Consider the following 127,069-nt stretch of genomic DNA (forward strand, 5'->3'; position numbering starts at 1 on the left):
ATATTAATTAAATTTCAGGTGTACAACAGTATTACATGATATCTGTGTATTCTATCGTGAGCTTACCCCCAAAGTCTAGATTCCTTCTGTCACCATGTCCTTGACCCCCTTTACCCTCTTTATTCTTACACTATTCTATAGTGTTGAAGAAAATCTTTTCATATCAGTAGAAAAATCTCCATATCATCAAAAGTGTTAAAAACATTTTTAATAACCACATAATAGTTTTGCTCATATTACTGTACCGCACTGTGTCTCTTAGCCTTTGTGCTAACTGAATATTAAAATAATGCCATCATGAGTACTGTTATGTATACCTATTCGCCTACTTTTCATATTTCATCAGAATGAATTATCAGGAGTGGAAATACTGGCTTGAAAAAGTAAACATTTTGTGATCCTTGGCACCTGGTGCCAATGCTCTCCAGAAGGCTGTAATTTATGCTGAAAGCAGCAAGCCGAAGCAAAATTTGGTAATTTTTAAAAAGTCGTTATTAGACAAAAAGATATCTCATTTTAAATTAGCAGTCAGTATCTTTGAGTATTCATGAGGTTGAACGTCTTTCCCGGATGGATCAGCACTACTGGTTTAATTTCTTACCTGGATATTTGTGACTTCTCCATTCATGGGCTTTTCTATCTCTTGGTTGCAGTGTTCACATAGATCAATTCATATTAGCTATTAGCTCTTTAAAATTTAAGGAGAGATGACCCAGTACATTTCTTTCCCATTCTCCCACTATTCTTGAGTAAGCTTAGAAAGAACTTTGAAATCTCAAAGATTTGAAATCCATTTACTTCTATTTCCTTCTAGTCACATGGGGTTGTGTAGTTTGATTTTTAGGTATTTACCTCTTCAGATCACCTTGTAGTCATTGGCTATTGCTGAATAATAAGTTACTTCAAGATGCAGTGGCTGAGCCCTGGCTGGTGTATCTCAGTGGATTGAGCGTGGGCCTGTGAACCAGAGGATCAAGGTTCGATTCCCAGTCAGGGCACATGCCTGGCTTGCAGGCCAGTTCCCAGCAGGGGACACATGAGAGGCAACCCTACACTGATGTTTCTCTCCATCTCTCCTTTCCCTCTAAAGATAAATAAATAAAAATGTTATTTTAAAAAAAAGATGCAGTGGCTGAAAACCCCAGCCTGTGGGTCGAATGTGGCCCGTGGCCTGGCCTGCATTTAGAGACTCTGACTGGAAGACATGCCTGTTTCTCACTAGTTGCCTGTGATTGCTTTTTCACTGCAAACAGCAAGTCAAGCCATTGAAGCACAAATTTTATGGCTGGCCTGGGAAGCATAAAATATTTACTGTCTAGTTCTTTACAGAAAACACTTGCCAGTCCCTGAACATGATCAAAGCAGAAGCTGCAGTGCCATTTCTGACCTAGCCTCAGAGGTCACAGCCTGTCTACAGAATTCCACTAGTCACACAGGTGAGTCCATCTCACAGGGGAGGGGACTTGAATACCAGGAGGTGAGGATCACAGGGGCCATCTTGGAGGCTGGCTGTCATCCCTGAAATTTGTTTGCAGATATCTTTGCAAAGATGCTTGGCTGCCTGCCTGATACTCATTTTCCTTCTTCATTACTAAGAACATTGATTTTCATCTGGGGCAGCAATCTGCTCCATTTAAAACACAAATGTCTCCTGATTCTCTTGTAGCTAGAAGTGGCCATGTGACTCATTTGTGGCTAATGAGATATAAGTGATGGTAGAGCTTCTGAAAGCTACTGTTTTCCTGATTAGAAGGGAAAACTCTGCCATCTCTACTTTATTTATTTTTTTTAACACATAATTCTTTCCCTTTCTTGGGGCCTGGAACACTATCATGATGCCTGGAAGTACAGCAGCCATCTTGAGGCCACAAGGACAGAAGCCACTTGGCTAAGGACGATGACGCATACAGATGGAATGACATTACGTCCAGCAGGGAGCATGGAGCCTCTGCCCCAGGTTCTTTATTTCCAGATTTAATGTTATATGAGCAATAGCAAAACTTCTCCCTCCCTGTTTCAGTCACTGTTAGATTTTTTTTGTAAATAGCCAAATTCAACCACAAAGGTTTCTAATGTAGTATGAGAAAAGGATCTTTTCCTGCTCCCAAGTAGTTAACTAGTTGTCTTCTCGCTATTTGCTGATCTGTGACACCATATTCATTACACAAGATCACACGCCCGTGCACACACATGATTTTGGGTCTACAAATTCTGTATCTAATCTCAGTGCTACAGTAATGTTGTTTTAATTATTCTAGCTACAGGATGTGTTCTTATGTCCAGTAAGAACGCCTTTCTCCATTTCATCTTGCCTCGATTATCGCCGCCTCTTTATTCTTCTGTGTGAATTTGCCAGTTATTTGCACCCCTCCCCCCACCTCTCTCCCAGAGTATCTTTCATCAGAGTCTGGCATTTAAGGACACCTTTTTACGCTGTTTGGTTCAGGTCAGCTGTTGCTTTCCATCCCTGCCTTTATCTTCTAGACTATTTGCGGGGTCTGCCCTGGATCATGCGAAACCCCAAGCTAAGGGTCCCATTTCATTTGTATAGTCCTCACTGGAAGTATGCACTATGATTTCCCCTGTTTTACAGATGAAGACACCGTTGAGGCTCAGATGGGCTCTCTATGTTGCCCAGTGTCATGAAACTAATAAAGGACTAGAGATGTGATTCAAACTCAAACACCCAACTCCCAAGGGCGGTTTCAACTCTGACAGGATCTTGCACCCTCTTTGTCATGACAGTAGGTCCCAATGGCAGTCTTCTCACCCCAAGTCACTCCAAGATGTGCTGGACAGCCTCAGCCAGTCCCTGCAGGTGCTAAACTCTCAGAGGGCGGTGCCCCCGAGCCCCCTGCTTTATGCCTTCCTTCCACTGTTGAGTCTCTGACTTCCCAGAGGGAAACTGAGGCAGATCTGGCAGCGGCCAATACTCCCAGACAAACACAGAGAGGAATCCAGAAGTTTTCTGGGCAGAGGAAAGTGTCAGGACCCACCAAGCAGTTACCTGTTCAGTGGGGCTGCTATTGCCAGGGCTTCACCTCTACAGAGACCCCAGTGGAAGATGGTTTCCCCAAGTCTGGAATCCCACAGCCCTGACCTATAATCACTAACATGTCTGTAGTCCCCTCACCAGTCTGTCCCTTTTAATCTCACATTAGCTTTGCCCAAGGCCCTAAACAGGAAGCAGAATGATACAGAGAGATGTTATCAAATCACTTGGGAGAAGTCAGGATTGGCTGCAGGAGGAGTTTGCTGAGGCAATTGGTGAACAGTCTAGGATGGGATTAGCTGAGAAGCTGAGCACCTCCAGAATGCATGGAATTATGGGCAAGAAGATTTGAAATATAAGAAGTGCTCTTGGGCTCCCAGAGGGGCTCTGGCTCTCTTTTCTTGGAGGATGCCTGGATCCTCGTGCTGTAGCTGCCTGAGTTTCCCAGTGGGGGGTATTTTGGGTGGGAAGGATCTCCAGGTGCAGCTTAGAGTCAGGCTGGCCTGGCAGAGGGTGGAAGCATTACTCTTCTTTGGGTGTTCTAGAGGGGACAGGCTGTGAGGCAAAATCTGGCCATTTTTCCAAAACTGTGTAGCTTTTTGTAGCTTGTGTTGTTTTAGTTTGTAAACTAACCCTCTAGAAATAAGATAATTAAAACTAACAAGGGGCATGATCAGAGAACTCAGGTGTTAAAGAGTTTAGCCTTAATTGTTAGGCCTAATGACTAATTCATGTGGAAACTGTTATTCCAAAATTGTGAAGCTTTTGAATAAAAACTCCTTTTCTTTATCTCCAAACCTTTGCCTCTGGGATTTTGCCCAGAGGGTGGCGGCAGGCAGAGGGACCCCACTTGCTGTTTGGTAACAGCAAATCCATTCATTTAGTGCATCAACAGATAAATAGACATAGACATAGACATATGTATGTTTTAGTACTAGCCCAAGGACATTTTTCCATTGCTTTCACAGAGAAAGAAAGTGTGCGTGCGTGTGTACGTGTGTACGTGTGTGTGTGTGTGTGTGTGTGTGTGTGTGTGTGGTGGAAGGAGACAGGAATCACTGATGTGAGAGAGAAACATCACTTGGTTGCCTTCTTGTATGCGTCTTTGTCCTGACCGAAGATCAAACCCACAACCTGGGCATGTGCGTGGATTGATTATCAAACCCACAACCTTTCAGCCTATGGGACGACACTCCAACAAACTGACCTGCCCAGCCAGAGTGTACATGAATAGATATTCACTGAGCAGCTGCCGTGCGTAAGGGCCCTGCTGGGGATTCAGCATGAAATGGCATCAAGAAATCCCTCCTTCCTGGGGTTGACAGTCCAGGGGGCAGCAATGGGCTCTCCGCTCTCTGAGCATCACAGAGGTCAGGGCTCCCCATTCCCCAGGAACCTTGCCCAGCAGTGTTATGACAGAGGGTAGTCTGCCTCATCTAGTGAGGCTGGGTCTGGATCATTTCATTTGTTCATTCATTGTGGGGCTCCCCTGAGAGTGTGATGGGGGAAGATCTGCTGGCTGACTGCCCGCCAGGCCCAGTTCTATGTCCTGCTGCAGGTCCCCCAAGGGCACATTGGTGAAGGCTGGCATCACCTGAATGGCTCTGAGAGGCTGACTCATCCTTTGGGCACTGTGCTCAGGGCCCACAATACTTTTAGGGGCCCATGAAAGTGTTTTGAATTTAGTTTTTTTTTTAAGATTGGAAGAAAAAAAATGAATTAAAAGTAATAAATATGTCATCATGAATCAAGCTAGATTATAGTCACTTTTATGCCAATGCAGTTTGAAATATGACTACTTTTGTTGAAATGGAGGAAGGGGCCCATGAAAACAAAGCTCTAAGGGCCTGCTAAAGCAGCTCCAGTTGTCATCCCACCCTGTTGGAGAGAGATTGGGTAGCATCCCGCTGCTGTTCAAAACCCTCCTGCAGCCTCCCAGAACAAAACACAGACTGCAACTCTCAGGACCTCAGCCAGCAAGGCCCTATCACCTCCCTGCTGCTCACCCCTTTGCTCTCTCTACTCCAACCCCACTGGCCTCCTTGCTGTTCATTAGTTTCTTTTGTAAGATTTTATTTACTGATTTTTAGAGACAGAGGAAGGGAGGGAAAAAGAGGGAGACAAACATCAATTAGAGACCTGGCCTGCAAGCTCTCCTGTTTGGCAGGTGATGGTGGCTGCTGGGAGCTCAGCAGGGGCAGTCAACGGAAACACTTGTGTGTGGTTTCTCTGTGTGGTTTGGTCTTCTTCCCATGATGGCGGCTGGTTCTAATGAAGCGTGGTCCAAGAGGGAGCCAGGAGGGACCTCACACCACTTATAACCTGTTCTTATAGCATTATGTCACTTCCACCAACTAGAATTATGTCACATAACCCTCCTATTAAGGAGGTGGACACAAAGGTCTGCCTGGGTCTAGACCCCAGCACTTGTGCAGGAGTGCCAAGTTCACACTGAAGAAGGGACAGTGGGACAGAGGATAGTGTTACAGCTGTTTTTGCAGAGTACCATCTGCTCCAGACCCCACTGTAATGTCCCCTCCATGAGGGGGGTCACCATTTGGGTTGTCCACTACTGTGTCTCCAACTGTGTCTGGCACAGAGTAGGTGCTCAGCACACCACTGCTTCTATGGGAACATTTCAATGCTCCTGAGCAATCCTGTGTTCTGAAAAGTCGCACTATAAAAATAATAGGAGGTCTGGCTGGTGTAGTTCAGTGGATTGAGCATGGGCCTGCGAACCACATGATCGCGGTTCGATTCCCAGTCAGGCCACATGCCTGGGTTGCGGGCCAGTTCCCAGCAGGGGACTCACAAGAAGCAACCATACATTGATATTTCTCTCCTTCTCTCCTTTCCTTCCTCTCTAAAGACAAATAAATAAAATCTTAAAAAAAATAATAGGAGATTGACTTCTGGCCAAGATGGAGGTAGATACACTTTGCCTTATTGCACAACCAAAAGAAGAACAACAAATTCAAAAACAAAAAATAACCAGAACTGCCAGGAGATTGAACTGTATGTAAGTCCAACAACTTAGGAGTTAAAGAAGAAACATTCGTTGAGACTGGTAGGAGTGATAGAGAGAGGCAGCCAGGGCAAAGAGGACACACAGCAAGGTAATGGCTGGAGGACTGGGCAGGTGAGGTGGTGAATAGGCTGCTCCCACATTTGAGTGTGGATAAGCTGGGAGGAACAACTGGGGAGCAAGACAGACCCTGCAACCCAGGATCCCAGCAGGGGAAAAAGAGAGCCTCAAAACCTCTGGCTGTAAAAACCTTTGGGGGTTAAGGCAGCAGGAGAAACTTCCAGCCTCACAGGAGAGTTCACTAGAGACCCACAGGCACCTAGAACATACACAAACCCACCCACCCAGGAATCAGCACCAGAAGGGCCCAATTTGCTTTGGGTATCGGGGGAAGTGACTGAAAGCCTGCTGAAAGCCCAGCAAGCAGCACTATTCCCCCAAATGGGGAATATACTGTTCTTAACCTCCCCCTCTCTATTTTGTACCTACTGTTTATGCTTATTATTTCCTGTACATTTCCCCCATTCTCTCCTCACCCCCTCCCAACTGATAACCCTCTATGTGATCTCCATTTCTGTGATTCTGTTCCTATTCTGATTATTTGTTTAGTTTGTTTAGGTTCATTCGTTGATAGCTGTGAATTTATTGTTTATAGTTTTGATCATCTTCTTTTTCTTAGACAAGTCCCTTTAACATTTCATATAATAAGGGCTTGGTGATGATGAACTCCTTGAACTTGACCTTATCTGGGAAGCGCTTTATCTGCCCTTCCATTCTAAATGATATCTTTGCTGGATAGAGTAATCTTGGATGTAGGTCCTTGCCTTTCATGACTTGGAATACTTCTTTCCAGCTCCTTCTTGCCTGCAAGGTTTCTTTTGAGAAATCAGCTGACAGTCATATAGGAACTCCTTTGAAGGTAACTCTCCTTTTCTCTTGTAGCAAGCAGCAAAATGGCAGTTGCCAGGGCCTGAGGGCTTAGGGAAATGAGGAGACATTGGCCAAAGGGTACAAACTTCCAGTTAAAAGATTAACAGGATTGAGGATCTGATGTGCAGCATGGTGGTTGTAGCTAATAATAATGTATGAATGGCTGAATGTTGCTAAGAGGTTAGATCTTCAATGTTCTCACCACAAAAAGGAAATGATAACTATGAGATGGGCTGAAGGGTACCCCCTTGCTCTGGTGGTCATCATTTTGCAATTTATAAATGTATCAAATCAACACATTGTACACCTTAAACTTATAGTTATATGTCAATTTTATCTCAGTAAAGCTGAGGGAAAAAAGAATTTCCAGGTGACAACTGCAGAGTTAAGCCAAGTGCAGGGCCCTTCTGAGTGCTGGGCTCTGGGCAAATACACAGGTCGAACACAGGCAAAGCCAGGCTTGGTGCAGCATTTTACTAATGGCAAGACGAGGGAGCAATGTGTCCAGACATGCCCAGCTGGGAATTGGCAAAACACCAACACCTCTCTCTCATTATTACTGAACTACATGTTAGATGCTAGAATAAAGTTCTGCTGTCCCATTCTGTGCATCCAGCCCCCGCTGACAAATCCAATAACCATAGCTCACTCTGCTACTACTTGCACTTCCTTTTTGTAAGTCATCTGGTTGGAATCTGTGGAGAGAGAGTGGATGTTGGGATAACCCAGAAGGTTGGCTCACATGCAATTTTTTTCCTAGCAGTTTTTCATAATTAAAAAGAAAATCTTAATGGTATATGAGTAATCTTACTAAAAAGAAAAAAAACACGTAGAGCTACCAAAAAAGACTTGTTTGGCCAAGTAGTAGCTGGGTTCCATGGCTGGATTATTATTATTATTTTTAATCCTCATACAAGGAAAATTTTTTTCATTGCTTTTAGAGAGAGAGGAATGGGGAGAGAAAGAAACATTCACATGAGAGAGAAACATCAGTCAGTTGCCTTCCATAGGCTCCTAAACTGGGGATTGTGCCTGAAATCCAGGTATATGCCCCAACTGGGAATTGAACCCGCAACATCTCAGTATACGGGATGATGCTTTAATCAACTGAACCATATCACTCAGGGCCCATGGCTGGGTTCAATGGTTGGGTTTTGTGATGAGTGTCATGGCTTAGTTCCATGACTGGGTTCTCTGGCTGTGTTCTATAGCTGAGTTCTGTCGCTGGGTTCCACAGTTGGATTCCCTGACAGGGTTCGGTGGCTGGATTCCACAGCTGGATCCTGTGGCTGGGTTCTGTGGCTGGGTTCTGTGTCTGGTATCCACAGCTGGATTTTGTGGCTGAGTTCCACACTGGGGTTCTCTGGCAGAGTTCTGTGGCTGGGTTCTACGGCTGGGTTCCGAAGCTGGATTCTGTGCAATAAATTAATGAAAGCACCCACATGCTGGATCATATTTGAATAAAGTTAAAAACCTCTCATAGGACTTCCGCCAAGATGGAGGCATAGGTGGAAACACTGTGCCTTCTCCCACAACCAAGTTTGAATACAACAAAGGTTTAGTAAACAAAGACACAGCCAAAGAACAGAAAATTGAACTATACGGAAGTCTAACAACAATGAACTGTTCAACTGGGATTGGTAAGAGGGGCGGAGCCAGCAGCAGAGCAGGGTGGGGCAGGAAAGATCCCCCGACCCAGGCTCACAGGTAGCGCAGACCCAGTCGGGGTGCGGGGCAGACTGACCGCAGTCGCACATTCGTGCACAGTGAGACGGACCATGCAGGCCTCAGAGGGCGAACCCAGTGGCAGAGGGCTGAGCGCAGTGGCACATTCGCGCACAGTGGGACGGAACACTCAGGCCCCGGTGATGGTGGCAGCTGCGGCGGCAGCGGCGGGAAGCAGCAGACAAGACCACCATTGCTCCTCTTTGACCCTGCCCCCACGTACAGTGTCACAACCCAGCGACTGAGTTGCCTGGCCCTGGTGAACACTTTAGGGCTCTGCTCCTGATACATAACAGGCAGGAACAGTCCAAAATATGGCTCAAGAAGAACTCAAAGCCCCAGAGCCGAAAACTCTAAGCGACCAAGAAATAGCTAGCCTCTCAGATGCACAGTTCAAAATACTGGTGATCAGGATGCTCACAGAACTGGTTGGTTATAGTCAAAAATTAGAGGAACATATGAAGGCTAAACTAATTGAAATGAAGGGGAATGCACAGGAAACCAATAGTGATGGAAAGGAAACTGGGACTCAAATCAAGAGAGTGGACCAGAAGGAAGAACAAAACATCCCACCAGAAAGGAATGAAGAAATGAGAATTCAAAAAAATGAGGAGAGGCTTAGGAACCTCCAGGACATCTTTAAACATTCCAACATCCGAAGTATAGGGGTACCAGAAGGGGAAGAGGAACAGCCACAAGTGGAAAACTTATTTGAACAAATAATAAAGGAGAACTTCCCTAGTCTGACAAAGGAAATAGACTTCCAGGAAATCCAGGAAGCTCAGAGAGTCCCAAAGAAGGGACTGTTTCTTCATTTTACCTTTTTTAGATTCCACATACAAGTGAGATCATAAAATGTTTGTCCTTCTCTGTCTAACTTATCTCACTGGGCAGAATGCCTTCACCAGGAAAGTCTTGATTGTTTTACTTTGCAACTTGTGCTTTGTAAGTGAAGTTTGATGAGACAATGGAGCAAGCGTGTGAGAGGAGACCTGCATTCAGCAGGCATGATATCCCATGAGCACAAACTGTCAGTGCGGCCATGATGTGTGAAGGTCCAGCAAGACTCAGAGTGAGTGTACAGTGCCTGGTGCTCTGACTGGGATGGAGTAAGACCCTGACGGCCTTGAAGAGCCACACTTTCCACACAAACCAGAGCTTGCTTCTAACTCTGAAAGAAAGCAGATGTTTCTAAAAAATGAAGATTAGGAAACCCTTTGATATCTTTTTTCACTCATGTTACTGTCCTGAATTAGCCAACTACTTATGCAGAAGGAGATCACACAGAAGTAGGTGGGAGAGAGGACAACCCACAGTCCTCTTTCCTTTCAGCTCTTCCTCACTCACCAGCAAGCCGAAAGCAGAGAGTGTTGGTCGCATGAGCTTGTATCAAAGCAAAGGTTTTGTGCTGCGTTTCCACTGTTCAGGTAAGAACAAGACATGTGTGCATGCACAAGCAATGAAACCCAACTGCGTATGTTAGGGGATTTCACCAGAAAGTTAAATGCTCTTAGGTTTGCGTTGAAAACTGTTATTGGACAATATAAAGATGAATGATAAAATTGATGCTAAGAATTTAACATTTTAAGTTCCTGTTACTTAGAAGTACATGATGACATAGGAAATGGAAAACACTATGACCAGTTGAGAGAAAGAGATGAGGGAAGAAAAGGAAAAGTTTTGTATTTCTTATTTTTTTGCAATGGCCCCACAAATTATACAGCTGTTCTGTATGGCATTATAAATTTATGGCTTGGCACAGAAGAGGACTTTGATGAAGATTAGCTGCCATGACAACTGCCACTGCCACCACCACCACCATCATCACCATCATCATCACCATCATTGTCATCAACATCATAGTTATCATCATTTTCTCTCTATCCACAACATTTGTGCTCTCACTCTCCCATCTCCAGCTCCCTGACCACATTCTTCTCCCCCCCCATTCAATCCCAGGCAACCCCATGACCCCTCTTTCCCCTCTACCTTTGATCCCTGTTTCCCCACCACTTCTGACCCTTCTGCCCATCCCTTCTAGCCACACCTTACCTGATGCTGCCAATGGTCCCACGCCTGCTCCAAGGGGCACAGTGTGAGTCAGCTGAGCCCCCAGTCCTCTGCCTAATCAGCTCCTCTCTCCTTTGCTCACCCGTGTCTCCCTCAAATCTCATTATGCTCCCACAGTCTACCAGCATTTCTTCTACTGCAAATCCAAAGCAAATATGCTTCTCCAAACTAGTGCCCTTCAGCTGCCCATAGCCTCCTTCCCATTGGGATTAACCTTGGGCTCATTTCCCAGGAAGAGATGACACAGGCCCTCCACACACCACCATCAGCCCATCTATTTCAGTGGGGACCCCTCCATTCCTGCAGCCACCAAGAACTCTTGGCTTCCCTAACCTCTCCTGTGGCATTCTGCACCTGTTGACTATCTATCTGTGTTGTTGGAAATCCTCTCCTCTTGAAATGTACTGGGATTTGCTTTAACTGGGCATGACAAGACACGTGGACATGGAAATGACTGTCAGGAAGAAAGACATTTATGTTCAGTCCCCTAGAAGCAGAAGCAGGAGTCTTTCACTACACCTGGCCACAAGAGGAAGCACCAGGATGGGACAGGAGGTGAAGGGATGAAGGGGAAAAAGTGGGCGAGAGCATTGATTTTATTTTCCATGAGAAAGGCAGGACCAAGTATAGGACTGGCTTTAAATAAGCCAGCTGTTGAATAATTTCAACAGCCTCTGGGGAACAGAGGTTACCCTAGTACTTGGCCCTGGGGTGAGCCGGGCAGAGGCATTATTGATTCAGGTGCAGAGATTGATAAAGGAGGTAGTTGTGGCTGTGAGCTGTTGTACTGGCTGGTTTGCCGAGGTGAGGAACACTCCTGAGGGAGCTGTTTGCTATCTATAGGAATTAGCTAACCCTGGGCAGGGTGCTGTCTCCAAGATCAGCAAGGCCCCAGGATGGCAAAACATTAGAAAATACACATCAAAAGGCAGGATCCATACACTCTTTCGCCTGGGCGCCCTGCTTGCCTTGTCCCATATTTTGATACACCTGTCCCTTATGGCAGTCCCCTGCTCCTGAGCCATCCCATCCATTCTGTGTCTCCTGCCTCTCACTCCTCTCCATCTGTAGTATGGGCTTCTCAGGGAGCCTATGCCCACCTGCTCCACCTACACGTGTTCTCAGACTTGATTGCTAGTTTGTCACCCCCATCCATGTATGACTTGGTATCATCTCTGATGGCACCTTCCCCCCTCATCCCCTGTAGCCAGCTGACTGTCCAGCTCTGATGGTATTACCTCTTTAATAATTCTCAAAAGCCCCCTCTTTGCACCCCCCCCAATGTTGCATGCTTTCATTCCTTTTGTCACTTATCAGCCCCTCCATTCACTAAGCCTTAGGCCACATTTGTGAGGCTACTGCAGTGTCCAGGACAGACACAGTCCCTGCCCCAGAGAACCCACAGTCTCTGGGGATCCAAACACTTAACATCTGTTTGCAGTTTTGAATCAGCTTCTGGCCTGGTGCCTATCCCCATCCCCACCTGTCACCAGCAACCAGAGAGTAGCTCTGAGACAGGCAGGATGACATTGAACAACTCTGCTTAGAGTTCCAAGGCTTCTCTACAACCCTGAAGAGAGTTCATACATCTTCACTGGAGACACAAAGCCCTTTGTGAGCTGAACTTGCTGGCCTATGGGATGATTCACTCATTCCTTGCCTAATGATGATGGTGGTGGTCTTCAGCACTACACATGCAAGACACATGCTTCCCCTGCACACTGATCCTCACCTGTCACCAGGCTGGTGCCTCCTCCTCTGTCTACCTCAAGGTCAAGTCCCCTCCTTGTCCTTCTGGTATTGGATGGGCAAAGATCACGGTTTGAGACCACACACAGTCATTTCAAGTGTGGCCCAGCCCTGGAAACAGCCTTGCAAGAGGCCAACCCTGTGTGGCTGTGAAATGGACATTCCCTTTATCTTGGCCATACGATTTTGGGAAGACACATCTTGTAGATGAACTTGCACATGAAAGGAACTTGCACATGAAATTCATGTGATATGATTCTGAGCCACCTTATTTGTGGTAGCAAAACTTACACGTCTGTCCATTGTGGGCCAGTTAAATAAAATCAGTGGCCCCTCTAATACCAATAGACTCCTTTCTGGACTGCAGGGAGCAGGCTGGAGGTGGGCAGAGGAGGGGCCTCTTCTCCGCCGCCAGTGTAGAGCAGCCTGCTTCTGGTGGCAGATGCCCTGTCCTTCCCTCTAGGGCCATCCTTGGCACTGCCTGAGAGGCTGGGCGGGGTTTCCAGGGTCCCTTTATTCTGTCAGTGGGCTCCGAGTATGGGCAACTCACTGCATGTGGGAACTAGGGCATGGCGGGTATGCAGTTAAAAGAGTACCATGGGAGTCTCCCCTACCCCTGGGCAAGATGGTGGCACTGAGTATATGCAAGAAGTATTACACTGAGTATATGCAAGGCTATCAAGAAAATTGGATAGGGGAAAAGCCCTCCTACCCACCCTTTGGTACCGGATTGGGGGTGGTACCAGGGAAGGCAGGTATGGTGCAGGAGCCATTTTGACCTCTACGGCACATGCACCATAGAGGTCAAAATGGCAGCAGAGGAAGATGCTGGACGAAAGAGGACTGTCAGTCTAGCCCAGGGAAAAGAAGGGACTGGTGGACCTACCTGGGATGTGCAGATGTTTGGAAAGTTAATTAGGCATTCTGAGAAAGTGCCTGGTCCATCCCACACCTGAAACTAATATAAACCCAGGGGGAAGGAAGGAATGCTCTCTTGCCCACCTGGTGAATGCACTGGCCAGTGTGTTCACAGGACCTTGTGACCCTAGAAGCTGAATGGCCCCTGGTGGTCCCTGCCCCACACATGGGTTCCAGGAAGGAGCCTAAAGCCAGAAAGCAGCTGGGAACAAGCTGATCTACCTGGATGACCATTCAGCAACTGCCTATGGATCCCAAAGGATACTACTGTAAATGGGAGAAGGGACTCTGGATGATGCCTTTGGTTTTGGTCTGGCTGGGGACAGCTGAGCTTTCCTCAGGTTTCCTGGAGGGAATGGGCTTTGAGACAAGAGTCTGCTGTTCTCCCAGATCATGCAGCATCTGAATAAAACCCTCTTTCCTTTCTCACCAGCCTCTGCCTCTAGAGTTTGCCTATCAGTGGTGGTGGGCAACCGGACCCCCACTTTGGTTCTATAACACCTTCACAAAATGTATGGCTGTCATGGGGAAGGAGTCAGGTCAGTATGCTCTCATGAAAAGCACTGTGCTGTGGTAGGCTTTCTCCTTTATATGGATTAAAACACTCATCATATTTAGGTCTAGGAAGTAAGTGCTATAATTCTTCCCATTTTAGAGTGTGGAAGGAAACTGAGTCAGCATTGATGGGTTAAGTGACCTGCCTGGAGCTATTCCTGGTGGAAGTAGGGCTCTTTCACAGGATCATGAGAAAAGTATTTCATGTACCCACACATGGGAAACTGTGATGAGGCAAGATTTATTTGTGTGGAAACAGAAGGCTGCCTCTGGACTTCCAGTGTCCCATTTCCATCTGTTCCTCCATGGAAAAAAATCAGTCCTGTCTTTAGGGAAGCCAAAACAAATGCCAGTGTTCAAGTTTCTGTTTCATATTCAAGCTCAGTCTTTTGGAACCCATGTGGTCCATCACGGGCCCACACATCTGCTGGACCTGCCTGGGTGCATGTGTTACTGGGCAAGAGAAAGAAGGGCTATGCTTCCTGGCATTATAGCACCTCGGGCTTGAGAAGGCCCAGGAGCTTTTTCAAAATAACCAATTAACTTCCCCCAACTGATCTACCAATATTTTCTAGATCTTCCAAGGTTGTGTTTTTTATTTAAACTGATCCTTTCCCGGGCTAGACTGACAGGTTTCCATGGTCGCCATCTTGGCTCCTACTGGTCATGTGCTCACCCCCCCCTTTATTACTCTGTTCCTTCCCCTAGTGATCTGTGGGAATGGGAAGGTGGTTCCCTGGGGTGGGGGGTGAGGCTGTCACTTTCTGGAAAAGCAAGCAGGCTAATGCTCCCTAGTTTATTATGCTTAATAGCATCTGATTCCCTTTACTAGTTACCTACACTAACAGAGTCACAGAGAGAGAAGTAACAGAGGCAGGAACTAAATCTGAGCAGTCAATTTCTGAGATAGGACATCTTTGTTGGCTGATTTGGAAAGCTGTCCAACATTCATCATGTATTTCAAAAGCAAGAAATGGTTTTGTAAAATGTTAGCATTTAGGCGAAGTTGGGAAGAGAGAATTCAGAAACTCTATACTACCTTTGCAACTTTTCTGTACACCTAAAGTCATTCCAAAAGAAAAAGTTTATTATAAACAAAAAGGCTTATGCTAAATGAAATAAGCCAGAGAAAAACAAGTACCATATGATTTCAATTATATGTGAAATCTAATGAAAAAATAAACTAACAAACAAAATAGAAACAGGCTCATAGATACAAAGAACAGACTGGCAACTATCAGAGGGGTGGGGTGAGAGCAGGTTGAGAAGGGTAAAGAGATTAAGAAAAAAAAAAAAAGAACGCCCAAGCAAACCCAACTCATAGACACAGACAAGAGTATGGTGATTATCAGAGGGAAGGGGAGGAGGTAGAAGGTAAAGGGGGGGTAAATGGTGATGGAACGAGACTTGACTTTGGATGGTGAACACAGAATACAATATACAGATGCTATATCATAGGCTTTTACACCTGAAACCTATATCATTTTATTAACCAATGTTACCCTGATAAATTCAATTTAAAAAGAGATGTTTGCACACCCATATTCACTGCACCATTATTCACGATTGCCTAAAGTTAGAAGCAACCCAAGTGTCTGTTTATGAATGAATGGATAAATACAATGTGGTCCATCCATATGATGGAAGATTATTCAGCCTTCAAAAGGAAAGTGATGCTGACATGGTTGAACCTTGGGGACATTATGCTCAGTGAAATAAAACAGACACTAAAACATAGATAACTGTGTGACTTAATGAGGTCCCTGGAGGAGTCAGACTAAGAGACAGAAAGTATTTGGTGGGTGTCAGGGGCTGGAGGAGGGGGGAAGGGGAGTTATTGTTTAGTGGGGATGGAGTTACAGTTTGGGAAGATGTAGAAGTTCTGGAGATTCATGGTGGGGATGGTTGCACAGCACTGTGAATGTACTTAATGTCCCTGATCTGGGCACTTAAAAATTGTGTCTTCCACAACAGATTTGCTGATACATCTGATAAGGGGTTAATATCCAAAATTTATAATGAATTTACAAAACTCAACACCAAAAAAATAAACAAACTCAATTAAAAATGGGCAAAGGGCCTGAATAGACACATCTCCAAAGGGGACATATAGATGGTCAATAGACATGCAAAGATGCTCAACATCACTAATCATCAGAGAGATGCAAATTAAAACCACAATGAGATATCGTCTCATACCTGTCAGAATGGCTATCATCAATAAATGAACAAATAACAAATGCTGGTGAGGATGTGGAGAAAAGGGAACCATTGTGCACTGTTGCAGAATGTTGTGCACTGGTGCAGCCACTATGCAAAACAGTTACGGAGTTACTTCAAAACATTAAAAACGGAGGTGTCTTTTGACCTAGTGATACCACTTTTGGGAATATATTCAAAGGAGCCCAAAACACTAATTCGAAAGAACATACACACCCTTATGTTCACTGCAGTGTTATTTACAATCGCCAAGATACGGAAGCAGCCCAAGTGTCCATCAGTAGATGAGTGGGTAAAATAACTACGGGATATTTACAACAACGGAATACTACTCAGCTGTAAGAAAAAAAGTTTTGCCCTGGCTGATGTGGCTCAATCGATTGAGTGCCGGCCGGTGAACTGAAAGTTCACTGGTTCCACTCCCAGTCAGGGCACATGCCTGGGTTGTGGGCCAGGTCCCTAGTTGGGGGTGTGTGAGAGTTAATTGATCAATGTATCTCTTGAAAATCAATGTTTCTCTCTTTCTCCCTTCCTTTCCTTCTCAAAGGAAGGCAATATTCCTCTTTGGAAAGATTCCTTTCCAAAAATAAATAAATAAAATATCTTAAAAAAAGAAGAAGAAAGTTTTACCCTTTGTGACAGCATGGGTAGACCTGGAGAACATTACACTAAGTGAAATAAGCCAGTCAGAGAAAGACAAATACCATATGATTTCACTCATATGTGGAATCTAATGAACAAACTGAACTTACAAGGCAAGTGGGGAGAGACTCATAGACGGAGAGCAGATGACAGCTAGCGGGGAGGTGAGGAAGTAGAGGGATTGAGCAAAAGGAAAAAGGACTCGTGGACGTGGACTACAGTGTGGTGATTGTGGGGTTGGGGAGGAGGGTGTAAGGGTACTAAATCAGAATGGGAAAAATATACAATAACGATTTCTTTTTTTTTGCCCTGGCTGCTGTGGCTCAGCGGGTTGAGTGCCAGCTTGCAAACCAAAGGGTTGCAGGTTTGATTCCCTGTCAGGGCACATGTCTGAGTTGTGGGCCAGGTCCCCAATAGCGAGTGTGCAAGAGGCAACCACACGTTTGATTTTTCTCCCCCTCCTTCTTTTCCTCTCGCTCTAAAAATAAATAAATAAATTTTAAAAAGATTTCATTATTTTTTAATGAAAATAAAATTGCATCTTCATGCCCTGCTGCCAGCTTCACCTGTGGAAGCATAAGTCAGTATTTACCAATGACATCTCTCATCAGTGTTGTTGGCTGAGGCTGACTTGCAATATCCCATGCCACTCAGCTGGCACCAGGTCACAGGCTCTTATCTCTGGGCACAGATTCTTCATGACAGAGATACCTCAGTGTCTGCTAGCTACGAACAGGGTGAAGCAATGAAGAAAGCAGGTGGCCTTTCCCAAGAGGGGGTATAAGGTGACCTGGTCAGAGGGCAGGGCTGGGAAGACTGTGGTTACCTGCAAGGTCCCCTCTCCCATCCTTGCCTTCTTCTCTCTTCCAGGGCAAATTAAAGAGCATTTTCATCAGGAAACAACCTCTGAACTACAAAACACAGGCACAAGTGAGCAGGTGGGCATGGTGGGGCTGGGGTGGGGAAAGATTAACCTCTGGGAGCAGAGAAAGGTCCCAAGATCGACAGGTATGGGCCCACAGTGGATGTCAGCAGGGCCTGTGGAGGTGTCAACATAGCAGCAGCTCATGGTCATGTCCAGAAGCACAGCTGGCCCTCGGACAACAGCCCTGAATGGTGCAGGGCCACTTACATGTGGGTTTTTTTTTTTCAATAAATATATTGAAAAGGGTTGTGGAGATTTGGGACAATCTGAAAAAATCTTGCAGACTACTAGTATGATTTTCTTAATAACATTTTATTTTCTCTATCTTTATTGTAAGAATACAGTATATAGTACATAGAACATGTGATATACGTGTTCATTGACTCTTTATGTTAGTGCCTATTTCTGGTCCACAGCAGGCTATTGGTACTTAAGTTTTGAGGGATTCAAAGGTTGTATGCAGATTTTCAACTACAGAGGGAGGTTGGTGCCTCTAACTTCTGTGTTGTTCAAGGGTTAACTGTAGTTACAAAGTATTTGAGCTCTCCCAAAGGGGCAGGACACCCTTTGCTATGACATAGAATGCCTTTGTGTAAATTGCCAAAAGTCGTGCCTCTCCCAGTGTTAAAGGACTAGAGAATCTAGCCCCAGGCAGGTCTATCTCAGGCCCTCTGCAGTGTGTGTGTCTTTGACGTCGTGCAGGAAAGATTTTGAAGCTAGAGTCCAGGTGGTTTTGAGAGTACGTTTATTAAGACTGGGGACAAAGGGACGGAGGGTAGAAGAAGCAAAAGGAGAGAGCCTAGGCAGGGCTCTACTTTGGCTCCCTAGGGACCTTATAGGAAAGGAGTAAGCCAAGGAGGGGCTGCTCTTAGCTCACCAGGAAGTCAGAGAAAAGGGGGCCCTGGAGACAGCCTCAGGGGTAAGCCTGGGTTGAGCTGCCGCTGCTCACTGTTCCCCTGGCTGGAAGTCTCCGGAGGACCCTTAGAGTGAAGGAGGAAGTAAAAAGTTCATGCCTGGGAAGGGGCATGGGCATGCCCTGGAGTGAGCCCCCACTGGGTCTTCGTCTTGAGGGTTTTTTATCTTTCTTCTGTGGGTGAGAATCTTAGGGGAGGGTTTTAGCAGAATATTCATAAACTTTCCAGGTGCATTTTTAATATGCTGATGCATATTAAATGAATGCATATCACACTCATCAAAATGAGTGTATGGGGGGATTATTCTTCAGTCTGCTTTACTGTTTTATTTTTATCTTGGGTTTGTCTGACTTTTAAGGGGATTTTTGCTATTTGTTCCCCAGACTTGATCTGCCCTTGGGTTCAGTTGGCACTAATGACATCAATTGGGTCTCTGTCCTGTGTCTCCCAGACTGGGGAGGTTTAAGCTGTGTATTCTCTGGTCAAGGAGGAAAGGTAAAAACCGTTCACTCTCCGGTGTCCTTGGTTAGGGGAGTTAAGGTCGTGCAATTCACCAGTTGGCTGTAAGTTGCTCAAACTGTTCGGTTTTGTTTAATTTTCTTGTCTCAGTTTTCCCATTCCACTTGCCCAGGAATTTTTCTAGCTTCTTACTACCCTTTCACAAGATGCAGGAGGCCACAGGCATCAGGGCCGTAGACTATGTGGTCACAAGGCAGGGTTCAAATCCCAGCTCTGCCTGGCCTTTAGCCTTAGGTGTGTTATTTAGCCTCTCTGAACCTCAGAGTTTGCTCCTGTAGAAAATGAGCATGACAACAGTCATGGCAGGGTGTGTGAGGCAGTGGTGGGTACTGGATGCTCTATGTGAAGAAGGAGACAGGAGTCATGCTTCTACGTGAAGCACCTGGACAGGAGTTGCGTGTTCTGACTCTTAACTCTTAGTTCATGATTGTGGCCGTTATTGTATGACATTGCACACTTCAGTGTGACCTCGAATCCCTCCAGGGACCCTGGGAGGCAGGAGTTCTTATGATTTCTCTTTTTCAAATGGGAGTTCAAGACTCGGAGAGTTTGAACCTGAGAGCCTAGAGTTACAGAGAGATGGGGCAGGCATTTCCTCCAGCCCGCCCCCATCCCAGACTCAAGGCCCAGCTCCTGCACCCAGATCAAAGCCCCAGCCCCAGAGGGGAACAGGGCATCTGGTCTGTGAACAGTGCAAGAAGGGTCAGAGTCCATCGGAGCAGATTCCAAGGCAGGCCATGGCCGGGCCCCTAATCAACCTAAAGTTCTTTGCTCTTTTCTGGGTTCCAGGGCAACGGCTCCTTGTAGCCCTGCTCCTGCATGTCAGCAACCTTAGTAGGCTATGGGCAATTTCCAGGCCAACTGCCTGGGCCTCTTCCTTCCTTTCCAAGGCTACAGACAGTCTTTAGTCCTGGGCTGTTCTCACGGCTGCTGCGTGTGATTTTTCATTAATTTATCTCCCTGAGATGGTATTTGACTTCAAGGGGCCAGGGGAGGGGTAACTTTGCCCATTTGGAAATAAATGTTTCTGGAAGACAATGGACAAATGGTATCCAAAAGTTTAATAAGGGGGTGGAGAGTAGAGAGGGACTAATATAAGGTGACAAAAGATGGTTTGACTTTGGGTGGTGGGCACACAGTGTGATATACACATGATGTATCATAGAAATGTACACTTTAAGCCTATATAATCCCATTAACCAATATCACTCCAATAAATTTAATTAAAAATAAATAAAAGGTGGGGTTTGAACCCCCCAAAAGTATAATGAATGGTTTGGGGCCCTGAAATTCTACTTTGGGGATTAAATTCTAAGAAAATAATTAGTTCTGGCTGGTGTGGCTCTGTGGTTGAGGATGAGCCTATGAGCCAGGGGGTCACCGGTTTGATTCCCTGTCTGGGCATGTGCCTGGGTTGTGGGCTGGGTCTGCAGTGGAGGGCATGCAAGGGGCAGCTACACATTGATGTTTCTCTCCCTCTCATTCTCCCTCCCTTCTCCTCTAAGAATAAATAAATAAAATCTTTTTTAAAAAAAGGAAAATAGCCCTGGCTGGCATAGCTCAGTGGATTGAGAACAGGCCTATGAAGCAAAGGGTTGCCAGTTCGATTCCCAGTGAGGGCACACACCTGGGTTGCATGCCATGTCCCCAGTAGGGGGTGCATGAGAGGCAACCACACATTGATGTTTCTCTCCCACTCTTTCTCCTTCCCTTCCCCTCTCTCTAAAAATAAATAAATATTTTTTTAAAAATTAATAAAAAATAAAATAATTGAAGACTTAATCAAAGTTTTCACAACTTTATTTATAAACATATATATATATACATAAAATACAGATAATAGTATATAAACTATATAATAATATAAGCATATTATATCATATGCATACAATATAGTTAGACATTATATATAGTTACATATTGATATTACATGTCTGCAATATAGTTATATAGCTATATATAGTTATATATAATAGCTACACTTATGTAGTTATATACTACATATATATTATAAAAATAAAAAGAAATCAAAAGAAACCTAAATGTCCAGTAATAGAATATGGCTTAAGTATATAATGCTACAATCATGTAATGGAAATCTATATGGTCATTGTAAAAAATAAAAGATGAGCTAGGTTTACATTTATTGATGTGGAAAAATGTGTACTATCATGAAACAAAAACAGGTGATTGGAAAAAGAACCAATTATAAGTAAAGCTAGTTAATGAGAGATGGGAACTATGGGAGAAAAAAATTTAAGGAACATGAACGATAAATTTAGGTATTCCATTAGAGAAGTTTCCAGAAAGAACTAGAATGGTCAATAGAGAACATTCCAGAAGGAACTAGAATGTCAATAGAGAGCATTCCAAAAAGAACTGGAAGGAGCAAGCTCCAGGTGACATGAATTGTGTGATTTGCTCAGTGCTATTTTGCCAGTATGTAGAATGAAGCTTGTTACTTAGTAGGTGCTCAATGACTAGCTGTTATCAATAAAGACTATGAGGAAAAGAAGCAGCATTGGAAGAAATAATGTATAGGAATTTCCTAATGGGCAGGAAGTTGATTCTGTTGAAATTACCTTCCACCTGGGAATTACCAGGCACGAGGAGGGAGAAAGAAGCACCATGTTGAAAAAAAGGTGTATTCAATAGAGAACAGAAAAAAATTATGATTATGAGGAATGTTAAGCAATATTGGAAAATTAAATGAAAGAAGTAGACCGTAGAAAAAAAGGAATGGACTGCAAGCTTCTATCCTTCTATCCCTACTGGGCCCCTAGAAAGCCCAGGGTCCTCCTCAACTCCTCTACCTCAGGGGACTGGGTGTCTTCTCTGTAGAAACCAAATATTCCAGAAAAAAGTCTTTATGTATTTAGGAGACCTCAACCCCAGGGAAGTTCATTTTCAATGAAACTGCCCACTGACATGACACCCCCTCAATCTTTTCAGCCTGATAAAACACATTTAAATATAAGCTTTAAGAAAACCTCCAAAATGAAAGGCAGAGATCAGAATAAACATAGGGAGAAAAAAATCCAATAAATTCAGGAAAACAAAACAATGCAAGAAAAAAAAGAAAGCAACATAAATTCACAATTATCTTCAGAGAAATAGCAGAAGATAGAGTATATTGATTAGATCAATCACACGTGAACAGAATGCTATTTTTAAAATAAAAAAGAGATGAGTATATACAATGAAATATTACTCAGCCATAAAAATATTTAAATCTTGCCATTAGTGACATGCATGGACCTATTATGTTAAATGAATAAGTCAGACAGAGAAAGACAAATATTGTATTTCACTTATATGTGAAATCTAAAAAACAGAACAAATAAACAAGCAAAACAAAGTAAAAAAAAAAAAACTCATGGATACAGAGGACAAACTGGTTGCCAGAGGATATGGAGGTGAGGGAATAGGTTGAACAGGGGAAGAGGAAATCTAAGTGACTACACATACAGTCCAAGGACAAAAGAGGCTTTTCTAAGCAAGGCTGGAAGCTCTGGGTGACCCAAAATACCACAAAATTTTCATCAATAATTTAAATGGCAAAGAGCATGTAAAATTAAGGAAAATACAATCCCCCCAAAAAAGGAGGGGGTGAAGAATGTGAATAAGAAGTACGCAGAAAAGTAAATCCAAGTCACCAAAACCATATGAAAAGATGTTCGAATGAGCTGGGGGGTCAGAAAATACAAACTGAGGAAACTATGAGATACCACTTTCTCAAACTGGTCAAAATTTTAAAAAGTGATAACATTCATTGCTGGTAAGGCTGTGGGGAAAAGGACAGTTATGCATGGCTGGTGGGAATGTGCTCCTCAACAGTGTTTGAACACTTCACCATGGAAACATCTATTTTAGATACAAATCCTTTTTCAGACACATGGTGTGTAAATATTTTCTTCCACTTTGTGACTTGGCTTTCCATTCTCTCGATAGTATCTTTCTGCAGAGCAGAAGTGCTTAATTTTACTAAAGTTCAACACCAAATTTTTTATTTCATGGAATATGCTTTTGATTTATCTAAAAATCCACTACCAAACCCAAGACCATCTAGATGTTCTCCTATGTTTCCTTCTAGAAGCTTTATAGTTTTGCTTTTCACATCTAGGTCTATGATCCTTTCTTGTTTGTTTCTTAAAATATGTATAACATATAATTTAACATTTTAATAATTTTGAAGTGTATAATTCAGAGGCATTCAGTCTATTCACATTGTCGTGCAGCCATCATCACTAATTCCAGAACTTAAAGAAAAAATTTTAGCCCTGGCTGGTGTAGCTCAGTGGATTGAGCACGGGCCTGCGAACCAGACAATCGTGGTTTGACTCCCAGTCAGGGCACATGCCTGGGTTGCAGGCCAGTTCCCAGCAGGGGACTCATGAGAGGCAACCACACATTGATGTTTCTCTCCTTCTCTCCTTCCCTTTCCCTCTAAAGATAAATGAATAAAATCTTTTTTTTAAAAAAAGAAAAAATTTTATGCGCCCTGGCTGGCGTAGCTCAGTGGATTGAGCGCGGGCCTGCGAACCAGATGATCGCGGTTCGATTCCCAGTCAGGGCACATGCCTGGGTTGCAAACCGGTTCCTTGCAGGCTAACTACCAGCAGGGGATGCACAAAAAGGCAACCATACATTGATGTTTCTCTCCCTCTCTCCTTCCCCTCTATAAATAAATAAATAAATAAATAAAATCTTAAAAAAAAAAAGAAAAAATTTTATAATTGACAATATTTCCAGAACTTTTTAATCATTCCTAACAGAAACAGTACCCATTAATTATTAATAATAATTAATAATACTATTAATAATACCCACATCAGGGCACTCCTCCAAGCCAGAAAGATGTAGCAACTCTTCCTAATATGTAGAAACAAATGCAGGGAGGCTGCCCAATGAGGAGACAAAGAAACATGGCCCACATGAAAGAACAGAGCAAAACTCTAGGAAAAGAATTAAGTGAAATGGAGACAACAAGTCTACTAGATGCATAGTTCAAAATGCTGCTTATAAAGATGCTCAGTGAACTTAGTGACAACCTCAACTGCATTAAAAAAGAGTATGGAAACCATAAAAAAGAACCAGTCAGAAATGAAGGTTACACTAACTGATATGAAGAACAATTCACAGAGAATCAACAGTAGAGTGGATGGAGCCAAGAATCAAATCATTGATTTAGAATGTAAGGAAGAAAAACACACCCAATCAGAACAACAAGAAGAAAAAAGAATCTCCCCCCAAAATGAGGATAGTGGAGGAAGTCTCTGGGACAACTTCAAGTATACCAACATTAGTAGCATGGGGGTGCTGAAAGGAGAAGAGAGAGAGCAGAAAATTGAAAACTTATTTGAAAAAATAATGACAGAAGACTTCCCTAATTTGGTGAAGAAAATAGACATACAAGACCAGGAAGCACAGAACCTCAAACAAGATGAACCCAAAGAGGCCCACACTGAAGCACATCATAATTAAAATGGAAAAGGTTAAAGAGAAAGAGGATTTTAATGTGTGATTATCTCTCACGTGTCCTCTATGTGGGACGAAAGAGAGAATTTTAAAAGTAGCAAGAGAAGAGCAGTTAGTTACCTGGAGGGGAGCTCTCATAAGACTGTCAGCTGACTTCTCAAAAGAAACTTTGTAGGCTAGAAGGGACTGGCAAGACATATTCAAAGCGATGAAAAGCGAGAAACTGTGATCAAGACTGCTCTACCCAGCAAAGTTATCATTTAGAATTGAAAGACAGTTAAAAGAGCTTTCCGGACAAGAAAAAACTAAAGGCATCCATCATCACCAAGCAAATATTACATGAAATGTTAAAGGGTCTTTTTAAAGAATAAGATAACAAATGTGAATAATAAAATGGCAATAAATTTCTATTAACAATAGAATTTTAAAAAACAAAATAAGCAGAACTGAAACAGAATCAGAGTCACAGAGAATGCTTTGATAATTGCTAGATGGGAGGGGGGTCGGGGGGTGGGTAAAAAAGGTGAAAGTATTAAGTACAATTTGGTTTTACAGAATAGTCCTGGGGATGTATGTATAGCATACATACATGGGGATGTATGTATTCCCTATGTATAGCATAGGGAATACAGTAGCCAAAGAATATATAGTCATGACCATTGGACATGGACAGTGGTGTGGGGATTGCCTTAAAGTGCATGTGTGGGGGGTAGAGGGGGAAAAGGGGGGAAATTGGACAACTGTAATAGCATGAAAAATAAAATATAATTTTAAAAGATTTATTTTCTTTTTTGAAAGATTTTATTTATTTACTTTTAGAGAAAAGGGAAGGGAGGGAGAAAGAGAGGGAGAGAAACATCAATATGTGATTGCCTCTTGCACACCCCCTATTGGGGACCTGGCCCACTACCCAGGCATGCGCCCTGACTGAGAATTGAACCAGCAACACATTGGTTCACAGGCTGGCGTTCCATCCACTGAGCCACACCAGCCAGGGCTAAAAAAAGATTTCTTATATATTACAGAAGTAATATATAAGGTATATATATTATATAGGTATACAGAAGTGTATACCTGAAACCTAAATAATTTTATTAACCAATGCCATACTCATAAATTCAATAAAAAATTTTAAAAGAAAAATAAAAGAGTGGATTAGGAGCTTAGCAGGTAGTCTGAGCCGTTTTCATACAATACCTTGGGTAAAAAACACATATCCCATACAATTTCACATTTATGAAACAATGAGCCCAACTCTCCATTTCTGCACTATTTATTTATGTGCATGCACTGGTGCTCATGAGCATGGAGAACATCCATGAAAGATGATTAATCTAAGAGGAAGTAAGAGAAAAACATGTTAGTTTGCTCCCTCACCACAACTGAAAACAGTAACTTTTCTCTAAGCCAGCACTGCCCGATAGAAATATATGTAATCCATGCATACAATCTTTACCACATTACAAAAAAGTAAAAAGAAACAGGTGTAATTTAAAAAAATATCTATTAATTTTAGAGAGATAGAAGAAAGGAGAGAGAAATATTAACTTGCTGTTTTGCTTATTTATGCATTCATTGGTTGATTCTTGTATGTGCTCTGACTGGGGATTGAACCCACAACCTTGGTGTATCAGGACAATGCTCTAACCAGCTGAGCTACCTACCCACCCAAAGTGAAACAGATAAAATTTTAATAATTTATTTAGCCTAATATGCCCCCAATCATTTTATGTCATGTTACATTCTTTTTCTCTTACAGAGTCTTTGGGATCCAGTATGTACTTTACACTTGTATCTGGATTTGGACTGGCTACATTTCAAGTGCTCAACGGCCACCTGTGGCCAGTGGCCACTCTGCACAGTGCAGTTCTGAAGACAAGCTTTAGGAAGGTTTGAATATCACCTAGTGACAGACTCAATTGCCTCCCTCTTGGCAACTTGGTCCAACTCGGACAAAAATCAGATTCTGTGGCCTTCTATCTAGAACCTTCCATGGCTCCTACCTGCCGCAAGGTCATACCCACACTTCCAGGTTTGGCCTTCAAGGCTTCTCTCCATCTGAGTCCTGCTCACCTCTCCACATGCAATTTCCACCCCTTCCCCAGCCACACTGGACTTGCTCACTATTCGTTCACTGTCACTCATCCACTGATTCACTGAATATTCTCTGAGGACCTAAGATATTCCCTGCACACACATGTCTTCTGAGAGTTAGTGAGGCTTGAGCTTCTGGGTCCAACAGTCTCACTTCGCCTACTGTATCCTTGGGCCTCAGTCTCCACACCTGACCATGGGCCTTTGTTGTGGGGTTATGAGGGGAACTCAACATGATAGTGAATGTAAAGTACCTGGCATACAGTAGGTGCCTAATAGGTGTTGACTGAACTAATGGCATGCTCAAGGTTTGAAGGGCATGGGAGAAAGCTGTAAGTGGAAACTATGACAGCAGCCAGCGGATGGATGGGGCCATAGGGAGACAGGCAGGGCAGATACTGCAATCCCAGAAAGATGGGTGTGATGGCAGGGCTCGGGGCAGGGCCAGGTCCTTCCTTCCCCAGCAGTACCAATCCATGCCTGACCTAGTGGTCCCAGTTTTTGCAGAACCCACTTGCAATCACCCCTTCGATGGTTCCCTCTTGATCTTAAAATATTGAGACATTTCCCAGATCGCCGAGCATTGCCTCTCACTTCTCTCTCCCTTTGGTCCTTGTACTCCAGCCGCTCAGCTTGCTCAGGGCCTTTGCACATGCGTTTCCCGCTCATCCTTCCTCTTAGTTTGACTCCTCCTTATCAGGCCAATCTCAGGACAAGCGTCATCACTTTGGAGACGCATCCTCTGATCTTAGGCCCTGGGTACCAGGCACCTCTCTTCCATGGCACTTACCGTCACTAGAATGGGGTTCAGGAGCTATCTGCCTTGTTTGCTGCTGTGCCCCTTACCCCACCACTGGCACCTAGAGTAGTGCCTGGCACACAGTAGGCACTCAGTAAGTGCTGGTTGAAGGAATGGTTCCCCAGACTAACATACCGCAGGAAGGCAGGTTTCAGGTCTGTTTCTGCTGACTTTCCTATCCCCAGTGCCTGGTGCCCAGTAGGTGATCAAGAAGGCTTATTGCAGAACTGGGTAATGGCCTCAGGGCAGGGTCACTGGGCATCTGTGTCTTGGTCCACCTTGTGGCCACAGCACATTTTGGTCAGCCTGCTTCCACCTCATTTCCTAGGAAAATGACCAGAAGACAGGGTTTTCTTCATATTTGGAAGATGAGGAAATTGAGGTCTGGCGTTTGAAAGGCACAGCTTGAATCCCACATCTTGCTCATCCCTCTGGAGCAGATGGTGAGGTTTCTGCTCCATCAAGGAAACTCACCATGGTAGGCTAACAGGTGCCCACACCCCACCCCTGGCACCTGTGACAGTGACCTAACATCCACACATAGTTGCAGATGATATTAAGTCAAAGGTCTGGAGATGATGGAGAGATGATCCTGGATTACTTGGGTGCCCAATGCTATCACAAGGGTCCTTAGGAGAGGGAAGCAGAAGAGCTAGGGAGGGATTGGAAGATGGTGCACTGCTGTCTTTGGAGATGGAGGAAAGGGCCAGGAGTCAAGGGAGACAGGAGCCTCTAAAGCCGGCAAAGGCAGGGAACGGATTCTCCCTGGAGCTTCCAGAAGAAACACAGCCCTGCTGACACCTTGATGTTGACCAAGTGAGAGCCATGCTTCTGCCCCTCAGGACTGTCAGATCACAAACGTTATTTTTTAAAGATTTTATTTGTTTAGTTTTCAGAGATAGGAGAAGGGAGGGTGAAAGAGGGGGAGAGAAACATTGATGTGGGAGAGAAATATCAATTGGCTGCCTTGCGTGCACCCTACCACCAGACCAGGCCTGCAACCCAGGCATGTGCCCTGATCAGGAATTGATCTGGTGACATTTCTTTTGTAGGATGACACCCAACTCACTGAGCCACCCCGATCAGGCACAGATGTTTCAGCCATCAAGTGTGTGGTCATTTATTACAATGGCTACAGGAAACTCATACACTCTCCAACCTGAGGGACGGTCCCAGCAGGCCAGCAGGCTAAATCTGTGGCAGATGCCATGTGACGGCTGCCTTAGGGTTCAGAACCCTCCTCTCTTGCTGTCTCCCAGAAACCAGTGGCCCCGTCTGCTCTCCCAGCAACAGAGAAAGGACTAGGACTTTGGAAGTGTGCCAGAACTGTCAGATGTGCAGGAAACACCTGATTTGTAAAGGGAAACGTCAGACCTGTGTGTCCCACAGCAGCATAAATATCCAGACTTTTTTCTCCATCAAGAGAGAAAACAAAAACCAAGAAGAAGTCTGGGCATTCAATGAATGTGGCATGAGGTCATGTCTGTGGCTGTCCTGGGGAACAATGATGAGGAATAAAACCTGCCCAAGTGACCCACCAGTGACAGAGGCCGCAGGTAGGGATGGATGCTGCCCACAGATCGGCCTTGGACCAGTCAGAGGTAAGACCGTCATCTCCACAGTTTAAAAAAATTTGGTAAAATACACATAACAGCCCTGACTGGTGTGGCTCAGTTGGTTGGGCATTGTCTCTTAAAGCTAAAGGTCGACGGTTGGATTCCTGGTCAGGGCAGGTGCCTGGGTTGTGGGTTCAGCTTCCTGTTGGGGCACATTCAAGAGGCAACTGATCAATGTTTCTCTCCCTCTCTTTCTCCCTCTTCTCCTCTCTCTCTAAAAATAAATTAAAATAAAATATAAAAATACACATGACAAAATTTACCATCTTAAATAACAAAAAAATTTAAATTAAAAAAATTTTCCCCTACTTTATCAAGGAATAATTGACAAATATAACTGCATATATTTGAAATGTACAGCATAATGATTTGATACACATATACATTGTAAAATGATTACTTAATAATTTTTAAGTATAAAATTTAATGGCATTAAGTACATTCTCCATGCTGTGTAACCACCTCCAGATCTTTCTCATCTTCCCGAACTGACACTGTCCCCATTGAACACCAGCTCCCCCTTCCCCTCCCCCGGCCCCTGGCTCCTACCACCTACTGTGTCTGTATGGGTCTGACCCTTCTAGGGACTCAAGTAAGGGGAAATCACACAGCAACTGTCCTTTTGTGACTGGTTTACTTCACTCAGCATTATGTCCTCTTGAAGGCTGACTAATATTACGTCGTATGGATGGACCATATTGTGTCTATCCGACCAGGTATTGACGGACACTTGGGTTGCCTCCACCTTTAACCATTGTGAATAATGCTGTTATGAACATAGGTTTGCAAATGTCATTTCACTTCTTTGGCATCTGTACCCAGAAATGGAATTACAAAATCACATGTTAAATTCTATGTTGAACTTTTGGGGGAACATACTGTTTTACACAACGGCTGTGCCATTTCACATTCCCCCCAGCAATGCCTGGGGTTCCAACTTCTCCTCATCCTCACCAAACTGATTATTATTTCTTCTTCTCCTCCTCCTCCTTTGTACCCATCAAAGGGTGAGCAGTTGGGTGAGCAGTGGCACCTCATGCTGTCACAGCTTTTTCCTTCTCAGAAGTGCAGACTGGGCCTCTGCTGCCCTCTGGCTTCGAGTACTCGCTCTCCTAGGACTCCTCTTGACCCTCCAATTCATGACCTTCCCGATGTGCAGGTCCCCTCTCAGGGATGTGGTGGGGGGGCAGCTGAAATCTGGGGCCCCTTCCTTCAGAAGCACAAGTCTGTCTTTAGCTGAGGAAATGTTGGCCCATTGTGGTTGCACGGCTCTGCCTGTCCAGGAGTGTCGGGAAGGCCTCCCTGTTTGCAGGCCCCTGCCTTTGACTTCCAAGTATCTTTGAGGTGCAGTATTTCTTCCACCTGGCCAGCAGTTTTTTCTCTGCGGTGTCCATCCTTTTGTCCCCCAGGCTGAGTGGCAGCTTGACCATGTGATGGCTAAGCCACTTCGGCAGCCCCCAGATGACTCTTGCTGCTCTCTCCAGAGCTCCTTGACACACTCTTGCGAAGATGCTGTTCCCATCCTCCCTGTCACTATGGCTTCACAGGAGTCACCTGGGACAGCTGTTCTTGGTGCATCCTGGGTGCGTGCTCCCTGGTGGCCGAACCTGTCCAGAGTGACACTTTGTCCTAGATTGGGTGGAAGGGCTGCTAGCTGGGGTTGGGGGGAGCAGGGATGGTAAGGTGATGGGAGAGAAAACGCGTCAGTAATTATGGAGCTAAAGAGGGATCCATGGAGGTTCACCACACTCTCTGTATACTTTCTCTACCTCTTCATGTTTGACATTTTCCATAACAAACTATTTCTGCCCTGGCTGGTGTGACTCAGTGGGATCAGTGCTGGCCTGAGAACCAAAGGGTCACTGGTTCGATCCCCAGTCAGAGCATATGCCTGGGTTGCAGGCCAAGTTCCCAGTAGGGGGTGCAAGAGAGGAAACCACACATGGATGTTTCTCTCTCTTTTTCCTTCCCTTCCTCTCTCTAGAAATAAGTAAATAAAACATTTTTTAAAACCCTAATTTCTAAAGACGCTGTCTGATGTTTAGCGTGAATGACACCGGCACTGGGCTATTCCTGCAGCACTGTCTGAACACAGGTAGGTACCAGGTGAACGAACTGCAGCTCCGCTCACCAACGGAGTCCTCCACAAGCCAAAAGAAGAATGAACAAGTCCTCTCCATACAAAAGAAATTTTGACAAAGACAAAAGAAAGCAAGGACAACACAATGTATATTAGTGCTGACATCTGTGGTTACTGTCAAAGAAAAATGATACATGTGTATGTATCAAAGGGACACCGGCCTCTGCGACCTCCCCCTGCCTGGAGACTGAGGTCTGGGCTGTTGTGACCTGGGTTCTGATCTGCTGGTGCTCTTTACCGACTGTGGGCTGGGATGAGTGACATGAGGATTCTGTGCCTCGGTTTTCCCGAAATGGGAAGATCACAGAACCTGCCCTGGGGACCTGTTGGGAGTGTCCAGCCTGGCACACAGTGAACACTCTGTGAATCGCTGTCATCCCTGGAAAACCGGAGGGGGAAGGTTTCAGGGTCCAGCTACTCTCTCTACCCCTCCCAGCCCAGGCCTGACCTTCTTGGGGAATTCTTGGGACCTCCAGGACCTGCCACCACCATCCTCCTTCTCAGGCATCTGGCCAGACTCCCTGCCCACACGCCTCCTCTGAGCAGAGCTTAGCTGCTTCCTGTGCTCAGACAAAAGGAGCTCTGTCCCCAGCCCCAAGCCTCTGCAAGCGCAGAGCACCCTCACCCGCCCAGCCCCAAGGGCTGCAGGCGTTCTCCCCACCCCACGTTCCCAGCCCTGACTCTGTGTTCCTAGGCATGCTCTGCCTACCTTCAGGCCTGCGTTAATGGACACTGAGAGTCTCCTGGCTCAGAACACAGTGTCGAGTCCTGTGTGCAGGGTACATATGCAGAAAAGTCAGAGGAGGGTTGTTGGTTGGGAGAAAGAGTGAAGCTGAGATGACTCAGACATCCATTTGTTCATTACCTTAACAGTGACAGCAGTGTGGGGGTGCTCAGTGTGGCCATGTGACAGGGACAGGTGACAATGAATATGTCATGGAGAGACAGTGTGACAGCAACAGGTGCTAATGAGGAGCCAGTGTGACAGCAACAGGTGTCACTGTCATTAAAAAGCATTCTATGGATTGGTGTGATGTTGGCAGGGAGGTGGGGATGTGGTAACAATGGACAGTGAGGGGAGAGCGCTGATGCTGTGGGTGACATACAGTCAGTAACCTGTGACAAGGTCACAGCAAGAAGGTGAAGGTATAATGGTGACAGGAGATCACATGAATGTCATGGACAGTGGAGGACCCAGCAAGGTGTCCCATCAATAGGTGGCAATGAAAGGGTCACAAGCAGTGGGTGACAGTGACAGGTGACCCTGTAATAGTAACTAGGTGATGATATAATATTGACAGGAAGACTGTGTGGCATGCTGTTCCCTGTGACAGCTCTGGGTGGCACGGGGATGCTGGGGGGTGAGAGTCTAGTTGTTCCTTGCAGACCAGCGGTGTATGGGGACACCTCACGGGTAACAGTCAGGAATGGGCAGCAGCAGAAGCAGCCCCACAGTGGTGCCATTGGACGGCAAGACGGCGGGGCAGCAGTGGGGGTGTAATGACAAGAAGCACTCACTCCCTAGTGTCACTGAGAACCTCTGTGTGCAGGGACGTCCACGAGCGCCACACCCTATGGAGACCTTCTCTACCTGCCTCTAGGGAGCAGGCAGGGAGACTTCTAGAACCAAACCACTGTCTGATCCACCAGCCTTCCTCAGCCTTGGTCAGGCCATGTCCCTAGTGTGGGACTATTCCTCCCCACCTCATGTGCATATACTGGGCTGCTGCTGGGGTGCCGGTGCCCATCCCAGTGCTCGTGGTGGGGGACACTTGTTGGCTGAAGGACAGACCAGGCTGGATCTCGGCAAAGGAGCCTGGGAAGGGGTGACAGATGTGTCTGTCCCTGGAAGCTGGCCCATCTACAACAGCCCCTGGGCCCCCCCACACTGGATTGCCACACTTCTGTCACCACTGTGGAACTTGGTCCTGGGGTTTCTTTCCCAGCCCACCTTCCACACCTGAACCTTCTCCTGGGCTCCAGGCCCCTCCCTCCCTTGGCCAGAGTGCTCTGATTCTTGTCCCTGAAGTTCCCTCTGCTTCATGCTCCCCAGCCCAGCCCTGGGGCCCTTGCTGCTGCCCAGACCCAGATCTAGACCCCACAGGGCAGCCCCTGAACTGACTCCCCTTCCTGGGAGCCCACCATGGCTCCCTTCAGAGGTCGAGGACATCTACCAAAGGCTCACGGGTGCTCCAGCCTCCCCTCCCTTCCCTCCCCTAAAGTTCCAGCCTCACTCAGTTCCTGCATGCTCTACTTTCTTCTCCCAGGGCCTTTACCTGTGCTCTTTCCTACACCTGTGCTTTCCTCTTTTCTGATTTGCTTTCTTCTACTGAGCTCTCCAGGCTCCCACCCCCAGGCAGAATGCCCCCCACCCCTTATCTCTGGCCCAGGAAAGCCAGAGTCCGGGTCTGTCTCCTGGAACCCACATTTTGAAATTATAAGAGTATCTCCCTCACAGGGCTTTTTGGTGGCTGAATGAGATGTGTACACAATGCTTGGCATCAAGTGTGGCACACAGCACCCAATAAATGAGCTCAAACTGTACTTGCTATTTATTTAGTACATCCCAGCAGTGCTATGATGGAGGCATGATCAGCACAACCGGCTTTGGGAATCCAACAGTTACGGAACTCAAGGGGGTCACCGTTTTCCAAAACACATGGAGGTTGCTTGCACGATAGTTTTCTTTATGAGCAAGTAAAAGAGACAGGAGATTCATAGTCAAAACTCTGTCTCCTTAAAGGGAGGCTTAGCCATTGATTATATACACAATTACACATTGATTTCAGTTGGCTGCACTTATTGGGTTGGGTTCCTGTCAAGCTCATTCTGTTTATAGCTTGCCTGCAAAATACTGTACTACATTTTAATGTTTAGCAATAGCATTTAGTAAGAATGGTCAAGACCTTGAGACCCTTGTCCTAGCTAACAATACAGTAAACTAACAATTTGGTGGTGGGGAAGGGATTTTTGAACTGGGTTTTGCCAGATGCATAGGAGTTTAAGGAATGGAATAATAGCACTAGGTCCAACAAGCAGCTTCTGACCAATCTCCATGTTAAGGGTCTCTGGTGGTATCAGATCTCAAAGGTGGGAAAGTGGTGAGGAAGGCTGGAAATTTTTGTTTAGGACGTACAGTCCAGATAAAAAGCAGAAATTCTGAAGTCTGGCCCCTTTGACAGGTGAAGAAACTGAGGTACAGAAAGTCCTTTTGGATTCTTGAACCAAAAAAAATCATTTTGAAAATCAGACACAAAAATGTGGAACTTTTCTCCAGGAAACAACCTTTGCCTAGTATTTTGCCTACGTCTTCTAGGGCCCTTGGATTTTAAATCCAAGTTCCAAGAGGCAGGTGAGTTTCCAAGGTCACCCTTGGAATTATCCTAGCTGGAGGGAGGAGGAGGTGGTTTGGGAGGCCCTGGAAGGGTCTCCTAGGTGAGACACGGACCTCTAGGTTTGGCTCTCTAGCAGGCCTTTCCAAATCCGGGCCCAACCTCAGAGCCACCGCCAACCTAACTTCTCTCCGAAAACTTAGTCCCCGCAGTGTCTTGCTCCATGAGTGCGGAGGCCCCCACCCCACGTTTCAGACCCCGCCCCGGCTTTATGCTACTTCGCATTTTTTAGTTCCTCATAGTTTACCCCGGAGCGCCAGACGCTCCCCTAGACCGAATAGCGGCCCCCCACCCTGTGAGCTTCGAGGTGCGAACGTGCCCTCCCCCAACTCCTTCTGCCCCCAACTTCCCTGGAGTGGCAGCTCTGGGAACTCAGTGGGGTCGGCCTCTCGACTTCGCGGTCCCGCTCCGGGTCCCCGGCGCGCGCGGAGTTCCGCGCATCTGCTCGAGGTGCCAGTCACCACGCGCGCCGGGTCGAAAGTAGGGGAAGCGCGGGCCATACGGCGGTTTTGGGGACCTGAGAGCAGAGATGGGGAAGCCGGGGCTGAAGAAGGGGGTTGGGGGGGAGGGGATTACTTTGTTTGCGGCCCAAAAGCTGGGGTCCAACCCCTTCCCCTCTCCAAGCTGCGCACGGGTTTGGCGAAAACCCGCGAGGGCGGGAAGGACACTTCATGGGACACACGTCGGACCCAGAACGTCCGGTGAGGGAGGAGCAGAGGGTGGTGGCTGTACCTGGTCTGCTTCCTCGGCCCTGCCCTCTGGAGAATGCGGCCCGAAAGCTTCGGGGAAGAGCGCCCCTCCACGCTTCCGGGCGCTGGGCGCCCAGCTCCCTGCTCAGCCCCTCACTAACTGTATGATGACCTTAGTTTGCTCATCTGTGAAGTGGGCACAAAAGCGGCCCCTTCCCTGTTGGGTGGAGGGGCATGCTCTACACTGGGAAGTCCCCACCTCTGCCCCTTGTTCCTGCTCAGAAGGTCAGCTGCCTCCCGTAGACTTACTACCAGCACTTCCCAGCCCCTGTGGCCCTCCCAGCCAGAATTCTCGGAGTCTCCTCCATAACTCCCCTCTCCCTTAAGGTCCTGTTGATTCCATCTCATTATCTTTGAGGTCCTTTTCTCTGCCCTCCTTCTAAGGGACACCTGCCCTGCCTTCTCTCCCACACCCTTTCTCTGGAGCCCCCACAGCCCTTGCTCGCTCCATTGAATGCTCATCTCTGCTCTTGTTCCTCCCACTGAAAGTTCTTCATAGGCTCTCCATCATCTTTGACCTACACATGGAAGCTCCATTACACAGCTTTGCACTCTTGTAACACTGGCCCGCTGGTCCCTGTCTCGTCTGTCACTCAGCTCCATGCCCTTCTTTGCCTCTGCTGTCACTGAAAACTCCCTGCCCCGCACCCTTCTCCCGGTTCACTCTCTCTCTGAGCTGTCAGGCCTCCTGTGAAATGCCTTCTCTGACTCTTCACCTGCTTCTGGGTCAGGGTTGGGACTTCCCTGGGCTCCTGTGGGTTCCAAGCACCTGTCCCACTGCTCCTGGTTCTCCTGAGTGCCCCATGGCCAAGGGCTTCTGCTGGGGTTGACTGCTTCCTGTCCGCAGCCTCTGAGGGACACCTTGCAGTTCTGGAGTGTCTGTGCTTGGCCAGGAGAGGAGCTGCTGCCCTTATCATGGCCCGGGGGCCCCTGGCTCTGCTCCTGCTGGCCTGGGTGGGCCTGGGTGGGCCTGGGTGGCCCTGTCATGCGTGATGGGTGTCCAGGGCCACTGGGATGGGGCCGTGGAGCCTGCAGGTCCTGGACATGTGCATAGGCATGGCAGCCCAGGCATCTCGCAGGGGTGCGTGGTGCCCAGGATTCTGGGAGGCCCTAGGGTGTGGAGGTTGAGTTGGGTTGTCCTTGGGTGGGAGAGAACCAGGCCCAGGGTACATCCAGCTGAGCAGGGACTCACCAGCCATGCCATGTGCTCCCTGAGGCCCAATGTGTATGGCTCCCGCTTCCATACCTGCTGCTGCCATGGCTGGAGGACGCTGCCTAGCAGGAACCATGTGTGAGTGCCGCTGAGTGCCATGTGTGTCATGTGTGAGTGCTGCTGCTGTGCGGAGGTGGAGGGGCAAGCAGAGAACCCTGGCCCAGCTCTCCTACCTGCTGGCAAGTCCAGTCCTGTTTACAGGTGATCTTCGCTGAGGATGTATGACTGAACCTGTCATGCATTTCTTGGGCTGAACCAAGAAATGGCACTTGGTGATGTCCTGAGGCTCCTAAGCCACCCTGCCCAGTTCATATGCTTGGCTTTACAACCTCCCTGTGTCTGTCTGCCTGTTTCTCTTTATCTTTTTCCCTCAGCCTCAGTTTCTCTTTTTCTCTCTCTCCGCGCCCACCTCTCTATCTGTCTTTGTCTCTCTGTCTTTTTCTTTCTCAGTCTGTTTCTTTCTCAGTCTGTCTTTCTTTCTTTCTTAGTCTCTGCGTCTATCTTTCTCTCTTTTTCTCAGTCTGTCTCTCTCTTATCTCCTTGTGTTTCTCTGTTTCTTTCACTCTGCCTCTCTATCTTTCCCTGGTCTGTCCCCCAGTTTCTAGAATTGGACTCCACCCCCTGGGAGAGTGCCCCCCTCAGCATCTCTGCCTCTGTTCTTGCCGCTCAGCAGTTCTGGCCCAAAGAGCACCTTTTCTGGTGGCCCCAGCAGAGCCCCAGAGTCTGGCACCAATAGGGAATGGCACAAGGTTTGGGTCCTGACCCCAACCCTCACCCTCTGCCCTGCTGGTCGCCTGCAGGCACACCTGTGGCGAGGGCATCTGCTCCCGACCCAACCTGTGCACCTGTGTGGACGGGAGGCTGGCCGCCAGCTATGGGGTGAGGCGAGGTGAGCAGCCTTGGCCCCTGGGACGAGGAAGGAGGTTAGAGGCTCCTGGAGGCCTCTGGGAGCTCCAGCTGGCTCTGCTGGAGGACCAGAGCTGGTCAGGCATGCTAAGTCCTGCTGCCCCACATGTGCATCCCTCCTCCCCACCCTTAGGGTCAGGGTGCAGTGAGAGTTGCTTGAATGGGGGCAGCTGCCAAGGGGAGTCCTGCCTGTGCCAAAGGGGCTACACGGTCACTGTGTGTGGGCAGCGTAAGTACCCTGCCTGCACACCTGGGCCAGGGGTCCCAGAAGGGGGGCTTTGCTGTCACCTGACCACTGCCCATGATCACTCTTTTGGGACCAGGAATTGGAGAGGACACCCTCATTGTCACAGTCTTATCCTTGGGTCTGGGCCAGATCATGGGAATTCCTGGGTCTGGAAGGGCTAGCCCGGGGCCCAGCTCCCTCTGCCACTGGGGAACCTCAAGCCACTCTCTCTTTCCCCTCCTTAACCATCTGCGACCGTGGCTGCCATAATGGGGGGCCACTGCATAGGTCCGAACTGCTGGGACTGTGTGTACAGCTTCATGGGGCCTCAGTGTGAGAAAGGTACCAAGCTAGGTCAGTGGGGAGGAAAGGAGACTTCCTGGCAGCCTCTGATACATGGCTAGGGCCTGGGAGGGTCCAGCTGGCCTCCATCCTTTCTCACTTGCTGCTGTGAAAGGCAGAGAAACTCTCTATTCTGTGGAAGGGAGTCAGAGAGGGCTTCCTGGAAGAAGGGACAAGTTGGCATTCATAAGATGTACAAGTGAATGATACCTTGGGCTGGGGTGCGTGGCCACATCTGTCGGGAGGCTGTTGCCAAAACTAAGACAGTGGAAACAGGGATGTTTTGTTAGAAGTTGAATATGGGAGTAAGAGGAGGGATAGAGGCAAACATAAACCCCACGTCTGCTCTGAAAACGGGCGGGGGAAGATAGTGCAACCAAGCAGATGGTTGAGGTCCTGGAGGAAGAGAAGAGAGGGCAATTTAAGGGCACAGATTAAAAATAGAGCCCATGGGAGGAGTAAGTGAACAGGAGGGTCCTGCTCTGGGGGTACGTAGGCTGACTTTTTCAACTGCAGGAGCCATCAGTGCCCAGTGTGGCCAGGGAGCCCAGGACAGCAAAGACAGGCAGGGCTCTCAAACTGACCTCACTGTGGGGCGGCATTGCTACTGGGGGAGGAGGCGCCTCTGTGGCTGAAGCTGAGTGGGAGAGGGTGTAGTGATGATTCGGAAACTGGAGAAGCTGGGGGGTTACCTGAGTTTGAGGGTGGGCTTTTGGGAACTGTATTTGATCAGAAATGGAGTTGGAATTCAGTGGGGAGGGGTGGGGGGAGAGGTCTGGGGTGGGTGGTGGACAGTGAGGGCCCAAGAGAGGCAGGGCTGTGCACCTGGCAAGGGCAAGTGGGGTTCCAGGGTTCTGGGTGAGTGAGCCAACACCTTGGGGATGATGTTTTGGCCTAGGGAGTCAGGGCTGGCAGGGGTCTCTGTGGAGCTCTTCCTCCAGCCTGGGAGGAGGCTGGCGGTGGCTTCTCCTTCTGGGAAGGCTTCTCTTGATCCAGTGCCAGCCACTTGATTGGAACCATGTGGAGGACAGAGCCAGGAGTCCCATCGGGGCCTGTGCACAGCGGTGGGGGGAGTGAGGGGACCACCTTCACCTGGGTGCAGTGGGCAGGGGTGTGGTGTTGGGATCCAGAGCATTTGGACAGACTCTGGGTCCCTCCCAAAGTCTGGGAGGTTTGGCAAGGCCAGATGTGCTCAGGGAGCAGACAGGCCCTCCAGCTAGACCTCCATGGGTCCCTGCCCAGGCCTGGAGGGAGGGTGCATTGTTGGGGGTCTCCAGTTATGCCCAAGCTTTGTGGGCTTAGAGGCCCTGGCTTCTCCCTTGGAGGTCAGTTGGGAATGCCTTGGGGAGAAAGGGCTTTGAAGGGTGAACAAGTAGCTCATCAGATAAGGAAGGGGAGCAGTATGATTGAAGACATGGTCAGGAAAAAGTCTGGTGTGCCCTGGCCCAGTTGCTCGATTGGAGCATCCCGATATGCCAAGGTTTTGGGGTCAGGACACATATAAAAATCAACCAAGGGCCCTGGCCTCTGTGGCTCAGTTGGTTGGAGTGTCAATCCATAAAACGAAAGGTCACGGGTTTGATTCCCAGTCAAACACCTTAGGGAACACACCTAAGTTGTGGTTTGGTCCCAAGATGTGCTTATAAGAGGCAATTGATTGATGTTTCTCACATCGATGTTTCTCTCCCTCTCTTTGTCCCTCCCTTCTCCTCTCTGTAAAATCAATAAGCACGTATTCGGGTGAGGATACATGCTTAAAAAAACCTACCAATGAATACATAAATAAGTGGAACAAATTGAAAACAAATTGATGTTTCTCTTCTTTCCTTTCTTTCTCTTAAAAAAATCAATAAATAAACTTAAAAAAAAAGCTTGGTGTGTTGATGGAGGGAGGCTGGGAAGTGGGTACATGGCCACTGCAGTGGCCCAGGTGAGAGAGGTAGCAGCCTGAGCTGGGGCTGTGGGATGGACATGCAGAAGGCTCTGGGTTGGGAGCAGCCCGAGGCCAGCTGCCAACCTCCATGTCCTGCAGACTACTGGATGGGGCCTTGCTTTGGCCAAGTGGACCCCAAGGGGTGCCAGCACCAGTTGACAGGCCTGGTCTGCACCAAGGCGTTCTGCTGTGCCACCGTGGGCTGTGCCTGGGCCTTCGATGTGAGCTCTACCCTGCACAGTCACACCCCTGTCACCATGGCTTTGTTCCCAATATCCATACGGGGGCCTGCCAAGGTGAGTAGGGGGTTAGCAAGTAGGGAAGGGGGTCCTGAGGGCCAGGGCTGAGTGGGAGTCCGTGCAGCCTTGGTCCCTTCCTCTGTCGGACCTCTCATCCCTTACCAATGTGGGTGAGTGCCAGGCTCTTGCAGGCCTGTGCTGGGGGGCAGCTGCATCAACACTGTGGGCTGCTTTGAGTGTCGCTGCCCACCTGGACATCAGCTCAGTGAGAACAGTGCAAAGTGCAAAGGTGGACAACAGGGAGGGGAGCCTGCACTGTGCTTTGGGCTGCTCAGGCTCCGACCGGTGTCTGTCCACACAGAAGTGAATGTGTGTCTCAGCGTGCCAGGCCTCTGTTCCAGGGGGGCCTGCGCCAACACAGCCGGGAGCTATGTGTGCACCTGTCTCCACGGTTTCATCAGCAGCCTGGATGGCACCTGCTGCCTGGTGAGCCAGGGTCTGAGGGGGCTAGAGGGCACAGGACAGGTAGGAGGCAAGCCACTTGCTCTCTGCTAGCCTCATGCTCTTCTAGCCCTCTGGTCTCTTATGTCCTTGTGTTTCGGACCCTGGATTCCATTCCCTCTGGGATTACAGCTCTCTAACCATCAGGCTCTGCTCTCTGGGCCTTAGTCAGCAAGCCCCACTGGCCCTCCACCTCTGTGCCATTTAGCTGTCTGGTCCCCTCTCTGGGCCTTTTCTCTCCCCTACCCCCCAAGCCCATCTGACCCTCTAATTTTCACCTCTATGCCCCTCTAGCCTCTATCTGTACCTCTTCTGTCCATTACTCTCTCTAGCTTGCTGTCTCTATGTCCCTCTTTCCACTCCCTCTTTCCACTCCTTTTTAAGAGCATCCCATCTCCCCCTGCACACTGAGATGGCGAGACGGAGGCCCAACGAGGGCTTTGCCCACACCCAGCTCTCCAGACCTCCCAGCCAGGATACCCACCCTCCTGTGCTCTTCCTCACCCAGACTGGCTAGGGCCCAGGGGCCCTTGGCCTCTCGCTCTGTCCTGCTGTCTTCATGAGCTGGTTGCTAGACCTTAGAGGCTGCTAGTGGCCAATAGGGTGAGCCAGGACTATGACACATGTAGTGGGGGATGGGCAGTCCTGGTCTAGGAAGGAGGGCAGGGCTTGGCAGTTCTGAAGCACCTCTAGGTCCCTCTGGCTAGGCTTCTACCGGGACTGGGAATGTTGTGTGTGGAGTTCTGCCAGTGTGCTGTGACCAACCATGACTGGCATGGATGATACATTGGGGCACATTCCGTAGACTTGGGGGGTTTCTCCCAGCTACCAAATAGCAGAGCCTAGATTTGACCCAAGGTCAGGTTGCCTCTGAACATGGGCCTGGGTTTCACTTGTGGTTCCAACTGCCACCTGAGCTGCTCACCTACTTCGTGACCATGGGCAGGTGACTTAACCTCTTTGTGCCCCAACCTCCTCATCTATAAAATGGGAGTCCTAGCAGCACCTACCACATGGAGTCGTGGAGAGGATGAAGTGCAGTCCATGCAGTGGTTTGCCCATGGCTGGATGCAGCGGGTGCTCAGCACAGATCGTGGAGACAGGAGAACAGTAAAACCAGGGCTGTGACCCCTTAGCAGGGCCTGACCACAGTGAGCGCTTAATAAGCAGAGGCAGCATTGCTTTTGTTAAAATTCTTGTGTTCTGTCTCTGCCTTCTCTAATTGTGTGGCAGCTGCTTGGTCAGAGCCCCTGAGGTTCGGGAATCTGGGTCCCCATCCCCCCTTCCTCGTTAGCAGCTGTATGAGTCTGTTGAATGAGTCTGTTGATCTGCCCTGCCTGGGCATGCCCAGCCCCCCTTGAGGGCCTGGCATGGTGCTGGGACTATAGAGTCCCCACTCCCACACCACCCCTGGGGGGTCCCCAGATGTTTGGGGTGTGGCAGGGGAGGTGGAAAGATTGCCTATTTTTTCAGCCTGGGACAGGTCAAGGACCCTCCCGGCTGTTTCCCCACTCTGGGCCACCTCCCAAGATTTGTGTGTGTTTTCCTCCCAAGATTTGCATGTTTTTATTTTTTTAAAGATTTTATTATTTTTTTAGAAGGGAAGGGGAAAGAGAGGGAAAGAGACATCAATGTGTGGTTGCCTCTAGCATAGGCCCCCATAGGGGACCTGGCCCAGAACCCAGGCATGTGCCCTGACTGGGAACTGAACTGGCGACCCTTTGGTTTGCTGGCCCATGCTTAATCCACTGAGCTACACCAGCCAGGGTGATTCGTGCATTTTTAGACCTAGAAATATTCTCTGTGAGCCAGAGCCCAAGAAATCTGAACACCAAGTAAAGCTTTCAGAGTCAAGGGCACAGTGGAAAATGGAAGAGTGTCGTGGTTCCTGCGTGGGGAGCCTCTGCCTCAGTTTCCCCAGGGGCTGCAGCTGCCAACTCATCACTCTGCTCCTTGGACCCCTCCACCAGTTCACAGCCTCTTGGGTTTTCCTGGGATGCCCGGGGTGGGCAGGTGGAGAGGCACAGCTCTAGATCCCACAGTCCCTGCTTGAAAGTCCAGCCAGACCTCCCATCAGGGTGGACATCCAAACCAAGGTCTTCATCAGTGTAGTTGGACACCTGTAGTGACCAGGAGCTTACTACCAGTGCTAGCTTTAGGGGTTGGAATGCTTTGGTTGACATGACCCCAGAATGACCTCCCTGCGGTAATGTGGAAATCTTGGTAGTGAGTTCCCCACTCAGTGAGGGTCAGCCCCCTGGCCAGAGGCAGCACACTTCACTTCTCATTCAAACGGTACTCCTCTGAGGTGAGGTGGGCACCCTGAGCACTTCCATTCCGTGGCTGCAGAAGCGGGAGTGCAAGGAGACCAAGAGACCAGTAGGCAGTGCTGGTGGAGCTGGGATTTGAATACAGGGCTGGGAACCGAGCCTCCCACATCCCACTGCAGACCACTGGACCGGCACCTGCTTCTTGGTTCTAACTGTAGGCCGCTGCACTCACAGGCAGTGCTGCGTGGAAATGGCAGGTGCTGGGCTGCTGGCCCAGTTTCCCAGATCTGTCCCTCTTGGGGCTCTGGTGAGTGGCCTGGGGGCTGCCTCCCACCATGTGGCCTAAAAAAGCCCACCTCCTTGCAGATGAGTTCTCGTGACTGTGTGCCCAGGGGCTCCCACTGGGCAGGGGCTACCCTTCTACCCTGGCTCCTTCCCTTGCCTCCCTGGCTTTGGATCCAGAAGTGCTGTGGGCCCTGGCTTTGGGCCAGCACAGCAGAACCGTCACAGCTCCACTCCAGTGGGCATGCGATTCCCAGCTTGGGCCTAGGAGATGCTGACATCAGTAAGGCCTGCAACTTGGGAGGAGGGGTCCAGGCGTCAGAGGAAAGGCCAGAGCTTTGGCATGGGCCGCTGGCCCAGGCAGGAGGGGTGCACTTACAGTGGACTGGAATGGGGCAGTTGGAAATCTGGGTCTCAATCAGTGTTGGGCCTTCTGCAGGGGTCCAGGGCTGGGGTGGGGGTCTGGGCTTCTCTGGGCCTAGGGTGGCAGTCTCAGCCAGGTGGGTTCAGAATCTGAGCACTGGCCCTAGGCTGACGTGGGAGAACCTGGGCACAGAACATCCCGGTCTCAGAGTGGGTGTTGGAACCTAGAGGCTGGGCCCAGGCTCAGGGAGCCAGCCCACACTCGAGGGCACCCCCCCCTGCCCCGCCAGCATCTCCACCTCAGGTACAGCCACCCTGAACCAGACCGTTGATGTCTGCTGGCACTTCACCAGCCTGTGTCCAAACGGCCACTGCCTGCCCACCCCTCCCAGCTACCGCTGCCAGTGTAACGTGGGCTACCTGAAGGACATCTGGGGGCAGTGCATCAGTGAGCCGTGGCAGGCTGGGGGGGCGCACCCTGTCTGGCTGGGGCTCAGGGTCCTCTGCCCACAGATGTGGATGACGGCTCCAGCAGCCCCCGCCACAATGGAGACTGCATCAACACCCCCGGTTCTTATGACTGCTGGTGCCACGAGGGTTTTCAGGCCACACGCTCCAAGCAGGCCTGCATGGGTACAACCCCCTATTTGAGAGTGGGGCAACAAAGGGGTGCTGCCCAGGTGTAGCCAGCATCTGTGGCCTGAATGAGTATGAGTGGAGCCACCTGCTGATGTCTGCCTCCCTACCTCCAGATGTAGACAGATGCGTTGTCAGCAGTGGCCTCTGTCCCCACGGCCGCTGTGTCAACACAGAAGGCAGCTTCCAGTGTGTCTGCAATGCAAGCTTCGAGCACAGCCCTGGTGGCAAGAACTGTGTGGATGACTTGAGGGTGGGCCCCTCAAGCTGCCTTTTAGAGCCATGTCACATATTTATTCCTGCTGCATCGCCCACCTCCTCCCTGTGACGGATCCTCTGTTCACCTCCCTGAACCCTGCTAGCCTGCTTGAGAGCCTTTCTGTCTCTGTCCACTCCGACTCACTCCTCATTACCTCCTTTTTGAACTCTCTCCAGAATTCTAGGAAGGGCTATCTGACCCTGGGTCCAAAGCCCATCATCCTCTCTCCTGTCCCATGATGGCCCCAGAGTCTGGCCTGGGATCAGGACAGTGGAGAGTGCTCCGCCCTCAGGTTGCCTGGCAGGAGGGGGTGCCATCCAAGCTTTAGCCAGCAGAGTTGGTGGATACCACTGAGACCCCTTATATTCTCAAGGAGACCTGCCTTTAAAATTTTCTCTCGTCAGAAAGGATTTTCTCCTTTCGGCATTCATTCATTGAAAAAAAAACTTTTTAGCATCTTTATTGATATATCACCCCCGCACCATAAAAGTAACCATTTAAAGCATGCAGTTTAATGATTTTTAGTGCAGTCAGAGTTGTACGAGTGTCACTGTCCTCTAAGTTTACACCTCTGTCACCTTGTCTCCATAGTAGGCATCCCGGTGTCCTCACTGCCTGCCCCAGCCCCCAGCACTAGGCTACTCCACTCGGTCTCCGGATGTGCATGTTCTGGACATTTGTATAAATGGAATCACATGCTCTGTGGCCTTCTGTGTCTGGCTCCTTCACATCACATTTCCAAGGTTCACCCACGTTGTCGTGAGTGTCAGTGCTTCCCTTTGTTCGTGATGATGTGATGTTCCGGGGTGTGAAAGGACCGTGTTGTCTAGAAGTCCAAGCTAGAAGTCCAAGACCCTTCCGTCAGTCGAGGGGCACTGGGGCGATGCCTGCTTTGTGCAGTTGTGGATGGAGCTGCTGTGATCATTCGTGCCCACGTTGGTGTGGGCCTTTAGTTACTGTATGCATTTCTTTTTCTTTTTTCTCGGTGCAGTCCTTCGTCACTCAAAATTGGTGCTTTGGCCAGCAACTCGTTACTGCACCTACCACCTTCCTTTAAATTAGACTATTTCCTTATTCACTGGCTTTTCCCCTGTTCTTCCTTTTTTAAAACATTAAGGTGAGATTCACACAACATAAATTTGATCACTCATAAGTGGACAATGCAGTGGCACCTGGTACATTCCCAGTGTCGGGCAACCACCACCTCATTCGTTCAAAAATGTTTGTAGTAAAATGTACATAGTGTATAAAACCTACCATTTTAACCTACCGTGTTTAGGTGAACAGTTTGGTGGCATTTAGTACATTCCCACTGTACAACCACCACTCACATACTCAATTATGTTGGCATTGTTTTTATTGTGGCAAAATACATGTAGCATAAAATTTATTTTAACCCTTTTTAAAGGAATAATTTTGTGGCATTTAGTGTTGTTCAGCCACCACCTCACTTGCTCCACTTAGAACACATATGTTTGGAGCACCTACTGTGCACCTGGACCAAAGATACAGACATGGGCACATGGCCCCAGGTGTGGCCCAGCAGGGGCTCATGTTCCAACAGACAAGCTGATAGGCACACAGATACAGCCAGCCAGACAGATCTTGTCTGATCAGGCTCCCCTGCCTCGGGGAGGGTGTCTGGGGGCTCAGCTGCAGCCTTGGCCTGGAGAAGTGAGCCAGAGAGGCTGGTCTACAAGCTGCAGTGGCCCAGCGAGGGTCTGGTGCCCAGCCCAGCCTGCTGGGACTCAGCTGATTCTGGTGTCCCCAGATCAAAATGAACGTGCTGCTACCTCCATGTGTGCTAATGGCATGTGCCCCAATGAGGATGGTAGCTTCACGTGTCTCTGCAAACCCAGCTTCCTGCTGGCGCCTGGTGGCCACTACAGTGAGGATGAGTGTGGAGGCTAAACCTGAGGCAATGGGGAGAGGGGGAAGGGCCGGCAGCAGGGCTCTGGGACCCTTTGCAGTGTCCCCACACCCCTGCAGACATTGACAAGTGTCAGACCTCTGGCATCTGCGTGAATGGCCACTGCACCAACATCGAGGGCTCCTTCTGCTGTCACTGCCTGTGGGGGCTGGTGGCGGGCGCCAGTGACAGTGTATATGTGGACACCTCTAGGCACAGCACATGCTATGAGGCCCTCAACAATGGCTCCTGTGCCCGCCCTTTACCACGTGCCATGACCAAACTGAGTGCTGCGGTGCCAGGCCAGACCATGGGTTTGGGGAGCCTTGCCAGCTGTGTCCTGCCAGGAACTCCAGTGAGCTGCCTGTGTCACCTGCTTTCCATAGTCCCGAGCTCCCTGCAGCCCTTGTTTTCAGTTCATCACCCCGTGGGTAGGAGGGGACCCGGGTCATGGCTTCCATGAGCTGGGGGCATCTCTCCACTGGGGTTCTTTTCAAGACACTGCAGGGAATTGCCTTCCCCATTGGGAGGCATCGTAGTGCCAGACTCTTGCTCATCATGTAGGGACCACATCCTGGGGTGTGGCTCACACTGGGCAATGGCTCCTGGCCCCTGTCCCCCTGTCCTGCCCCCAGCTGAGTTCCAGGCCCTGTTTAGCAGTGGTCTCGGCAAGACCTCTGACGGCAGAGGTGAGTGGGGATGGGTGTTGGGGCGCGCAGGGTTGTAATGGAGCATGGCAGCAGTTTGTGGTAACTAAGTACCTCAGGCTGGGAGCTTCAACACCTAAAATTTACCGTTTCTTGGTTCCGGAGGCTAGAAGTCCAAGACCAAGGTGTTAGGAGGAGGTGTCTCCTTCTGAGGCTGGGGAGAGCCTATCCCTTGCTTCTCTCCTGGCCTTGGGTGGTTTGCTGGCACTCTTTGTTTCCTCAGCTTGTGTCTGCAGAGCATTGCCCCACCCCCGCCTCCGTCTTCACAGGGCGTCCTTCCTCTGTGCCTGTCTGTGTCCTAGTTCTCCCTTTTAAAGGACCTAATCACACTGAAATGACTTGGAGATCTACCCTAATGACCTTGTTTTAACTAAATTAGCTCTGTAAGGACCCCATTCCCCAATAAGGTCACACATGGAGGTCCTGGGATCAGGACTCCAGCATGTGAATTTTGAGGCACACACCTCAGCCCAGAGCAGAAAGAGGTGGCAGACACGAAGCTGTGGTTCCTCCCATATCCCTGTGTCCCCGCCCTGGAAGGACCCGTGGCTGGTCTCCTGTGACCAGCAGCTCTCAGCCCAAAGTGCTGTGTTTGTGCAGTTGTGTGTGTCTCTGTTCATCTGTTTGCTGACCAGACACAGACAGGAAGAGAGGGTGATAAAGAAACGGTCTGAGCAGAAATGAAAGGACCTGGGAGACAGTCGAGTTTTCTATGCACTGCTGGGCCACTGGGGCTGGACAGAAGTCCTGCCCCTGCTTATCCCCTCCCCCCACACCCAGATGCCTAGGTACAAATCCCAGCACTATTATTTACTGATTGAGTAGCCTTGGGACAGTCATTTATCTTCCCTGTGCCTCAGTTTTCTTGTCTGTAAAGTGGGGATAGTAACAGGACCCATTTTAGGAGTGTTGCAAGGATCAAATGCATGAATGCCCTTGGCACAAACTAGTAAGGACCCCACACTCTTACATTTATGATGTTTTTACTTTTATTGTGTTGCAGCTGTATAAAGTCTGTTCCATGGGTTCTGCACTGGGGACAATTTTGCCCTCCAGGGGATATTTGGCAAAGTCTGGGGAAATATTGGGGTGGGTGCCTCTGACATTTCACAGGTGGAGGCCAGGCTGGTGCTCAGCCCCCTACAATAACGTGCAGGACAGCCCCCACAGCAAACTGCCCACCTGGCGATATCTGCAGGGCTGGGAAACCCTGGTTTTGAGGGCAATAAAGCAGGGTGTAGACTGGAGCTCTGGGCCCAGGGGACCTGGTTTCTGGAGGCTGTGGTGACACGGTCCTCTTGCTATAGACATCAACGAGTATGCCCTTGACCCTGATGTCTGTGCCAATGGCGAGTGTGAGAACCTGCAGGGCAGCTACCCGTGCACCTGCCACCTGTGCTATGAGGCAGGCATGACCAGCAGGGAGTGGGCTGGTGAGCGGGCCGTGGCCGGTGGGCAGGCCTCCTCACAGCACAGCCCTCACCCTGAGCTCTCGCCCTGCCCCGCAACAGCCTTCTGTGTGACAACGGTGGTGCCAGAACAGCCCTAGCAGCTACAGCTGCTCCTGCCCCCAGCGCTTCAGCTTCCATCCAGAAACACAGGCTTGTGAAGGTACAGGATCCTGGGCCTGCTGCTGGGGCTATACACACAAAGACACACGTGCTTCATGTGGTATGTACACACAAGCCCACACACTCAGACACATACACTACATGCTCTGGGTACACACATGCACCCACTCAGATGTGTATACACTGCCTGCTGGGTATACACACATTCATGCTCAAAGACAGGTATATACCCACACCCACATGCATTTGAACTCGAATACACTTAAGGACATATGTATACTTACACTTAGTCTCACTGTTATATACACTTACACACTGAAACACATATGAGTCTGTCCAGAAGGTGTCCAGCCATGTAATATGAAAGACATTTATTGAACAAAATACAAGAAACATTGTAGATAGGGCAACGATGCCTCAGTTCCCTTCAAAGTAGGCACCTTAGGACCTCACAGTTTTTCCGATAGCCATCAGCTGCCCCGTCGTATTTCCCTCAGTTTTATTGATGGTCTGAAATCTTTTCTCTTTCAAAGGTGATTTTAGTTTTAGGAAAAGCTGGAAGTTACAGGGCGCCAAATCTGGGCTGTAGATGGGCTGAGTCACCTGGGAGATTTGATGTTTTACCAAAAAACTGCATGAGATGTGATGCATGAGATGGTGCGTTGTCATGATGAAGCTCTAATCAGCAGTTGCCTGTAGCTGCAGCCTTCTGAATGATCTGAGTGGCTTCCACTGAGTAATGTGCAAGCTTAATGCAAAATCTGATGCAGATTTGTCGCTCTACTCACTCAGTCAATTGAATGTGATGGCCACACAGTACAAATGCTCACTCAGTGGTGTCTGCCACCCCCACTGACCAGTACCGTGAAGTTGTCATTGTTCATGCATGCACATTCCAGTCCACTGTCCACGGCTGCCAGGTTACATTGATGTAGCGCAAACCATTCTCACTATATTAACAACGGTTGGGCTTTTTCTAGACAGACCTTGTATACCCCCATTTTTACACTCACTTATTCTCATACTTTACACACTTATATTCACATACACAGTCACTCCTTCAAAGACATACACTATGGACACACTCAGACATTCACATATTCACACAGATGTTCACATGATTAGAGACTCACTTATACACATGGGGTCTCAAAACACAGGTACACACTCATATTCACACAGTTACACACACTTTGTGTACACAACTCAAAGATAGGTATGTACAAACTTGCTCATGCTTTTACACATGCAGGTTCACAGTTACACGTGTGTATTTACACATACCCTCCACACGTGGGAATATGTGCCCATTCTCACTCACACACACACACACACACGTCCATGCACACATACCCAGTGTTGCCCACACACACTTTGTGATAGTGACCTTACCCATCTGTAGGACCTGCAGCACTCACAGAGGTGTGTGTACACATACACCTTCCGCCTGAGCCCACCTCTCCTGGAGCTCTGTCTCCTTTTCTTCTCCTCTTACAGACAGAACTTCCCACAGTGCCCACCTCACTCCCACCTCACCTCACTCGTTCTCTTGTGCTCTGACCTGCTGAGGGTCACCATCCCCACAGTGTCTGTCTCTGCACCTGTCAGACATGCACAGTCCCAGAACCATGTGTGCCAGCATGCTTCCATGGGTGCACAGTAAGACTCAGCACAAATGTGTGCCTGCACCTGTGTGCTCTGCCCACATGCATACACCTTGTCTGTTCATGCATGTGCATGGTCCTGGGTGTATCCCATGCCTTGAGGAGCAGGGGGGCCTAGCCAGGTGGAGGGCTGTCCTCATAGACATGGACAAGGGCCTGCCTGACCCGTGTGAGAATGGTGCATTCTGGAACCTGGCCAGATGCTATGCCTGTGCATGTGCCCCTGGCAGCCAACCGGGGCCCAGGGAGATTTTCTGCCTAGGTGAGAGGCCCCAGTCCCATGAGTTTCTGGGGCCCTTTCTCCTGCCCTGTTTGCTAGCAGGGTTGGGGCTCTGTGGTCGCTGTGCACATGTGGGCCCAGTGGGTCAGAAAGTGACCCTTCCTTGCAGATAGCACCAAGGGCACCTGCTGGCTGAAGGTCCAGAATGGCCGCTGTGAAGTGAACCTTTGTGGAGGTGCTCTGTGGTCTGAGTGCTGTGCCACCCTGGGGGAACCCCTGTGAATGCTGCAAGATGGGTAATGCCCTGACAGCCCCCAGGGGGAGGGTCCCTGAAGGCCTCCTGGGTGTGGCCACTGGGCCTGCATGGTGCCTGTTGGGAGACCTGGGATAGCACAGGTGACTTGGGTCTGGGTGAAGAGAAGACCCATCCCCACTCCAGCTCTCCTGCCTATAGACCCCACATGTGCCTGTGGCTTTGTCCACTGGAAGGAGCTCACCTGTGAAGGTAACTAATGCCCTGCCCCTCTGGGGCCATCCTCCCAGCTGCCCTTGGGCAGCTACATGTTATGAGGGCCAGGTCTTTGAGATTTTGGACAGACCATGTCCTTGGTACCCAGACCTTCCTACCTCCCCTAGGACAACTTGGGGGTCCTGAGTACCAGGAGAGCAGCAACCTAGGAGCCGTGGCCCTCACCTGTCCTCTGTGCTTGCCACTGCCCAGATGTGAACTAGTGTGAGATCTTTCCTGGGGTCTGTCCCAACAGGTGCTGCTGCAACACCACCAGCTCTTTCCGCTGCGAGTGTCCCGAGGGCCTGACACTGGACACCATGGGCTGGCTGTGCGTGGGTGAGTCCTTGGGCAGGACTGTGCGGTGCCTACCCTTTCTCTGGTGCCTCTACCCCAGTGACTGGAGACCCCTTCTAGGAATGGGGTATATAGGGGGTCCATCCCCTGCCCATCTGCTGACTTTTCTTGAAGGACATTTATTTTGGAGTAGTCTCCCTCTTCACTTAACTGTCTCCTTAATGAAGCTCGTTGCACGTAGTAAAACCTGAAATGACATCAGTAGCTTTGTTTATTCTTTCTGTTGACCAGGTGAGGCTAACACAGAGGTCTGAGCATGAGGTGCCCTCAGTGTCCTGGGTGCATACCTGCCCCTCTGTGGCTGCCCCTCAGGTTCAAAAGCACTGAGATAATTTTCCCCTAGATGAGGATTTCTTGACTTTGCTCTTATCCACACCTGAGCTGGATGCTTCTTGGCATGGGCATATGTTGGCCAGCAGTTAGGGCTCCGCATTCTATGGTTTTTCTTCCTGTGGTGCCATCAATCCCCAGTAGCCTTCTTTTTGGCACCTTGGGGCTGGTCACTGTGAGGAAGATGGTGCTGATGACCCTTCTCAGCTGTGATGTCCTTCTAACCCGAGTTTTGGTCATACAGCAGGTCTTTTCATTGATTGCCCCCAAAAATGTGTAAAGAAAAAAAGTAATTGAGTAAAGAAAAATGGGGGTACCCTGCACTGAACTTAGGGTCGTTCAGGGTCAGGGCTCGGTGCAATGGGGATGTCTAGGCAGGTGTAGTCACTAGCCTGGGACTGAGGCACTGGTACAAGAGAACTTGGGGATCTCTGTGTGGATCACAGCACTTCCGGATTTTTTCGAGAAATTCTATAACAGGGTTTCATCTTCAAATTGGCCTACTTAAATGAATGTTCCTTTTGTAAAGAGAGAAAAGTTGTCCTGGACCAAGAATTAGCAAACTTTTTCTGCAGAGGGCCAGAGAGTGAACATACTTAGTTTTGTGGGCTATGCAGCGTCTGTCGCAACTACTTCAGCTCTGCTGTGCAGCCCAAAAGCAGCCACAAACAGTATGGAAACAAATGGATGTGACTGTGTGCCAATAAAACTTTATTCACAAAAACAAGTGGCCGACCCCCTGGGCCACAGTTATTTAGCTGGCCCCTTTCTTAGACACTTCTGTTGCCTCTGGCGTTGAGGAAGGCTTATCTGCTGTCAGATTGTTCTGGAGTTTTACAGATTAAAGTACACAGCCTCTGGAGCCAGGAGGCCTAGTTTGAACCTGGCTCTGATTAATCTGAACACTGTCTGGCCTCAGATAAGCTACCTCACCCTTCTGTGCCTCAGCTTTCTTGCCTGTAAAATGAGCATGATAATATTTCATCTTGGTGTTATTCGAGGATTAACTAGATAGATGAATTTAGAACAGTGTCCACAAAGCAAGTACCCTAGTGGTGGGAGTTATAGTTATTAAAATGTAGCTGTTAAATGACATTGAATCGCAGTAATCCCAGTTACCCCTTTCATTCTTGCTGTTGCTGATGGGTGGCGGTTTCAGACGGTGTTGCCGAACAAGGCTGTATTTCCTGTCTGGCAGTGGATACATTGTGGCAGGGCCTTGTGCAGATGTGGGCCTGGAGGTGTGTTTCCTGCACTGGGACGAGGACCACTGTGGGGCGCCCCTGCCCGGCAAGTGCCAGATGGACGTCTGCAGCTGCTCCATGGGGGCTGCTTGGAGGGCTGCATGCGAGGCATGCCCAGTGCCCAGTCCCTGGTGTTCACTAGCTTGTGCCCCCGGGGGCTAGGATTTGCCAGCACAGACTTCCTGTCAGGCCAGCCCTCTATAAAGGTATGTGTGGGCACAGGGAGTCTGCAGCATGGGGAGAGGCCACAGCACGAGCAAAGGTCTGGAGGTGAGAAAGCTCAGGATTTGAGCAGTGGGTTGGGGCAGTTTGGTGACCCTCGGTGCTTCTGCATCACAGATGTTAACGAGTCCAAAGCCTTCCCTGGCCTCTGCACACGTGTGGCCTCTGTACAACACTGAGGGCAGCTTCCACTGCTCCTGTACAGGAGGCTTCACCCTGGATGCCCAGGAAAGGAACTGCAAGGTACATGCCTACCTCTGCCTCTTGCGGTGGGCACCCGTGGGCATGAGGGCCACTAATGTAACTTGGAATCCAGGCATGTGTGTTTACGCACCTCTTATGCTCTGTGACACAGCACAGGTTACCACGCTCTCTGGGCCTCAGAGACCTTGACTGTAAGATAAGAGTCTGGTAGAGGTAACCTCCAGGGGCCTCCTGGCTGGGCTGAAATTCCTGCCCTCTCCTGGTGTGCAGTCCCAGCTCCCCCATTCCCCCACTGACTTTGGTTTGGCAGCTTGGGGCTCCTCCTGTGTAGCCCTGTGCATCTGTAGGTTCAGCCTGGCCCGAACCCTCTCTCCCCAGACATCAATGAGTGCCACATCTCCCCCAGCCTCTGTGGCCAGGGCACCTGTGCCAATACCCGGAGCAGCTTCCAGAGCTAGTGTTTCCCTGGCTGTGAGAGTGGTTTCATGCTGACAAAAGGCTGCACTGGTCAGTGGCAGCCCCTGGGCAGGACAGTGCCTGCAGGATACGGAGTACAGTAGAAGATAGTGGGCACAGGGCTGTGATGGATGTGTGTCAGGTGTGGAGCAGCTGGGGTCCAACTGGGACACAGTGAGTGTGGACATCGTGGGGCAACATCCCCAAGAGATGTCAAGTCTGGCCCGCAGCATGGAGACCTGGGACTGACCTTCTCAGCGTTTTCCCAGGCTGGGTGTAGCCTGCGGGGGAGAGAGGGCGCAGGAAGGAAGAGGCTCTTGCCCCCTCCCTTCAGTTTTTCACATGCTTCTACCAGGGAACTGTGGAAAATTTGGCAGCAGAGAGCTGTATTCTTGGGCTCGTGACCTAATGAAGAGACAGGTGTTAATAAAACAAACCCTCAGAGCAAACCAGACCGGCTGCATGGTGCAATGGGAGCATGGACCTGGGGGTGTCCCACTCGGAGGGCTTGAGGTTGTGGCTGAGAAAGTAGAAGTCAACAAAGTGAAAAGGGTCTAGAAGAGAGGTCTGGGGAAAGAGCAGTACGTGCAAAGGCCCTGAGTGTGCCTGAGGAATAGGAAGTGTGTGTCAAGACTGGAGTGTAGGGGAGGTTGGTGGGGGGGGCGGGGCATGGCACATGCTCCTGGCACTGCTGCAGCAGGTGCGGGCTGGGCCTTACTTTCCTCCTGTGTGCGCCAGAAGGCACCTCTCAAAGCCTCCAGCTTCCCACCCCATGTGACTTGCTACTCCTCCCCCTCAGGCTCCTCTCCCTGGGTCATTGGCACCCCAAGCTTCCAGGCTTTCCTGGGTTCAGCTGGGGTGATGGCGCAGCGCAGGGGCACAGGGAGAAGCTTGGAGAGCCACGTCATACCTTCTCATGTCTGCATCTTCACACCTGCTGTCTCCTTCCATGGGCCCAGACATGGACAAGTGTGCTCGGGACCTGCTGCTGTGCAGGGTAGGCACCTGCTCCAACACAGAGGGGAGCTACGCCTGTCAGTACCCTCCCGGACTCGCACCATCGGCTGGGGGAGCTGCATGTGAGGGTTCATGTGCACCAGGCGAGTGCCTAGGCGAGCAATTGCGAGCCGTGTCAGTGAGTTATCGGGAGTGTGTGTGTCTATCTATGAGTGTGTACTCTGCGTGAGTGTGCGTGTGTGTCCCAGTACCTCTCTGAGTGGTCACATGCATGAGGCAGTGGTAGTGTGTATTCACACGCATGTCTGTGGGTGTGAAAGTAGAAAAGCATGTGTGCTAGTTCAGTCAGTGTGTGTCTGTGTAAAGTGTGGATTTCTGTGTAAGTGTGTGACCTTGCAAATGCATCTGTGGATATGTGAATATGCCTATACAAGAGTGGCTCTGTTTGTATGTGAGTACATACAGGTGTGGTTTTGAGTCTACATAAGTTTGTATCTACTTTTACACAAGGGCAATTGCCTGTGAGTGGGTGTGAGAGGTGTTTGTGCATCTGCATGAACATGCATGCGGATGTGTGTATCTGATTGTGTGCCTACTGAGGATGATTGTGTTTGCATGTGAAGGCATGTTTGTGTGTAAGCCTGTGTGAACATGCATGTAGGTGTGTATATCTGGGTGTGGGTGTGTTTATATAAGGGTGAGTGTTTGTGTGTGGCTGCCTATAGCATGAGCCCATTAGCATGCATGTGTGTCTGCATGTCTCAGGGTTGTGCATATGGCAGAGAGGGCCCCTCGCCCATCTGTATGTGCTGGGTCCCAGGCAGCCATTGCTACCCCAACAGACATGGATGAGTGATCCCTGAGTGAGGGCCCGTGTCCCCACGGGGATGTCCCCAGTGCATCAACATCATCAGCACCTCCCAGTGCTCCTGCCATGCCAGCTTGGCACGTGGTCAGAACACACCTGACCACAAGGGCTGCATCCACCTGCCGCACATGAATGTCACGCTCCAGCCCCTGGTCCCAACCTGAACCTCCTGTCCTCAGTCCCAGCCCTGATCAGCTCCGTGCTTGACCCTCTTCCCTGGCCCTGCCCCTCCCCCTCTGCCCCCCTCCCCCCAGCAGACATCAACAAATGCCTTGCTGGCAGAGGTGTGCCGTGCGCTGCATTAACATTGAGGGTGGCTACTCGTGCGGCCGTGGACACGCTTCTCACTGATGCTGGATGGGAGGGCGTGTGCAGGTGGCCTGTACAGTGCCCCCCACCCCCACTGCCTGGGATGGGGGAGCCAAGGCAAAGCCAGCTAAACAAGGCACAGGCACTGACCCTGGGGGAGAGTCCCTGGGGCTCCACCTCCATCCCAGCCTGCCTGCAGCCCAGCCCCTATCCTGCTGCCCCAGACGTGGATGAGTGTGAAGGGAATCTGGACATCTGTGATGGTGGCCAGTGCATCACTGTCCCCGGGGGTCAATACTGTTTGTGCTATGAGGGCTTTGTGGCCACGCTGGACATGAAGATGTGTTGGTGAGAACCTGGGACAGTGAGGTGGAAGAAGCAGTGTCAAAACTTACACAGCAGGCTTTCTATGAAGTGGGCGAGATAGAGACCAGGCTGCACCCTGTCAAACACACCGGCAGGGGTGAGCAGGTTTTTCAGCAGTGCATGGTGGTCTGCTGTTGGCCCTCCGTGTCCTGAGCCAGTCTCAAAGCCCGTGGGATGTTGTTCATAGTAGCAGAGCCCCCAAACCTTGTTCCTTTGAAGTATGTTTGTTGAACACTCATTGTGTACGGGACGTGTATCAGAAGTTCATGCTCTGTTTCAAGAGTCATATTTTACATTTGGGGCTGGCTGAGGGGGTTTTTTGCAGGGGACTGGGGGGCAAGATAGAAAGACACTCAGGATTGTGTTCTTTGAGCCCCAGTCACTTTTCTTCTGCAGGTTACTAGGCTGGGGGTGATGTGCACTGGGTGCCCCACCAGGACAGAGCTGAGGACCAAGTGGGGAATTTCCAGGAAGAAAAAATGTATTTGCTTCCCAACAGGACATGTGCAGCCCAGTGCAGCTTAGAGGGCTCCAGATCACAGGAGTCTTTAGGAAGCACTTAAGGAAATGGCCTTGGAACCAAAGAAATGTAGGGGATGCTGCCTACGACATACCTTTCTTGTAGATCCACATTGGCATAAGGTCTGAGAAGGTGTGCAGGAGCAAACCTGGTGAGCTTTGTTTAACTCCATGTTCTCTAAATGTATTTGGCCGTAAAATCCTTTTGGAAGTACGTGTCCACTGTGCTCAGTGAAACTCTCATATAACACAGCGGCGTCAAATACATACCTGCTGGCACCAGCGGGAGCTCCCCACCCCCTTGCCAAGGGAGCCAGGGCACCTGTGTGGCAGGACCCTCCACGATGCAGGTATACCCCCTCTGTGCCCATCTGCTTCCTTCCCTGTCACCCTGCAGATGTGAATGAGTGTGACTTAAGCCCTCACATCTGCCTCCACAGGGACTGTGAGAACACAAAGGGTTCCTTTTCCTGCCACTGCCAGCTGGGCTATGTCGTTAGGGAGGGGGCCACAGGCTGCTCTGGTGAGTGGGTGTCAGCCTGCAGGTGGAGGGGTTCTGAGGGGCCAGCTCAGGGGGTGTGGGGGCTGCCCTGTCCCTTGAGGCTGAGTGTGACACACCTCATTCTTAGAGATTTCCACTGGGAGCTCCAGTTCAAGTAGGAACAGGACCCAGTCGAGTGCTCCTGGGGCCCCCTTGACAAACAGCTCAGTGAGGGGAGTGCCGAAGCCCCAAGTGCCCACAGTCCTTCCCAAAACACACAACAGGATGATTTTCAGGGATATAGGAATTAGCCTGTGGCTCTTCAAAAGCTACTCTTTGAACTGGGTAGGTTGCCATAGCCAATTACTGCAAACCTGGGGCCTGGAGACCTCCAGAATCTTCCCTCTCCAACACAATTGGTTCTGGGGGCCTCTGAAGTCTGAAATCAAGGTGTTGGTGGGTTGGTTCCTTCCTAGGAGCTCAGAGGGAAAGTCTGTTCCATGCCTCTCCTGGCTTCCGGTGGTGGCCACCATCCTTTGCGTCCTTGGCTTGTAAGTGCGTCACTCCAATCTGTGTCTGTCATCACATGGTGTTCTCTCTGTCTCCAAATCTCCCTCCTTTCAAAGGACGCCAGTCATTGGGCCCACCATCATCCAGGATGACCTTATCTTTAAGGTCAGGTCAGGATGACCTGACCTTCTCAGAGACTTGGTGTTGACATAAGCCTTTCTATTGAAACATGTTTACGTGAGTAAAAATGGGGGACAGAGGAAAGAAAACTCCAGTAAATAGGAGCTCACTTAGGTGGTGTCTGAGCGCTGCAGAGAATGTGGGGGCGAGGCAGAACATTCTAGAAGGTTTAGAAGGGCCTCCTACGTGTACTTTAGGGCCCTCACTCCTGTTTATTGTGCCTGCTTTTCCCACCTCCACCCAGCCCCACACCCCTACTCTTTTTTTAAAATTCATTTTCAATTATAGTTGATATACAATATTATATTTGTTTCAGGTGTAGGACAGACACTCTTCATGTCCACTTTAAGTCTCTCATGCTTCCATTTTAGATTATTTCTAAGGGAGGCCAGGAGTCATGCCTGTCAGGTTTGGGGGTTTTCCTTTTGGCTCTGAGGGGAGGTGGACATACCTGCCTGGCTCAGCCATGTCCTAAGGGGTCCTGACCCCTTCCCTGACCGTCACACTGGGTCTCCCCGTTCTGTACCCGAAGCCCTGTTTCTATGAGGCCCTGGCCTTGTGGGGGTGCTCGGTTCCTCTACTGGTCTTGACCCCCATAAGTAGGTTCCTCTCCTCTCAGACATAGACCAGTGTGAGCTGGGAGGACACAGCTGTGATAGCCACCCCTACCTCAACCTCCTGGGTAGTTTCAGCTGCAGGTGCCAGCCTGGCTGGGTGAGGGATGGCTTTGAATGCCATGGTGAGTTCCTAGAGAGGGGTGGTCTGGGCAGGGCAGTTGAGTGAGGTGGGGGCAGGGCTCAGGGTGCCTGTGGGGGCTGGTCAGGGCTGAGGCTAGATGGTCTGCCCTGGCAACCCCCCAATGCACACTGGGGGCCGTGGGCCTGCAGTCCTGCAGATGTGGATGAGTGTGTCCTCCAGGAGCACCAGTGTGGCCCGGTTGCTAACTGCCTCAACCCCCTGGCTCCTATTACTGTGTCTACCACCCGGGCTTCACTGCAGACAGCTTCTCCTGTGAAAGTGAGTTCTGGAGACGGGGAAGGGCAGGAGAGACCCAGAAAGGCAGCCATGCAGCTGGATTCTGAGGTGACCACCATGGTCAGCTGGTTTCCTGACTCACATGTACCCCCATGACTCAATGTGATGCTATAGGCCAAACCCAGTCACTTAGGGCAGTCTTCCCACCCCTTGTTCTGAATGCAGGAAGCCTTCTGGAAATGGGGAGCAGGAACACCTGCTCACTTCCCAGTGACCCTCTACCTTGGATCCTGTGTGTGCAGGTCCCCTGTCTGCCCCTTGGCTGGGATCCCAGGGATCAGTCCTATGCACCTGTTCCCCAACCCGGGGTTGGTCACCTGCCCACCCGGTTGGGGTCTGAGTTCCCAGTGCTCGTGAAATCTTAGGTGATGGTGAAAGGTTTGAGTCACCAGGGCCATCTGTCCACCTGCATGGGTCCTGGCCAGCTAAGCCCCAGACCTCTGCCTCTGGGGCCTGCAGACAGGGATGAGTATGCGGAGGATGTGGGCCTCTGTGAGGATGGGCAGTGCCTCAACACCCCAGTAGCTTCTGCTGCGAGTGTGAGGTGGGCTTCAGCCCCTCGGAGAACCACTATGCCTGCCAGGGTGAGGCCTGGGCCACTGGGGCTGGGACATAGCAGCGGGTCCCCCCAGGCCGGGCAGGCTGACTTGGGATCCCCACAGATGTGGATGAGTGCATGCTGGGCAACCTCTGTGTGTTCAGGAGCCGTGAGAACCTGCCTGGAATATTCCACTGCATCTGTGGTGAGGGATACGAGCCAGACAATGGTGGCAGCAACTGCACAGGTGTGGGGCCAGTGCGGCTGGGGGTGGGTGACACAGGAGGCTTAGGGGTCATGGCTCACTCCCTCACTGCCCTCAGATCTCTTCTAGAGCTCCCTGGGGTAGGCCTTGTCTGATTGTCCCCTGTTCCCATTGACCTTCATTGTCACCTGTCACCCCCTGAATAAATGCAGTAAGTGAATAAATGAAGGTCAACTCCCTCCACCAACCTGTCCAGGTGGTCTCCCAATTGTGTGTTTAAAACCCTGGCTGGGTGGCTCAGATGGTTGAAGCATTGTTCTGTGTACCAGAAAGGTGGCGGGTTTGATTCCCAGTAGAACCCTTAGGAGTGGCAACCAATTCATGTTTCTCTGTCACATCAATATTTCCCTCTCACTTTCTCCCCCTTCCTCTCTCTCTAAAATCAATAAATGTATCCTCCGGTGAGTATTTAAACAAAACAGAATCAGAGGACATTTTCAGTTTAGGGCCAGATAGTAAAATATCTCTAATTCTGTGTTCATCTGTTCCTTCTGCCTGTTCAGACACCTGGCTCAAAAACTGTTTCCTTGACATGCACTACCGAGGGGACAGTGGCCTTTCCTGCAGTGCTGAGATTGGGGTTGGCATCCTCTGTGCATCCTGATGTTGCTTGCTAGGCTGAGCCTGGGGCACCCCCTTTGAGCTGTGTCCTATGGCCACGTGGTCTCTGTCACAGACATTCAGCTCTGCCATTGTAGCTTGAAAGCTGACAGGCATTTGAATGGGTGTGGCTGTGTACCAATAACACTTCACTGACACAAAAAGCAGGGGCTGGATTTGGCCCACAGGTCGTAGTTTGCCAATGACTAGTGTGAAAAGGTGTTCTAAATGCTGGTTACAGGACAGGGCAGACCCCAAGGCTGCTGTCACCTTGGCTTTCTTCCCTGGGGAGGGCACGGGCCACAGCCCAACCCCCAACACCCAGGGCTTAAGTTTCCCCAGCAGAAGGTGGCAGGGATGTGGGCTGAGGGAGGGCTAGACGTCAATGGGTGTGCAGACCCCCTGAACTGCATCAATGGCCTGTGCATCAATACTCCTGGCAGCTACCTCTGCAACTGCTCCCAGGATTTTGAGCTGAACCCCAGCAGGGCTGGCTCTGTGGGTGAGCACCTACTCAGTTCTGAGAGCTGGGTGGAATTACAGCCTGGTCACCCTGGTCTGTCATCCTGCTCAAATCCACCTGCTCCCGACAAACAGGTCCTCGCTGCCCCTGGCCAGAGTGATCATCCCTGTTGACTGTTGAGATACAGCCTTCTCCTCTAGACACACATAGACACACCCACACAAGTCTTGTCTGCTTGGCCTCTGCATGATTTTTTGTTCAGAAACACACATCTGACACACACATGCAGAGATACACATGCACACACAGTTGCACACACATACACCATCTCTCTTCTGGTACCTGCTAACCATCCCTTCTGCCTGTTCAGACACCTGGCTTGGAAACTGTTTTCTTGACATGCACTACCAAGAGGATGGTGGCATTTCCTGAAGTGCTGAGATTGGGGTTGGCGTCCTCCATGTGTCCTGCTGTTGCTCGCTGGGCCAAGCCTGGGGCAGCCCCTGTGAGCTGTGTCCTGTGGCCAACACCAGTGAGTCCCAAAGGGTGGGGGCAGGCAAGCTCTGTGGCCTGAGTCACAGAGACCTAGCCCCAGTCCTGGTCTTCCCCGGAATTAGGGAGTCATCTCTGCTAGGTGACGGATGCTTAGGAACCAGACAGGGAGGGGCTGAGCCTGAGTTACACAGTGTATTCTCAGCAGTTCATTAACTGGGCTTCTCTCCAAGGTGTCTTCCTATAGATTCTTCTCTGTATGTTTATATTCACTCATGGGCTCAGACAGTCAGCAAACATTGACTACTTGGCTATCAACTCCAAACATTGAGGGTTCCTTTGTGTTAGGGTTCTTTGGGGCTGGGGACTCAAAAAATGATAAACCACAGTGGCTGTATAGTGTTCCTCACCCATGAACCTGGTCCTAGGACTGAGAATAGAACCATTGTAGGGGTCTGTCTGAGGTACAGTGATGGCTCAGGGGGAAGCCTGCAGAGGAAGGGGGTAAGGGAAGACTTCTCAAGGCAAGAGGCTTGAGTGAAGTTTGGAGTTTGAGTAGGAGTTTTGCAGGCGGAGTAGAGGGAAGGGTGTGAGATACAGGGGAACAGAATGTGCAAAGGCCTCCAGTGTGAAACTGGGAGTCACCTGTCTACCTAACCACCTATTACTCAGGGGTGTGTGTGAGAGAGAGAGAGGGAGAGGGAAAAGAATGTTAGGGTCTTCCTTTTGTGGGAGAAATGAGATCACACCAGGGTCTGGTTTGAGATCAGAAAGAATCCCTGCTCCCCATCCCCAGCTACTACCACACTATCTATCTGCTGACATGTTGAATGTGGATATGTGTTTACACATACACACAAGTGCTGGGTCCACCCAGTGTTGCCTGGCCCTGAGTGACTGGGGAGGTAAAATTTGGAGGCAGTTGGTGTGGTAAAAGGATGCAGGACATCCTCTTGAGCCTGTCTTAGTGGTTGTCTCCCCTCCCCAGGCTTTACCAGAGTGCCCTGTCCCTCTGCCCCTCACAAGAGCCTGTTTCCCTTGCTGCTGAATACAGGACTTTATGTCCATGTGGTGAGGGCTTCTGGCCCAACTGCATCACTGTTATCCTGGAAGGTGAGGCCTTAGCATTTCATACATCGTGTACCACTGATTTACCTTTCTTTTATCACTGCTTCACCAAGCAGAGGTGGGCAGTGTTGGGAGGAGACCCAGGTCCTCTTGCCTGGAAGCCCGACAGTGAGACCAAATGGTGCTTTTAGTTTGTGGTGGATTTTTTTTTGCTTTTCTTTTAACCATCTCTTCTTTCACCTGTTGATCTGTCCATCCATTCCTCGTGCATCCTTCATCTTTCCTCTGTCCATCCATTCATACATTTATATACATTCATCCATATATTCATCCACCAGCTCACCTCCCTATCCATCTATTCATTCATCTGCACACCTGTCAACTCACCCACCCATCCATTTACTCATCCACCTTCTTGTCCATTGACCCACTTGCTCATTCACTCATCCACTACTCCTACTCTGTCTACCCACCCACTGATCCTGCATGCATCAGTCCATCCTTCTATGCACAGCGCATGATGAGATTGGCAAAGTCCACTGGGAAGTCCTTGTGATGGATGGAATGACTATCAGATGAAGGAAAGGGGGATGAATTCAGGGTGACATTGACCCACAAGGTTTGGGTGTGGTCTCCAGAATCTAGCAACTCCCAGGTAGTTCTGAAGAAGCAGGACAGGCTCTTACAGGGCTCTGGCGAGCCCAGCCCAGGGCACTTGTGTCCCCAAGGCCTCTGCATGGGTTTAGCTTCCAAGCTCGGCCTTCTCACTTCCTGACGGATATTGACAAGTGCCAGAACCTGCCAGGGCTCTGCCATAGAGGCAACTATGTCAATGTGTTCGGCAGCTTTCTGTGCAAGTGCCCCACTGGCTACCATCTCCAGGAGGCGACCCACATCTGTGAGGGTGAGCCTGGGCCCTACCTTCCCACCTTGCTTTCTTGCACAGCCTTACCTCCTCCTCAGGCACTGGTGCCTGAGATGCCCTGAGAGCCCGACCACCTGCCTTGCTGCTGAATCCCAGTGGCAGGGTGTGCAGGCTGCCCTGGAACACCCATCCATGCTCGGCTCTGCTGCCTCCTGCTCCCAGTGGCCCAGTCTCTGGGGTTCTTCCCTCTCAGAAATGACCTGGCTTTCCCACAGCAGTGCTGCCTCTCTCCCTCTGGGGAAAAAAAACTGCCAGAAGCTGAGAGCTTACAGTGAGAAGACAAAGACATAGAAGTAACAGCCCCACCTATCCTTCAAGCATCACCTCACTCTCCTTACTCTCATTTGAGCATCATAGTACCTACCAGCAGTATACTGGTGCCAGCGATGGTGCCTTGCCACTGTCGTGAGCATTTGTACTTGTCATTCACTTGCCCACCCCATCAGCCCCATGAAGGAGCTGTTCCTCTGAAGCTCCTCTTTCTCAGATGTGGCAACGTGGACTCAGGAGGTTAAGGGACTTGATGAGAGGCGCCACCTAATAAATGATAGAANCAGAAATGACCTGGCTTTCCCACAGCAGTGCTGCCTCTCTCCCTCTGGGGAAAAAAACTGCCAGAAGCTGAGAGCTTACAGTGAGAAGACAAAGACATAGAAGTAACAGCCCCACCTATCCTTCAAGCATCACCTCACTCTCATTTGAGCATCATAGTACCTACCAGCAGTATACTGGTGCCAGCGATGGTGCCTTGCCACTGTCGTGAGCATTTGTACTTGTCATTCACTTGCCCACCCCATCAGCCCCATGAAGGAGCTGTTCCTCTGAAGCTCCTCTTTCTCAGATGTGGCAACGTGGACTCAGGAGGTTAAGGGACTTGATGAGAGGCGCCACCTAATAAATGATAGAAACTGGCTTTGAATCCAGACATTCTTTTTAAAAATATTTTTTTATTGATTATGCCATTACAGTTGTCTCATTCCCCCCCTTCACTCCCATTCACCCTGCACATCCCTCCCCCACCATTCCCCCCGTTTCGTTCATGTCCATGTGTCACAAGTTCTTTAGATTCTGTATTTCCTGTAGTATTCCTGCCCTCCCCCCTATCTATTTTCTACCTACCCTCTATGCTACTTATTCTCTGTACCTTCTCCCCCCTTCTCCTCCTCCACTCCCCTGTTGCTAACCCTCCATGTGATCTCCATTTTTATGGCTCCACTTCCGATCTAGCTGTCCTCTTAGTTTGCTTTTGTTTTAGGTGTGGTTGTTAACAACTGTGAGTTTGCTGTCCTTTCACTGTTCATATTTCTTACCTTCTTTTTCTAAATTCCTTTAACATTTCATATAATAAGGGCTTGGTGATGAACTCCTTGAATTTGACCTTCTCTGAGAAGCACTTTATTTGCCCTTCCATTCTAAATGAAAGCTTTGCTGGATAGAGCAATCTTGGCTGTAGGTCTTTGGATTTCATGACTTGGAATACTTCTTTCCAGCCCCTTCTTGCCTGTAAGGTCTCTTTGGAGAAATCAGCTGACAGTCTGATGGGCACTCCTTTGTAAGTGACTGTCCCCTTATCTCTTGCTGCTTCTAGGATCCTTCTAGGATTCTCTCCTTCATTTTAATCTTGGCTAATGTAATTATGATGTGCCTTGGTGTGTTCCTTCTTAGGTCCAACTTCTTTGCGACTCTCGGAGCTTCCTGGACTTCCTGGAAGTCTATATCCTTTGCCAGACTGGGGAAGTTCTCCTTTATTATTTGTTCAAATAAGTTTTCCACTTGTGGCTGTTCCTCTTCCCCTTCTGGTACCCCTATACTTCGGATGTTGGTTGGAACATTTAAAGATTTCCTGGAGGTTTCTAAGCCTCTCCTCATTTTTTTGAATTCTTATTTCTTCCTTCTTTTCTGTTTGGTCATTTTTTTCTTCCTTCTGGTCCGCTCCCTTGATTTGAGTCCCAGTTTCCTTTCCATCACTATTGGTTTCCTGTGCATTTCCCTTCACTTCAATCAGTTTAGCCTTCATATGTTCCTCTAATTTGTGGCTAAAAGCAACCAATTCTGTGAGCATCCTGATCACCAGTATTTTGAACTGTGCATCTGAAAGGTTGGCTATTTCTTGGTCACTTAGAATTATAGGCTCTGGGGCTTTGAGCTGTTCTTGAGTCATAATGTTTGGTCTGTTCGCACCTGTTATGTATGAGGGGTGGAGCCTTAGGTGTTCACCAGGGCAGGGCGACCCAGTTGCTGGGTTGTGATGCTGTATGTGGGGGTGGGGTCAGAGAGGGAAAAAAGTGGCGCTTTGCTCTGCTCTTCTCTCTCGCAGATTTATGTCCCCTCTGGGGCTTCCCACAAGCAGATTGGGCCCCTCTGGTGCTGGCTCCCAGGTGTGCGGGCCCATGTACTCTCCAGAACCCCGTGGGTCTCTCCAACAAACTCTGTGAACCTGGGAGCCTCTCCTGGCCCCTCGACCCTGAGAAAGTCTTTCCAGTTGGTGCTTTCAGGATCTAATTCACATCCCTGGGGCCCTAGCCTGAGTGATGTGTCTCACTGTTCACTCCTTCGCTTGGTTTATCTGCGCGCGTGAATGTGTGGCCGCAGTCAGCCAGCTGCCCTGTGCCCTCACTGGGTCCGCCCGTCGCCACCCCACACCCGGGATCCACCAACCGCTTCCGCCTTGGCTCCTGGGTCAATCGGACCAAACGATCTTTCCAGCCCGACCCCACTCCACTGCTGACTCCACCCCTCTTACCAGTCTGGCTTAGTGGTTTGTTGTTGTCGGACTTCTGTACAGTTCAATTTTCACTGTTTTGGCTGCGTTTTTGTTTCTAAAACTTCGCTGTCTTTAAATTTAGTTGTGGGAGGGGGCATAGTGCTTCCACCTATACCTCCATCATGGCCAGAAGTCCAAATAGACTTTCAAAGGAGGAATATTATCAAAATGAAGACATACTATATATTGATCAAGGGATCACTTCTCTGAGAAGACATCACAATTATAAATGCATATGTATCTAACAATAGAGTTTTCAAAGAAGTAACAATTAACAGAACTGAAAAAGAAATAGACAAATTCACATTATGTAATTGTTGGACACTTCAACATTTCTCCTTCAGTGATAAAGGAAACAAATAGAAAACCTGGACAATGTTGTATACCACCTAGACCTGACTAATAGTTCTAGAACTTTCCAGAATACTCCTTCTTCTTAAGAGCACATGGACATTCACAAGGGAAGGTCATAATCTGGGCCATAAAATAAACCTTAACAAATTTAAAAGAATTAAGTCCCACCCTGACTGGTGTGGCTCAGTGGACTGAGTGCTGGCCTGTGAACCAAAGGGTCACCAGTTCTATTTCCAGTCAGGGCAGATGCCTGGGTTGCAGGACAGTCCCCAGTAGTGGGCTCATGAGAGGCAACCACACATTGATATTTCTCTCCCTCTCTTTCTCCCTCCCTTATGTTCTCTCTAAAAAGAAATAAATAAAATCTTTAAAAAAAAGAATGAAGTCAAAGTATTAAGTCCTCAGAATGTAAGGAAATTAAACCAGAAATCAGTCACAAAAGGATATCCAGAAAATCCCCAGATATTTGGAAATTAAATAATATACTCCTAAAGAATCTATAGACCAAAGAGGAAACATTAAGGGCAAATTAGAAAATATTTCAGATTAAATGAAGGTGAAAACAACAAAATGTGTGGGATGCAGGTAAGGGCATGTCAAGAGGCAAATTCATAGCGTTAAAATGCTCATAATAGAAAATATTGGGGAATTCCACCAAGATGGAGGCATAGGTGGAAACACTGTGCCTTCTCCCACAGCCAAGTTTGAATACAACAAAGGTTTGGAGAACAAAGACACACCCAAAGACCAGAAAATTAAATTATACGGAAGTCCGACAACTACGAACCGTTCAACGGGGATGGTAAGAGGAACGGAGCCAGCAGCGGAGCAGGGTCGGGCAGGACAGATCCCCCGACCTAGGCACGCAGACAGCCCGGAACCAGTCGGGGTGTGGGGCAGACTGACCACAGTCACACATTCGCGCACATTGAGACGGACCCTGCAGGCCCCAGGGGGCGAACCCAGTGGTGGAGGGCTGATGGCGGTGGCACACTCGCGTGCAGTGGAACGAAATGCGTGGGCCCACCCAGTGACGGTGGCGGCTGCGGAGCCGGTGGGGGCTGCGGCGCTGGTGGGGGCTGCGGCGGCGGGCGGCAGCCGGGATGCCATTGTTCCTCTTTGGCCCCGCCCCCACATACAGTGTCACAACCCAGCGACTGAGTTGCCCTGCTCTAGTGAACACCTTAGGGCTCTGATCCTGCTACAGAACAGGCACGAACAGCCCAAAAGATGCCTCAAGAAGAACTCAAAGTCCCAGAGCCAATAACTCTCAGCGACCGAGAAATTGCCAGCCTCTCAGAAGCACAATTCGAGACACTGTTTATCAGGATGCTCACAGAATTGGTTGATTATAGTCACAAATTAGAGGAACATATGAAGGCTAAACTAATGGAAATGAAGGGAGATGTCCAGGAAACCAATAGCGATGGAAAGGAAACTGGGACTAAATCAACGGAATGGACCAGAAGGAAGAACCAAACATCCGACCAGAAAGGAATGATGAAATGAGAATTCAAAAAAATGAGAAAAGGCTTAGGAACCTCCAGGACATCTTTAAATGTTCCAACATCCGGATTATAGGGGTACCAGAAGGGGGAAAGAAACAGCCACGAGTGGAACACTTATTTGAACAAATAATAAAGGAGAACTTCCCCAGTCTGGCAAAGGAAATAGACTTCCAGGAAATCCAGGAAGCTCAGAGAGTCCCAAAGAAGTTGGACCCAAGAAGGAACACACCAAGGCACATCATAATTACATTAGCCAAGATGAAAATGAAGGAGAGAATCCTAGAAGCAGCAAGAGATAAGGGGACAGTCACCTACAAAGGAGTACCCATCAGACTGTCAGCGGATTTCTCAAAAGAGACCTTACAGGCAAGAAGGGGCTGGAAAGAAGTATTCCAAGTCATGAAATCCAAAGACCTACAGCCAAGATTGCTTTATCCAGCAAAACTTTCATTTAGAATGGAAGGACAGATAAAGTGCTTCTCAGATAAGGTCAAGTTCAAGGAGTTCATCATCACCAAGCCCTTATTATATGAAATGCTAAAGGGACTTATATAAGAAAAAGAAGATGAAAAATATGAACAGTGAAAGGACAGCAAACACACAGTTATTAACAACCCACCCTAAAACAAAAGCAAACCAAGAGGACAGCTAGATCAGGAGTGGAACCATAGAAATGAAGAACACATGGAGGTTAGCAACAGGGGGGTGGGAGAGGGAGAAGGGGGGAGAAGGCACAGAAAATAGCATAGATGGTAGGTAGAAAATAGATAGGGGGGAGAGCAAGAATATTGGGGGAAATATAGAATCTAAAGAAGTTGAGACACGTGGTTATAAACTAAGGGGTGGAGAATGGTGGGGGAGGAAGGGTGTGGGTGGAGGGGAATGAAGGGGGGGAATAGAACAACTGTAATGGTATAATCAATAAAATATATTTAAAAAAAGAAAATATTGGTATATGCCTCATAGGATAGTAGAAAGATTAATATACAGAGCCTGACACATGAGCACTCCATAAATTGAAGTCACTGACATCAACTTAATTTTGCTGCGAATGGAAGTGCAATGGACGTTCAGAGCCCCAGTGCTATGGGTGACCCCACCTGCCCATCTCCCTCTGCAGACACGAATGCATGTGTCACCCGGGCAGGGTAGGTTGCCAATTTGGTCAGTGCCTCAACACAGCTGGCTCCTGCCACTGCCACTACCAGTCCAGATACATGCCAGACGCTACTGCCACAGCCTGCCTCAGTGAGCCCCAACCCACACCCCCTGACCCAGCCATGCCCTCCACACAACACCTGGCCCATGATTCTGTGAGAAAACCAAGATCAGAAGCGGCAGAGACCATGTGGACTACAAAGTCAAAAATATCCACAAATCCTGCCCTTTATCCAAATTTTATTTGGGTCATGTTTCTCCTGTCACTTTGGGCATCTCAGATTTTCAGTTACCTTGTAGAGCAAGTGTTCATCTAAGTCAGGGACCAGCAAACACCAGCCCAAGAGCGAATCCAGCCCTTCGAGTGTTTTTGCTGATACAGTTGTAGTGGCACTCGGCCAGGCCTGCTTGTTTCTTACCCCTCCACCGCTGCTTTCCTGCTACAAAGGTGGACTTGAGCAGCTGGGATGGAGACTGCATAGGCCACAAAGCCAAGTGTGTCAGGTCCCTGATGGCTCAGGTCTGGGAAGGTGGGCCCAGCCCTGCAGCCCCCAGGAATATTTATCTGTTCCCCCAAGTGCTGCTGTCCCCTCTAGATGTGAAGGAGTGTAGCTGGGCTCCTGCACCATGTGCCTTCATCTGCAGAAACACGAAGGGCAGCTTCCTGTGTGCCTGCCCCCACGGGTACCTGCTGGAGAAGGATGGCAGGACCTGCAGCGGTGACATCCCTCCCTCCCTCCCTTCCCCTCATGCCTCGTGGGCTCGTCCCTACCCCCCAGGCGCACCCCTGGGCACATCTTCCGCCACCTTGCCCTCTCTGCTGCATGGCATCAGGCACCATCTCTAGGGGCTTTCCCCTGGGAAGCCCCCCCCTCCCCCGCTGTCCCCTGCCTTAGCCAGGCCCTGCCCTGAGCCTGCTGGGACCTTCTGTACTGCAGATCTGGATGAGTGGACTTCCAGGTGGCACAACTGCCAGTTCTCCTGTGTCAACACCATCAGTACCTTCATCTGCCACTGTCCCCCAGGCTTCACCCAGCACCACCAGGCCTGCTTTGGTGAGTCCCTTCACCCCTCAGGCAGCAGCTGGTGCATGACTCTGGCCTTCACTTATTTGTTCACTGAATGAAAAACAAGTACCCAGTGTGTACTGAACATCAGGGACACAGAAGTCACCAGAAGGAAGTTCTTGCTTTGTCAATATTCACACCCTGGTGGCGTCTAGAACCTTCTAGGACCCAGAAGGCCCACCCTCAGGAGTGCCTCTGACCTTGGCCCTTGACACCTGGCCAGCCCCTGTTAGGTGTCTCTCTGAGGCCCTCCTCAGGGTGCTCCTGAAAGCCCAGGGGTTCCCAGGGTCCAAAGGGGAAATTGGTTCAGAACCCAAAGCTACAAGGGCATCTGTCACTCCTATTGTATCTTAGCACCTGTGGCCTAGGAGAGCCAGACTGCCCAGGAAGGCCATACCCAGCCAAGGGTGGCTCCATTCAGGCTCCTACTGATCCACTCAGCCAACACCTGCTGAGCATCTACTGTGTACCAAGAAGTGCTCGAAACCAGAGATAGCAGACTTTAGCTCCTAGGTTAAGCCTGGCCCCTGCTTGCCTCTGTTAATAAACTTTTATTGGCATACATGCCAGTTCATTACATATTGTCTGTGGCTGTCTCTGCTCCAATGGCAGAGCTGAAAACATATTTCCTATCTGGCTCTTTACAGAAGCAGTGCTTAGTCCTGTTCTGGACCCTGAGGGTACAGAAATGGACACAGACTCAAGCTGGCTGTCATCGTGGGTGGTTCCAGCTGGCAGGGAATTAGACTGGAGAGGAACAGAACAGTTCAAGGCTGCAGTTTCTCAAAGAGGGATCAGAAGCATCATAGAAAGGGGACATTTAAGCAAAGATTTGAAGGAGGCAAAGGAGTAGGCTGTGTGCACGTTGGGGCAACAGTATTCCAGGCCTTGAGATGACATGCATTTCTCTTTTTCTCTGCAGTAAAGTTATTTTCCTTGCCTCCTAAGATGAGCACCCTTAACATGGCATTCATATGTGCATACACACACAAGACTATGGACCCACATACACATGTCCCATGTGTGCCTGAAGTACAACAAGCTCACACAGGACTTCCCTCTCTAGAATAGAGTTTAAAATCTCAGCTAGGCTCTCCACTGCATACTTACCACAGACTGAAGGCTCCAGATCATTCATGATGAACATCTGTGCAGCCCACACTCTTGGTGGGTGGTCTTAGACTAACTAGGTCAAGGGTTGACAAACATTATCTATAAAGGGCTTGTTAGTGGATATTCTCAATTCTGTGGTCCATACAGTCCCTGTTGTAATTACTCAACTCAGCCATTGTAGCTCAAAAGCAGCCATAGATAATGTGTCATACATGAATGGGCATGACTGTATGCCAATAAACTTTATTTACATGAAGAGGTGGTGGGCCAGATTTGTGCTGTGGGGCTCCAGTTTACTGATGACTGAACTAAAAGATCACACTTTCATGACCACAATAGGCTGCCCCGACCCTTGGTTCAGTTGGCCTAATGCAAGGGGATAAACTGCAGGTGGCACTGGATGTATCTCTCTGGCAGGATCCTGGTGGGAACCCAGGGCTAGTCTCTCTGGCCTCCCAAGTGACAGCTCAGACATGAGGGATGAGACCACATGTAGCTGCAAGAGCCACTGTGGCTTACTTAGAAGTCCCATGTCCCCAGTGCCTCTGGCACCCACGAAAAATCCTAAGTCCCCAAAGGGATGTACCTGGTATCAACCATCTCCGTACTCAGAGAAGCCAAAACTGGGATTTTCCACCCTGAAATGTATTCATTCCCTATAACCCCAGTCCAAATGCAGTTTACCAGCTACACACATTGCCACCATACCAATGTTGCCTGGTAACTCAGGCTGCGTAATACCATAACCCGAGTGACTTAAACAACAGACACTTATTTCCCACAGTTCTGGAGCCTGGAGTCTAGGATCAAGGTGCCAGTAGGGTCAGCTTCCGAAGATTCTCTTTCTGGCTTGTAGACAACTGTCTTATGTGTGCTCACAATGTGGAGAGAAAGCAAGACCCCTGGTGTGGCAAAGATCCTAACTCATCATGGGGCCCCACCCTCACGACTTCATCTAGCCCTAAGTACCTCCCAAAGCCCCCCCCCCATCTCCGAATACCATCACATTAGGACCTAGGGCATCAGTATATGTTTGGCGGTAGGGCACAAACATTCAGACTCCAACACTGACTGACATCCCACTGCGGTCAGGTTTCCATGAGGACAGAGCACCACAGTTACACTGGGGCACATTCCCACGGAAAACGAAAAATGATTGTATTAATCTTTCACTCCCATGCCAAGCATTGTCCTAAGCCCTTTACACTATTATATTAATTTGATTCCCACCAAAACTCAGTGAGGTGGGTCTTATTTTTTAAGTATATTTTATTGATTATGCTGTTATAGTTGTCCCAATTTTTTTCCCTTTGCTCCCCTCCACCCGATACCTCTGTTCCCTCCAGCAATCCCCCCTCTCCCGCTTAGTTCATGTCCATTGGTCTTGTGTATAAGTTCTTTGGATTCTCCATTTCCTATACAATTCTTAACACCCTCCCCCGCTGTCTATTTTGTACCTACCATTTATGCCGCTTATTCCCTGTACCTTTTTCCCCACTCTCCCCCTTTCCCCTCTCAGCTGATAACCCTCCATGTGATCTCCATTTCTATGATTCTGTTCCTGTTCTACCTGTTTCCCTAGTTTTTTTTTTAAAGATTTTATTTATTTATCTTTAGAGGGGAAGGGAAGGAGAGAAATATCAATGTATGGTTGCCTTCCACAAGTCCCGTGCTGGGAACTGGCCTGCAACCCAGGCATGTGCCCTGACTGGGAATCGAACCATGATCGTTGGTCCACAGGCCGGCGCTCAGTCCACTGAGCTATACCAGGCAGGGCTTCCCTAGTTTTTTTTTTTTTTTTATTCAGTTGTTGATGGTTGTGAGGTTTTTGTCATTTTAATGTTCATAATTTTGACCTTTTTCTTAAATAAGTCCCTTTAGCATTTCATATAATAATGGTTTGATGATGATGATCTCCTTTATCTTTACCTTATCTGGGAAGCACTTTATCTGCCCTTCCATTCTAAATGAAAGCTTTGCTGGATAGAGCAATCTTGGATGTAGGTCCTTGCCTTTCATGACTTCAGAGACTTCTTGTCAGCCCCTTCTTGCCTGTAAGGTTTCTTTCGAGAAATCAGCTGATAGCCTTATGGGCACTCCTTTGTAGGTAACTGTCTCCTTTTCTCTTGCTGCTTATAATATTCTCTCTTTATCTTTAACCTCTGGAATTTTAATTACAATGTATCTTGGTGTGTGCCTCTTTGGGTCCAACTTGATTGGGACCCTCTGAGCTTCCTGGACTTACATGTCTATTCCTTCACCAAACTGGGGAAGTTTTCTTTCATTATTTTTTCAAATAGATTTCCAATTTCTTGCTCTTTCTCTGCTCTTCCTGTCACCCTTATGACTCGAATGTTGCTACGTTTGAAATTGCCTCAAAGACTACCTTCATTTTTTTGGATTCTTTTTTCTTCTTGTTGTTCTGATTGGTTGTTTTTTGCTTCTTTATGTTCCAAATCATTGATTTGATTCTCAGCTTCATCTACTCTACTGTTGTTTCCCTGTAAATTGTTCTTTGTTTCAGTTAGTGAATCCTTCGTTTCTAACTGGATCTTTTTTTGTGCTGCTGAGGTCCTCACTAAGTTCCTTGAGCATCCTTATAAATAGTGTTTGGAACTCTGCATCTGATAGATTGTTTATCTCCATGTTGTTTAGTTCTTTCTCTGGAGTTTTGCTCTGTTTTTTCATTTGGGCCATGTTTCTTTATCTTCTCATTTTGGCAGCCTCCCTGTGGTCTAATGTAGCAGGTGTCCTATAGGGTCCAGTGGCATAGCTTCCCCCTCACCCAAGCCAGGTCTTTGAGGCATGCCCATCATGTCAGCTGACTAGTCACATCCTCCTCTCATAGTTGAATCTTGGTTGTTGTTGGCAGATCTGTGGGAGAGACTTACCCAGGACAGTCAGCTGCAAGGACTGGCTGTGATCACTCACCACCAACCTCCACCCTCTGTGGAGAATCAGCTGTGCAGGGCAGGGTGGTGGTGCTCCAATGTGGTCTGTAGCTGTCCACTGGGTACACTGGCCCTGGGGTTTCCTAGGTGGTGCAGGCCAAGGTCAGCCCCCACCTGTGTTCTGCCCAGGGCCACCCTGCCTGAGCTATAAAGCAATCTGAGATGGCTGCTGCTTGTCCTGGGCTGGGAGATTCCCAGATGAAGCCAAACTGTGAAACTAAACTGGCTGCTGCCAGGGCTAGGCCTGGAGCTCACTGGGGCCAGCTGTTGTTTGTTTGTGAAGCATGAGCCAAGACCAGCCATTCATTCATATGGAAAAGCGGCTTGTGTGGTCCCATAAGTTGGGTGGGGCAGAGTCTCTGGGGATCTCCAAAGTGAGTCAAACAGTGTTAGCCAGGTTGGTGGTGTCTCAGATATAGCACCAGCCCACTGGCTCTGCAGGGGGAGAGCTCAGAAAAGGGACAAAGGCCTCTGTCCACCCTGATGTCAGACACTTCAGTTCCTTCCTGTATGCCACTGGTGCCCTTCAAGCTGCCACCATGGCACTCGTGGCATCAGAGGGTACAAGTCTGAGTAGGTGAGTCCATGTGCAGGTTCTTTTAGGGGAACAGTTTTGGTCACCAGAAGTTTCTTCCACTGACTCAAACCCTGCTGATTTTAGCAGCCAGAAGTTGTGGGGACTTATATTCCTGGTACTGGAACCCTGGGCTGGGGGGCCTGGTGTGGGGCTGGGACTCCTTACTCCTGAGATAACCCTCCCAAATTTTTATCCACCACACATGTGTGAGGGACCGGCCCATTCCATGTCTCTGCCCCTCCTATCAGTCTCAATGGATGTGGTGTCTTTGATTCTGTATTTGTCAGACTTCCATTCAACTCGGTTTTTGATGGTTCTGGGTGATGGTTGTTCCGCATTTTAGTTGTAATTTTGATGTGGTTGTGTGAAGAAGTGAGCCATGTCTGCCTGTACCACCATATTGAAGCAGGTATTATTATCTGCATGCTATAGCTAAGGAAACTGAGGCAGAGTACTCCAGCTGCCCCAACTCACACAGCTTTGTGGTGGTACAGATGAAGTTTCTACAAAGTCCTGTATGTGTGTCATCTCAAATGTGTGTGGCAATTCTGTGAGGTGGGAACTGTTTCAGATCTCATTTCATTTCACAGAGTGGGGAAATGGAGGCATAGAGAGGGTAAGTGACTTGCCTGAGGCCACACGGTTGATCGGGTGGTAGGCCCAGAGTCATGGTACCTGACATGTTCCCCCTAATGACCAGGTGGCCTTGCCACTTCTCTGTCCTCTGCAGATAATGACGAGTGCTTGGCCCAGCCTGGCCTTTGTGGCACCCATGAACACTGCCACAACGCTCCCAGCAGCTTCAGCTGTGACTGCTATCAGGGCTTCACTCTGGACAGCTCAGGCCACAGCTGTGAAGGTAGAGCTAGGCTTCGGGTGGCATCCAGGCCTGGGGGTAGTTCTGAAGGACCTTGGGTGAGCCCTCTGTCCCTTTCTGTCTTAAAGATGTGGACGAATATTCTGGGCCCCATCGCTGCCAGTATGGCTGTCAGAATAAGCCAGGGGGCTACCGCTGCAGCTGCCCCTAAGGTTTCACCCTGCACTCCCAGTGGAGCCAGTGTGTTGGTGGGTGGCAGAGGCTGGGGCACACCTGTCTAAAGTCGGTGACTGATAACCACCTCCCTGGAGGATATTGTGACAAGTATAACTATCTACAGGTCAGATGGGCTGGCCTGGATGATAGCGCATTTCCTACTGCCAGGAAGTCCAGGCTGCAGAGCCAGAATGACAAAGTTCAAGTTCATTTCTTAGGGCGTGCTGACCTGGAGGGTTCTGCTAGGAAAGCGTGTGATCCCTGGGGAAGAGCGCTGTGACTGATTTGGACTGTGTGCTATATGGGCTGGGCGATGGGAGGGGTGGCCCACGTGGTCCACCTTTGCCAGAGCTGTTGCAGAGGCTCTTGGCCTGAGGGGCTAGCCTTCCCCTCAACCTTCCCCACCACCAGTTTTCCTTGCTGCTCTAGGCCCTCCCAGTAACAGCCTGTCCTTGCCAGCTCTCTCCCTTCCTCCCAGCATTTACTCTTGGCCTTTGACAGGGCTGCCCTCCTGCAACTTCTTCACTTCCTGTGCCCTGGGCCCTGCTGCCCACCCCTTCAAGACAAGCTCCTCTCGTGGCCTCTGTAAAGCAGCAGTCCCCCATCTCCTGCCACCTTACCAGCACTGCCTTTTTTCTCCAGCGCCCCCTCCTGCCCCTTATGGTGGGCCTCCATCTGACCTGTGGCGCCTAACCCTGGAGACCAGTCCTACCATCGCCACCGCTGCCAATTCCTTGTTCTTGGCCTGTATGCTCCTCTTCATGCTTACTTAATCCTTCAGTCATGGTTTGCCCAGGACCTGCCTGGTACCTGACATGAGCCGAGAAACAGACTCCATCCCTGCCCTTCAGGCTGGTCTCATGGGAAACGGATTGATTAGGCCAGTGATACTCATCTGGGGACTGTTTTGCCCCCCTAGGGTGCATTTTGAAGTGTCTTAGAGACATCTGTAGTTGTCATAACTAGGCAGTGAGTGCTTCTGACATTAAGTGGGTGGGGGCCAGGGTTGCTGCTCAACTCCCTACAGTGCCCAGTACACTTCCACCCAAGAACTGGCTCGTCACACATGTCAACGACTGCTGAGGGGGAAAGACCTTGTTTTAGACCATTTAGGATTTCTGGGAAGTTTTGAGAAATGCTTTGAAAGAAAGTTACAGCACTAGGGCTCATGGGAGGCTGAAGGAAGTTTTGACATTGGCCTTGGCCTCTGAAAGAATTGCTGTGTGTGGAGGGGGAGTGTTGTTGGTGGAGGGCTCTGGGGGTTTGAAGGCTGGCCCCTTCTCTCCCTCCTCCCTTCTGATGAGAATGAATGTATCCTGTGGCCTGAAGCCTGTGGCAGTGCCTCCTGCCACAACACACTGGGCAGCTTCCACTGTGTCTGTCCCTCTGGCTTTGACTTTGATCATACCCTGGGGAGCTGCCAGGACGTGGATGAGTGTGTGGCACAGGGGGGACCCTGCAGCTACAGCTGCTCCAACACCCCTGGTGGCTTCCTGTGTGGCTGCCCCCGAAGCTACTTCCGGGCTGGGCAAAGGTGAGGGGCTTGAATGGGGTGCACACAGACCCTCAAACCTTGGAAGTACCTGCACATATATGGGCCTATGCACACACACATATAGACACATGTGCAGAGAATGGGCCCAGAGCCCCAGCAGTACCTATAGATGTATACAAGCTCACACCCACTGTGGTGGAATTGTCCTCATGGTACTCCTGCATAATTGCATGTCCACTGGGAAAGATGCATACTTCTTTAATGACACTTGAGCATGCACATGGCTCACACCCATGCCAACATGCCTGGGCACCCTTGTGCATTCATAGATCTAACATATATGTGGCAAGCACACATCAGCACCCCAGTGTGCATGTAGGCTTGATATGTTCATATATCCTGTGTGCATGCAGGTTCACACTTCCACCCAGGGACACCAAGGATGCATGAGCACTCCTGGGATGGTGCATGCACAGACACACTAGCACATTTGCATGACAGTACTTGTGCCCACAGGCAGCATGGCTACAAATGGGTTATGGGGTAGATGGAGGTCCCTAGCCTGTCTCTAAAGCCCTGCCTCATCCCCCCTGCCCCCATACTGGCTTAGGCACTTTGTCTCCAGCCTGAGCTTCAGCCCCGGATCCTAGAACACTCCAGGTGAGGAGGAGCCACCCTCAACTGAAGCCTGCTATGAATGCAAGATCAAGGGTCTCCCCACTCATGACCAGCCACAACACAACATGCATGGGGACCAGCAGGTACCACAGGGGATGCACTGGGTGTGGTGGCACAGTCAGTGGTAGGGACAGTCAGAGGATGCACTGAGGGTGGGAACACCAGGCCCTGTGTCCCAGCTTGTCCTGAATTGTGGTGCCTGCCTGGGTCTTCTTCCACTTTCTCAGCTCCTGGGTTTTCCTCGATGCTCTTCTGGGGAAACAGGCCCCCCAAGTTCCCCACCTCCTTCCTGGTAATGAATCAGGTATCTCCCACACAGACTCTGTCCAGGCTCTGATGCTCCCCACAATCCCTTCCATAGCACTTGGATGCAGGAGAAATGACTTGCCCCCTAACCCTGTCTGTACTCCTCACCTCTTGGCCAGCAAAACCCTCCCTCAGTTCTTCTGAATTTGGCACCAGTAGGGCCCATGGCAGCCAGCTTAGCCCCTTTGTTCATCATCCCCTCAGACACTCCACCTCTGCACCTCCTTCCTGTACCTTTGATGCCTGGGCCCTCTGAAGCCGCCTCATCTCTAGAAATTGTAGGGGTCCTCCCCTCACTCTCAAGGACAGCAGAGCACTGATATGTAGCTCTGTCTGTCTTGTCCCCTGGGATCCCTCCAACTGTGACCCTGACGCTAGGTTGTGCAGGATAGCAATTTTGACCCTGAGGACACAGCCCACCTTGCCACCATTCCTCAAAGGGTCTGAAAGCTGCACATTTATTAAGCACAGTCAATGCCCCTATCCCCATTGTACAAAGAGGAAACTGAGGCACAGAGGGACTAGGTCACATGTTCAAGTTGCAGGACTTAACAGTGGCAGAGCAGGGATTCCACAGCTAGACCACATGGCCTTTTCTTCACAGCAGCCTGATCTTCATGGCCAGGTGTCCCAGGCCCCTCTGTGGTCACTACCCTCTGAAACCATCCCTTTAGAAGGTCTTTCCCAAAAGTCACAGAAACCACTGCCCACATCTGGGACCAAATTCCTTTACTCCAAAGATTTCTCTGAACATATGCACAGTAATGGAGCAACAGTGAACAAAAAACCCAGAATTTCTTGCCCCCTTGTGGCTGATACTCTAGTAGTAGGACAGATAAGAAACAAGTAAAACGTTGTATTTTATAACACATGATAGAATATGATACAAGACAAATGCTGTGGGAGAAATGGAGGTGGAAGTGGAATAGGGTTGTTGGGTTTGAGAGACTTTTAATATTAAATATTTAATACGAGTGGATTATTTTGCTCTCTTTTTTCCCCCATTAATTTTTTAACTCTTGTTGGGAAAAGCAGTGGCTGTGTATACTATCCAATTATTACCATAATTTTCTGCTTTTCAAGGGTAGGACCCTGTCTGTATTGGGTTTGCCACTTGTCACCAGCTCTTGGTCCTCAGAGTGGAGTGTGGTTGGACTACTGGGATGGGACCTGTGGCTTTACCTGCAATACCCACATACTGCCAGTAGGTGTCAGTAGGAGCACATGCTTGTGCAACACAGTGGGAAGAGAGGAAAAATCTCCATAACTGAGGGGCTGGGAAACAGAAATAGCTTTCATTTGTAATGCAACAGCAAAACACCACAGAAGCATATCAATGAAGCAAAACAAATACAGCACTGCTCAGAAAAAAGAAGAAAATGCAGATAACCTCCTGTGGAACTGAATGTGGCACCCAGCCCTGGTTAGCCTGCCACTGGGGCTGGCTGACTTAGGGCCCTGTCTGGCTGCCAGGAACAGGAACACACTCACAGAAGCACAGATAAAGGGAGTTTTGTCATCTGCACACAGAGGGCTCTCAAAGAGCCCAGATGCAGGAAGTGCAGCAGGCCTCTGGGAACTGGAAAGCTATCTGGCAACTCTTCTCTCTGGCCCAGCTGGATCTTGTGTTTCTATCATTGTGTCAGGTCTGGCATCTACTTGAGGCTGGCTTCTGCTGCAAGGCCCTTGGTTATAATTCCAGCAATGCCTGGACACCTTTGAGTGGCTGTAGGGCTCTGGGGCCTGATGCTGTCTAACCGACTCTCTGTTCAGGACTCTGGGGTCATAGCCTCAATTCTCTCTGCCCGGACTGGCAGGGATCTCACTAAATCTCTCCACCAAGATGAAGGGTCTGGAGTCAGCATGAAAAACTGACCTCCTACCTTCCTTCTTTGCTTTCTACCTGAGAACCAGGCTCCAATTTCATCTGTCTATAGGCTTTGTGGATCGAAGGCTAGACAGAAATCGAGGGCAGAGGGTGTTCTGTGTTTTCCTCCTCTTTAGAGATTGGGTAAAACCTCCTGTTGGCTGTGACTCCATGGCCCCCTCCCCACCACATTGCAGTTCCACCAGCCTCTAACCATCATCTACCTAGTCTTTCTCCCCAGGTGAGCCTTGACTTGGAGACCCTGCTGACCTTGTGCTTGACCCTCTCATGCCTAGGTCCGGCTGAGCACATCCTGGAGCTGCAGCCAGCACTGCAGAGTGTGGGAGGCCGGGTCTGGTATGCCATTGCCTGTGGCAATGAGCAAAGTTTTTTCCACATGCATCACCTCCTTGGCCTCAGCTCCCTGCAGCTGGGTCACTGAAGGCCAGGGCCTGGAACCTACCAGCTGGAGGTGGTGAGTGTGGCAGGGCCCTGGGGCACCCATCCAGAGGGGTAGCTGGGGCTAAGGCTCCAGGCCTTGCAGTTGAAGGTTTGGTTGCCGCTCCTGTAGCCTGGCTCCAGGCCCCTTCCACAGCTGTCTCCCCTATGTCTCATTCCACAGGGTTTGGGAAAGCTGATGAAACTCTGCTTGCTACACCACAGGGAGCTCCTGGTAACAAGCCAGGGTCTTGATAGGCCTCAGTGCCCCCCATGCTGTCCTCCTCTCCAGAGGCGGGGGATTCTGGAACTGGTAGGGGTCCATCCCTGGTGGCAATGCTGACCAGGTGGAACCCCCAAACTCAGGAAGAGTGACATGCTATGTTATGACCTCAAAAGATGAGCCTCTCTCCTGGAGGCAGCTGGAAGCTGCAGCCTGCACCTTCACCTCCAACACTAGGGTGAAGCAAGGCTCTGTGATTCACTGTATCATCTAGTCACCTCAGGCTAAACTTCTGCATTGCACCAGGACTCAACCCCCAGAGGTCAGTGAGACAGAGGAGCGGTGGCTGAGGTGGGTATGGATCTCACCCCTCCAAGCAGAAGGGCCCAGAGGGCCCCAGCCAATGTTGGTGACATGCAGCCGTGTTCCTGCCCCCTAGGGTTCTAAGGACAGTTTATATCAGAAGTAGAGAAACAATAAAGTTATTTTGAGTTACATCTGCCTCCTTAGCATGTTCTCAAAGTAAGGAGTTGCTGCAGAGCCACATGGAGAACTGGAGATTCCAGGAGAGCAGAAGCTGTGGGAAGGGTGAGCTACAGCCCAGAGCTCCAAGGAGAAAGCTTGTAGGTGAGGTGGGTGGAGACCAACTCCAGCTGGGGGTGGGGACATGGTCCACAGATAGGGTCTGCCAACTTCAGGCCTGTACATTTGGTACCAACTGAGCCCTCATGGGTTCACCAGAACTGATGAAAATGACTCCCCTTTCCAGCCCATGTCCTCCATACTGGGCACCATTCTAAGTCATTTCTAATTATTGACCTATTACCTCTTTGTGGAAGAGGCAATTATCCTTACCCCCATTTTGCAGATTGGAAAACTGAGGCTCTGGGAGGTCAGCAACTTGATTAAGGTGACTCTAGATTTCAGGTAGCAGAGCTGGGCTCAAAGTTGGGCTGCTGTGCCATCACCTACTATGCCATCCTGCCTGGCTCTAGGTTGGGCCAAATCTACCAAGTATGACACCTGGGATTCTCATTCTATAAATATGTAGTCAGTCTACATGTTTGAACACCGCACTCGGGTGCATGTTTCATCCCCACACACTGGTATGAAGCAGGCAGTGTTATTATCCCACATTATGGGGTCAGAGCTGAGACTTAGAGAGTTGTGGACTCTGCCTGGGTCACCCACAATAGTGCAGTGGGGCTGGGATGTGAACCAGGTTCCTCCAAGTCTGGCCCCTGTCCCCAAACCACCCCAAGTCCTCTGAGAGGGTGCATTTGATGTTTGCTCAGAGCACTCTCTGTCATGGTAGAACCAGGCTGCCTTGAGGATGGCACAGTTGGGTGGATCAAGTTTGTGTGGTGACCTGGACCCCAAAGTATGGGGTCCTTCTTCCTCCAGCAGAACAGTCACTGGTCTCTGTCCTTGCCAGGGTCTGGGTCACTCAACTTATCAGGAGCTTCTGAGCACCCATCAGAGCTCACAGAGGCTTTACCTGTTAGCTAGTCACTGCAGCCCAGGAACTGGGAAGAGCAAGCCTGTGACTCCTACTTTATAAACAAGAAAGGAGGCAGCAAGAAAGTGAATGGTTCACTCAAGGTCCCCAGCTGGACCCGCACGCAGGCCTACATCTGGCACATCCAGAGCTCGGCCTTCAGAGCTCTGGTCTTCTGGAGTGAGGGGATCATGTGGGATTCAGCACAGGCTGGGACTGGCACCCCATAACAAATGACAGAGACAAAAATGATGTCCCATCAAAGGTTTATTTAAAAAACAAAAGCAGCTCAGGAGTGGTGTCCATGGATGGACTAGAGCTTCGCAAAGACCCAGGGGGCCACAGGCATGTGTAGCCTGGGATAGGAGACACATCAGGGTGATGTGTTTCAGTGATGCTCTCTAAGGATCACTGGCCAGGGCTGGCTCTGGTTGCTGAAGACACAAAGAGTTTGAAATGAGGTCAGCTCCCTCCTTCTAGCCACCTGAGGAGCAGGAGGCAGCAGGGCTGAGGGAACTGGTGCAGGCTCCGCACAGGGGCTGAGAGCTGGCCTGGAGGGGAGTGCAGCTGAGGGCCAGCAGGGCAATGGGCACAGTGGAGAGAGCTCCAGCCCATCTCATGTGGGTTGATCCTGGAGAGATGCGGGCTCAGGGTCCTGCAGGAAATATTGGAGAGGACAACAGCAGGTGATGGGCAGTGGGGTGGAGCTGAGGCCCCCTGGGCTGGGTCAGTTGTGGACACCTAGGACCCTCCCATGTGAGACCGTGGAGCTGTCCAGAAAACCAACCCTCCTTCATCCTGGAGATGAGTCTCCTGACCTAGCCTGGGCTCATCATGAGCCCTCATCATGGTGAGCCCAGAGATGGTCACATGATCTGAGTTCCTACCTGAATTAGCCTGTGCTGGGAGCAAGGCATTCTTCCTGCTGTTTCTGGTGTGACCTCTAGGCGCAGAGAATGGAAGTCTGGAGGTTTTAGGGCTCAACTTCCCCACAGTGGGACAACCTGTCAGAAAGATTGAAGAGAAGTTGTTAGGAGAGTCCCCAATCCCTTTGAGCACCTGGATCCAGCCAAGCCTGAGCCATTGGCTGGTCATGTCAGCCCATGAGTGTTCCATTTACTTGACTTTTCATCTCCAGCAATGGAAAGTGTTTTGACTAAAAGAACTGCTCATTCATTCAGTCTCCCATGCCCTAGCAACAGGCTTTCTGTTGGGGTAGGGGCAGCTGTCAGCATGCTGGGCTGCAATCCCCTCTTTAGGGGTTGAGAGGCACAGGAGCCTGAAGCAGGGAGGAGAGGCTCCCTAGATGCTGGGCTGGGGTCTTACTCACGTTGGGAGGCTTTCTGGGTACTTTGGTGATGCTTTAGCAGGCCCTTGTTCCGAGTATTAAGAAGCCTTATCCCATCTTGTACCCACTTGGCCTGTGGGTTCCCACACACATTGAGCTCTCTGTGAGGGAAGTAGAATCTGCAAGTGGGAGGGGGTGCCAGTTTAGTGTGTAAGCAGGAAGAAAAGTTATGGATGAGCTCCCGCACACCCCAGCCCCCACTGCCCCACTCACATAACAGCAGGCAGGTTACAGCTCCTGCTCACATCCAGGCACCAGTAACTCTGGGCACGCCTGAGCACCCTCAGGCTAACATGGGTGTTGTAAGCCAGGCAGCAGTCCTCAAAGTCACCTGCAATCACACAGCCACCCCAGGCTCACTCTTCTATGTGTGCCCATGTGGCTGCATCTGCACTGGTGTGCAGACACAGCCACCAATGCAGGCACCCACAAACATACCATGACAGTCCCAGGCCCCGTGGAGGCCGAGGGACAGCCCAGGTGATAAGGAAGCCATGTGGCTCACCTTTGGCCCTTGATATGGGAGCATCTGGTAGGAACTGCAGAGGGCCTGAAGGACATGGCTGGGGAAAGGGTCCAGGGCCTCAAAACGAATGGGGAACCAGAGCCATTTCCACTCCCGTAAGGAGGGCAAGGAGGACAGGTGCAGTACCCTGAGAAAGGGCTAGAGGCCCCCACTCCTCTCTGGGTTCCTCCTAAAGTGAGCGGGCTGGTTGGCCTACTGCTCCTGATGTCCTGGCTCCCATTCCAGGCCGGCCTTCTCCCACCTATGTCTATCTCAGTCATCTCCTCCTCTCCGTCCCCATCAGAGTGACCACTCCAAGTAACCTGACCAGGGACCAGGAGGTTTCTGTTCATTTATTTACCCTTTGGTTGAACAAAAGCATGGAGAGTACCTATTCACAGCTAGATATCTAGACAAACAGGGTACTTGGACCAGTGTAGTCACTGTGACAGGGGACTCAAGAGTTGGCACTTTTAGTTTTGAAGTAATATTTTATGGAGCCAGCATGGACAAAGCTGACTTCAGCAAACCACAAGCAATTTGACCTTTGTGCCCCAGGGGGACTGTAAGCAAGATGACATCTGAGCCACTGTGTTCCAGGGAGAAGCCCAGGACATAGGACCCAGGGTGCAGATTAAGAATCACTGATCAAGCCCTGGCTGGTGTGGCTCAGTGGATTGAGTGTCAGCCTGCAAATCAAAGGGTTGATGGTTTGATTCCCAGTCCGGGACACATGCCTGGGTTGCAACTCAGGTTCCCAGTTGGGGGTGTGTGAGAGAGGGCCACATATTGGTGTTTCTCTGCCTCTCTTTCTCCCTCCCTTCCTTCCCCTCTCTAAAAATAAATAAGTAAAATCTTTAAAAAGAAAAAAGAATCACCAGTAAAGGGATAAAAAGATACTAGGGAAATTGCAACTGCAGCTTTTATCTGATTAATCTTTTTCCTGGGTTCCAAATCCCTTAGCTACATTTTTTCCTCTGAATTCCAAACCCCTTGCCCACACTTTTTCCTCCTTATATAAAAAAAGGCTGGCTTGAAATAAAATGGAAGATGGTCTGTCAGGATACGTAATCTACCGTCTTCTCAGACTGCCAGCTATCTAAACAAAGTGCCCATAAAGATTCAATCCCCGTCTCTGATTATTAGTCCTGGTGGTGACAGGCAGCACGATGCTGACCTTTCTGATTTCAGCTGGGAATGTCCTGGCCTAGTGGGAGACTGAGAAGTCGATGTACCATGCTGGTGGGCAGGGCAGTGGTGGGGGCTGGGGTCAGGGACCTGGAGGGGAGGTGCTCAGAGGAGGTGCTGGTGCCAAAGGGTCTGGAAGCAGAGGATGAACTGATGCAAGAGATGTGCAGAGGCCTTCAGGGTCCTCTGGGAGTGGTTCCTCTGCTGACCCCTGGAGGGACCACAACTGAATCCTGGCAGAGTGCACAGGGGAAGGGAGGGGGGAAGGAAAGGACTCCAGGGACCCCAGAGGGCAAGGGGCAATGCAGTCAGATGGATGCTGGGCTCCAGTTTCAGGCAGGAAGTCCCTGGGGCTGGGGGCCACTCTGCCCCCACGGTCAAAGTGCCAGGGCTTGGCCTGGCTGCTGTAATAGGTCTATAATAGCAGGTCAATTGGAACGGAGCCCAGCTGCTTCTGGGGCAAAGACTAAGGTCTGCTAGGGGCCATGGGGAGAGGTCCTCAGACCTAGTGAGGGGTGGGTGGGGCAGGGGGTGGGGCCATGGGACCTTGACTGCCCTGCCAGCTGCTGGGGTTCACTGGGACTGAGGACACACTGGTAGGGCTCCTGCCCCAGGGGCACTGAATGCCCAGAACTGGCTTGTAGTCATCAAAATCCTCGAGTACCTAATCTAGGGAGGGGAGGGAAGGGATTTGCTGTTTATAATAATCATAGTAATTATTGTTGTTTCAGGCATGCACTAGGCCAAGAGTTTTGCAGGCATCAGCCTGTCAGATCTTCATGGCCCCTCTCAGCAGTGGGAATTCGAAGCCCCACTTTGCAGGTCAGGAAGCTGAGGCCCATAAAGGCTGAGTAGTGACTCTCAGCCTGACTACATAGTTAGCCCAGGTTGGGGGAAGCTAGGATGGGACCCATTCCTCCTAGTCTCCAGGGCTTTGCAGGGTCAGTTCACTGCAGTGTGTCCCTGGTGGTAAGGGGCTAGGCCACCACTAAGAGCCACCCTCTCCTCCCCACATTCCCTGGGCCACCTGGAGTCCCTGCAAGGAAGACTTAGGTTGTGAACTGTGGTGGAGGCACCGGAAGGACACTGCAGCCCCACTGAGCTGCACAGACACCAGGAATTTCTGCATGCCTGGGGGTGGGGCAGCTGTCAGAGAATTCAAAGGTGGAGACGAACTCAGGCTTCTGGTGGAGGGGATGGAAAATGGGGGTGCACAGAAGGATGGATGAGAGAGGGGAAATCCGGGGAGAGGAGGTATGGTCCAAGACAGTACCTTGTGCTTGAACAGCAGGGGCCCAGGTACCCATGAAGCAGGTCACCAGGCAGGCCAAGAGCCACAGATTCATGGTGCAGGCTGGTCTTCCTCTTCCTGCACCTTGAGGGATAACAGGGGAGGTAGGAGAGAGAGGAGGACCCCACGCAGACAGTAGTAGGCACTGGGAACACCCCCCACCTCAAGCTAGGGCCCCCTACAAGGGAGGCAGGCAGCACAGGATGAGGACGATTCTTTCCTGAGAGACCAGCTGCTGGCCTCAGTTGTGCTGGGGGCGGGGAAGAGCACTTACCAAAGCCTGTGGACTCCCTGGTGACTCTGGAGCGTATGCCCACTAGCCCACAGACTTCCCCACTTTATAGATGGAGCTCCACCCTGCCACAACCCGCCCTCCTTCGCCCTCCCACTTGCTCTCCCACTCCACCTCCAGGCTTCTCCCTCCTGCCCCACCCTTCTCTCTTCTCCTTGTTTCTCTTTATAGCTCCTCTAACTAAGGTCAGGATACACCTGCAGGGAGTTGCAGGGGACTAGGGACAAGAGGACCCAAATCCAGAAACAATGACTCCCTCAATTGACTACTGAGATGTGGAGCAGACAGTGAGCTGGCTCCCCCTTGGCAATAAAAGGCTGAAAGATGGATGCAGGACAGCCCAGCCTTGACCTTGACCAGGTCACTTGAAGGCTGGCTACCTACCCTGTGACCCCCCTTGCCTTTCTCCTCCATCCCAGGCCTCTCAGCCAGCATACTGCTTTCTCCCCCAAGGGCCCTTTCTCCTCTTCGTCCTGTTCCTTCTCCCGCTAGACACCTGGGTAGCCTCCTGTGGACAGGTCTCAGGCTGCCCAGAGCCCAAGGGAGGACTTCACCGGGGCTCCCTGCTCCCAAGCCACCTATACTCCTAGGGCCCTGGCTTCAACCTGATTTTCTCTCTTTCCAACCAATGAGGTGACTTATGTCACAGAAATGCCCAGGTGTTTAGAACAGTCAGTCTATAGAAATAGAAAGTGAAACAAGTAGTTGTGATAGCCTGGGAGGAGGGAGAACGAGGAGTGACTGCTAAAGTGGTTTTCAATTTTGTTTTTGTTCTGAAATTAGATAGTGGTGATAGCCCATTGACTCTGAGAATGCAGTAAACACTGCAGAATGGTCTGTTTGCAGTGGTGCGATGTATGCATGTGAATTTTCCCTAATATTATCTTGAGAATAAGTTCAATAAAACTATCATACACAACAAAGAAATGCTCGGGTTTTGAAAGAAAAGTCAGTGAGGAGCCCCACGTAGCCACACCATCAGGAATCAAATCAACTAATAGGCGTTTCTTCTTTCCCTGGTCCTGCGGCCCAGCTTGAACAGGGATGGAAGGCTGGGGCAGAGGTAGGGCACGGGGGGCGCAGCAGAGAATTCACAGCTGACAGCTTTTAACTATTCGCTTCCGCACCCTTGGCTGTAGAGCAATCCGGATATTTATAACAGCCTGTACCCCTTTTCCATCTCTCCTGCTCCACTAGGAGCCAGTGGTGCGGAGCTCCTAGACCACTGCCCTAGGCTGAGTGCAGGGTGGTTGGGGCTTGGCCCTGGGGACCCGGTTCCCTGTGGTACTGGGGGTGGGGCTATCGGTGGAACTTACCCTGGGGGCGGGGCTCAGTGGAAGGCGGAGCTTTCTGGGTAGGTCTTATAATGAGCCCCACCCGCCCCGGCTTCGGCCGGGATGCGGCTCCGCGTGGCTGCGAGCGTGGGGACGCGGCGTGGCGACCTGGGCCAGTCTCTGGCCCGCTGTCCCCGCCAGTCCCGCTGGTCGGTAGCGGCCAAGACGTGGAGCTGCCCAGACTTAGCCCAGGTCCCCTGCCAGCGGGTATGCCTTCCCGTCCCCGCGGCCCCGCACAGTTCGTTCCCGCCACAGCCTTAACAGAAGGGCTCAGAGGCTGAGGAGCCAACGCAGAGCAGAGAGGGTCTGGCGCGTTCCTGGGCTCCGCTCAAGACCCAGGTGCCCGAGCAGGAGACACGTTGCTCAGGGCGGCAGGGCCCTGCCCCAAAACGGCCTGCTGGAGTCCCTCGGGATAAACTGCTTCCAGCAGGGAACCCTGTTGTTGACGTGTGAAATGAGCGCCACTGTGGGGTCAAAAGCCACCTCTTGCCCCCTGGTCTCCAGGCCTAACCATGGGGCCTCTGGGCGGGGGGCGGGGGGTGGCCTCCAGCCTGGACCTGAGCACGTTCAGGGGCTGATTGCATCCCAGGGCCTGCAGGGCAGCTGTAGCCCGCGGTGAGCAGTGCCGCGCTCTGTCCTGGGGGATCCCCGGTTGAAAGTGCAGCCACTGGGTGCACGCAGGTGGCCCTGCTGTAGAGCAGGGCGGGCTCTGGACTCTGAGGGGAACACCAACACTCGCTCGCTCCCTCTGCAGGGAGTTCCTCTGCAGGCCGAGTGATGGCTCACTGTTATTTCTCTTCTTGAGGACGCTCTCAGGTGCTCAATGTTGGCCCGCTTTACAGAAGAAAAGACAGATGGTCAGGGAGACTCGGTCATTTCCCTCTTCTTGGCCAGGAAGATCAACTTTTCTTAAATACTGTGAAGGAAGGGAGGGCAGTCCTCTCCCTAAGTGGGGAGGACCATTGAGCAGAAGCCTAGGAGTCCTCAGGGAAGATGCTGGGGAAATGTCCTGACAGGTATGGCTCAGCTGGTTGGGGTTCCACGCCTGGTCAGGGCACATGCCTGGGTTGCAGATTGGGTACCTGGTCAGGGTTCTTTCGAGAGTCAACGATGTTTCTCTCCCTCTTTTTCTTGCTCCCTTCCCCTTTCTCTAATAATAAAATAAGTGAAAACTTTTTAAAAAGGGTATGGGGAAAGTACCACCAGCTGAAATATGGGTCCCTATGCAGCTGCATTTGCATGTCCAACCCCTACAACCCCAGGTACTACCTACAGCTCTCCTCAACCACTCTTGCCTCAAGGTCTCATCACCTCAGGTGGCCTCTGAGAGAAGCAGCTAGGGCCCCTTCTCTCCCCTCCTCTCCATCGTCATGGATCTCTTGGGGAGATTGGTGTCTAGTCTGCTGGGCCTGGACTCCCATTATGCCCAGCTGTTTCTTGCTCTGGTCCAGATGCACAGTGGTTGCCAAGCAACTGGAGGAAGAGGGAGAAAAGGATGCCCTGCTAGCCTCTGGGCTGACTTTCAGGGACTTGGTTTATATATTGTCCCCGTGTGACCCTTTTTGCTGTATCCCAATGTGGTTGGTCCTGGTCCCTCCTGCAAGGCCAGCTTTGAGGAGCTTCCCTTCCCAGGCTACCCAGCCACTTCTGTGTTCCAGGGAGCAGCCACACTGATGGCCAAGGTGAGAGGACTTGAGGCTATTGGCACTGGCTGTGGCCTTGGCCTCAATTCTTGTTCTTCTCCTGCTCTTACGGGATTTGTGGGCACTAGGCCAGGCGGGGGCTGGGGCATGCGTGGCTTGAGAGGGAGGGTGGTAGGACCTGGGGATAGGGTCCCATCCAGTTCTCAGAGCCTCTTTGAAGCTGCTAAGCTCCATTCACCCCTCCTACATAGGTTTCCTGGGTGCCTCTTACATACCAGCCCTGGGGTGATGGCAGTAAGGAAGCAGACATGTCCCAGACATGAAAGATGACAAGGATGTCACTGTTTCTCACTGGACGCCTGTGTTGGGGCACTTGTTATCTCATTCATCCAGTACCTATCAAGAACTTTCTCTGTGCTAGGCACTGAGCTGGGTGCTGGGTCAAGCAGTAAAAAAGACAAATGGTCCTAGCCCTGGCTCAGTTGGTTGGGCATTGTCCTTAAAAGTGAAATATCGCAGGTTCGATCCCTGGTCAGTCAGGGCACATGCCTGCATTGCAGGTTTGGTCTCCAGTTGGGGCTCTTCTGAGAGGCAATTGATAGATGTTTCTCTCTCACATCATTGATCCTCTCCCTCTCTTTCTTCCCCTCCCTTCTCCTCTCTCTAGAATCAATAAAAGAGGGGAAAATTAAAGACAGATAGTCCCAGTGCAGAGCAGACAAGCAGCAAAAATGAAGCAAGATGTTGTGAGCTTAGGGTCACTGCTCCTGTCTTGAGTGATAGGGAGACACTGGGGACAAGGTGCATTCCTTTAAAGAGAGTGGCTTGAAGTAACAATAACCCTAGAGGATTAATATTTATTCCCATTTTATATGGAAAAAATAACCAGAAATTAAGTTGCCTGACCAAGTAAGCAAGGTCCAGATTCCAAGCTTAGGTCTGACTCCTTCATTCCACATATATGGTACATACTATTGAGTACTGTATTAAACATGTTTTAAAATTTAATAATGTATTTTATTTAACCCTATCTATCAAAATACGGGAGCAGGCAAAAGTAGGTTTATAGTTGTGAGTACAACAAACAGTGTATCTTTGTATTATTATTTATCAATCACTGCATTGCTTATATTGCATTATTTCTTCTTATTATTTTAAAGATTTTATTTAGCCCTGGCTGGTGTAGCTCAGTGGATTGAGTGTGGGCATGCGAACCAAAGGATCATGGTTCGATTCCCAGTCAGGGCACATGCCTGGGTTGCAGGCTAATTCCCAGGAGGGAATGTACAAGAGGCAACCATACATTGATATTTCTCTCCCTCTCTCCTTCCCTTCCCCCTCTAAAGAGAAATAAATAAAATCTAAAAAAATTTTTTTAAAAAGACTTTATTTATTTCTTAGAGAGGGGGAAGGGAGGGGGAGGGAGAGGGAGAGAAACATCGAACGGATGCCCCTATATTATCATTTAAACATGTAACCAAATAAAAATAATTAGTGAGATTTTTCTTTTTTTGTATAGTAAAGCTTCAAAACATGGTTTTTTGTACACCTGTAGCTCATTTCAAGTGCCAAATAGCCACATGTCTCTGGTGTCCACCTTACTGGACAGTGTAGTGCTAGTCACAGATAATGGTCAGCTCTTAATTTTTTGTTGTTTCTTCTTTTAGAACACTTTATTTTTATTTTATTTTATTTATTTATCTTTAGAGGGGAAGGGAAGGAGAGAAGGAGAGAAATCAATGTATGGTTGCCTCTCGTAAGTCCCCTGCTGGGAACTGGCCTGCAACCCAGGCATGTGCCCTGACTGGGAATCGAACCGTGATCCTCTGGTTCACAGGCCCACGCTCAATCCACCGAGCTACACCAGCCAGGGTAGAACACTTTAATTTTCCTAGCAGAATTGAGGGGAAAGTACAGAGTTCACATGTACCCTAAGCCCTACACATGCACAGCCTCTTCCGTTATCAACATCCCCATCGGAGGGGACATTTGTTACTAGTGATGAACCTACACTGACACATCATCATCACCCAGAGTCCATTGTTTACATTAGAGATCACTCCTGGTGGTGTACATTCTGTGGGCTTGAACAAATGTATGGTGACAAGGATCTGTCCTTATAGATCCATCATAGAATATTTCATTGCCCTAAAAACTCTCTGTGCTCCATGCCTTTTTTAGCCTGATATTTTGACAGCTGAGAGGAAATTCCCCTCCCAGGACTAGCCAGTTCCTTGCTGTGCACCCTTGATATGCAAACCAGCCAATCCAGACCCACACCCCCAACCACCTCTGTTATTTGACTGTCACACTGCAGAGACCCTAGAGGACCAGGGCCAGCCCCTATGCCCCAGAGCATGCTGACATTATTCAAAATAACCAATCCTGAATCTGCTCACACTGCCTTGCCCATTCCTTCCTGTGAAAACCACAATAAAGTCTTACCCATGCACCCCTCTCCCTCTGCCTCCTGCCTGCCCTGGTGCTTCCCGTGTGGTCCTGGGTGGCATGGTATGCCTCCACCTCTTGGGATCTGTGAGTAACAAAATGTCTTTTTAAGGGCAACCATCTCCTGATCTGTTGGCCTCACCATACCATCATCGTAATAAAAATCTGCATTTAAAAATAGGTGCCAAGTGCTGTATGGAGAGCCCTACACAGAGGACAGACACCAAAGGCTCCACTTCCCCCGCCGGGGGTGCTGGAAACCAGTGGGGGAATAGTCACTAGATGTTCCCTGGTCACCTGATCATGTTCTAGCAGAACATCTACACACAGGCTGTGGGACATGGAGGGGGCGCCCTGTCAGGTCTCCAGAGGATACACCTGCTGAATGGAGATCTGAAAGACAAGCAGGTGTGTCAGAGGGCAGATGAGGATGTCTGAGGGAGCTCCAGGATGGCTGAGGCAGGAGACTGGAGGTGGGGGTGGCAGATACTGGAAGGTAAGGTGGAAGCAGACAGGCTACTCAGGGCCTTACATACGGAGCCAAGATGGGTGAGCTTTATCAAGAGGATACTGGGGAGCTGCTGAGGCGTTTGTCAGGTCTGGGCTGTAGCTCTGGAATGTCATGTGGAAAATGCACTGGAGGGCCAGCAGCCCACACAAAGGAAGATTCAGCAGTCAAAGGCCTCTCTTCCACTATGGGCTGTGGGGAGGCCCCTTTCCCACTTCTTTTCAGGCCCCACATCAGTGAGAAATAATTCAGGAAACACTTACTGAGGTCTACAATGCTCCAGGTTGGGTAGTTACAATAGTAACAAGAGAGATATATAGTCCCTGATGTCATGGAGATTTTTCATTTTTATTTTCCTAACAAAGGGGTTAAAATAGCAACTGATGAATGCTGAGGTGATGCAAAACAGGGGCCCAGAAGACAAAAAAACAAACAACTAAAATTTGAAATGAAAGTAGGGACATAGCTACCGTCCTTACAGAAATAAATGAAAAGGACTATAAGAGAATACTATGAACAATTTTATGCCAACAAATTAGATAACAGATGAAATGGATAAATTGCTAGAAACAAACTACTAAAACTGACTGGAGAAGAAATAAAAAATCTGAAAAGACCTGTGACACATAAGGACTCTGAATCAGTAATCAAAAACCTCCCAACAAAGAAAAGTCCCCCACCAGATGGTTTCATTAATAAATTTTATCCAACATTTAAAGAAGAACTAATGCCAATTCTTCTTAAACTCTTCCAATCAAAAAAAAAAAAAAAGACAGAAGAGGAAGGCGCATTCTTTCTGTGAGATCAGCATTACCCTGATACCAAAGCCACATACTCACATACACACATACACACTCAACTATTAGAACTAATAGCCAGCAGTTTTCTTTAATTTAATTTTTTAATATATATATTTTATTGATTATACCATCACAGTTGTTCTATTTCCCCCCTTCATTCCCCTCCACCCCACACACTCCCTCCCCATCATTCCCCACCTTAGTTTATGACCACGTGTCTCAAGTTCTTTAGATTCTATATTTCCCCCACTATTCTTGCCCTTCCCCCTATTTTCTGCCTACTGTCTATGCTATTTTCTTTACCTTCTCCCCCCTTCTCCTCCTCCCACTCCCCTGTTGCTAACCCTCCATGTGATCTTCATCTCTATGGTTCCACTCCTGATCTAGCTGTCCTCTTGGTTTGCTTTTGTTTTTGGTGTGGTTGTTAATAACTGTGAGTTTCCTGTCCTTTCACTGTTCATATTTTTCATCTTCTTTTTCTTAGATAAGTCCCTTTAGCATTTCATATAATAAGGGCTTGGTGATGATGAACTCCTTGAACTTGACCTTATCTGAGAAGCACTTTATCTGTCCTTCCATTCTAAATGAAAGCTTTGCTGGATAAAGCAATCTTGGCTGTAGGTCTTTGGATTTCATGACTTGGAATACTTCTTTCCAGCCCCTTCTTGCCTGTAAGGCCTCTTTTGAGAAATCAGCTGACAGTCTGATGGGTACTCCTTTGTAAGTGACTGTCCCCTTATCTCTTGCTGCTTCTAGGATTCTCTCCTTCATTGTAGTCTTGGCTAATGTAATTATGATGTGCCTTGGTGTGTTCTTTCTTGGGTCCAACTTCTTTGGGACTCTCTGAGCTTCCTGGATTTCCTGGAAGTCTATTTCCTTTGCCAGACTGGGGAAGTTCTCCTTTATTATTTGTTCAAATACGTTTTCCACTCATGGCTGTTCCTCTTCCCCTTCTGGTACCCCTATAATTTGGATGTTGGAACGTTTAAAGATGTCCTGGAGGTTCCTAAGCCTCTCCTCATTTTTTTGAATTCTCGTTTCTTCATTCTTTTCTGGTTGGACGTTTTGTTCTTCCTTCTGGTCCATTCCATTGATTTGAGTCCCAGTTTCCTTTCCATCACTATTGGTTTCTTGTGCATTTCCCTTCATTTCCATTAGTTTATCCTTCATATGTTCCTCTAATTTGTGACTATAATCAACCAGTTCTGTGAGCATCCTGATCACCAGTATTTTGGACTGTGCATCTGATAGGTTGGCTATCTCTCGGTTGCTTAGAATTATTGGCTCTGAGGCTTTGAGCTGTTCTTGAGCCATAATGTTTTGGTCAGTTTGCACGTGTTACATATGAGGGGCGGAGCCTTCAGTGTTCACCAGGGTGGGGCGACCCAGGTCTCTGGGTTGTGATGATGTATGTGGGGACAGGGTCAAAGAGAAGCAAAGGCGGTCCCATCTGCTGCCTCCTGCTGCTGCCGCCACAGCTGCCACCATCACCGGCCTGTGCGTTTCGTCCCACTCCGCGCGAATGTGCGACGCGGTCAGCCCTCCGCCACTGGGTTTGCCCTCTGGGGCCTGCGCGGTCTGTCTCACTGTGTGCGAATGTGTGCCTGGGGTCAGTCTGCCCCGCACCCCAGCTGGGTCCGTGCTGCCTGCGTGCCTGAGTCGGGGGATCTTTCCTGCCTGACCCTGCTCTGCTGGCCAGCAGTTTCACTATATAAGAAAAACACATAACAGTTGCATTTCCATATAATAGCAATGAACAATCTGAAAAGGAAATTTATTTTTCATTTATTTATTTATTTATTTATTTATTTATTTAGAGAAAGGGGAAGAGAGGGAGAGAGAGAGAAACATTGATGTGTGGTTGCCTCTCATGCTCCCTGTACCAGGGACCTGGCCCACACCCCAGGCATGTACCCTGACTGGGATTTGAACCAGCAACCCTTTGGTTCATAGGTGGGCACTCAATCCACTGAGCCACAGGAGCCAGGCGAGAAAAGAAAATTTAAAATCATTTCATTTACAATAGCATCAAAATAACAAAATACATAGAAATAAATTAACTAAGGAAATTTAAAACATATAGACTGAAAACTAAGAAATACTGCTGAAAGAAATTCAAGAAAAGCCAAGTAAAAAGAAAGACATCCCACGTTCAAAGACTGGAAGACAACACTGTTAAAAGGGCAACACTCCCCAAAGTGATTTGTAGATTGATTCAATTAAATCCCTATCAGAATACCAATGACCTTATTTGCAGAAATGAAAAAGCAGATCCTAAAATTCATATGGCTTGCAGGGAACCCTCAATAGCCACTTAAACAGGAGTGCAGGGCCATCCCAGCTGGGAGTGAGACCAGCCAGACCTCTTCCTCCCATAGGGCCACAGCACTGGCCTGCCCACCAGGCACCAGCAGCTCCCTCTTGTTGCCACAGTTGGACATGTCCTCCCTCAGAGAAGGCCCAGCAAGGCACTGCCCCTCACTCAGCTCCTGGGGCCTGATGCCTCCATCTCACCAGAGTCTTCTTCATAGGGTTATCAAAGTCAAATCCAGGTGAGTTCTACTCCTTAAAAAATTCTGTGCAGAATTTTTCCCTGCAAGAGAAAACAAATGAAAACACAGTTGACCTTTGAATAATACAGGGGTTAGGGGTGTCAGCCCTCTACCATGCAGTCAAAAATCTGCATGTAACTTTTGACTCCCCTCAAATTAACTGCAGTCAGTAGTCACTTGGTATCCACAGAGGATTGGTTCCAGGACACCCCTGCAGATAACAAAATCCTCCAGTGCTCAAGTCCCTTATATAAAATGACATAGAACAATGCATCCAGTTGGCCATCTGCTTCCATGGATTCCCAACCATAGATCAAAAATAGTGTTTGTGATGTGCAATTGGTTGAATCAGCAGATGTGAAACCTAGGAATATGGAGGACCAACGGTATATTTACTGAAAAAAAATCCACACATTAAGCAGACCCACATGGTTCTAACCCCTTTTGTTCAAGGGTAAACTGCAAATAGAGCTGTGTAGTTCGATCAGGAGCTGGAGGTTTCAGAGGACTGCCACCTCGTCTTCATCTACCCCAGATACGTGGAAATGCTTGGGCCCCTAAAAAGACTTTGAAAATCACCTGCTTGGAGGGAAAAGTAAGGTCCCATAGAACTGGAATTTTCTATTTTCTTCTTCAGTTCTGGTAGTTTGTTTGTTTCTATGAATTTGTTGATTTCCTCTTCAGTAGTCCCCAACCTTTTTGGCACCAGGAACCTGGTGCTCGCTTGCCCACTGCTCACCTCCTGCTGTGTAGCCCAGGTCCTAATAGACCACATACTGGTCCCGGTCTGTGGCTCAGGGGTTGGGGACCCCTGATCTAGGTTATCTAATTTGTTGGTATACAATTGCTCATAGTTACTCTAATACACCTTTGCATTTCTCTAAGGTCAGTAGTTATGTTCTCACTTTCATTTCTGATTTTAGTTATTTTTTTTTTCTTTTCTAGGTAAGAGTTTGTCCGTTTTATCGATCTTTGCAAAGAACCACTGTTGGTTTTGTTGATGCTCTCATTTTTCTATTCTCTATTCCACTTATTTCCACTATAATCTTTGTTATTTCCTTCTTTCTGCTAGCTTTCGGTTTAGCCTACTCTTATTTGTCTAATTCTTTAAGGTATACATTATGGTATCTATTTGAGATCTTTTTTACTGTAGGCACTTATGGCTATGCATTTCTGAGCACTAATTTTACTGTATACTTTAGACTGTAGACTAAAGTATACTGTAGACTTTGGTATGTTGTGTTTTATTCTCATTAATCTCAAAGTACTGTATTTTAAATCTTTTTGATTTCTTCTTTGACCCATCTGTTGTTGTTTAAGAGTGTGCTGTTTTTCAGTATCCCCTCTGTCACTGATTTCTACTTTCATTCCATTTTGTTCAGAGAAGATACTTTGTATGATTCCAATATTTTGGAAATTATTGAAATACATTTTGTGGCCTAACATATATGGTTTATAGTGGGGAATGTATTATACAATGGGGGGACTCAAAAACATCTGGAATTATCTTCAAGGGGGTGAGCCTCTTTATGTAGTCCAAGGTTCCCCCACTAGGTGAGTATTCTAGAATCCATCTATGTCAGTGTGTTGGCTGGCATTATTGTGAGATGCTGTGTTCAGCTTCAGTGAATTTTTTAAGTATATTTTAGTGATTATGCTATTATAGTTGTCCCATTCATTTTTCTCCCCTTTATCCCCCCTGCACTGCTTCCCTTCTGCATCCCCCCCTTAGTTCATGTACATGGGTCATACATATAAGTTCTTTAGCTTCTCCATTTCCCATAATATTCTTAACCTCCCCCCACCTATTTTGTACCTGCCATTTATGCTTCTTATTCCCTGTATCTTTTTCTCCATTCTTCCCCTATCCCTCCCCACTGATAACCCTCCATGTAATCTCCATTTCTGTGATTCTGTTCCTGTTCTAGTTGTTTGCTTAGTTTGTTTTTTAGGTTCAGTTGATAGTTGTCAGTTTATTATTCATATTTTTATCTTCTTTTTCACAGATAAGTCCCTTTAACATTTCATATAATAAGAGTTTGGTGATGACGAATTCTAACTTGACCTTATCTGGGAAACACTTTAACTGCCCTTCCATTCTAAATGATAGCTTTGCTAAATAAAGCAATCTTGGACATAGGCCCTTGCCTTTCATGACTTTCCAAATACTTCTTTCTACCCCCTTCTTGCCTGTAAGGTCTCTTTTGAGAAATCAGCTGATAGTCTTATGGGACCCCACTGTAGGTAACTCTCTCCTTTTCTCTTGTTGCTTTTAAGATTCTCTCCTTGTCTTTAATCTTGGGTACTTTAATTATGTGATTTGGTGTCTTCCTCCTTGAGTCCAGCTTCTTTAGGACTCTCTGAGCTTCCTGGACTTGCATGTCTATTTCCTTTGCCAGGTTGGGGAAGTTTTCCTTCATTATTTTTTCAAGTAAGTTTTTAACTTCTTGCTCTTTCTCTTCTGTTTCTGGCACCCCTATGATTCAGATGTTGGAATGTTTAAAGTTGTCCTAGAGGTTCCTAAGCCTCTCATTTTTTTCTAATATATTTTTTGATAATGCCATTTCAGTTGTCCCATTTCCCCCCTTCATTCGCCTCCACCTTGCACACCCCCTCCCACCCACATTCCCCCCTTTAGTTCATGTCCATGTGTCATAAGTTCTTTAGCTTCTACATTTCCCACACTACTCTTGCCCTTCCCCTGTCTATTTTCTTCCCACCATATATGCTACTTAGTCTCTGTACCTTCTCCTCTCTTCTCCTCCTCCCACTCCCCTGTTGCTAACCCTCCATGTGATCTCCATCTCTATGGTTCCACTCCTGATCTAGCTGTCCTCTTGGTTTGCTTTTGTTTTAGGTGTGGTTGTTAATAACTGTGAGTTGGCTGTCCTTTCACTGTTCATACTTTTTATCTTCATTTTCTTAGATAAGTCTCTTTAACATTTCATATAATAAGGGCTTAGTGATGATGAACTCCTTGAACTTGACCTTACCTGAGAATCTTTTTATCTGCCCTTCCATTCTAAATGAAGGCTTTCCTGAATAGAGCAATCTTGGATGTAGGTCCTTGCCTTTCATGACTTGGAATACTTCTTTCCAGCCCCTTCTTGCCTGTAAGGTCTCTTTTGAGAAATCCGCTGACAGTCTGATGGGAACTCCTTTGTAGGTAACTGTTTCCTTATCTCTTGCTGCTTCTAGAATTCTCTCCTTCACTTTAATCTCGGGTAATGTAATTATGATGTGACTTGGTGTGTTCCTCCTTGGGTCCACATTTTTTGGGACTCTCTGAGCTTCCTGGATTTCCTGGAAGTCTATGTCCTTTGCCAGATTGGGGAAGTTCTCCTTTATTTGTTCAAATAACTTTTCCACTTGTTGCTCTTCCTCTTCCCCTTCTGGTACTTCTATAATTCAGATGTTGGAACATTTAAAGATGTCCTGGAGGTTCCTGAGCCTCTCTTTATTTTTTAAAATTCTTGTTTCTTCCTTCTTTTCTGTTTGGTTGTTTCTTTCTTCCTTCTGGTGCACTCCATTGATTTGAGTTCCAGTTTTCTTCCCATCGCTATTGGTTCCTTATGCTTTTTCCTTCATTTCACTTAGTGTAGCTTTTGTTTTTTCATCTAATTTGTGACCAAAATCAACCAGTTCTATGAGGATCCTGATCACCAGTATTTTGAACTGTGTATCTAATAGGTTGCCTATCTCTTGGTTGCTTAGATGTATTGGCTTTGGGGCTCTGATCTGTTCTCCCATTTGAGCCTCTTTTTTTTTTGTTCTGGTCACACCTGTTAAGTGTGAGGGAGGGAGCCTTAGGTGTCCACCAGGGCAGGGCAACCCAGTTGCTGGGTTGTGACACAGTATGTGGGGGAGGGGTCAGAGAAGGAACAATGGCACTTGCTCTGCTCTCTCTGATTTCAGTCCATTCTGCTGCTTCCCACAAGCAAATTATGCCCTTTTGGTGCTGGTTCCCAGGTGGGTCTCCCCAACAAACTCTCCTGTGAGGCTGAGAGTCTCTCCTGGCACCTCCACCACCACAAGCATTTTCAGTCAGTGCTTCTAGGCTTTATTTCCTGGCATTATGGACTTGGGTTGTGTGGTGTGTCTTGCTGCCCATTTTTGCCTGGTTTATCAGTGCATGAATGTGTGACCGCAGTCAGCCAACAGCCTTGAGCGCCTCATTGGGTTTGCTCGTTTCCTCCCCACGCCCGGGGTCTGCCAGCCACCACTTTTTTCTGCCGCCCCTCTCTGCTGGCTGCCAGCTCCACCCCTCTTACTGGTCTGGATGAATGGTTGCCAGACTTCCATACAGTTCAGTTTTCTGTCTGTTCTGGTTGGGTTTTTGTTTCTATCTTTGTTATTTTTAATTTTGGTTGTGCGAGGAGGCACAGTGTTTCCACCTATGCCTCCCTCTTGGCCAGAAGTCTCTCATTTTTTTGAGTTCTTGTTTCTTCATTTTGTTCCAGTTGAATGTTTATTTCTTCCTTCTGTTCCAAACAAATCATTGCCTTGAGCCCTGGTTTTCTTCCCTTCACTGTTGGTTCCCTGTATATTTTTCTTTATTTCACTTTGCATGGCCTTCACTTCTTCCTCTATTTTGTGTCCGTACTCAATCATTTCTGCGAGAATGCAATTAGCAGTGTTTTGAACTCTGCATCTGATAGGTTAGCTATCTCCTCGTTGCTTAGTTCTTTTTCTGGAGTTCTGATCTGCTCTTTCATTTGGGCCACATTTCTTTGTCTCAGTACATGTGATACGTTGTAAGGGGCAGAGCCTTAGGTAATTGCCAGGGTGGGGCAACCCACTTCACTGCATTGTGACACTATGTGGGAGAGGGGTCAGAGAGGGAACAGTGAGGCTTGCCTGAATGAAGGCTTTCAGTCATTTCACCTGCTTACACACAAGCAAATTGGGTCCTTCTGGTGCTCTTTCCTGGGTGAGTGGATTTGTGTACATTCTAGGACCCTGTGCATCCCTCCAACAGACTCTCCTGTGAGGCTGGGAGTTTCTCCCACCACCACAATCTCCACAGGTTATTACAGCCATAGGTTTTGAGGCTTTATTTTTCCCATGCTGGAACCAGAGCCGCCTTGCCACGTATCCTCTCCACCCCAGCTACCAGCCTCTGCCCCTCCTACCAGTCTGGATGAATGTTTCTTCTTTAACTCCTTGGTTGTTGGAGTGTAAAGAAGTAACTTCCATACAGTTCAAATTTCTGGCACTTCTGGTTGTTGTTGTTTTTTAATTAGTTTTTATCCTTATTTTGGCTGTATGAGGAGGTTAATCATCTTGTCCAGAAGGCGTTGTTGTGAGAGGCTGTGTTCAGCTTCAGTGAATTTTTCTGAAGATTCTTTCAACGCATTTTCCCCTTTCATGGTGGGTGGTTTACAAGTGCACCTGCCCACACTGCGTTGAGTATTTAGCAGTTTTCAACCAAAAAGAGCATGACCCCTGCGCCTCACCCTCCCTATTCACCTGATCTCCCCCCGAGTGACTTTTCTTTTTGTTTCCCTTGAAAAGTCCCCAAAGGGAAACACTTTCCTGACATGAAAGAGGTGAAACAAAAAATGACAGGAGCAATAAAAGGCATCAAAATCAGTGAGTCCAAAAATGGTTTTGAGCAGTGGAAAAAAGTCTCAATAAGTGTATTTCATCAAATGGAGAGTACTTTGGAGGTGCCTGAAGTTCAAACATATAAGAATATACAATTTTTATAAATAAATTCTGTTTTTCTGGGTCTTCATTGTATGCATTTGAGTACAGTGTGTATATTCTATTGCTATTGGGTGATGTATTTTGTATATATCAGTCAAGTTACACTGTTATTGAAATTGGAGTATTGAAGTCTCCAACTACTACTGTGGAATTGTCTATTTCACCCTTTAATTCTGCCAATGTTTGATTCACATATTTTGGGGCTCTGTAGTTTAGTACGTATGTTTATAATTAATATACCCTTTGGATAGATTGACCCTTTTATCAACAGGTAATGTTCTCCATTGTTTCTTGTAACAATTTTTGACTTTAAATATTTTTTTGTCTGATATTAGTATAGCTATTCAGCTCTCTTTTGGTTACTATTTGCATAGTATATCTTTTCCCACTCTTGTTTTCAATTTTTTTGTACCTAAAGTGAGTACCTTGTAGATAGCATACAGTTGAGACACAGTTTTTATCCATTCTGTCAGTCTCTGCTTTAAACTCATTTGGCAACTACTTTACATGTAAAGTAATTACTATAAGGAAGAAATTCTTCCATCTTACTACTTGTTTTATAGGTATCTCTTGTACCTTTTTGTTCCCCAATTTTCCATTACTACCTTCTTTTGTGTATAATTTATTTTTTTAGTGTACCATTTGATTCTCTTGTTTCCTTTTCTGTATATTTTTACTTATTTTTTACTGGTTATGTAGGAATTATACTTAATATTTTCAACTTGTAAAAATTTAGTTTAAATTAATACCTACTTAGCTTCAATAGTATACAAAACTCTTCTCATTCCTCCTCCTTTGCACTGTTATCACCAATTATATTGTTACATGTTATATTCCTGTGAAAATAGCTTTATAATAAGTTTCATTCCTTGTCTTTTAAATCATATAGGGAAAAAAGAGGAGTTATAAACCAACAACACAATAATACTGGCTTTTATACTTATGTAATTATTTTTACCAGTATTCTTTATTTCTTCATAAGGCTTTGAGTTGCTATCTCATATCCTTTCATTTCTCCTAAAAGGATAAAGACTTCTTTTAGTATTTCTTGTAAAGCAGGTCTACTAGCCACAAACTCTCTTAACTTTTGTTTATGTGGGAATATCTAAACTTCTTCATTCTTGAAGGTCTGTTTTACCAGAAACAGAATTCTTGGTTGACAGGTTTTTTTTCTTTCAGCAGTTTAAATATCATTCACTGTTTTCTGGCCTCCATGCTATCTGATGAGAAGTCAGCTGTTAATCTTATTGGATATCCTTTGTATGTGATGATTCATATGCCTTGTATGTGATGAGTCACTTCTCTCTTGCTGCTTTCAAGATTCAATTTGTTTTTACCTTCCAATTTGATTATAATATTTTTTTCATAATTGATTTTAGAGAAAGGAAGGGAAAGAGGGAGGGAGGAGAGAGAAATAAGCATTGACTTGTTGTTTCACTAATTTCATTAGTTGATTCTTGAGTGTGCCCTGACTGGGGATTGAACCCAAAACCTTGGCTTCAGGATGACATTCTAACCAACTGAGCTATGTGGCCAGGGCCTGTGTTTATTGATGTAGATGTCTTTGAGTTATTCTGCTTGGAGTTTGAGCCTCTTGTATGTATAGATACATGACTGTTATTATTTGGGAAGTTTTCAGCCTTTATTTTTTTTCAAAGTTTTTCTCTCTCTCTTTATCCTCTGGGACTTCCATTATATGTATGCTTTACACTTGATAGTATCCCAAAGGAGTATCAATTTCTGTCATTTTTCATCATTGTTTTTTCTTTTGGTTTCTCAAATTGGATACTTTTACTATGACAGAGTATGCATACTGGAATTGGCCAGTGTGAATAGATCTGGGCTCTGTTGCAAAGGTGCTGTCCCTAGTTGCCTGGTACCTGGCCCTGCGGTGATTAGGGTAGGGGAATATTGCCTCCTGAAGTGTGAAAACCTGGTAAAGAAGCCAGGGATTGAAGCTGGTAGTTGGAGTATGAGCTCTGGATTGGTTGTTTGAAAAGCCCACCCCCAGGAGAGCCATTTTCTCTTTCTAGGAATTAGCTAGCCTTGAGAGGGGCAGTCTGTCCCAGATCGGCAAAGCCCCAAGATTTCAAAGCAACATGAAACACTGAAAGTAAAAACATGATTGAGCAGCTGAGTCAAGATGGATCAAAGTCAGAGTGGTGGCAGTGATCCTGAACATAGCAAGAAGGATAACAAGGACAAGAAAAAGAAATATAAACCTCCTGTACCAACTAGAGTGAGGAAAAAGAAGAATAAAACAAAGGGATCAGGCCTCAGAAGGAACCAACCCAACTGACACCTTGATCTTGGACTTTTCATCTCCAGAACTGGAAGAGACTAAATTTCTGTTGTTTATAAGCCACCCAATCAGTGCTTTGTTATGGCAGATGCTACCAGCAAATTGCCACTGGCAGTGGCAACTCACACTCAGTGCTGTTGAAATTACTGAAGTTAGAATTAAATACTACCTTCTCATGGAAGAAGAATTCATTAGAACTCAGAAACAAATGAAGCATTTAAAAGAAAACCAAGAGGAGGGAAATCTGAGGGGGACCCCGATATCAGCCAAAGCCTTGGAAGAGATCATTGATGACAACCATGCCATAGTGTCTACATCAATGGGCTCAGAACAATACATTAGCTTCTTTCATTTGTAGACAAGGATCTACTAAAACTGGGCTGCTCTGTCCTGCTTAACCACAAGGTTCAGGCCATCATAGGACTGCTGACAGGTGAACGGATCCCTTGGTCACAATGATGAAGGTGGAAAAGGCCCCACAGGAGATCTATGCTGACATTGAGGTGTTGGACAACAAAACCCAGGAAATTAAGGAATCTGGAACTTCCTCTTATACATACTGAATATTTTAGAGAGATGGGTATAAAGCCCCCTACATGGGTTTCTCTGTGATCCACCTGGCCCAGACAAAATCTTTGTTAACCAAAGCAGTAGTAAACCAAACCTCAGCCACTTTCTTGAGAGTAGTTGGCTCTGACCTTATTCAGAAATACCTAGGCAATGTGCCTGAACTCATTCTGGAATTGTTTTGACTTTCTGAGGAACATGCACCGTCCACTGTGGGGTTTGTTGGTTTGTTTGTTTGTTTTGAAGATTTTCTTTATTTATTTTCAGAGAGAGGGGAAAGGAAGGAGAAAGAGAGGGAGAGAAACATCCGACATGTAAGAGATACATCGGTCAGTTGCCTCTCGCCCACCCCCAACTGGAGACCTGACCAGCAACCCAGGCATGTGCCCTGTCCAGGAATTGAACCAGTGACATTTTGGTTCACAGGCTGGCATTCAATCCATTGAGCCACGTCAGCCAGGGCCCACTGTGTTTATTGATGAAATTGACGCCACTGGGACAAAAAGATATGACTCAAATTCTGATGGCGAGAGAAAAATCCAGTGAACAATGTTAGAACTGTTGGATAGTTGGATGGATTTGATTCAAAGAGATACATAAAAGTTACCATGGCCACAAACTGAATAGAAACTTTGGATCTAGCACTTATCAAACCCAGCCTCACTGACAGGAAGATCGAGCTCCCCCTTCCCCTATGAAAAGACATGAAGTGCCTCTTCCAGATCCACACAAGCAGAATGATTTTGGCTGAAGACGTGATACTGGGTGACTTGATCATGGCTAAAGATGACTACTCTAGTACTAATATCAAGGCAATCTGTACAGAGGCCAGTCTGATGGCTTTGAGAAACAGAATGAAAGTAACAAATGAAGACTTCAAAGAATTTAAAGAAAATGTTCTCTATAAAAAACAAGGCACACTTGAAGGGCTCTATGTCTAGTAAACCACAGTTGCCTTCAAGGAAATGGCTGGGAGTGATTAACCCCTTGGAGGGAGCAGGTTGGGGAAGTTGCCCAGAGGAGCCTCGTTCTAGTTGATCCCCATTAGCAACACATCCTGTGTACTTTAGACCTTTCTCAGCATGATGTGTGGGGTGCCTGTTGTACAGTGCTCCAATCCCAATAAAGTGTGCTCTTTCTCAAGCAAAAACAAACAACCAAAAAGCATGGTTAATATGTTCATCACCATTCTTCTCTCACTACCTATTTTCCTCTTTTCCCTGTTTCCACAGCCACCCCCTTTGGCAATGGATAAATGCTGAGAACAGCTCTCAAGTCTCCCCAACTCCAAGAAACCCAGTATCTCTGATCCCTTCTTGCCTTACTCCCACCCCTGCCTACAATCTCCCACTCCTGAACTCCTGCACTGGCTCCAGGTTGATACCTAATAGTTGCCCCTACCTCTCAGCTCCTACCTCTAGAGTTCTCTAGGAATTAGCTAGAGAAGTTCCTGGAGCCCCAGGAAGATGGATCTAAGAGTAGTGTTTCCGCACCTCTGTGCCTACCCTGAGCCTACCCTGAGCCTAGCCTACTCTGGCCTCTGGGTCCCTGCACTGGGAAGGTGAGTGTGGTAGATGTTGACACTTGTTGAGACTGTATTGGTCACCAGAGTCACCAGGTAGGGAACAAGCTACTTCATTCATGGGGCAGCAGGTGACAGGGGCCCTGGCAGCAAAAAGGGGCAATTGAGGCTGGGCATTCCCCTCTAGCTCCCTGTTGTTGCCACCCCCTGCCCCCAGTGTTCCTGTTAGTGGTGCCCCTGGAGTTGGGTGCACCCTCCTTGGGCCAGGATGGGAGTAGGGTGCCCATCTGACCCACCATGGAAGGGACCCCAGTGTGGGTGGCCTGACCCAGTGTCTGGAGGTGGAGGGGGCAGGGTGGGCTCTGTCTGGACATGATAAACCCAGCTGGTATCTTACTGCCATTGGCCCTTGTAAGAAGGTTCTGCTGCTTGTTCATTTGGTCAGCAAACTTTTGACTCCTACAGGCCCTGTGTTTAGTGCTGGGGTTGCAAAAGTGGATAGAACTCATGTCTCCCCTTAAGGAACTCATGCAACTGGGGAGAGCAGTGCTTGCACTGGCTGATTGCTTAACTGAGAACCAGCCTCTATTCTGGGTGTGCCTCATCTCTCAGTGGGAGCAGAACAACTGCATTTCTGGAGAAAGGGGTAGGGGTACTGGCTGGGGAAGGAGGGTAGCAGGGATCTGGGCAGAGGAAGCACTGGTGTACTGCTCAGAGAGGAGGAGGAAGGCAAGCATGTACCCAGTGGGACTTTTCTGGGGATGAGTCCAGAAAAAACCCTGCTCTTGGGGGTAGGAGGGCTGTTCTGGAAAGAGGACCCATCTCACCTACCACTGGCTCCTGAATTTCTCCTCCACTGCCTGTGTGTTAGTTGTAGCTGCTCTGGCCAGACTCTGTGTGTTTCTGTGTAACCCCTCACTGAGCCCAAGCCCAGCCTAATGTATGGCACTGTACTCCTGCTGGGACCCAATGGCAGTCCCACTTGTCAGAGAATGGGTTGTCCAAACCTCAGAATCCTGGTTCTTTGACCTGTGGAATACCAGGAGGTACCCTTGGGTGACAAGGGTCACCTGAGCTTCCCTGCCCAAGCCTGCCAATACCCAGTGGGCTGTAGCAGAATCATGTTTCCCCGGTGTCATGGGCAAATTCATATGTCGAAGCCCTAACCCCAGGACCTCAAAATGTGACTGTTTTTTAGAAATCGGGCCTTTAAGAGGTGATCAAGTTAAAACTAGGTCATTAGGGAGGCTCCTGATCCAACATGACTAGTATCCTTATAAAAAGGGGAAATTAGGACACAGACATGCACAGAGGGACAACCATGTGAGGACACAGGGGGAAAATGGCCATCCATGGGCCAAGGAAGGAGATATCAGAAGGAACCAACCCTGTTGACACACCTTGAACTTGGACTTCTCACCTCCAGAACTGGAAGAGACTAAATTTCTGTTGTTCATAGGCCACCCAGTCAGCGCTTTGTTATGGCATCACTAGTGAACTCTCACCCAGATGCAGCTGAGAAAGATGGCAGCACATCTTAGGGATGAGGGAGGGAATAAAAATAAAAACAAACCTTTTCTCTGTAGTCTCAGTACCTTCCCTCCCTCTCCTCTCTGAAACCATCACTTTAACTGCACTACTGAGGCTGTCCCTCCTCTCCTACTCATGCACCTTAAGCCACTGGGCCATGGTTAGGTGGGGGAGTGGAAATAACCCCCCACAGATGCCACCATGGACAAATGAGTCTCACCAGGATGTACCTCCTTCTCAGTGGTCCATGCAAACCTTCCCCTCTGGCCTATCCACCTGTCCACTCTCCCAAGCCTCTTATCTGCATCCTGCTTAGTTCTTTCTCCTGTACATCAACCTTGGGGCTGGCCCTCCCTCAGTGCTGGCCCATCCCCTTCCCTTTCTCTGCTCCCCCCTCCCACCCTTCCAGCCATAGATGGAAGACCCCAAAGAAGTAAGGTGCAATTCTTTGCTCTGCCCTAAATCATGAGCACTTTGGTATCAAGGTTCTGTGCATGAGTTCTGGACTCCACTGGTCCTAGCCCTTGGCCACCTTCTGCCCCTCTTCTAAGAGTGTGTAATCTCAGGCACACTTGATCCTTCTATAAAATGAGGCTAATGGGACCCAACTCACAGGCTCACTATGAGGATTAAACTGCATCCACAAAGTTCCATCCAAGGAGCTATTCTTAGTATGGTTGTGGGCCTTATAATGCCATTTCTAGTGAATGAACAATTCACCAAGCCAGCTTCATTGCTGGGCATTTGGATTGTTGCCAACCCAAGGATACCTCATTAAAGATGGTAAGAAACATTCTCCTTCGGACAGCCCTACCTGGGCAGTACAGGATAATTTTCAGTGGTATAACCACAAGGGCAGACAATGAGCCCTTTCATATGTTGGTAAGTATCTTCCACAAAGTCTTTTGGATGAACATGACCAGCCAGAGAGGGGTCGAGGCAGGAAAAGCAGTGGCTGGCAGACCTGGGTGTGGGGAGGAAACAAGCAGACCCAACCCAGTGAGGCCTGCAAGGCAGCTGGATGACTGCGGACACACATTCGCATACAGACAAACCAAACAAAAACAGGCAGTGAGAGAGAGAATGCAATCCAGGGCCCCAGTGATAGGAAATAAAGCCTAAAAGCACTGATTGAAAAAACTTGTGGGGGTTGAGGTGCTGGGAGAGACTCCCAGCCTCACAGGAGAGTTTGTTGGAGAGACCCACAGGGTCCTAGAACGTACACAAACCCACCCACCCTGGAACCAACACCAGAATGGCCCAATTTGCTTGTGGGAAGTGGCAGAGGGACTGAAATCTGAGAGAGAGCAGAGCAAGCACCACTGTTCCCTCTCTAACCCCGCCCCCGCATACAGCGTCACAACCCAGTGCCTGGGTTGACTGGGTTGCTGCACCCTGGTGAACACCTAAGGCTCTGCCCCTCATCACATAACAGGCATAACCAGATCAGAAAAAAAGGCTCAAATGGGAGAACAGATCAGAGCGCCAGAGCCAATACATCTAAGCAACCAAGAGATAGGCAACCTATCAGATGTACAGTTCAAAACACTGGTGATCAGAATACTCACAGAACTGGTTGATTTTGGTAGCAAATTAGAAGAAAAAATGAAGGCTACGCTAAGTGAAATGGAGGAAAATGCACAGGGAACCAATAGTGATGGAAAGGAAACTGGAATTCAAATCAATAGAGTGGACCAGAAGGAAGAAAAAACCAACCAAATAGAAAAGAAGGAAGAAACAAGAATTTTAAAAAATGAGGAGAGGCTCAGGAACCTCCAGGACATCTTTAAACATTCCAACATCTGAATTATAGAAGTACCAGAAGGGGAAGAGGAAGAGCAACAAGTGGAAAAGTTATTTGAACAAATAAAGGAGAACTTCCCCAGTCTGGCAAAGGACATAGACTTCCAGGAAATCCAGGAAGCTCAGAGAGTCCCAAAAAATGTGGACCCAAGGAGGAACACACCAAGTCACATCATAATTACATTACCCGAGATTAAAGTGAAGGAGAGAATTCTAGAAGCAGCAAGAGATAAGGAAACAGTTACCTACAAAGGAGTTCCCATCAGACTGTCAGCTGATTTCTCAAAAGAGACTTTACAGGCAAGAAGGGGCTGGAAAGAAGTATTCCAAGTCATGAAAGGCAAGGACCTACATCCAAGATTGCTCTATTCAGGAAAGCCTTCATTTAGAATGGAAGGGCAGATAAAAAGATTCTCAGGTAAGGTCAAGTTCAAGTTCATCATCACCAAGCCCTTATTATATGAAATGTTAAAGAGACTTATCTAAGAAAATGAAGATAAAAAGTATGAACAGTGAAAGGACAGCCAACTCACAGTTATTAACAACCACACCTAAAATAAAAACAAACCAAGAGGACAGCTAGATCAGGAGTGGAACCATAGAGATGGAGATCACATGGAGGGTTAGCAACAGGGGAGTGGGAGGAGGAGAAGAGAGGAGAAGGTACAGAGACTAAGTAGCATAAATGGTGGGAAGAAAATAGACAGGGGAAGGGCAAGAGTAGTGTGGGAAATGTAGAAGCTAAAGAACTTATGACACATGGACATGAACAAAAGGGGGGAATGTTGGGGGAGGGGGTGAAGGGGAGAGGGGAATGAAGGGGGGAAATGGGACAACTGAAATGGCATAATCAATATATTTTAAAAAAGGAATCTTAATAATGCAAACCAAAGGGATACTGGCCACTATGAGTCACTGGCTGGAATGAGGAGGTGGCAGTGAAAGTGGTCACCAGTCACACTGCTCTGGGACAACAGGAGGAATCAGGCCACTCCGTGACTCTGGGAACCAGAGTAGTGAGGCGTGTTCNGGAATGAAGGGGGGAAATGGGACAACTGAAATGGGATAATCAATATATTTTAAAAAAAGAAATCTTAATAATGCAAACCAAAGGGATACTGGCCACTATGAGTCACTGGCTGGAATGAGGAGGTGGCAGTGAAAGTGGTCACCAGTCACACTGCTCTGGGACAACAGGAGGAATCAGGCCACTCCGTGACTCTGGGAACCAGAGTAGTGAGGCGTGTTCTAACTTCGTACTCTATGGGAGATAAAGTGCCCACTGTCATTCCTGCCAGAAAGATACTGGAATCCCAGGGTAATGGGTCAGATCCAGAAAGATAATTCTGAAAAACAAACTTGCCTAGCTCACTGAGCTCCATGACCCACGTTATCTTACAAGGTGGGGTTCAAGCAGCCATGGTTCTAAGACAGGAAGTGGAGCCCTTTCCACTCCCTGGGACATTAACCACAGAACTTTATGGGCCTTTTGATATGATAGGAGACCTTGTGTGTTAGATGTTCTGCTTGGTGCCTGCTTTACTCATGTTCCTGAGGATGCAGTGCCACCTACCTTTTGCAAACAAGCAAAACTTCCCTGACCCTTGAGAAGTTATTAGCACAGCAGTTCCTGAAGCAAAGCCCTGCATCGCTGTGCCCCTCCAGGGCCGGGCTTTCTGGGCCAGAAAAAGGAACCACAGGTGACTAATGCTCCAAAGGAGCCACTATTGTTGTTCCTCCAATTCTAAACTAATCAAGAAGGTGAATTCCAAACCGTTGCTAACCTGAAAATAAACTCAGCTGCCTAAGGGAAAGGAAATTAAGCTTTTTGGTTTTTTTATACAACTAGCCTACTTGGTACTTGAGGTGTTATTAGACTGAAGTTGAGCCCCCAAAGAGCTCAAGTGTCAAAAAGTTCTTTGAACTTGTTTCAACCTGCCCAGCTTCTGTCTTGGAACAAGCATTCTGCTTTGATGTCTCAGCTGTTAGGGATTTAAACCCATTTCTTATGTCCACAAAATAACCACCCACACATATGGAGCCCTGTAAATGGTTCAGATGTCATGGCTTTCCACCATATCTCTGTGGAGATCAGAAGGCAGAAAGTAACCTACCAGGCTCAAATCAAAGTGTCAGAGCCCTGGCCAGTGTCGTTCAGTGGATTGAGTGCCAGCGTGCAAACCAAATGGTTGCCAGTTTGATTCCCAGCCAGGGCACATGACTGGGTTGTAGGCCAGGTCCCCATCAGGAGGCGAGTGAGAGGCAAACCACACATGGATCTTCTCTCTTTCTCCTTCCCTCCTCTCTAAAAATAAATAAAACCTTTTAGGAGTGGGTGGGATGGAGGAGAGTAGTGGGGGGGGAATGAAGACAACTGTACTTGAACAACAATTTTTTAAAAGGTGTTGGCAGGGCTGTGGTCCTTCTGGAGGCTCTAGGAGAGAATGTTTCCTTGCCTTTTCCAGCTTCTAGACACTGCCTACAACCTGTGGCTGGTGACCCTTTCCTCCATTGTCAAAGGCAACAATGGCATTACGATCTCTGCTACTGTTGTCACATCTCCTCCTCTGACTCCAACCCTCCTGCCTCCCTATGATAAGAACCCCTGTGATGACTGGAGTCTCACGAAGGTAATCCAGGATCATCTCTCCATCTCCAGATACTTAACTTAATCCAATGTGCAAAGTCCCTTTTGCCAGGTAAGGTAACATAGTCACAGGTTTGGATTACAACATGGACATCTTTGGGGTCCTACTTTACTCTGTCCTCCCCAGCAGCACCAGCATACACTTGCTGAAAAGGGCCAGCCAGTGTCAAAGCTGCTGTTAAGCTAGTTGCCACAAGTTGACTGTGACTTCCGTGAGGGCAGATAACACATTTGTCATGGTCATTGCTGTATCCCCAGGGCTGACTGCCTATACTAGGTGCATTGTAGGCAATTATAAAAGATTGGTGAGCTAAAAGAAACTGGTTCCTGTAGCAACAAGCAGTTCTGATGCTAACAGCTTGGCTTCTAACAAGACTTTATAATAAAAGGAACTAGGCTCATAGAAATGGCTGATTCTAGGACTGGGGCAGGAAATATATGAGATGACCCTGGTACATCTTATAGTACCAGAGAGTAGAGAAGTGCTCCAAAGAAAAAAAAGCCAAAAAACACTGATGGGAGTGGGTCAAAGGGCCACAGGAGCCACCTGGAAGAGATCCCAAGTGCTAAGTTTGGAAGATTTTAGCAATAAAAAAAATAATAAAGTAGTATTGGGTTGAAACCCAGAGTATAAAATATCAGGAGGCCATACTGATATAGCTCATGTCCATGGGTCATATATATATATATATGTTTTTTTGCTTCTCCATCTTCTGTACTGTTCTTAACCTTCCCCATCTATTTTGTACCTACCAGTTATGCTTCTTATTCCCTGTACCTTTCCCCCTATTTGACCCCTGCCCTTCCCTGCTGATAATCTTCCATGTGATCTCCATTTCTGTGATTCTGTTCCTATTCTACTTGTTTCCCTAGTTTGTTTTTCTTTTTGATTTTTAGGTTCAGTTGTTGACGGTTGTGAGTTTGTTATCATTTTACTGTTTATAGTTTTTACCTTCTTTTCCTTAGACTAAGTCCCCTTAATATTTCACAAAATAAGGGTTTGGTGATGATGAACTCTAACTTGACCTTATCTGGGAAACACTTTATCTGCCTTTCATTCTAAATGATAGCTTTGCTGGATAAAGTAATCTTGGATGTAGGCCCTTGCCTTTCTCAACTCTGAATACTTCCTTCCAGCCCCTAAGTTTCTTTTGAGAAATCAGCTGATAGTCTTATGGGAACTCCTTTGTAGATAACTGTCTTCTTTTCTCTTGCTGTTTTTAAGATCCTCTCCTTATCTTTAATCTCGAGTAATTTAATTACAATGTATCTTGGTGTTTTCCTCCTTGAGTTCAGCTTCTTTGGGACTCTCTGAGCTTCCTGGACTTGCATGTCTATTTCCTTTGCCAGGTCAGGGAAGTTTTCCTTCATTATTTGTTCAAATAAGCTTTCAAATTCTTGTTCTTTCTCTTCTGTTTCTGGCACCCCTATGATTTGGATGTTGGAATGTTTAAAGTTGTCCCAGAGGTTCCTAAGCCTCTCTTCATTTTTTCGAATTCTTGTTCCTTCATTCTGTTCCAGTTGAACGTTTATTTCTTCTTTCTGTTCCAAATCATTGACTTGAATCCTGGTTTTCTTCTCTCACTGTTGGTTCCCTGTATATTTTTATTTCACTTTGCAATGGCCTTTGCTTCTTCCTCTATTTTGTGTCCTTACTAAATCATTTCTGTGAGCACCCTGATTACTAGTGCTTTAAACTCTGCATCTGATAGGTTGGCTATCTTTTCATTGCTTAGTTCTTTTCTTTAAGTTTTGGTCTGTTCTTTCACTTGGGCAATATTTCTTTCTCTCAATGCACCTGTTATATTGTGAGGGATGGAACCTTAGGTGTTTACCAGGGTAGGGCAACCCATGTTGGTGCACTGTGGTACTGTACATGGGGGAGGGGTCAGAGAGGGAACAATGCTGCTTGCTTAGCTGTCCACAGGCTTTCGTCACTTCCCCAGAAGCAAACTGGGCCCTTCAGGTGCTGATTCTCAGGTGGGTGGGTTTATGTATGTTCTAGGACCCTGTGCGTCTTTCCAACTGACTGTCCTGTGAGGCTGGGGGTTTCTTCCACTGCTGCAAACCCCACAGGTATTTACAGCCAGAGGTTTTGAGGGTTTTGTTTTCTGCACTAAAACCCTGGGTGGCATGGTCTGTCTCACTCCCAAGTTGTTCCTCCCAGCTTATTTGCACATGAATGTGTGACTGTCCATTCCACCCATTCCTGCCTCATCTGCCTGGTCCACTGCCTGGCTGCACATCCTCTCTGCCCCAGCTGCTTATCTCCACACCTCTTATCTGCCTGGATAAATGTTTCTTCTTTAATTCCTTGGTTGTGTGACTTCTGTATAGTTTGATTTTCTGGCAGTTCTGGTTCTTCTTGTTTTTACATTTTTTAAAGATTTCACTTAGGACTTCCAGCCAAAATGGAGGCATAGGTAGACACACTGTGCCTCCTTGCACAACCAAAAGAAGGACAACAACAATTTAGAAACAAAAAACAACCAGTACCAACAGAAAATTGAACTGTATGGACATTCAACAACCAAGCAGACATATTCATCCAGACTGGTAGGTGGGGCAGAGTCAGGCAGTTGGGCAGAAAAGGGTTGTGGCAAAGTGGTGGCTGGCAGACCTTGGACATGCAAGGCAGCAGCTGGTGGACCCAGCGAGATGGTGGATTGTGGAGGGGCACGGTACACAAGATGGCTGGTGGACAGGGTGGTCCCATATTTGCAGGCAGATAAACCAGGTGAAACTGGGGAGCGAGACAGACCTTGCAACCCAGGGCCCCAGTGCAGAGAAATAGTTTCAAAACACCAGTTGAAAACCCCTGTGTGGTTAAAGTGCCTGGAGAAACTCCCAGCCTCACAGGAGAGTTCACTGGAGAGACCCACAAGGTCCTAGAATGTACACAAACCCACCCACATAGGAATCAGCACCAGAAGGGCCCAGTTTGCTTGGGGGATGTGGGGGAAGTGACTGAAATCCTGCAGAGAGTGGAGCAAGTGCCATTGTTCCCTCTCAGACCCCACCCCCACATACAGCATCACAACCCAGCAACTTGGATGCCTTGCCCTGCCAAATACCTAAGGCTCTGCTCCTGACTATGTAACAGGCAAGCTGAGACAAAAAGAATGGCCCAAATGAAAGAACAGATCACCTGGCTGGTGTAGCTCAGTAGACTGAGCACAGGCCTGTGAACCAAAGGATCACGGTTCGATTCCCAGTCAGGGCACATGCCTGGGTTGCAGGCCAGTTCCCGGCTGGGGACACATGAGAGGCAACCATACATTGATATTTCTCTCCTTCCCTTCCCATCTAAAGATAAATAAATAAAATCGTAAAAAAGAAAGAACAGATCAATGCTCCAGAACAAACACAACTAAGTGACAAAGAGACAGCCAACCTATCAGATGCACAGTTCAAAACACTGGTGATCAGGATGCTCACAGAATTGGTTGAATTTGGTTGCAAAGTAGATGAAAAAATGAAGGCTGTGCTAAGTGAAATAAAGGAAAATGTACAGGGAACCAATAGTGATGGAAAGGAAACTGGAACTCAAATCAATGGAGTGGACCAGAAAGAAAAAAGAAACATCCAATCGAAAATAATGAAGAAACAAGAGTTCAAAAAACAGGAGAGGCTTAGGAACCTCCAGGACATCTTTAAACGTTCCAACATCTAAATTATAGGGGTGCCAGAAGGAGAAGAGCAAGAGCAACAAGTGGAAAAGTTATTTGAACAAATAATAAAGGAGAACTTCCCCAATCTGGCAAAGGATATAGACTTCAAGGAAGTCCAGGAAGCTCAGAGAGTCCCAAAGAAGTTGGACCCCACATATGGACTTCCTCCAAGATGGAGGCATAGGTGGAAACACTGTGCCTTCTCCCACAACCAAGTTTGAATACAACAAAGGTTTGGAGAAACAAAGACACAACCAAAGGACAGAAAACTGAATTATATGGAAGTCCGACTACATCTAACCATTCAACGGGGAAGTAAGAGGGGCGGAGCCAGCAGCGAGCAGGGTCGGGCAGGACAGGTCCCCCAACCCAGGCGCGTAGGCAGCCCGGAACCAGTTGGGGTGTGGGGCAGACTGACTGCGGTCGCACATTCGCACACAGTGAGACAGACCATGCAGGCCCCAGGGGGCGAGGGCTGACGGCGGTGGCACACTCGCGTGCAGTCGGACGAAACGCGTGGGCCCGGTGACGGCAGCAACTGCAGCACCGGTGAGGGCCGCGGTAGCAGGCGGCAGACGGGACGCCATACTCCCTCTTTGACTCCGCCCCCACATAGAGCGTCACAACCCAGCGACTTAGTTGCCCTGCGATACCGGTGAGAGCCATTGTCCCTCTTTGACCCCACCCCCACATACAACGTCACAACCCAGCGACTTAGTTGCTCTGTTCTAGTGAACATTTTAGGGCTCTGATCCTGCTATCGAACAGGCACGAACAGCCCAAAAGATGGTGCAAGAAGAACTCAAAGTCCCAGAGCCAATAACTCTAAGCAACCGAGAAATTGCCAGCCTCTCAGAAGCACAGTTCAGGACACTATTTATCAGGATGCTCACAGAACTGGTAGATTATAGTCACAAATTAGAGGAACATAGTCACAAATTAGAGGAACATATGAAGGCTAAACTAATTGAAATGAAGGGAGATGCACAGGAAACCAATAGTGATGGAAAGGAAACTGGGACTCAAATCAATGGAATGGACCAGAAGGAAGAACAAAACATCCCACCAGAAAGGAAGGAAGAAATGAGAATTCAAAAAAATGAGGAGAGGCTTAGGAACCTCCAGGACATCTTTAAACGTTCCAACATCCGAATTATAGGGGTACCAGAAGGGGGAAAGAAACAGCCACGAGTGGAAAACGTATTTGAACAAATAATAAAGGAGAACTTCCCCAGTCTGGCAAAGGAAATAGACTTCCAGGAAATCCAGGAAGCTCAGAGAGTCCCAAAGAAGTTGGACCCAAGAAGGAACACACCAAGGCACATCATAATTACATTAGCCAAGACTAAAATGAAGGAGAGAATCCTAGAAGCAGCAAGGGATAAGGGGACAGTCACCTACAAAGGAGTACCCATCAGACTGTCAGCGGATTTCTCAAAAGAGACCTTACAGGCAAGAAGGGGCTGGAAAGAAGTATTCCAAGTCATGAAATCCAAAGACCTACAGCCAAGATTGCTTTATCCAGCAAAACTTTCATTTAGAATGGAAGGACAGAAAAGTGCTTCTCAGATAAGGTCAAGTTCAAGGAGTTCATCATCACCAAGCCCTTATTATATGAAATGCTAAAGGGACTTATATAAGAAAAAGAAGATGAAAAATATTAACAGTGAAATGACAGCCAACTCACAGTTATTAACAACCACACCTAAAACAAAAGCAAACCAAGAGGACAGCTAGATCAGGAGTGGAACCATAGAAATGAAGAACACTTGGAGGGTTAGAAACAGGGGGGTGGGAGAGGGAGAAGGGGGGAGAAGGCACAGAAAATAGCATAGATGGTAGGTAGAAAATAGATAGGGGGAGGGCAAGAATAGTGGGGGAAATATAGAATCTAAAGAACTTGAGGCACATGGTTATAAACTAAGGGGGGGAGAATGGTGGGGGAGGGAGTGTGCGGGTGGAGGGGAATAAAGGGGGGAATAGAACAACTGTAGTGGTATAATCAATAAACTATATTAAAAAAAATAAACATTTACATTTGTCCAAGAAAAAAAAAACGAAGTTGGACCCAAGGAGGAATACACCAAGGCACATCATCATTACATTATCTAAGATGAATGATAAGGAGAGAATCTTAAACGCAGCAAGGGAAAAGGAGACAGTTACCTAAAAAGGAGTTCCCATAAGACTGTCAGCTGATTTCTCAAAAGAGACCTTATGGGCAAGAAGGGGCTGGAAAGAAGTATTCCAGGACATGAAAGGCAAGGACTTATATCCAAGATTGCTCTATCCAGCCAAGCTTTCATTTAGAATGGAAGGGCAGCACTTCTGGCCAAGATGGAGGCATAGGTAGACACACTGTGTCTCAGTGCACAACCAAAATTAAAGACAACAAAAATTTAGAAACAAAAAAACCCCCAGAACTGACAGAAGACTGAAGTGTACAGAAGTCTGAGAACCACTCATCCAGATGGGTAAGAGGGGCAGAGTTGGCGGCCAGTTAGAGAGGGGTTGAGGCAGGAAAAAGTGGTGGATGGCCAACCCTGGGCACAGGGTGGCGATGAGCAGACCCAGTGAAGCAAGCAAGGCTGCTGGCTGACCATGGTCACACATTTGCACGTTGATGAACCAGACGAAAATGGGCAGTAAGACAGACCACACAACCCAAGGCCCCGGCAATAGCCAATAAAGCCTAAAAGCACTGGTGAAGTGCTTTTTGTTTAAAGCCTAAAACACTTGGGGTTGAGGTGCAGGGAGAGACTCCCAGCCTCACAGGAGAGTTTGTTGGAGAAACCCACAGCACCTTAGAATGTACACAAGCCCACCCACCCAGGAACCAGAAGGGCACAATTTCCTTGTGGGAAGGAGCAGAAGAGACAGAAATCTGAGAGAGAGCAGAGTAAGCACCACTGTTCCTTCTCTGACCCCTCCCCCACATACAGTGTCACAACCCAGCAACTGGGTTACCCCACCCTGGTGGACACATAAGGCTCCGCCCCTCATCACATAACAGGCATGACCAGACCAAAAAAAAGGCTCAAATGGAAGAAGAGATCAGAGTCCCAGAGCCAATATATCTAAGCGACCAAGAGATAGGCAACCTATCAGATGCGCAGTTCAAAATACTGGTGATCAGGATGCTCACAGAATTGGTTAACTATGGTGACAAATTAGATGAAAAAATGAAGGCTAAACTAAGTGAAATGAAGGGAAATGCACAGGGAACCAATAGTGATGGGGAAAAAACTGGGACTCAAATCAATGGAGTGGACCAGAAGGAAGAAACAACCAACCAAACAGAAAAGAATGAAGAAACAAGAGTTCAAAAAATGAGGGGAGGCTTAGGAACCTCGAGGACATCTTTAAACGTTCCAACATCTGAATTATAGAGGTATCAGAAGAGGAGGAGGAAGAGCAACAAGTGGAAAAGTTATTTGAACAAATAAAGGAGAACTTCCCTAATCTGGCAAAGGAAATAGACTTCCAGGAAGTCCAGGAAGCTCAGAGAGTCCCAAAGAAGTTGGACCCAAGGAGGAACACACCAAGGCGCATCATCATTACATTACCCAAGATGAATGATAAGGAATCTTAAAAGCAGCAAGGGAAAAGGAAACAGTTACCTACAAAGGAGTTCCCATGAGACTGTCAGCTGATTTCTTAAAAGGACCTTACAGGCAAGAAGGGGCTGGAAAGAAGTATTCCAACTCATGAAAGGCAAGGACCTACATTCAAGATTGCTCTATCCAGCAAAGCCTTCATTTAGAATGGAAGGGCAGATAAAGTGCTTCTCAGATAAGGTCAAGTTCAAGGAGTTCATCATCACCAAGCCCTTAATATATGAAATGTTAAAGGGTCTTATCTTAGAAAAAGAAGATAAAAAGCATGTACTGTAAAATGACAGCAAACGCACAATTCTTAACCACACCTAAAACAAAAACAAAAGTAAACTAAGCAAACAACTAGAACAGGAACAGAAACACAGAAATGGAGATCACATGGAGAGTTATTAGCAGGGGAGTGGGAGGGGGAGAGAGGGGGAAAAGGTACAGAGAATAGGAGGTAGAAAATAGGCAGGGAGAGGACAACAATAGCATGGGAAATGTAGAAGCTAAAGAACTTATGACACATGGACATGAACTAAAGGGGGAGAATGTGGGTGGGAGAGGGTGTGCAGGGTGGAGGGGAGTGAAGGGGGAAAACAGGACAAATGTAATAACGTAATCAATAAAATCTATTTTTAAAATTTTACTTATTATTTTTGGAGGAGGGGGAAGGAGAAAGAGAGAGGGAGAGAAACATTGTATAGTTGCTTCTTGCACACCCCCTACTGGAGACCTGGTTCACAACACAGGCATGTACCCTAGACTGGGAATGGAACCAGCAATCCTTTGATTCACAGGTGACAACTCATCCACTAAGCCACACCACACGGGGCTGTTTTTTGTTTTCAAATTGGGTGTTGTCCTTCTTTGATTGTGTGAGAAAGCAAGGTGCATCTACCTACACCTCCATCTTGGCCAGAAGTCAGCACCACTTTTCTAAGATTTCTCCCATGCAGAATAATTCCAAATAATTTATGTAGGTATTCAACCGTAAGGAGTGGTAATATGATTCTCTGTTCTTCAAGTGTGGGCCAAACATAGTAACTTCCTTCCAAAGTATACAGTAAGAAATTGGGAGGTGGGGAGAGCTTAGAGTGGGGTCATCTGACAGACACTGCTGGCAAGAGATCCAGGCCAACTTCAACAGGTATAGACAGTGTTGATGGCCAGTACCCTTGATGGGATGCGATTGACAACCAATTCACTTCTGTGATCTTCCTTCCTAAACGCGCCATCCCAGTCTTACCATGGGTAAAACATCAGACAAATTCCAAGAGGGTTGTCCTACAAAATGTGTGACCAGTTCTCAAAACTGCCAAGGTCATGCCCTGACTGGTTTGGCTGGCTCACAGGATGGGCATCATCCCGTGGACCAAAAGGTCCCAGTTTGATGCTGGGTTCGGGCACATGCCTGGGTCTCAAGCCAGGTCCATGGTTGAGAGCATATGAGAGGCAACTAACTGGTGTTTTTGTCCCACATCGCTCACTGTCTCTTCCTCTCTTTACTTTTAAATATATATATTTTATTGCCCTTGCTGGTGTGGCTCAATGGATTGAATGCTGGCCTGAGAACCGAAAGATAACTGGTTCAACTCCCAGTCAGGGCACATGTCTGGGTTGTAAGTCAGGTCCCCAGTTGGGGTTATGTGAGAGGCAACCAACTGATGTATCTCTCACATACTGATGTTTCTCTCTTTATTTCTCCCTCCTTTCCCCTCTCTCTAAAAGTAAATAAATATTTTTAAAATATATATTTTATTGATTATGGTATTACAATTGTCCCAATTACCACTCCCCTTTGCCTCCCTCCACCAGATATTCCTCATTCCCTCTGGCAATGCCCCTCTTAGTTTATGTCCATGGGTCATGTGTATAAGGTCTTTGGGTACTCTACTTCCTATACTGTTCCTAACATCTCCCTGCCTATTTTGTACCTACCAACCCTGCACCTTTTCCTCCATTCCCTTCCTTCCCTCTCCCAGCTGATAACCCTCCAAATGATCTCCATATCTATAATTCTGTTTCTGTTCTGCTTGTTTGCTTAGTTTGGTTTTTAGATTCAATTTTTAACCATTTATTTACATACTTTTATTTGGAAATGTTTATATCAGCACAGTGAAACTAAATTTTAAAAGTCAGATTGGGGGCAGGGAAGAGGCATAAAAAAGACACTAGATGTCATTACTTTGGATATCATTAGTTTAGTATAAAAGAGACGTGGAAATTATTTACATGATTAAAGATTTTAGTACTTCAAAGGAATGTGCTGCGGCACATGATGCCATTTCAATAGTGATTTATTTCAGTCAACATACTTTCCAAATGTCACCATCTCTAAATAGGAAATAATCTGCCCTGACTGGCATAGCTCAGTGGATTTAGCGTGGGCCTGCAAACCAGAGGATCGCATTCGATTCCCAGTCAGGGTACATGCCTGGGTTGCAGGCCAGTTCCCAGCAGGGGACCAAGGAGAAGCAACCATATATTGATATTTCTCTTCCTCTCTCCTTCCCTTCCCCTCTAAAGATAAATACAATCTTAAAAAAAAAAAGAAAGAAAGAATCCTTGTCATCTAGAACTACTTTGGTTCCTCCATAATCTGGGAGAAGTTTATCTCTAACTTTCAAGAGAACTGGTTGAATCTCTCCACCCTTTTTTTTTTTTTGGAGCCCAATCCAACAACTACTACAGTTGCTTGTGATACTTTTCGTTGAGATTTTTCTGTAAGCATAATGCCTCCTTTGGTTACAGTTTCTGCAGCACACCTTTCAACCAGTATACAGCCAAAGAGGGGCAGAAACTTTAAATGTCTGTCCTGCCATGACTCCAGCTGCCACAGTTCATACTCTGCTCTGACGCCACAGTCAAAAGGAGAGACCAGCAGTCGGGGCTAGATTCAATTGTTGATAGTTGTGAATTTATTGCCATTTTAATGTTCATAGTTTTTACCTTGTTTTTATTTATTTATTTATTTGTCTTTAAAGAGGAAGGGAAGGAGAGAAGGAGAGAGATATCAGTGTATGGTTGCTTCTTGTGAGTCCCCTGCTGGGAACTGGCCTGCAACCCAGGCAAGTGCCCTGACTGGGAATCGAACCGCGATCATGTGGTTCGCAGGCCCGCGCTCAATCCACTGAGTTACACCAGCCAGGCTACCTTGTTTAAAAATAAGTTCCTTTAACATTTCATGTAATAATGGCTTGGTGATGATGAACTCCTTTAGCTTTACCTTGTCTGGGAAGAACATTATATGCACTTCCATTCTAAATGATGGCTTTGCTGGATATAATAATCTAAGTTGTAGGTTGCTTTTCATCATTTTGAATACTTCTTCTAGTCCCTTCTAGCCTGCAAGGTTTCTTTTGAGAAATCAGCTGACAGTCCTATGGGAACTCCTTTCTAGGTAACTCTCTGCTTTTTTCTTGCTGCTTTTAATATTCTCTCTTTAATGTTTGGCATTTTAATTATATGTCTTGGTGTGTTCCTCTTTGGTCCATCTTGTTTGGGACTCTGCTTCCTGGACTTGTATGTCTATTTCCTTCTCCAAATTAGGAAAACTTTCCTTCATTATTTTTTCAAACAAGTTTCCAATTTTTTGCTCTTTCTTTTCTCCTTCTGGCACCCCTATGACTCAAATGTTGGTACATTTGAAGTTGTCCCAGAGGCTCCTTCGCCTATCCTTGGTTTCTATTTTGTTTTTTTTTTATTCTTTTTTCTTCTTGTTGTTGTCATTTAATATTTCTTTCTTTATTATGTTCCAAATCATTGATTTGATTCGAGGCTTCATCCACGCCATTGTTGGTTCCCTGTAAATTTTTTTTATTTCACTTAGTGTAAACTTCATTTTTGCCTGGGTCTTCTCTATGCTGTTGAAGTGCCCATTGAGTTCCTTAGGCATCCTAATCACCAGTGTTTTGAACTCTGCATTTGATAGGTTGTTTATCTTCATTTTGTTTATTTTTTTGTGGAGTTTTGTTCTGTACTTTCATTTAGGTCATATATCTTTGTCTCCTCAATTTGGCAGCTGTCCTGTGTTTGTTTCTGTGTATTAGGTAGAATTACTTTGACTCCCTGTCTTAGTAGTGTGGCCTGTTGTAGAAATAGCACTGGTAAGTTGGGTGGGGTGGAGCCATAGGTAATTCCCAGGGCAGGGCAACCCACGTCAACCAGGTTGATGGAATCTTGGTGTGGTGTGGCTGTTCTGGGATCTGTGGGGGAGGGCTTAGAAAAGGGAAAATGCCACTGCTTGGCCTCTAGGGTTTTGTCTGGCAGGAAGTTGCTGCTGGCATTCACCCTGATGCTGGACACTTCAATTTCTCCCCATATGCCACTGGTGCCCTTCCAGCTGCTGCCCCAATGCTGGAGCCCAGAGGGAGTGAGTCTGCATAAGTCCTAAATTCACTGTAGTTGCTTTAAGACAGGGGTCCCCATCCCCTAGGTTACCACCTGGTACTGGTCAGCGCCTGTTAGAAACCAGACTCACAGGAGGGGGTAAGTTTGAATGTAATGTGCTTCAATCATCCTAAATTATCATCCTCACCCCAGTCTACGGAAAAATTTTGTTCCACAAAATCGATCCATGGTTCCAAAAAGGTGGGAAACTGCTGCTTTTAAGAGGAGAGTCCTGAGAATCCCACAGTTTCTTCCACTGCCCCAACTCTCACAATTTACAATCAGAAGTTACAGGGATTTATCTTCCTGGCACTGTAACCCTGGGCTGGGTGGTCTGGTGTGGGGTTGGGGTCCCTTGCTCCTAAGGTATCCCTTCCAATTTTTATTCACCACATGTGGGTGTGGGACCTCTCCTTCTGCATCTCTGCCCCTCCTACATATCTGGATGAATATGACTTCTTCAATTCCTTGGTTGTCAGACTTCCATACAGCTCAATTTTTTGATGATTCTATGTGATATTTGTTTTATAATCTAGTTGCAATATTTGCTGTGGTTGTGCAAGGTGGTGAGCCATGTTTACCTATGTCTCCATCCTGACCAGAAGTCTTTCTCACTCTTTTTCTCCCTCCCTTTCCCTCTCTCTAAAAATGAATAAATAAAATCTTCAAGAAAAAAAGCTGCCAAGGTCATCAAAAACACAGAAAGTATGAGAATTTGCCACAGCCAAGAACGGCCTAAAGAGATAGGACAAGTAAGAGAATAGACCTTAAAAGTTCTCATTACAAGAACAAAAAATTTGTAAGTAGGTGTGGTGATTGATGTTAACTAAACTTATTGGGGTGATTATTTTGCAATATATACATATATCAAATTATTATTTGTATTTTTTAATTATGTATTTTGATACTGCATACCTAAAACTAATCCAATATTATATGTCAATTATATATATTTTTAAAAGACAAAGATGGGGGCGGTGCAGACAACCAAATGTAATATGGTATCTTGGATGGAATTCTGGAAGAGGAAAAGTGTATTAGGGAAATTAAATTAAATATGAACTTTGGTTAATAATAACATATCAATACTAGTTCATTAATTATAACAAATGTATCATACTAGCTTTGGCTTATGTGGCTTAGTGGATTGAGTGCCATCCTGTGAACCAAAGGGTCATTGGTTTGATTCCTAGTCAGGGCACATGCCCGGGTTGCAGGCCAGATCCCCAGTAGAGGGCATGCGAGAGGCAACCACACATTGATGTTTCTGTCTCTCTCTTTCTCCCTTCCTTCCCCTCTCAATAAAAATAAATAAAATCTTTTAAAAATGTATCATACTAATAAAAGATGCAATAATAGGGGAAACTGATATGAGGAACTGATGTGAGGAAAATGATAACTCTGCACCTTCTTTGCAATATTTCTGTAAATCTAAAACTGTACTAAAAATAGTCTATTAATGACAAAAATAAGGTATACATCAGTGAATGAACGACTTCATTCTACATGGTGACAATGATCACTGCTGCCTTCTCACAGAGATATCTAAAAAATTACACAGCAGAACCTGCATCAAGCGCTGATAATGTGGTACAGGCTCAATTCAGAGCACTTGCCACCATTCTCCTAAATCTATGTATTCTGTTATAGAAGCCACTTAGCCCTATTGTGACTATTTAAATTTCAATTAAGTAAAAACTAAATACATTGAAAATTCAGTTCTTTAATGGCAATAATCACAAGTCAAGTGCCCAAAAGCTATATGGAGCTAGTAGCTACTAAATTAGTGCTGATATTATCAACACATGCCCACCATCACAGAAAGTTCTACTGAACCAACACTGCACTCAACAATGAATGGCATAATTCTTTGTTCAGTCTTCTTCTCAGTTCCTTCCAGCCCTTCTGCAGATGCCATCTTTTCAACCTTGCTGACCACTGTGTTTCAAGTTGCTACTCCCACATCTCCCCTGCCCTTTCTTCAATTTATTTTTCTTTTTACCACTTTTCACCACCTGATGTGGAATCCCTTTGATTTTTCTGCCTCTCTGTCTAGCACTGCACAATCCAGTGCAGTAGCCAATCCAACTTCATATGGACTGTGAGTGTTCAAAGATGGGTGAAGAAAAAAATGTGAAGGATCTCATAAGCTTTTATATTACTTGTTAAAATAACGTTTTGGACATGCATTGTTTAAATAAAACCCATTGTTAAAATTAAAGCCTTCTCTTTCTTTTTACTTTCTTCCTTTAACATGCCTACTCAAAATGCTAAATTATGCATGTGGCCAACGTTTGTGGCTCACTTACATTTTATTTTTACTGGACAGCAATGGTCTAGAACATGAGTTCAGTAATAAGGGCAGGTGTTGTTGTCAGTTCAATAAACATGCATGCAGTGCCCTGGCAGGGTAGATGCTTAATAACATTTTTTAAGGTTTTATTTATTTATTTTTAAAGAGAGGGGACAGGGCGGAGAGAGGGAGAGAAACAGCACTGTGTGATTTGCCCCTCACGCGTGCCCTACTGCGGACCTGGGCCACAACCCACGCATATGCCCTAACTGGGAATCGAACCTGGGACTCTTTGGTTCGCAGGACAGCACTCAATCCACTGAGCCACATCAGCCAGGGCAGATGCTTAATAACATTTTAATGAATGAATGTTAGGCTGAGCTTCTGGGAACCCAAGAGCTCTAATAGTCAACACTGCTGGAACGCTGACCACGTCCCATACCCTGCCTCCTCATCACATCAGATAAGGATACTGAGGTCGAACGAGGTGACGTCAGCCCCTGTC

At 48.0% G+C, this 127,069-nt stretch overlaps 2 protein-coding genes and 1 pseudogene across 2 annotated transcripts; 2 read left to right on the top strand and 1 right to left on the bottom strand.

Moving 5' to 3' along the window:
* Window positions 1-36,367: 36,367 nt before the first annotated feature.
* On the top strand, window positions 36,368-81,032 carry FBN3 (fibrillin 3). Its single transcript, XM_037056553.1, is given in 52 exon segments — window positions 36,368-36,400; window positions 36,403-36,533; window positions 36,669-36,755; window positions 37,460-37,554; window positions 37,705-37,800; window positions 38,019-38,068; window positions 38,070-38,139; window positions 40,172-40,282; window positions 40,285-40,368; window positions 40,476-40,508; window positions 40,511-40,600; window positions 43,301-43,330; window positions 43,333-43,389; window positions 43,449-43,486; window positions 43,489-43,608; window positions 43,611-43,647; window positions 44,032-44,175; window positions 44,241-44,360; window positions 44,480-44,601; window positions 46,375-46,528; window positions 46,612-46,812; window positions 46,815-46,886; window positions 47,167-47,220; window positions 48,546-48,671; window positions 48,728-48,763; window positions 48,766-48,843; window positions 51,415-51,540; window positions 53,116-53,253; window positions 53,256-53,348; window positions 53,472-53,512; window positions 53,514-53,595; window positions 53,934-54,065; window positions 54,974-55,093; window positions 56,373-56,492; window positions 57,431-57,556; window positions 58,824-58,943; window positions 59,100-59,156; window positions 59,159-59,221; window positions 59,699-59,752; window positions 59,755-59,823; window positions 59,902-60,024; window positions 61,022-61,144; window positions 61,476-61,637; window positions 62,642-62,783; window positions 69,337-69,464; window positions 69,971-70,093; window positions 70,313-70,429; window positions 75,813-75,941; window positions 76,028-76,145; window positions 77,413-77,649; window positions 78,221-78,385; window positions 80,708-81,032. Coding segments are annotated over 52 exon segments (5,502 nt in total).
* Window positions 81,033-82,896: 1,864 nt separating this feature from the next.
* CCL25 (C-C motif chemokine ligand 25) lies at window positions 82,897-87,030 on the bottom strand. Its single transcript, XM_037056551.1, has 5 exons — window positions 86,935-87,030; window positions 84,182-84,299; window positions 83,951-84,087; window positions 83,508-83,624; window positions 82,897-83,275 (listed from the first exon to the last, which is right to left on the bottom strand). Exons 1-5 carry the CDS (start codon window positions 87,005-87,007, stop codon window positions 83,268-83,270), a joined length of 453 nt encoding a protein of 150 aa, XP_036912446.1. The 5' UTR covers window positions 87,008-87,030; the 3' UTR covers window positions 82,897-83,267.
* Window positions 87,031-104,372: 17,342 nt separating this feature from the next.
* Window positions 104,373-106,048, top strand: LOC118994066 (26S proteasome regulatory subunit 4-like; annotated as a pseudogene).
* Window positions 106,049-127,069: the final 21,021 nt, after the last annotated feature.

The sequence above is a fragment of the Sturnira hondurensis genome, unplaced genomic scaffold, assembly GCF_014824575.4.
Source record: "Sturnira hondurensis isolate 20B ecotype Veracruz unplaced genomic scaffold, ASM1482457v3 Scaffold0009087, whole genome shotgun sequence".
Taxonomy (NCBI): domain Eukaryota; kingdom Metazoa; phylum Chordata; class Mammalia; order Chiroptera; family Phyllostomidae; genus Sturnira; species Sturnira hondurensis.

What these genes read in the sequence shown, in the direction of transcription:
- CCL25 (XM_037056551.1), bottom strand. Translation starts at nt 87,007, where the DNA reads ATGAATCTGTGGCTCTTGGCCTGCCTGGTGACCTGCTTCATGGGTACC. An exon ending in TGTAACCTGCCTGCTGTTAT is followed by an intron (nt 84,088 to 84,181) that starts GTGAGTGGGGCA and finishes TCCCACTTGCAG; the next exon opens with ATTCTACTTCCCTCACAGAG. An exon ending in TACCCAGAAAGCCTCCCAAC is followed by an intron (nt 83,625 to 83,950) that starts GTGAGTAAGACC and finishes TCTTTCTGACAG; the next exon opens with GTTGTCCCACTGTGGGGAAG.